The 144,179-nt window shown below is 40.4% G+C and overlaps 1 protein-coding gene across 1 annotated transcript; it reads right to left on the reverse strand.

Annotated features, from left to right (window-relative positions):
* Positions 1 to 67,756: 67,756 nt before the first annotated feature.
* LOC124711678 (peroxisomal targeting signal 2 receptor) lies at positions 67,757 to 115,023 on the reverse strand. Its single transcript, XM_047241875.1, has 8 exons — positions 114,867 to 115,023; positions 114,362 to 114,484; positions 109,124 to 109,299; positions 90,394 to 90,507; positions 79,985 to 80,093; positions 78,133 to 78,326; positions 76,959 to 77,044; positions 67,757 to 71,702 (listed from the first exon to the last, which is right to left on the reverse strand). The coding sequence occupies exons 2-8, from the start codon at positions 114,465 to 114,467 to the stop codon at positions 71,519 to 71,521; spliced, it is 969 nt and encodes a 322-aa protein (XP_047097831.1). The 5' UTR covers positions 114,468 to 114,484; positions 114,867 to 115,023; the 3' UTR covers positions 67,757 to 71,518.
* Positions 115,024 to 144,179: the final 29,156 nt, after the last annotated feature.

The following is a 144,179-nucleotide window of genomic DNA, read 5'->3' on the forward strand; positions in this document are numbered from 1 at the left end:
TAACAGCAATACCTCATCTCACACCTGGACGAAGTTTTTGACCATGAAATTGAAGGTAAGGGCCCCACTGTAGGACTCGGCATTATCTTCTGATGTGCATTGTACCTCGGCGGTCCTCACACATCAATTAGTGGTTATATGGATTTCCTCTGATTTCTCCATCGCACATCCATCACACTCACTGTATTCACTGTGCTAGACTGTAGCGTTTACTCTTATCATGGATCAACCACTATTTTCACTATTACCAGGCCTTACTATTTTTGTTATCACTTCACACGTGCGAGTATTTTACTCGTCCATTGCGTTGCACTTCACATAAATACATAAATGGTTCTTCTTCAAGAATAAAGTTTCACATAAAATTCACAATAGTACATACATTTTACATAGATATAGACAGTAATAAAGTTGACCTATAAATGTACAATTCACATCTACATTTCATATATGGTCTCCATGACATGCACCATCTTACTCACTGATAAGTAAATTGGAAGGAATCTTGCATTTATTCTGAATATTTGCATTTCTTGCTCTTGTCTTGCAGGACCGATCTCCTGTGCATTTTTACCTTCACAACTACACATAGAAAATACGTTCCACCCCTGCTCATTACAATGAAAAAAGACTATTTGCTAGGGTCTGCTTCAGAGATCAAGCTACCGTATTTACTCGAATCGAAGCCGCACTTTTTTCCGGTTTTCGTAATCCAAAAAACCGCCTGCGGCTTAGAATCGAGTGCAAAGTAAGCGGAAGTTCTGAAATATGTTGGTAGGTGTCGCCACAACTAACTTCTGCCGTCAAATATATGTCGCGCTAGCCAGGTATGCTTTGCAGGCACAAAGATAAATACTGGCGCCAAAACCTCTGCGTCAGTAAATAAATTAAAAGGTATAAGAATGTAAACATTATGCCATGTATTCTTTCGTGTTCACTGCTATTTCATTTAAATCCTGTCTGCCTAATAAACTACGAAACTAGAACAGCAAACGCGGAAGAATATACATATCATGTCATGTTTATATCCGTATTATTCTTATGCCGAATAGTGATACAGTTAGAAACTAAGCACGGCAACTGACTAGATTTTTAAATCTAAGATGACCCTAATTTCTGTGCAGAATGTAATGTACTAAAGAGTCGTCTGCAAAGATTTTCAAACAGAGAAAAATTTTCGCGAAACTCTCGTTCAGAACATCATCTATCATATGCAGTCTATTATTTGGTTCTTGTTGATCATTATCAAAGAAAGCAGCAGTTTAAGTAACAACAAATAGTAGACTTTCGCCATTGTTTCGCTTATGAGACAATTCCTCTCTTTTTTTCCCTTTTTTTTTAATTGTAAGCCGCGGTAGCGCGCCCAAAGGCAAGCCTTGCCGACAGATCGTAAACACGCATTATCAGAATGTAACAAACAATGCATGACACAGTACAATAATGCATTTTCAGCTTAGAGTGACATAAACACCTATAACAAAGAGAATGGCGCTTATCAGATCAAAGCAAAATAAGCAATCGATTCAAACCAGACGAAGCACGCGAAAAAGGAAGGGTACCCGTATAAATACGGACGGAGCGCCTGACATAGCAATGGCTACCTGGTCAAGCTTAACTGTTAAGCTTACGACTCGAACCAAACTACTGTAGCTGTATCTTTATCCATTCGACCTCAATTGTGTTTCACGTTACAATGGACCAACTGTTTTTCGATTGGAGGGGCGGTCTAAAACTATTCTCTCACCTTGAATTTCCAGTCTCAAATTTCGGGTGCGGCTTAGATTCGAGTAAATACGGTACTTCTAGGACTGCTACTTGCGGTGCGTCATTAGTGTACTTATTATATCCTTGGCATTTGATGAATCTTCATACTATGTAAAATATTGACAAGTGCTCATTTGTGAGCGAGTGTGGGGAATGTTTTATCCCTTGACAATCCTGACTTCATCACTGCTTGTTAACCGTTGTAATATTTCACATTCGTGTACACATATTTCAAGCTGTATTTCTGCCTTATTAATGCAACGAGATATACATGTTTTACCACCGACCGGTAGTTTTCTGCATTTTTGTCATGTGTAATTCCGCACGATTCATTCCCGCTAAAGAAGAAGATGCTTATGTTAAAGTACTGCTTTCACTTCTGTGTGTGTCAAGAACTCAGTGTAGAAAATATTGTTTCACTGCATTTAGTGTTCATCTCTCATCTGAATTGTATATCATATTTTCATTTATATTCACCTTATAGTTGCTCATGCTGTAACAGTTAGTCGCTAAAGAAATCTTTTTCATACTAAGTTGTTTTACATATATGTGCAGCAAATCACTGTGCTGTGGTGTATGTGAAATGTACCATGTACCTTTATTACTATTGACTTCACTGTTTCTTCTTTACTTTCACTGCTTCTTCAAGATGTTCGTTTTTACAATTACGTACCGTACATGCATCATCATACTTCGCTTTCCACACTCATACAGTCATTCATTCTAAGACTTAAAACTATGTAATCTATTCTTTCCTACGTCACCTTCATGGCCCTTTCCTAGGTACCCCCGTAATATTAATCTTCATATTCATCACCATATAATATTCATGAAAAATCTTCCACATAAATCTCCATTTATATCCATGTATTCCCTGTGGGGTTCTCACACTAGCACCATCACCCTATTTATTTCTTCCCACAAACATAAATATACTCATATTATTCTTAATACACTTTCATTCTCTTCCCAGTTTCATTCCATGTATGATATTTCACCACAAACGTAGATTAACTAATTAATACCTCCAGTTGAATCTAAAATCTTTCACACTCTTTTTGTTTCCTAGTATTATCCAGCAGTGAAATCCTTTTATTTATCCATATTGCTTTTTAAACATACAGTACTTACCTCAGTTATTTTGCTTAAGTTCATGAAATTATGTTGTGTGCATATTGGTTGGTTTTCGTATTTACTGAGCTTATCTCCCGCGTGTTGTTTTATTTTGCTGGTTATACTTTTCCTAAAAGGTACCATGTAATTAATAGCAACTAACGTGAGTGAGTTCTGTAATAGCAAATTAGTGGGTATGTATTCTCCCTGTATATTAAGCTCACTACTCCTAATGTTGTCTGTGAAGAAGTGTCCTATAAGTGCACAACTGCTCCTCTCACTAAATCTTGTAGAATATGTTATTTTATAGTTTACGTCTCAGTCACACGCACTTTTCTATGTGTATATTTCATTCTACCTTTCTCATCATTGCTTGCTTACATGCTGTATGTAAGTCGCTTAGTTCTTAAGTTCTATGCTAATCACGTTCTTTGAAGTGTACTTGTTGTTACGTCTCTTTTAAACTTGTCTTAATCCTGTTGTATATAGTCGGATAGGTCATTTCCTGTGTATATTCTCTTCTACTTTGAATGCTTATACTTATTTATAACTATGTACATTCAACAGCCTATGTTAAGTTCACAAGTTTAGCTTATTCTATGCTTCCTCATGGTTTACTTGCACTGATGTGCTCCTTTTCTTAAAACTACACATGGTTAACCTAATGATATACACTTAAAATTAGTGCTCTTTACAGTATAGTCTGTGACTTGTTAATAAATGTCTGTATTCGTTTTGTTTGTGTAACTGATTTATGTTATAGTAATCAGCTGATAGGTACTCCATTTTGTATTGCTTCTGTTTAGTCCAGTTGGCTGCGCGCAGTGGATGCCGATTCGCTTAAATTCTAAAATGGTTTCTGTCACAGTGCGCAGTGTCTTTGCCCAACTTAAAGGGGACACTGAACTCAACTTTGCATTTTGCATACTCTGCCCCTACTATCAATCGTTATCCCCCTCACACATAATGCTTAATGTGTGCTTCGCTTTAAGTGCGGCTGCATGTCTCAGTACACTTCACCACTTATGGTTCTCACTTAAAGCTCACGCACTGTTAATTCTTTTCTTTTCCATCACTCATATTCAAGTTTTTTCTTCGATGTAGTATAACTACGTCATCTAACAGTTTTCACTCGTTCAGTATTGTGTATAGTTGTTTTGGTTCTTGCTGTATATTCAGTATTTCCTTAAGGAATATCAAAAGGTTTCCTTTGCTTCTGTAGATATTTTAAGTCTTAAGAAAGTACAATATTAAAAATACATGGAAAATTTCTGTTCACTAGGTTGCATCTCATTCTTTGCATGTTAAGAGAGTAGAAGAAAATTGAACATTCCTTTTTGGCTAAACAGGATAGTAGAAGAGGGAGAGGGTACCGGAAATATGAGTATTGTACCCCATATTTTGAGAGGAACCGAGTGCCTGTCGATTTATTCGTCAAAGGATGACAAACCTCCTACCACGAGACTTAAATTATCATTTAATAAATTTCCGCAAATCTTTATGTGGATACATGCCTTTTATTTTACCGTTTTTTATATTTCCTATCAAGCAGCACCCATGATGTGGCTTGTCAACAATGATATATGGACCAACATACAACAATTGCCATTTTTTATTCAATGGTTTTAACTCCGATGATTTTGGATGAGTTCTTAGTAGTACCTCCTGTCCAATCTGGAATTCTGTTAAGTTTTTCAATTTCCTATCATAAATTCCTTTCCTTAATTGAGCTTGCTCTTCCAGTGTTATTAGCGCTCGTTGTACTTTCTCATCTAAGGCAATGTCTTTGTGCCTAATTTAGGTATCAGTTTTGCCCATTCATCTAGTTCCACCTTTTCAAACTAAGTTCGGCCAGTGTGTACCCTGTTGATTTGTGTGGTAGGTGATTTACTATATGCTGAAACAGACCCAGGTATTCTATCCTATTAAATCCACAAAAGCACCATTCGACAGGAATTGCTTCCGGGTGGAACTAGGATACTAAAATATGATGTATGTTTCGTGATTTCAAAAATGATTTCCATTGGTCACCTGTAAAATGTGATGCGTTATCAGTTAGTACTCGCAAGGTTTTCCAATAAGTGGTACGTAGTCTTCCAGAATCCACCTTATAATTGGTCCAGACCTAATTGTTTTGACTGAGTATAGTTGGAGATACTTACTGAAAACATCATACAGGGCTATGATGCATTTGACCCGCCGCCGCAGGCTCGGGGATAAGGTCCTGCGGTGTCTATAGATACAAGATCCCTTTGTTGCTTTGGTATTATTGGGTGTAGTACGTTGAGACATGACCTATTCTGAAGCTTGACCTTTTGACAAACCGTACAGCATCTGATAACTTGCTCTATACGTTGCCTCATATTAGGAAAATAACAATATGTAGAAATTTTGGCAGCACACTTGAGCACTCCATATTGTCCCCATGTGCGGTGCGTGTTTTGAATTAAGTTGGCCACATATTCCTGTGGTATGCACACACACCACTTATCCATTCGTCTATCTCTTCTATGAAAGAGGATGCCATTAAGTATAATGTAATACTGCTCTAAATGTTTGTGTGTTCTAGACTGTAAATTTTCTATTACCTTGCTCCATTTCGGATCTTCTTCCTGCAAGCGTTGCATGTTTTCGCACATTTCGATATAATATGTTTCAAAAATTCCATCATTTATTAAAAGTACCTTGAAATCTCATGTTTGTTCTTCTAACTCGTGGAATTTAGTAAGGCCTTGGAGTAGCCGTGATAGTGCATCTGTCAAAACATTCTGTTCCCCTTTTATGTACACTATTTCAAAATCAAACTCTTGGACATACATGCACCACCTCACTATTCTCTTATATAACAACTTACACATAAGAAGAAAGGACAAAGCTTGATGGTCACGGTAAACTTAAATACGTTTTCCCCAAAGGTAAGATTGCAATTTGTGAAATGCCCAAACTACCGCTAATGCTTCTAGCTCAGTTACAGAATACGATTTTTCAAGTCCAACTCCATATCTGGGTGTTTAAGGATAGGTGTGTTAATCAGCACGTGCTTAATCTGCTCAAAATCATTTACGCATTCTTTGGTCCACAACCAACTGTCGTTTTTAAGCAGTAAGTTTAATAGTGAATTACTCTTCAGCAATTGTTGTGGCAGAAATTTCCTGAAAAACGAGGCCAGTCCCATAAAACCTTTTAATTGTTTCTTTGTGTAGGGTGTTGGGAAATTGTCTATCATTTCTAGTTTACTGGGGTCAGGTAGAATTCCTATTGCTGAAATGATATGCTCTAAGAATTTTGTCTTTTATGAATTCAGACTTTTTAAAGTTAACTGTGACATTGTATTCATCAAATTTTTGAAAAACCTTTTCCAAAATACTTATGTGTTCATCCCATGTTTGAGTCACAATTAACAGATCATCGGCGTAGAGTGTAATGTGGCTAAGCAGTTCCAGTCCAAGGGCTCTGTCTAATGCTTCAATAAATACACCAGTGCTCATGTTTAATACGAAAGATAGCACCCTAAACTGGTAGCTCCTCCCAGCATTTTGGAAAGCTGTATACTTTCAACTCTCTTCATGTAATAAAATTTGCCAGTATGAAACCTTCAAATCAAGGGATGTTAAGTACCTAATGCCATGAAATTTTAATAACTGCTCTTCTAAATTCTCTGGCCTTGTTCTTATAGGAATGATGATTTTGTTTATTTCTCTCGCGTCTAACACCAACCGCACTGTTCAGTCAGTTTTACCAACTGTGAGAATCGGACTGCAGTAAGTTGAGTGTGATGTCTCAATAACCTTCTATCTAATCTTATGCTGTATTTCTCGTCGTACTGTGTCTTTCTTTGCCCAAGGAATGCCATATATCGTTCTGCAATAGGTTTCATGTGGGTACACTTCCATTTTATATTCATATCCCTTAATAACACTGGGTTGTTTACAAAAAATGCTATGATACTTACAGAGTAATTTTGTCAGTTCACTTTGCTGTTCATCATTAAGACAAATGGATTTACTTATTTTACTGTCTACTGTTTGCTCATTGAGGATCTCCTCGCCAGCATCATTAAGTTCCATTTCATTTGCCATTAAGATTTGAGGGTAGATAAGTTTAACATCAATGTCAGGTATCTGCCTAGTCTGATTTGTCATTGTAATTCTTATTAAGTCCACTGCCAGTGTGCGCTCTCCTACTTGAAATTGACGTTCCCCACTGCTGTCTATTTTTACCCCATATCTTCTGAACACCTCCATGCCAAGTATACAATTCACTATAAGTTTGTCTATCAACAAGAAAGTACACTGCAAAATTACACCACATATGCTAATGGGTATGCTGGCCTGTAATTTTATAACTTTAGATTTACTTCCCATCGCTGTACGATCTTGCAGTTCTCTCCGGGTAGCGTGGGTGCATTTACTTCCCGGTAGCTGAGTGGTCAGCGCCACAGAATGTCAATCCTAAGGGCCAGGGTTCGATTCCCGGCTGGGTCAGAGATTTTCTCCGCTCAGGGACTGGGTGTTGTGTTGTCCTAATCGTCATCAATTCATCCCCATCGACGTGCAAGTCACCGAAGTGGCTCAAATCGCAAGACTTGAACCAGGCGAACGGTCTACCCGACGGGAGGCCCTAGTCACACAACATTATTATTACCTTTACCTTTATTGTTGCTTGAATAATTTCACTTACTTTGTGTGTTATTTCCTTCTCTTCAGTGAACAAATCTTCCTTCATTTCTGCTTCCTTATCATACGGATATGCAGTACATGTAAGTTTGCTTCAGTGTCTACTTCCTCTTGACTATTTCTGTTCGTGTTAGTGTTTATGTCACTAATATTATTACTGTGGCACACAGACAGTTCATTACCTTCTTCCTCTAGTCATGCTCAATTATTATTTCCTGGGGGTGATAAACGCGTTGTTTCATTTTCTGCTGTCACTTCTACTATGTTCATCGTAGGCTCTCGTGCTCGCCAGCTCGTGTCCCGGTTGTTCCAGTTTGTCTGTAGGGCTTCTCGTTCTCTCTCGGATCTCTGTGTTCCATATTCTGATCCTGATAATGCGCACTTCCTTGTCACCTAGTATCAAAGTTTTCTCTGGAACTTCTCAAGATAATATTTGGGGATGGTTACTAATTTACCCTAACATTTACAGGTAACTTGTTCTTTAAGATTTTCAATACATTGACATGAGAAATCGGATTGTTCCAGTAGTGGGTCTTGTTCAGATATGTTTCAAAATCGTTTCTTAGCCCCCAGAATTTTGGATGATATGATACTGGGTTAAATACCTCTCATCTTAATCTCTCCTGGGATAGCTGTTGACCAGCATTTACCCTCGAACAGAGTGGTGACTTCTTAGTATCATAAATGGCGTTGTGGGGTCCAAAAGGATACCACTCAATTTTATCCATGAAAATTAATTTACTTTACTTTCATTAGAAATATTTATTTATAAATATCTTAATTGCCTATGTTACAACACAAAACTTCAGTTAAACTAAAGAAAAATCTCTTTAAAAATCACAAAAGGAAAACAAATGCAACAATACTTAACATTGAAATGAAATGCAATATAAAAATTCAAAATAGTTTATTGTATCGGAAATAACACGAAACAGTAATAGATTGCTGTGAGATAAATACAGGGTGTTACAAAAAGGTATGGCCAAAATTTCAGGAAACATTCCTCACACACAAAGAAAGAAAATATGTTATGTGGACATGTGTCCGGAAACGCTTACTTTCCATGTTAGAGCTCATTTTATTACTTCTCTTCAAATCACATTAATCACGGAATGGAAACACACAGCAACAGAACGTATCAGTGTGACTTCAAACACTTTGTTACAGGAAATGTTCAAAATGTCCTCCGTTAGCGAGGATACATGCATCGACCATCCGTCGCATGGAATCCCTGATGCGCTGATGCAGCCCTGGAGAATGACGTATTGTATCACAGCCATCCGCAATACGAGCACGAAGAGCCTCCACATTTGGTACCGGGGTTGCGTAGACAAGAGCTTTCAAATGCCCCCATAAATGAAAGTCAAGAGGGTTGAGGTCAGGAGAGCGTGGAGGTCATGGAATTGGTCCGCCTCTACCAATCCATTGGTCACCGAATGTGTTATTGAGAAGCGTACGAACACTTTGACTGAAATGTGCAGGAGCTCCATCGTGCATGAACCACATGTTGTGTCATACTTGTAAAGGCACATGTTCTAGCAGCACAGGTAGAGTATCCCGTATGAAATCATGATAACATGCTCCATTGAGCATAGGTGGAGGAACATGGGGCCCAATCAAGACATCACCTACAATGCCTGCCCAAACGTTCACAGAAAATCTGTGTTAATGACGTGATTGCACAATTTCGTGCAGATTCTCGTCAGCCCACACATGTTGATTGTGAAAATTTACAATTTGATCACGTTGGAATGAAGCCTCATCCGTAAAGAGAACATTTGCACTGAAATGAGGATTGACACATTGTTGCATGAACCATTCGCAGAAGTGTACCTGTCGAGGCCAATCAGCTGCTAATAGTGCCTGCACACACTGTACATGGTACGGAAACAACTGGTTCGCCTGTAGCACTCTCCATACAGTGACGTGGTCAACGTTACCTTGTACAGCAGCAACTTCTCTGACGCTGACATTAGGGTTATCGTCAACTGCACGAAGAATTGCCTCATCCATTGCAGATGTCCTTGTCATTCTAGGTCTTCCCCAGTTGCGAGTCATAGGCTGAAATGTTCCGTGCTCCCTAAGACGCCGATCAATTGCTTTGAACGTCTTCCTGTCGGGACACCTTCGTTCTGGAAATCTGTCTCGATACAAACGTACCGCGCCACGGCTATTGCCCCGTGATAATCCATACATCAAATGGGCATCTGCCAACTCCGCATTTGTAAACATTGCACTGACTGCAAAACCACGTTCGTGATGAACACTAACCTGTTGATGCTACGTACTGATGTGCTTGATGCTAGTACTGTAGAGCAATGAGTCGCGTGCCAACCCAAGCACCAAAGTCAACATTACCTTCCTTCCATTGGGCCAACTGGTGGTGAATCGAGGAAGTACAGTACATACTGACGAAACTAAAATGAGCTCTAACATGGAAATTATGCGTTTCTGGGCACATGTCCACATAACATCTTTTCTTTATTTGTGTGTAAGGAATGTTTCCTGAAAGTTTGACCGTACCTTTTTGTAACACCCTGTATATAGTGTTTGAAAAATTAGCTGCATGTAATGAACATCAAATATGAATTGATACAGAGTTTTTCACAAATCGTCAATAATCACCTGCATTCTCCTCTCTACTCTCTTTACAGACAATCAAACGACAGGTTTGGCAAACTGGGCGACTGCAGCAGGTACAATACTGGTTTGTCTTTTTCTCACTGGCACGTGGACAAAGAGCACATTGTTTCCTCTTTGAATCCAGAGTGGATATTTGTGATTTTGGGAGAGGTTTCTTCAAAAGCTGTGAGATTGTTACTAAAATGGCTCTGTTCACTATGTGACTTAACTTCTGAGGTCATCAGTCGCCTAGAACTTAGAACTAATTAAACCTACAGACATCACACACATCCATGCCCGAGGCAGGATTCTAACCTGCGACTGTAGCGGTCGCTCGGTTCCAGACTGTAGTGCCTAGAACAGCATGGCCACTCCGGCTGGCTGACATTGTTACTCTTAGTTCTTTTGGTAGTGTGCCATTCATCAGCCTCTCATTGAGATAGGGTTCAGTAAGCTGCCTGGCAAGTGTCTTGCTGAATTCAAACTGGGAAATAGGTATGTACTTCTTGCAGGACGTTTGTATTACATACGAGTTAACTCCGAGTATGTTCAGAACTGCATAAAATACAGCAAGAGGCCATCTGCGTGTTTGTCTGCCTGTGCTGTAGGTAGCACACTTCTGGTCAAGAGAGTCTACGCCACCTTTTGTGCTATTGTAAAAGGAAATTATTTCTGGTTTTCCTGTTTTTGGATCTGCACTCTTTGAATGATGCATACTGGAAATAAAAATGACAGCTTTTCCTTTTTTAGGGACATAAAAAAATCAATGTTCTGTCATGTGAAGCCATAAAGTGTTCAACCTTCCACACGCCTCTTAGATGGCTCGAATTCGGGTGGGATTTCCTTTTTTGTTTTTTCACAATGTACCAACATAGGTCAACTTTCGTTTTTTCAACTCCGAAACTAATTCAATAGAGCCAAAGTAGTTGTCAGCTGTAATGTTACAGTTTGTACCATAAATGGGCTTCGCTAGTCTCAGAACAGATTGAGTATGTTTCTGAAATTTCTTTTTTTCTGCTGTCAAGCCAACGTTGTCATTGTCTTTTCCAGTGTATAAATAGGCATTCAGAAGGTAATTTGTTTGAGCATCAGCTAAAATCATTATTTTCAGCCCACATTTTGCTGGTTTAGTAGCCATATAAACCCTAAATGCGTATCTCCCACGAGAACCAACCAGCATTTCATCCACGTATGCATGCGAACAGATGTTATAAGATGCCTGAGAATTGTGAAGCATTCCATCGAAAATCCAAGAAATCGCTGCTGCAGGGTCATTTTTCTTCCTCTCATCTCTGCCAGTTATGTCATCAAATCTTAGGCAGTAGAGCAATATCAGCACACTCTTCATGGATAGTGTGGTGCAAAAAATATCTCTTCCAGTGCCGTTTGTTGCAAACATAGACTCCAGATTTTCATGATTAGATTTGAAAATAGCACTGAAGTATAATAATCCAAATAGTGCCCTAAGTTCATTGACGTTCATGTCCCGTAGTTCTGTGCGCTGCTGATCAGAAAATTTTGATTGATATGAAGAAGTTTTCACATTGGTGTGACTCACAATTTCTTCTAACATATCTCTGGTAAACAAACACTCCCACACTTCCAATGGACTACATGAGTCTCCCAATCGGCTTGCGCAGGGCCTTTCAGTGTAGGAACTTCTATTATCAAGTTGTGAGCTGGTGTTCTCACATTCTTTTGAGGTTCTAGAGTGGACCACTTATACCTTTTTCTGCCATAGAAAATAGATGATTCCCCTCTATGTTTATTTCCCTCTAATTTATCTGATTCACTAGAGTCACGACTTTGTTCTAAAGCAGTGTCATGTTCACTGTTGTAAGAAGGGTCATTTTCATTGTCCACATCATTTGCATCACTACCCTCTTCTCCTTCTTCTAGTTCTTCTAGTGTTTTTCTCACAAAGTCTGGAAAACTTGGATCGAGCACTGAATACGTGAATGAGAGCTCGAAGCCATAGTAACACTGAAAATAAATGAAAACACTCACTAAGCCTAAAAATAAAATGACATTTAATTGATTAGTAAACTTTTGACGTAGGGCAAACAGAAACACTTACGGTGTCGTGGGGTCAATAATGGCACCACCCATGCACTGAGAAAGAGAACAATTCAACAATGCTGCTAGTTTGTCAGGAGGTTCACTATCAACTGCAGAGAAGGTATGTAGAACCGCCAACAATAGAATGACCAGCAGAGGAAATGGCACTTGTGTACAGTTTGACTGGTATCAAAAAGGACCCCACAACTTCGTTTGAGGGTTTATGTAAAAACACATTCTCAAATTGATCATATGTCTCTCAGAGTTCCGACATCTCTGTAGCCCACAAAAGGACATCGCCTTCTGTGTGTCCTACCACATATTTGATCTTTTGACCTTCTGCCCAAGTCCTAGGCAGTTCATTCCTAAAGGCTTGGACAAACACTACTGGGTGCATTTGCTTTGTTTCATTTGAAAATACAGGAAACTGTCAGTGTTTTATTAAACTCTCGTCCATTGACAATGCTGTCCAGCAGGACGGCGATGATATTACTATAGTTTGCTTGTTAACTATTTTGTCCATTAACCTGTGTTCTTCCTGTTCCATATCATGTTCTATGCGTTTTAATATTTCTTCTTCTGTGTCCCCCATTACGTCCTTTACTGCTTCCACATAAGTACGCTGTTTGCGTATGCATTTTTCCACAAATGTTGTGTTTTCATCTTTTGTATTACCCTTTACTGTTTATAAAGTTGCACAATGTTTGAGTTGAATCTCTTATGTTCTAACTTAAGTAATCCTATCTCCATTGTGGTTCTCTACATTTTCTGATAAGTCGTCACAGAAAGAATGCAGCTTCACTACTTCTGATTGTACATTATCTATGTTAACCTGCATATTCTTTTGCATTACTTGTAAATTATCTTGTGTTTCTCTGATTCCAGATAGCTCCTGTCCATATGTGCGTGTTAGTGTTCAAATTTTTCTTCCACTATGCCTTTTAATTCTTTTAATTTCTCACTCATATCGTGAACTGAAGTTTGTACTTGTTCATTAATTTTCCTATCCACTTCCATGGAGATTTGTGAAATCTGTTGTGTGAACTTCGTATCCAGATTATTGAGTTCTGTGTGCAAATATTTTACCTTGCCTGAAATGTATGTCATGTTTGATTTACCTTCCTGATCTTGGACTTTACTGTGCTCATGTCTATTTGTGCTGTTTCTAACTTCAACATTTTGATTGTGTTCATTTCTGCTTTTATTGCGTTTATGTATGTTAGTATTTTTTCTGTTAAAGCTCGAAATAAGGCTTGCATATCTTCCCTGGTGACATCTGGCCTACGCCTGTCAGCATCTGTGTCTGTACTGTGCATACTACTTTAATTTAAAATATTCCTTTGCTTGAGGTGTGATTAATTTCATCTACTGTAATCAACATATTGCTTATAATGAAATGTTCGGTATCCTCGGGCGTCGAATGCAACAATGGCATGTCACATCCACATTCAAATAATCACTGGTTGATGGTTCCAAACCACTCATTGTTACTACTACACTGCCATTTTGTTGTTGAAATGGCATTTCCTTATTGTTGTGTCCATCCATTATAGAAATCTTTACTTCTCTGCAGTTACCAAATTAATATTTTCTCTGTTTGAATTTTACTTCCGCTCTATTTGTCGCGCAACAGAATGCATATACAACTATTTGTAACTGTAATGTCAATTGCCTTCCCCATGAACCATGGACCTTGCCGTTGGTGGGGAGGCTTGCGTGTCTGAACGATACAGATAGCCGTATCGTAGGTGCAACCGCAATGGAGGGGTAGCTGTTGAGAGGCCAGGCAAACGTGTGGTTCCTGAAGAGGGGCAGCAGCCTTTTCAGTAGTTGCAGGGGCAACAGTCTGGATGATTGACTGATCTGGCCCTGTAACATTAACCAAAACGGCCTTGCTGTTGTGGTACTGCGAACGGCTGAAAGCAAGTGGAAACTACAGCCGTAATTTTTCCCGAGGGCATGCAGCTTTACTATATGATTAAATGATGATGGCATCCTCTTGGGTAAAATATTCCGGAGGTAAAATAGTCCCCCATTCAGTTTTCCGGGCGGGGACTACTCAAGAGAATGTCTTTATTAGGAGAAAGAAAACTGGCGTTCTACGGGTCGGAGTGTGGAAAGTCAGATCCGTTAATCGGGCAGGTAGGTTAGAAAATTTAAAAAGGGAAATGGACAGGTTAAAGTTAGATATAGTGGGAATTAGTGAAGTTCGGTGGCAGGAGAAACATGACTTTTGGTCAGGTGAATACAGGGTTATAAATACAAAATCAAACACGAGTAATGCAGGAGTAGGTTCAATAATGAATAAAACAATAGGAATGCTGGTAAGCTACTACAAACAGCACAGCGAATGCATTGTTGTGGCCAAGATAGACACGAAGCCTATGCCTACGACAGTAGTACAAGTCTATATGCCAACTAGCTCTGCAGATGATGAAGAAATTGAAGAAATGTATGATGAAATAAAAGAAATTATTCAGTTAGTGAAGGGAGACGAAAATTTAATAGTCATGGGTGACTGGAATTCGGTAGTAGGAAAAGGGAGAGAAGGAAACGTAGTAGGTGAATATGGATTGGGGGTAAGAAATGAAAGAGGAAGCCGCCTGGTGCAATTTTGCACAGAGCATAACTTAATCATAGCTAACACATGGTTCAAGAATCATGAAAGAAGGTTGTACATGTGGAAGAATCCTGGAAATACTAGAAGGTATCAGATAGATTATATAATGGTAAGACAGAGATTTAGGAACCAGATTTTAAATTGTAAGACATTTCCAGAGGCAGATGTGGACTCAGACCACAATCTATTGGTTATGAGCTGTAGATTTAAACTGAAGAAACTGCAAAAAGGTGGGAATTTAAGGAGATGGGATCTGGACAAACTGATTAAACCAGAGGTTGTACAGAGTTTCAGGGAGAGCATAAGGGAACAATTGTCACAAATGGGGGAAAGAAATACAGTAGAAGAAGAATGGGTAGCTCTGAGGGATTAAGTACAGTATTTACTCGAATCTAAGCCGCACTTTTTTTCCAGTTTTTGTAATCCAGAAACCCGCTTAGAATCGAGTGCAAAGTAAGCGGCAGTTCTGAAAAATGTCGGTAGGTGCTGCCACAACTAACTTCTTCCGTCAAATTATGTAGCGCTACACAGGTATGCTTTGCAGGCACAAAGATAAATACTGGCGACAAATCCCCTGCGTCAGTAAATTAAAAAAAAAAAAAAAGTGGAAGACGAGCTTTTTTTCACCGCCCCCAGTTTCGACCACTGCATTTCCATACATTATCCAATGAAGTAAATACAAATTCCGTATTGTTCATCTTCGAATGTAGCAGCATTTCAGCGTACTACGAAAATCCGACTGGCAAGATTGTTTGTCTGAATTTTTTCCTACCTGGGACAAGAGATCATTGCTAATAAGAACTTTTATGAATTGTGAATCATATGCAGTATTCTCTTCACCATAAGAATAATACGAATATAAACATTTTGCCATGTATTCTTTCGTGTTTGCTGCTATCTCATTTAAATCCTGCCTGCCTAATAAACTACGAAACTAGAGTGAGACAACAGCAAACGCGGAGTAATATACATATTATGTCATGTTTATATTCGTATTGTTATGCCTAATAGTGATACAGTCAGAAATGAAGCACGGCAATTGACAAGATTTTTAAACCTAAGATGACTAATTTCTGTACAGAATGTAATGTACTACAGAGGCGTCTGCAAAGATTTTCAACCGGAGAAAAATTTTGGCTAAACTCTCGTTCAGAACATCTTCTATCATACGCAGTCTATTATTTGGTTCTTGTTGATCATTATCAAAGAAAGCACTAGTGTAAGTAACAGCAAATAGCAAGCAGTCTCTTGCGCACACAAAAGCAAGTCATGCCGCGAGCGGTGGCAGGTCGTAAACACTCATTATCAGAATGCGACAAACAATGCATGACACAGTACAGTAATGCATTTTCAGCTTAGAATGACGTGAACACCTATAACAAAGAGAACGGCACGTGCCAGATCAAAGAAAAATAAGCAATCAATTCAAACCAGACGAAGCACGTGATAAAGGAATGGTACCCGTATAAATACGGACGGAGCACCTGACGCATAGCAATGGTTACATGGTAAAGCTTAACTGCTAAGCTTACACATCGAACCAAACTACTGTAGCTGTATCGTCATTCATTCGACCTAAATTGCATTACAATGGACCAACTTTGTTTCGATTTGGATGTGCGGCCTAAAACTCTTCTCTCCCTTGGAATTTCGAGTCCTGAATTTCAGGTGCGGCTTACATTCGGGAAATTTTTTTTGTCCTTGATTTCGAGTCTCATTTCGCAGGTGCAGCTTAGATTCGAGTGCGGCTTAGATTCGAGTAAATACGGTAGTGAAGGCAGCAGAGGATCAAGTAGGTAAAAAGACGAGGGCTAGTAGAAATCCTTGGGTAACAGAAGAGATACTGAATTTAATAGATGAAAGGAGATAATACAAAAGTGCAGTAAGTGAAGCAGGCAAAAAGGAATACAAATGTCTCAAAAATGATATTGACAGGAAATGCAAAATGGCTAAGCAGGATGGCTAGAGGACAAATGTAAGGATGTAGAAACTTATCTCACGAGGGGTAAGATAGATACAGGAAAATTAAAGAGACCTTTAGAGAAAAGAGAACCACTTGCATGAATATCAAGACCTCAGATGGAAACCCAGTTCTAAGCAAAGAACGGAAAGCAGAAAGGTGGAAGGAGTATATAGAGGGTCTATACAGGGGCAATGTTCTGGAGGGCAATATTCTGGAAATGGAAGAGGATGTAGATGAAGATGAAATGGGAGATATGATACTGTGTGAAGAGTTTGACAGAGCACTGAAAGACCTGAGTCGAAACAAGGCCCCGGGAGTAGACAACATTCCATTAAAACTTCTGACAGCCTTAGGAGAGCCAGTCCTGACAAAACTCTACCATCTGGTGAGCAAAATGTATGAGATAGGCGAATTTCCCTCAGACTTCAAGAAGAATGTCATAATTTCAATCCCAAAGAAAACATGTGTTGACAGATGTGAAAATTACCGAACTATCAGTTTAATAAGTCACAGCTGCAAAATACTAATTTGAATTCTTTACAGACGAATGGAAAAACTGGTAGAAGCCGACCTTGGGGAAGATCAGTTTGGTATTCCGTAGAAATGTTGGAACACAAGAGGCAATACTGACCCTATGACTTGTCTTAGAAGAAAGATTAAGGAAAGGCAAACCTACGTTTCTAGCATTTGTAGACTTAGAGAAAGCTTTTGACAATGTTGACTGGAATACTCTCTTTCAAATTCTGAAGGTGGCAGGGGTAAAATACAGGGAGCAAAAGGCTATTAACAATTTGTACAGAAATCAGATGGCAATTATAAGAGTCGAGGGACATGAAAGGGAACCTGTGGTTGGGAAGGGAGTGAGACAGGGCTGTAGCCTCTCCCCGATGCTAATCAATCTGTATATTGAGCAAGCAGTAAAGGAAACAAAAGAAAAGTTCGAAGTAGGTATTAAATCGATGGAGAAGAAATAAAAACTTTGAGGTTCGCCGATGACATTGTAATTCTGTCAGAGACAGGAGTTTAGAGCAGTTGAGTGGAATACACAGTGTCTTGAAAGGAGGGTATAAGATGGACATCAACAAAAGCAAAACGAGGATAATGGAATGTAGTCGAATTAAGTTGGGTGATGCTGAGGGTTATTAGATCAGGAAATGAGACACTTAAAGTAGTAAAGGAGTTTTGTTATTTGGGGAGCAAAATAACTGATGATGGTCGACGTAGAGAGGATATAAAATGTAGACTGGCAATGGCAAGAAAAGCGTTTCTGAAGAAGAGAAATCTGTTAACATCGAGTATTGATTTAAGTGTTAGGAAGTCGTTTCTGAAAGTATTTGTATAGAGTGTGGCCATGTATGGAAGTGAAACATGCATGATAAATAGTTTGGACAAGAAGAAAGCAGAAGGTTTCGAAATGTGGTGCTACAGAAGAATGCTGAAGATTAGATGGGTAGATCACATAATTAATGATGAGGTATTGCATAGAATTGGGGAGAAGAGGAGTTTATGGCACAACTTAGCTAGAAGAAGTGATCGGATGGTAGGACTTGTTCTGAGGCATCAAGGTATCACCAATTTAGTACTGGAGGGCAGCGTGGAGGATAAAAATCGTAGAGGGAGACAAAGAGATGGATTCACTATGCAGATTCAGAAGGATGTAGGCTGCAGTAGGTACTGGGAGATGAAGAAGCTTGCACAGGATAGAGTAGCATGGAGAGCTGCATCAAATCAGCCTCAAGACTGAAGACCACAACAACAACAATAACAACAACAACAATCTCAATTGTTGGTCACTCAATATGCTTTTCGTACTGATAAAGAAATGTCATTCTCTCTACTTGATTGCAGTTGCGTTATCCTCTGAAGCTTTAAGTTCTGCATTTTAGGAAGTAGCAGGGTACATACGAGGAGAAGGAAAAATGATTCCCGGGTTTCTCGGTTAAAAATACACTTTCCGCCGGATGAAAACATACTTTTTTCCCTTTTAACTGACAGTATATTTTCTCTCGGAACTGTATAACTTATCAGCCCTTTAAATGATTATGGTTTTATTACCGGTCATAGAATTTCCCAGTACTTTAGAAAACTAAAAACTGGGGAAAAAAATGCGATTTGGAAAGATCTTTGATGTGCCAGAACATGTATGCTGCATATTTTCGTATTACGAAAGTATAAATTCGAATTCCACCAAACACCGCATGTTACTTTCCGAAGCATTGAAATCGACATTGCGACGCGCTTTTGTAGGCCACTCACAGCTCATGTCATGTGATCTTGCTAGCCGATGACAGCAGTTATTCAGAGCTCAGGACACGTGATGTAGTCAGCCAATAGCAACATCAGTGTTAAGTAGCGCGAACACACAAACAGAAAAACTTAATGGTTTAAATCAGGGGTCTCCAAACTATGGCCCGTGGGCCGAAACCATTCCGCCAGGGGCCGGCAAACCGGCCCGCGTTAGCTGGCCGGACATCCCCAGTATCTGGCCCTCCAGCGGTCAGGTACGTCCACCAATCAAAATTATGTAATTAAATAAAAATCGTAGTTCGTTTCAGTGCTAGCTATTCCCACAACCTTAGATTTTTGCGATTTCATCTTTCCTTAGTCTTACATTACGGTGATCGTGGAGTGCTAGGGTGCTTTAATCCCACTAGGAAGATCTTGGCCCTTATGACCTCGTGGAGGAGTCAATGTGGCCCGCGGACTAAAAAAGCTCGCATCTCGTGGTCGTGCGGTAGCGTTCTCGCTTCCCACGCCCGGGTTCCCGGGTTCAATTCCTGGCGAGGTCAGGGATTTTCTCTGCCTCATGATGGCTGGGTGTTGTGTGATGTCCTTAGGTTAGTTAGGTTTAAGTAGTTCTAAGTTCTAGGGGACTGATGACCATAGAAGTTAAGTCCCATAGTGCTCAGAGCCATTTGAACCATTTTTTTGGACTAAAAAGTTTGGAGACTCCTGGTTTAAATTAATATACATAGTGTTGCTACAGGAAACGCAAAGCTTTCGCATATAATATTGGTCGGTAAGATTAATACGCTGCAAGAGAAGCAAAGCTTTCACATATAATGTTGGTCTTTTATGCACATATTACAATTTAAGATATATCACACAAATGTGCCAGTAAAATTTTTAATAACGACATAAATGTTTGATCCCCTGGGCTCGAAATTCATCTAAATTGCTCGTCATCAAAGAGTTGATTTTGAAATGAGAGTCAAACGCTCTGTGATTTAAGAAATTCATCGTATATTCTCGCACATAGTTCCGGTGTAACTGCCAGAATGGTACTTTGAAGATAGCGCTTTTCAAACCACCATTTGGAATATTTTCCCGCGACCTGTTAGAAATAGGTTCGCTTCTGCAGTTGCCAGAGAGCGCCAATGACAGGCATCACGGCGCTAGTGCAGCTACGATGACGTAGGGAGCCCATATGTTCGTATATGTAAAACATTAAAAGATATTACATTATGTCATAAAAGAAACAAGACATCAGAGGATACTCCAAGAGCATCGGGATTTCGTGACCCATATTAAAATGTGCACATTGAAAGTGCACATTCGTATGTCCAGATTCCCAGTGAAGTAGGCCACGACCTGATATCCCAGGTCACGTAAGAATTACGTGATCTGGGCTGATATTAAGCTTTTCAATGTGGTTTTCGGGATGTAAATTTTCTTGGAGTACCAATACTGTGTTATCTCATGTTAGAAGTCTATTTTGTTTTCATTTGACGTGAGAGCAGTAAACGAAGAGGAAACAGCAAAATCACTAAATGTAAACACAGTTCACGTGGAGACTCCCCACTAGTGGTGGGCAGGAAATCGCGTATCTGTTAGAAATCACAGTGACTGAGAAGTCACAGATATCACAGTAGCAACTTTACAGATTCTAACTGCGATTTCAGTCACAGTTAGCAGTCGCAAGTAGTATTTCACATTCAAAGACGTGAGCCATCTATTGGTCGAATTTAGCACTGCTTTTTGCGATTTCAGTGACAAGTCGCAACTAAGAGTCGCAAGTAGCAACTAAAAAGCGCGGTTAACAGTGGCATCTGTTGGCCGAAGTTCGTACTACGTCCATCTCTGCGGTACGCTATGGAGTCCAACTGCGATTTCCGTGACAAGTCGCAACTAAGAGTCGCAAGTAGCAACTAAAAAGCGCGGTTAACAGTGGCATCTGTTGGCCAAAGTTCGTATTACGTCCATCTCTGCGGTACGCTATGGAGTCTAACTGCGATTTCCGTGACAAGTCGCAACTAAGAGTCGCAAGTAGCAACTAGAAAGCGCGGTCAACAGTGCCATCTGTGGGTCAAAGTTCGTACTACGCCCATCTCTGCGGTACGCTATGGAGTCTAACTGCGATTTCCGTGACAAGTCGCAACTAAGAGTCGCAAGTAGCAACTAAAAAGCGCAGTTAGCACTGCCATCTGTTGAGCAAAGTTCATACTACGCTATTCGCTACCGAGTCAAACTGCGATTTCTGTGACAAATCGCAACTAAGAGTCGCAAGTAGCAACTAAAAAGCGCAGTTAACATACTTTTCCTAGTGTCATCTGTTGACCGACGTACGTACTTCGTTATGAGAGCCTTGTGCCTCACGAGATCGATGTGCTGTGTGTGCATATGAAGGGCTTATTTCAATAGTGGTACAAGTCCATTTTTGTTAATTTTGAGATATAGAGTCGTAAAGTTAAATGAGCGCTGAAAAATCTGCAGTTGAGATACCAGAAATATTCAAGCATATGGCTTCTTGCTAGAGATGAACCTTTATTTATGTTTGTTTGGATCACTAATTTCAGAAGCATTATAGACAGAAAAGTGTAGGTAATGGACTTGTACCACTATTGAAATAAGCCCTTCATATTATATGACGACATGCACATTCAGCATCAGTTATGGTTGGTCAAATACTGCTGTGACTCTGAATGTATTATATTAATAAGAAGCAACATTGCCTTTTTCTCCTGAAAATATCAAGTAACGGAACAAATATGTTTGATTCTGCTTCCAATATGACAGTTTTGGTTAATGCCTACAGGACTTCGCAATGTTAACACAGCAGAACTCAGACATCTGTATAAGTGTAGAGAAATGAAAACAGCCATATGAATGCCTCACTTTTGTTCCGACACAGTTCAAGACTCGGGAGAAAAGTTTTACACCTGGTGTTCTACATGGCAACTTCACACACAAGAACTTTTTGCCGACACTACTACCACCTACATAAGTAAGCTTTTCCTGTGTCACTTTCAAGTAATGCACTTAAGCTATTCCTGGTTTAACTGGAAGATCTGTACTTCCCACTTTCATAACAACAGCCTCAAAATGCATATTGTAGACTTCGGGATATGTTACAGGTCAGTGTCACACCAAGATTGTGGAGAAAGGGGGGGGGGGGGGGCGGCGGCACGTCTGTATCCAACAAGTGTTTACCAATAAATAAGTGGCGGAAAATCATGGGTATAGGACGGCTTAACATGTGGAAAATGAGATTTTTATTATTCACTCAATGTATTTAACATTTATTATTCCTTTAAAATCGCACAACAACTTCAATAAAACACTTTAATCAGTCGCACACTTATTTCATAATTATTTCACTTTTAAACTGCAAATCCTCTAAGAGCTGTCTTGAATCTTCACGAGTCTCTCTCAACAGCCTTGATGTGGATAGATATGTACAGCAACCAGTAATCAGTCAGAACTGCATCTGCAAAAACACAAGGATTATTAAACAATTTTTGCTGTCACTAATTACTAGCAATATAATTGATAGAGTAGATTGCTAATATTTGCTATATCACATTTGCTAATATTTGCTATATCACATTCGCAAGAACGATCTCACTGAAGTAATTAAGTCCATCAAAACGCTTAGAAACTAACATCTCGTCTGACGAAAACGGTCTAAAGACTGGCAATTTCTTCAGATCTGTTGACAATGATATTTTGAATTACCTCTTTACTGAGTGACTGAAATGTAGTTCAGGTACCTATGAACATAACAATATGTTAGAATTCATTTTCTAAACACGAACTATTACGGTACTGTGCGGCTACTTACATATTAATTACACTATTAATATTTTCACAGTTGTTTCTCTAATACAAAATTAAAACCAACGGAAGAATAAACGTAAAACATACTTACCAATGACAGGTTTGTTGAGATGCAATTTTCTGTGTGGACAGATGTAACTTTTTCATACGGTGGTTCGTCGCAGAAATCGCAGGAGTCACAGAAATCGCAGAAGTAGCAGAAGTCACAGAAATCGCAGAAGTAGCAGAAATCGCGGAAGTATCAGAAGTCGCAGAAATCGCGGAAGTAGCAGAAATAGCAGTGGCGGAGGGATACGCGACTTAGGTTCCTTAACTGCGACTCTTAACTGCGACAAATCACAGTTAAGAATAACAGATACTGAAAAGTAGCATTCACAGAAATCACTGATATCGGAAAATCGCAGTTTAGCCCATCACTACTCCCCACTGTGACTCAGACTGCTAGACTTGGCCACTGTTTCTATGTTTCGATACAGTGTATCGATACGTGGAACTGTTTGTGTTTCGGAACGGCTGTGGTTCACAGTTTCGAAACAGTGGTGTTTCATTCCGCCCCTGTCTCGGATATCCGGACCAGATTCGATCTCGAGCCAGACACAGAAACTGTATCGTTGTTTCAAAATAAGGCTGTTTCAGTCCACCTGTGCTTGGAACGGACTGATTGTATCGAAACAGTGGTGTTTCATTCCGCTCTGTGTCGGACGAGATTCGGGCTCGGCACAGGTACTGAAACACAACATACCACTTCGTGAAACACTTTAAAGAGTGTCGAAATCGTTTTGACAAGCAATAGCATGAAACTTAAGATATCCGAAAATAAAGCTTCGTTTCTAGATGACTGTCCTATTCCGAAATGGCGTAACATTTGCTTTATAAACATTAACCAAACAATAAAACAACGCATACTATTCACATTCAAAATAATAAATATGTGAAAATCATTCAGTTAAATTACACTTTTTTTATAACATACGTTTCTCTGTTCAAGTACAGTAATCATGTTAAGAAACGCAAGTAAACCTAGAACATTTTGAATAAAAAAAGGCGTAGAGTGACAGTTATTATACATAGACATAAATTTAATGTAGGTATAATTGCAAGCAATCTGTTTGACATATCACTGATAGTGTAATGGTGAACGGGAAGGGCTGGGAAGCATTGTGAATTTACAGTAACGGCTCGAAACACCTTGAAAGACAAAATTTTTTCTGTTGTATTTTGTTATTTATTCGAATTATTTGGCATTATTTGTGAGTCTATAGTCACTGTGCCTATTATCCACAATGATTCCCTTTGTGTGCATGGGAATTAGCAGGAAGGGTATATTCCCATATTAGCGGAATGTGGGAATCCCAGTACAATATCCGTTGTTTCTGCAGTTCGCTCCGCAGGCCGAAGTGGCCGTGCGGTTAAAGGCGCTGCAGTCTGGAACCGCAAGACCGCTACGGTCGCAGGTTCGAATCCTGCCTCGGGCATGGATGTTTGTGATGTCCTTAGGTTAGTTAGGTTTAACTAGTTCTAAGTTCTAGGGGACTAATGACCTCAGCAGTTGAGTCCCATAGTGCTCAGAGCCATTTGAACCATTTTGCAGTTCGCTCCCACCTCCGGTACCGCTCGTGGTGGTTCTTCTGTCTTCAGCTATTGCTGTCCTCAGCCAGTTGAAAATTATGAAAGTCACACGACACGAAAGCAGCGCATTTGCTGCATGAAATACGAAACTGCCAAGACGCCTAAGTGATAGTTTCATACTTTCTGCGATATGATTAGCGCTCTCGCACCTCATTTGTGTTTATATGGACATACCTATACAGTAGACATTCAAGATGATAAAATGTCTAGGTTTATTAGATTATAAAACACAAACTGTTTCACTGTTTCGAAACAGCGTATCGAAACATGACATTGTACTGTTTCATTTGTTTCGAAACAGTTACGTGTTTCAGTTTGCCCATCTCTACAGACTCCTCTGCGCATCAGTCCCGGATCTACGTTATTTCCGAACCGGGGCAATACCCCACCACTCCCTCGAGAGTTTGAGGTAGGACGCCAACAATTTAAAAAAATCGAATTTTCAAAAATATGTTCATTTTGTAGTGCACATCTTTCTGAAGAGTCTGATGCATAAAACGTGTGTTCGAGGAAATGTAACACATCTTATTTGGTCGTAAATGTGCCAAAGTGCAGTGCCTCGCCTCTTCACACAGCATTCTTCTATCGCACACCACTGTACTTCGCTCTGTGGAATTGAAACATGTATATTTTGTAATGGATGCCATCAAACCATATTCAGGACATTTTGTAATGGATGCCATCAAACCATATTCAGGACAGTGGAAATTAAAATGTCCTGTGGTGCCTCTCCTGCTTACAGTCGGCCGGATTGACATCATATCCCCTCGCCCCCGCCCCCCCCTTTTTTTTATATATAAAAGAACTCTTCATCAAAATTTACACTCTTTATTCCCTATCAGTTAACATAACAACTTGCGGGTTTTGTGTGACATAAAATTAAATATAGGATACATAAACTCAGTAAAGACATGAGACAAGCAAGACAATACACATTTCTTCAATCCTTAGCTCCTAGAATTTTTTTCTCTCTAATCTTGCTATAGCTTTATATGGCGTGCTTTCCTTTCTGCAAAAGAATCTGTTACCTCATCAAAGTTCGTCAAACACTTTGCTACATGAAAAGTCGAAATGTCGTTGTCTAATACTGAAAAAGCTATTAATACAAATAGGACCCAAGACTGGTGTGGTTTCCCGATCTGATTACATCTATTTTGTCACTGTCTGCTAGATAAAACAAAATAGGTCTTTCTAATACTGCAATAATTGTAATACACACCAAATAAACGAGACTGTTTTGGCGCAAATGATCTTTTTTGTAACGACAGAATATAATTCACAATGTACTAATATCAAATGCCTATTAGGCCTACTACAAGCAAAAAGCTTTACGTTAGGAAGTAGTTTCACACTTCATTCATACGCTCCAGTTTCTCAAGCATGAGATCGAAAAGTAGTAGTACGAAATTTTTATACAAACTTGGAATCGTCATATTGTTCCATAATTTGTGTGATGTCCATGTTTTTTCTCCTTTCTCGTTCTAACAGACAGTCTTGCTATCATTAATTATGTGACTATTCCTGCCAAAGTCAAAGCTTATTCTCACGTTAACATCACTAACTGCCAGAATCACCGGTTTAGTTATCCCGCGATTATTCTCCGGTTAGGCATTGTTGTATATTCTTACAACGCGTTTTCCGCGTTTCTTCAAGAATAGAACTTAAAGCGATTGCTAGCCAGGGACGGTACAACTGGCCCTTACTAGTATAGTGATCTGGCCAAAAATTTTCTGTCAAAATTTCATTTTCTTGGATACAACGAGAAGGTAATACGTAAACTTTCTTACCTGTTATTCGTTTATTTCCACTCCTGTAGTCTGAATCAATGGATTTCGCTAGTAATTATAACAACGCTCATCATTCGCAAACACAATCTACCACACAAACAGACAGCGGTTGGCATTCATCCGTTCGGCCTTACTCCGCTCAGCTCGTATAGCCCCTTTTGTCTGTAGGAAAGTTTGTTTCTACAAGCGACGAGGATTCCCCTGACAGAGACATCATGTACACTATGCACGCATTCACAAATAAACTTACGATTCATTCAGAAATCAAGTTAGAATGTGTTGAAAAATGTTCAAAAACTGACAGGAATGCGTTTCAAAGTCATATGAATAACCGGTAGACTAACGTGCGCTGGATGCTAGTCGCTTTGTGAAACAAGGTTTTTTCCCTCAAGAATATGAATTTGCGGGTCTAGTGAAGCAGGGGATACAACCCGTCGGCTTTGAACAATGACGTCATTCCTTAGTCATAGATAGTAATGTCTTCACTTCGAGGCATAGATAATAAAGCAGTTCTGTGTTCTAATAAGCGCTATCATTAAAATAATTGAATGTGAATCTAAAAGCGATCGTTTATCTATATTTCACTATTTTACCATATTCCACTTTCTTATTCCACCAATATGCTTCAGTAGCTGATAAGTGTTTTTTGGCTTTTTTTAAAAAAAATCTCACGAGGTAGAATAAACTGACCCTACTTCATTAAGCAATCAATAAAAAAACTAAACTAAAACATAACAGCTTTTGCTGTTATGTTTTAGTTTAGTTTTTTATTGATTGCTTAATAAAGTAGGATCAGTTTATTCCATTTCGTGAGATTTTTTTTAAAGCCAAAAAACACTTATCAGCTACTGAAGGGAGCTACAACACTAAGAAGAATCGCTTCTCGGCTTTTGACAAGATCAATGTTTATCTCTCTCGCATTCCTTTGTTTCTCAACATTCTCCTCAGCTCTTTCATCTTTGTAATACATGCTCTCTGGCGACTTGTGACGTCATTGTTCAAAGCCGACGGGTTGTATCCCTGCTACACTAGACCCGAATTTGCCCCCCATAGATCTGGGCCCGCTGTGCGCATGCATGAATCTGGCAGCTTGGATGCTTCAGTAAAATTTTTGCCAGTAGCATCTAGCTGCTTGGTGCGACTGCTTCCCCAGCCAACAACCACATTTCTGTAGTCAGAAGCCGGAGAAGGTACTACTCAACTGTGCTCGTAACTGCTAAAACGAATCTAACAGTTGTGACGTCACGCTCATCGGAGGCAATTTGTTGTTACAAAGCATTGCATAGTCTTCCTAAAGCCTTTGACAATTTTTGCTGTTGGCAGACAGTTGTATGAGCACTGTTTTGTTGCTGTATATGGTTTTGCAATTTAAGTTTTATTTTCGTTTTTTCTCTCGTTCATGTTTTATTGCTGCAGTGTTATTCTGCAATAGCGGGATGCAGTAATATCCTTTGTTATAGTATCGGTTCTTACCACTCAAAATTACAAAAATCTAACTGAAAACAAAAACAATGGAAAATTCACGAAATTTGAAAAAAATCACGGGGTTTTCTCGGATCTCCCAGTTGTCCTGGGTCCCTGAAATAGGTACTTGGATTTTCTAATAAGTCTACTAGGAATACATTTTCTACATGCATTGCGTGATCCTACCTTATTGTCGTCTTGTAACTGGTACTCCCTCTATTGTGCTTTGTTGCCCACTCCTGGTATTGTCTTCTACCTTCTAATTCACTTATTATTTCTTTTTCTTTCAGTTAGTATTTTTTCCAGTGTTACATCATCGTCTGCGTCACATCATCAGCATACATGGAATATAAAGAAATTATAGACATACATGTATATTCATTGCCTTCACAGTACTAGTGCTCACAGTTTTGCCTACTATGTATCGTGCTTGTCAATAATACAAAAAAAATGTTAAGATATATGGAATCAATGAGATTAATTTTTCTGCACTTGGACCAGCACAATAAGCTGGGCTATGCTTGCAAATGAATTTGTATTAGTTCATACCAGTTTTGCATGGACTAAATAGTCCTTTTCTTGCTGTAGATTTGTGCTTACCAATTAATAATACTGCGTCCGATCGCCGTATCCACTTACAAAATCTTGACCATGTCCATGTTGCCTTAATTAGATCTTCATGAATACTCCGAAGTACACAGGTGGGCTTCAGTTCTTATTATTACAGTACTACTCGGAATAATGACTCATACAATCTTTCAGTTAGTACAATAATACTATATTCTTTTCTTCGGTGCACATAAAAAAATACAGACTTTCCACTTATTCACATAACTAAAATGATTAAACTCTATGCGTCTACCTTCGTTCATTAGTAGAGAGCGAGTCCTTCCTCTTACTGAGGAATGGGAAAAACTTTTTTTTTTTTACATTTGAAAACCAAAAATATATGACGATAGGCGCAGGTTCTACGCTGGGCTGCCGGCCGAAGTGGCCGCGCGGTTCTGGCGCTGCAGTCTGGAACCGCGAGACCGCTACGGTCGCAGGTTCGAATCCTGCCTCGGGCATGGATGTGTATGATGTCCTTAGGTTAGCTAGGTTTAACTAGTTCTAAGTTCTAGGGGACTAATGACCTCAGCAGTTGAGTCCCATAGTGCTCAGAGCCATTTTTTTACGCTGGGCTACTGCTTCACCTTTTCTCTTCGCCTTTCAAGAAAACGAAAACATAAAAGCAAGAAATGCAAAAGATACAAAACACGCTTCTGAATTTTCTACATCAGGATATGCAAAAATCTCATCTGTCTAGTTTTTCAGTCTTCTAATGTTCTGATGAAACAAATTAATTTTATTTTTTCTGACACTGTTACATGTATTATGGTTCTGTTTGGCTCTAATTTCTTTGAATAACCTAATCTTTTCTCCATCCAAAATCACTTTCATTAATAAGTGGTCTTATTTTGTAGTTTAGGATTGCAAAGATATTGCAAATAGAACTGGTTTCAGATTGACGATCAATTCCTCTTCATATCGACCCTCATAGCCCAGTCAAAGGGTGGTTTTCCCACAGAAAAATTGCAAAAGTTTTTTTTTCTCAGTGGTTCATTATGCTTTTTGATGTGGTTAATCTGAATTTAAAGTTTGCTGCCATGTAGGAAGTCAGCTTCACAACGAAAAGTCCTAAAAAAACTTCAAAACTTTTGTACTTATACCTCGAAAACCGTGTTTTTCGAAGACAGCCACCCTCTAAAAAATTAAAGTACTGTTAGACAAAATTACCTACAGATTGACGAACGATACTGATGCAAAGCACACTGGAAAATAGCAGTATTTTGGCACTTCCACAAAAATGTCAAAAACACCCAGTGTCACCCCCTACAACTCAAAAAATGTACATGTTATCAACAAAAACCCCTATATCACCTAAAAACACTTCAATTTGCTTGCAGGTGATGTTGGTAACATGCAGTTTTCTCATAAAGGGAGGAAGATTGGGGAGAGAAAAGCAAAAGTTTAAAAAAAAAAAACTTTCTGCACCTTACAGCCAAATGACCCATTCCACCTTTCTCGCTCATCAGTACTACGCTTCTAGTGTATTACGCTTAAAAGAGGTGGTTTTGAATCAGTTCACGGGAAAATATCCTTACTGGAAACATTAACAAATTATATTAGCAATGTATTAGGTGCATTACACTGATTAGAAAGATGAGTTATGAAATGTATTTGTATTAATGTACATGTGTCATTAAAGAAGTGATATCAAGCCCAGGATTGGGCCATCACTTCAAGCAGGTTCTCTGTCTAGAAAATAAAGAAGACATTTAGTGATATAATATGGACACAAGTGACTGATAAGCTGTATATTGAATTATCAATCTATGAAAAAATGCCTGTACTGATGTCATGTGTGCAGCTATTGTACTCATCTCTCTTTGACTGGTGTTGGTCCAGACAATGTTCTTTGAGCACTAAAAGGTCCAGGTGAAGTGTCTTGGGCAATGGCAGGTCGAGGTGAAACTCAGGGGCTGTGGAAGGTCAAGGCTGAACAGTAAGCTATTGCAGTTATTCCACAGAAAAAAATTATACTTGAATGATTAATATTATGATAGACGAAAATTGATTAGTAAAGATGCCTGATGCTGTGAAATATTACAAGAATAAGTATGAGCTGTCACATCAGCTACTTCAGCTAAGGGTATTGCAAGTGAGTTATCCTTGTTGTCTTCATTGTCTGTGTCAAAATTGTAGTTGATGTTTGGGCAGAACCCTTCACATTGGTGTCACAGTTTCACGCAGAACAGTGCTGCATGCCTATAGCCGCACTGACCATGCCAATCTTCCTTACATTTCCAAGATATAAGATGAAGAAGCCATTCAAGAGGTGTGGATTTCAGTGTGGTAATGGGAGCCAACCCCCCTCCCACTTGCTGCCCATTGCTCTGGTCCCAAGTGGTATAGTATGTGTGAATGGTAATGGCTTTTTGTTGCTCGGGTTTGTATGGACAAGTAGGCATACCTTCAAAGAAATTAGTGAATCACATATCAATTATGTATAAGTATAGCACAATAAAAATGTGGCAGTTGTGTTCAATGCGTACTCAGATGGACAGGAAGCTACAAAGTCCATGGAGCACTTGAAGAGGAAACCAAAAAAGCAGTCTGAGTGGCAGCAGAATGATGTCAATAGTTTTACAAGTAAATTTTCTATTGAATGTGGAAAACAATGATAGACTTATCACAATGCTGATGAGAAAATGCAGTGAAAGTGGAATCGTCTCCAAGGAGGCAGCTGATGATGGAGACACACAGATCGTTCTGTCCTTCCAGCGGTAATAAGAGCTGCTGGTGAGAAATGGTGGCAACCACTCAACAACAACACTCAACAAGTTGAGGTATAAGTAGTATGCGACATCAGTCTGCAAGACATTAGTAAACAAGGCTTTCCTACCTCCCACTGGCCCTGCAGCTCAAAAAACACCATATCTTTCAATCAGATCTGCACTGCATTGAAAACTACTTGGTTCCAGAGCAGTGGGGGTGAAAGTTGAAACAAAACTGGTTTTGCACAATACGGTACCAACAATGAGAAAAGTCATGCTCCAACATCAGTGACAGTTTTGGTGTAGAAGATGAAGACGACCTGGGTGAGCCACTTGAAGTACCACTGTCTGAAGCTGCAGAGATGACAGAAGGTATTAATTCATGTAATATTTTGCAGCAGTAGGCATCCTTACTAACCAGTTTTTGTCCATTGTAATATTAACATTCAGTTACAGATTTTCCAATTGAAGAACGTCTACTATTCACTGTTCAGTGCGATATTCAGTTGTCAAAGACACTTCTCCTGCAACTACTATAGACCACTCAATGTAAGACGGCGCTTCCGCACATGGCGACAAGGAAGCGTGGAGGGGATGAAGTTTGCGCATGCATGGCGGCAGAGAGCGGGCAAACGAAGTCCGTATTGCCGAATGTGTTGCTACAGATAACAGTCAGGTTCGTTTGCCTTTGGTACATCGTATTTACGTCCAAATCTATAGGAAATAACACATTTTAAATCTGATTTCAATCATTCGTCTACATGAGAGAAATCTTACTTGTGAGTCTTGAGGTTGTGTCCACTGCTCCATAGCAATTGTCTGTGTGACATCGGAAGGTGAGAACAGCTGATACAGCTTTGTGAAGATGTCAAGTACAATGTTTCTCAAAACCACAATTGTCTAATGACAAGATCAATGAAAATAGTTGCAATAATTGCCATTTATTGTGATTTTCACTATAAGTAAAAATGTAATACATAACAAAATAAACTTCAAAATCAAACCGAAATCATTACCCGAGGGTTACAACTTAAATAGTAGCAACTATTTATTCACAACTTAGACAAAAGAGTTACATGTTTGCATCTGTTACTGTCCTTCAAAGTAATCATCAGCGTTGTGTAGAACCTGTTGCCAGCGATGTGGAAGGTGTAGTATATCGTTAGCAGAGCCTGTTCTGTTGATGGTGCGAATCGGGCAGTCTACTGCCTGTCAAATCTCTGGAACAGTTCTGGAGCGAATGCCACAAAGTGGTTCCTTCATCTTCGGAATCAAATCAGTGACAAGGACTTATGTCCAGGGAGTATGGTGGATGGTACAGTATTTCCCAGTCCCATCGACCGAACAGAGCAGCCACAGCTTGCGCTGTATGCGCCCGCGCTATGTCGTGCAAAATGATGGGTGGGTTGCGTAGAATGTGTCGCCGCTTCTTTCGTAAAGCTGGTTGCAGGTGATGCTCCAAAAATGAACAGTAATATGACTTAAGTCCTTGTGACTTTGATTTGATTCCGAAGATGAAGGAACCACTTGGTGGCATTAGCTTAAGAACTGTTCCAGAGATTTGACAGGCCTTCGCACCATCAACAGAACAGGCTCTGCTAACGGTATACTATGCCTTCCACGTCGCTGGCAATGGGTTCTACATAACGCTGGTAAGTACTTTGAAGGACAGTAACAGATCCAACCCTCATATCTGTTTGACAACTGCTTCTGGTCCATATAATTTTTTAAATGTGTATAATGCGCATATGTGGGTGTGTTTCACTGCAATTCAATGTAAATCACGATGCGTAAAAAAGAATTACTGGTAGCAAACACTAGTACAAAAGACTATGGCAAAATTGTCCGTACTATCTGCTGTGGATCACACACCTGACAGCAGTTCTCCAGAACAGGGCGGAAAAGCATAGTGTAAGCAGTCTCCTTAGTAGACCTGTTGCACTTTCTAAGTGTTCTACCAATAAATCGCAGTCTTTGGTTAGCTTTCCACGCAACATCATTGATGTGGTATTTGCACTGTAGGTTACTCGCCAGTGTAAACCCTAAATATTTAGTTGAATTTACCAGCATTTAGAATCATGTGTTTTATCCTGTAAACCGAATTTAGCGGATTCTTTTTAGTACTCATGTGGACATCTTCAGACATATAATTATTTAGAGTCAATTGCCACTTTTCTCACCCTATAGATATCTCGTCTAAGTTGTTTTCTAATTTGTTTTAATCTCTTATGACTTTATAAGACGGTAAATTACACAATCATCTGCAAACAGTCTAAAAGGGAAATCACGAATACAGTCGCAAAACTAAGACGATACTCAGTAGGCACAAAATTTAATTAAAGATGCTTGTGAGGAACTTAACATTCACAGCTATCCTGCTACGAGAAAGTTAACATTGATATCTGAATGAATAATTTAGTCGTGCTGTGAATGAACCTGCATTGTCGCAAAAAATAGAAAGAGCGCAGCATGTGGGGGAGAGATTCTCGCATTCTAGTTTGTAACTCGCGGGTTGTTGTTGTTGTTGTTGTTGTTGTGGTGGTGGTCTTCAGTCCTGAGACTGGTTTGATGCAGCTCTCCATGCTACTCTATCCTGTGCAAGCTTTTTCATCTCCCAGTACCTACTGCAACCTACATCCTTCTGAATCTGCTTAGTGTATTCATCTCTTGGTCTCCCTCTACGATTTTTACCCTCCACGCTGCCCTCCAATACTAACTAGGTGATCCCTTGATGCCTCAGAACATGTCCTACCAACCGATCCCTTCTTCTGGTCAAGTTGTGCCACAAACTTCTCTTCTCCCCAATCCTATTCAATACTTCCTCATTAGTTATGTGATCTACCCATCTAATCTTCAGCATTCTTCTGTAGCACCACATTTCGAAAGCTTCTATTCTCTTCTTGTCCAAACTCGCGGGTAGCCGCTCAGAAAGAGAGTGAATCTTATTAGCTGCTAGCAGTTAATGGTGGGGGATGCGCAGAACGGTTGAAAATAGCGCCTCCTTCCAACATGATGCGAACTATAGTGCTCAAGAAACATTGCCTGGATGGCCACCAGTCGAACAGAGACGAATAAAGTGACTGTGCACACGACATGGATACAGGTATTTCTTCATATATCGATAGTTCACTGTACAATTTGTTAGTCATTTGTATCCATGTTCTATTAATAAATGTCTTCCAGATAGAGAACCTACTTGAAATGATGACCCAGCTCAACTTTCTCTCATGTAATGATACATGTACATAACCACACACAGATTTTGTGGTAATCTCTCTTTTCAGTGCCATGTACCTAATATGTTGCAAATATCATTTGTTAAATTTGTTAATACTTTTAGCAAAAATATTTTCCCATATTGATTCAAAACAACCTCTTTTGAGAGAGAGAGAGAGAGAGAGAGAGAGAGAGAGAGAGAGAGAGAGAGAGAGAGAGGTCATTTCATTTGGCTGTAGGTAGTGGCGGATTTAATAGGTTTGTGCCAATAGGCACGCCATATGCCCCCCCCCCCAAAAAAAAAGTATTTTAAATAATAACTACTACCCGATCACTTCACTGGGTTGGAGAGCTGTGAGCTGTTTCTGTACTCTGCTATTCGTTGTTCTGAAGCTCAATCAAAATGTAATATGGTTCCTGAACTGTACTTGGTGCACGGCAGCAGATAAACTTAAAACTACATTGTGTTAACTCGTTCTTCTGTCACAGGACCACAAGGAAAATTTTTTCTTTTAGGGCCTAAAAATTCAGCAGAGCTTGTAGGAGACAACGGATTTTTGTTATAGATTGACTTTTAATATGTTCTTTTACACGAAACCGTTGAGAATGAAAATAAAAGAGTTGCGTTACGATCTAAAAATTGAAGCGAACGTGTCATACATTAGAAATTAATACGTACTTTTACGGAGATGCGTTCAAAATTAAACTGTCGATTTACAATCTAATGACTTGAATGTGTAGCAGATACAAAAACACGGTCGATATTAATACGTGAATCTATAGGAAAGCGTAACAAATAAAATGAAATAGAGATTTCGGTGCACGAACTAATAACCAAATACAGACGAACAATCAACACAGAACTGGATTTGCTATACCTTTAATCCATGTAAGGGCTGAACAGTTTTGTACTGCGGCTACTGCTCTCACCATAGCTCTTTTTAACGGTATTAGCAAAGCTTTTACGTATTTATCGACAGAACTGTGAACTACGTTATTTATTAACACATTTTCATCTGAGCGTATTCTCCGGTAACGTATATTTCCGTTATAACTATACATTTCAGCAGACGCCAAGAATACGCATCAGTTGTAATATACTACAGTATCTGTATGACTTGACAGTACAGAGACGGGAGGCTTGGGTCATTTGGGTATTATTTAGTATTGACAGGCGCCTTCTGTCAGGTCTGCACGTAAACGAGGTTTAGTTCCGTGTTCTGCCATCGGCAATTTCGTAAAAATTTACTCATTTCGACTAATATATCACTAACGTCAGAAGATTTCTAACGTTCCGCGACATGTACACATTCATTAGGGAAGGGAGGCTCTAAGTCTGTGTCGTATGGCACTTGGAGTTTTGCTGCACGTTCAGCAAGTTTGCGTTTTCATGATCTTTCATTGGTGCATTCATCGTCTATATCAGTCACACTCTCCATGGGTTTATTTTCAGAATAGTCGAACATGCCACGAAAAAATGCAATAAATCCTACAAGTGATTCATATAATTCATGCACTATTTTAGTATCAATATTTACACTTTGCAATTTCAGATTTTCACTATTAAATCTCTGGAGTATGTCCTTCCGAACTGTCATCATGAATACTGTTTCTAGTTTGCTGATTTAATAAAGCTGAAGCCTCATTTCGCACAAGCGGGTTTTCAAACGTATTGTTGGCAATATGTGTGAGGGCACTGATAGCGCCCTCCCAGTTTTCATATAGACTAACACACACTTCCTCTCTTGCTGACCAACGTGTTTTTGATAAACTTTTTACCGTTTTGCTTCCTGGTTTTATGAAAAAAGTTTATCCTAGCGCTGTGTAGAAGCAGAGAAAAAATTATACGGTTTTTGCACTACATTGAAAAATGAATATGCTTCCCGATAACAGCTTGCAGCACTAGTGCCGACTAAATTCCAAGTCTGTGTGCTGCACAAGGCACTTAATGCGCTTTCCGATTTCGTTCTTCAAACCAGTGTAGGTTCCTGACATTGTTTGCACTGTCATATGATTGGCCTCTATAGTCAGTAATGTCAATGGAATTTGTAGACAGGACTTTTAGTACGGCCTCAGCTAAGTTTCCATACTTGTGTCCCGGGTTTGGTAAAAACAGAAGGAAACGTTCGACAGGTTCACTATTCTCGTTCACATATCTTAATATGAAAGATAATTGATCAATATGTGATATTTCCGCAGTGGAATCTTCTATTACAGAGAAATATTAGGCCTGTTTTATTTCACTTAAGACAATTGTTTGAATTCGTTCATCACAGATTGTTGAAGAAAGATAACTTGTATGTCCCTGCCCTGGATTTCCATATTGTTCAATGTGCTATGCAAGAAATAAATCAAACTCGGCTATACGTTCAACAGACATCATAAATTGACCACTATGTAATAAATGGAATCTTTCAATGTGTCCACGTAGGGGAAGTCCATGACTTGTTAACTTCTTCACTACCGCAAACACCTTTTTCAACGCACTGCACCAGTACATTTTTTCTGTCTCAACATATGACTCGAAATGGTTATCTATTGTTCCAAGTGACTTTTTTCTTGGAAAGAATCGTATTATGAAACATTAGAAATATTTTTCCAATCTGTAATACCATTTTTAGCAATCACGGCCTTACCTCCGAACAATTTACATGGTGCACAAAAAACAGTACCCGTGCTACAGGAGGATACTAGAAAATCACGCAAAGTTGATTCACCATTTAAGTTTTCGGTAAAATACATTTTTGTTCAAATATCTGGTTTTATCGCCTATTGATCTTCTTGAATTAGAAAAAAATCGCCGTTAAAATTTTCAGTAATGCCACATTGTAAAAGAATGTCGATTGTTGATTCATTGACATACCATAATGCAGGATCATCACTAATGAGGTTATTTCGTTTTGTAATGCCTGACTCGACATTTAGTTTTTCGTGAAACTCTAAATCGGGAACAATTTGCTTTTCTTCCTTTTTAACGTTTGTTTCGTCTCTATTTACTTCTTTTGCATCAGCTGCAGTGACAGAAATATCATCCGTATTACTTGAACTCGAAGTGGAACCAACAAAATTTTTTGCGAAAAATTTATCTACTCTGCCAAGCGTTATTGGCTGCTCATTCTCGACTTTCCTTCGATAATTTCCGAAATTCCGCCTCACTTAATTTTGCACGTTTGCTTCTTTCACTGTTGGGAAAGAAAGACTGTACCCAGTTCCAATCGTACTACACCGCACATGACTACAAAGCTTTTTACTTTAAACGTGGCACACAAGCACAAAAATTTTTCCTTTAAACACGGAGCGGTGAACTGACTTAGCTCGTATCACTCGACGTTAACTGTGCTATGAAAGAACACTAATGCAGAATAATTTAATTTCATTGTCGCCTGTTTCTCTGTTGTTAGAGAACAGCAGAAGCACACCTGCCGGCAGGAATTCGTCTCATAAAGAAAACGGGACAGTCCCTTTTTTGGCTTTGTTTACGGTGTTGCCAGAATTTTAGCTGGGACGCAAATATGTTCTCAATATTCTTGACGCTGTCTTTGTAATTTAAAAAGCAAATTTAGCAATTTCTTGCGGTGAGGAGTGCTGGATTGGATCTTAGTGCACTTACTCTTATAACATTTTAGCGGTATCTGTGGGCAGAGAAGACGGACTACAAAGTTCAAATAGCCTTGTTGGCAGTTGATGTGGTTTGTTGTCATTTGTGTGATTTCTGCTGTTATGTCTACATGCAAATGCACCTTTTGTTCCACCATAAAATAAAAATAACCGTAACTCGAAGAAGTTAGTTAAGAAGTTCAATATAAAATTTGCTGTGCCACATACAATTCGGTTGCACAGAATGGGAACTTTGATATCATGCAGGCTGCAGCACAATAAATGAGGCTCATGAAAGTTGATTTCTTCTTTTTTCGTCAAAAAAAGTAACTAAGTAAATACATGAATAAACTTTTTAAAATGTTGTGAAGTGTGTCTCACACATTATTATATATTCTGCTTAAGTTCTTTAAGTATAAACATGTTTTTAAAAATGTAAAACATTCCCAGTATCAACATGTTTTATTGAACGGGTGTCATTATATCAAAATGCAGATGTTGAAGACCACAGATATTTCACATTAATTACAGTAAATAAGGATTGACTCTACTTCCCCGTAATTTCTACGAGAAATTTAGGTAGAGTCGGGTTTTACACACTGGGGCCCACACGTTACAGTATTTAAAAAACTACTGATTAGTTTATCACAGCTTTTCAGGGGTCCCGTTATTTTCACGGGGAAAATATGGTAGGGTTAAGTAGAAGAAACTGCAGATGGTTGATGAGATACTCGAAGGTTTCAGATAGATTATATAATGGTAAGACAGAGATTTAGTAACCAGGTTTTAAATTGTAAGACATTTCCAGGGGCACATGTGGACTCTGACCACAACCTATTGGTTATGAACTGTAGATTAAAGCTGAAGAAACTGCGAAAAGGTGGGAATTTAAGGAGATGGGATCTGGATAAACTGACAGAACCAGAGGTTGTAAGGAGTTTCAGGGAGAGCATTAGGGAACGATTGAGAGGCATGGGGGAAAGAAATACGGTAGAAGAAGAATGGGTAGCTTTGAGGGATGAAATAGTAAAGGCAGCAGAGGATCAAGTAGGTAAAAAGACGAAGGCTAGTAGAAATCCTTGGGTAATAGAAGGAGTATATCACTAGGGGTAAGATAGATACTGCCTACAGGAAAATTAAAGAGACTTTTGGAGAAAAGAGAACCACTTGTATGAATATCAAGAGCTCAAATGGAAACCCAGTTCTAAGCAAAGAAAAGAAAGCAGAAATGTGGAAGGAGTATATAGACTATAGAGGGTCTGTACAAGGGTGATGTACTTGAGGACAATATTATGGAAGAGGATGTAGGTGAAGATTAGATTAGATTAGATTAATACTAGTTCCATGGATCATGAATACGATATTTCGTAATGATGTGGAACGAGTCGAATTTTCCAATACATGACATAATTAGGTTAATTTAACAACATACTTAAGTTAATATAACAACTTTATTTTTTTTTAATATTTTTGTTTTTTTCTTTTTTTTCTTAATTTATATCTAAAAATTCCTCTATGGAGTAGAAGGAGCTGTCATTCAGAAATTCTTTTAATTTCTTCTTAAATACTTGTTGGTTATCTGTCAGACTTTTGATACTATTTGGTAAGTGACCAAAGACTTTAGTGCCAGTATAATTCACCCCTTTCTGCGCCAAAGTTAGATTTAATCTTGAATAGTGAAGATCGTCCTTTCTCCTAGTATTGTAGTTATGCACACTGCTATTACTTTTGAATTGGGTTTGGTTGTTAATAACAAATTTCACAAGAGAGTATATATACTGAGAAGCTACTGTGAATATCCCTAGATCCTTAAATAAATGTCTGCAGGATGATCTTGGGTGGACTCCAGCTATTATTCTGATTACACGCTTTTGTGCAATAAATACTTTATTCCTCAGTGATGAATTACCCCAAAATATGATGCCATATGAAAGCAATGAGTGAAAATAGGCGTAGTAAGCTAATTTACTAAGATGTTTATCACCAAAATTTGCAATGACCCTTATTGCATAAGTAGCTGAACTCAAACGTTTCAGCAGATCATCAATGTGTTTCTTCCAATTTAATCTCTCATCAATGGACATACCTAAAAATTTGGAATATTCTACCTTAGCTATATGCTTCTGATTAAGGTCTATATTTATTAATGGTGTCATACCATTCACTGTACGGAACTGTATGTACTGTGTCTTATCAAAATTCAGTGAGAGTCTGTTTACAAGGAACCACTTAGTAATTTTCTGAAAGACAGTATTGACAATTTCATCAGTTAATTCTTGTTTCTCAGGTGTGATTACTATACTTGTATCATCAGCGAAGAGAACTAACTTTGCCTCTTCATGAATATAGAATGGCAAGTCATTAATATATAAGAAGAACAACAAAGGACCCAAGACTGACCCTTGTGGAACCCCATTCTTGATAGTTCCCCAGTTTGAGGAATGTGCTGATCTTTGCATGTTACGAGAACTACTTATTTCATCTTTCTGCACTCTTCCAGTTAGGTACGAATTAAACCATTTGTGCACTGTCCCACTCATGCCACAATACTTGAGCTTGTCTAGCAGAATTTCATGATTTACACAATCAAAAGCCTTTGAGAGATCACAAAAAATCCCAATGGGTGGTGTTCGGTTATTCAGATCATTCAAAATTTGACTGGTGAAAGCATATATGGCATTTTCTGTTGAAAAACCTTTCTGGAAACCAAACTGACATTTTGTTAGTACTTCATTTTTACAGATATGTGAAGCTACTCTTGAATACATTACTTTCTCAAAAATTTTGGGTAAAGCTGTTAGAAGGGAGATTGGACGGTAATTGTTGACAGCAGATCTATCCCCCTTTTTATGCAAAGGTATAACAATAGCATATTTCAGTCTATCAGGGAAAATGCCCTGTTCCAGAGAGCTATTACACAGGTGGCTGAGAATCTTACTTATCTGTTGAGAACAAGCTTTTAGTATTTTGCTGGAAATGCCATCAATTCCATGTGAGGTTTTGCTTTTAAGCAAGTTTATTATTTTCCTAATTTCAGAGGGAGAAGTGGGTGAGATTTCAATTGTATCAAATTGCATAGGTATGGCCTCTTCCATTAACAGCCTAGCATCTTCTAATGAACACCTGGCTCCTACTATATCCACAACATTTAGAAAATGATTATTAAAAATATTTTCAACTTCTGACTTTTTGTTCGTAAAGTTTTCATTTAATTTGATGGTAATACTGTCTTCCTCTGCTCTTGGTTGACCTGTTTCTCTTTTAATAATATTCCAAATTGTTTTAATTTTATTATCAGAGTTGCTGATTTCAGACATGATACACATACTCCTGGATTTTTTAATAACTTTTCTTAATATAACACAGTAGTTTTTATAATTTTTGATAGTTTCTGGTCACTACTCTTTCTTGCTGTCAGATACATTTCCCTTTTCCGGTTACAAGATATTTTTATACCCTTAGTAAGCCATGGTTTGTTACAAGGTTTCTTACGAGTATATTTAACTATTTTCTTGGGGAAGCAGTTTTCAAATGCATTTACAAAAATGTCATGAAATAAATTATATTTTAAATTGCCATCAGGTTCACGGTACACCTCATCCCAGTCTAACTGCTGTAGGCTTTCCTAGAAATTTGCAATTGTTAAATCGTTGACTGAACGTACTACTTTGGAGGACTGTTTAGTATTGCTGAATGGAGCTATGTCATATATTGTAACTAGCTGTGCACCATGATCAGAAAGACCATTCTCAACAGGCTGAGCATTTATCTGATTAAACTTATCTTGGTCTATAAAGAAGTTATCTATCAGTGAGCTGCTATCCTTTACCACCCGAGTAGGAAAATCAATAACGGGTGTCAAATTGAAAGAACCGAGTAATGCTTCAAGGTCATTTTTCCTATTACCCTCTTTCAGAGAATCTACATTGAAGTCCCCACAAATAATAATTTGCTTCCCCCTGTCTGACAGATAGCACAACAAGGAGTCCAAATTTTTCAGAAATAGATGAAAATTTCCTGATGGGGACCTATATACAGTTACAATTATAAATGTGCCTTTATTTAATTTAAGCTCACAGGCACATGCTTCTATATGTTTCTCTACACAAAACTTTTTTGTTTCTATACTTTTTGCACAATGACAACTTTTGACATATATGGCAACTCCTCCTTTCTCCATATTTTCTCTCATTACATGTGCAGAGAGCTTATAACCACTTACATTTACCTTATCCATATCAGTAACAATGTGATGCTCAGACAGGCATAGTATATCTATTTCATTCTCAGCTTCTAAATCTTCTAAACAAACCAGAAGCTCATCTACTTTATTCTTTAAACTCCCAATATTTTGATGAAATATACTTCCATTATTTTTAATTATACTTTTATGAGAACCTTTCCTTATTCTAACATTTGCAGTACTCTCCTGTCTGAGTTTCTCATTGTGCTTAGGCCTAGTTCCTATACCAGTGGTCACATGGTGTTCAGATGAAATGGGAGATATGATACTGCATGAAGAGCTTGACAGAGAACTGAAAGACCTAAGCCAACACAAGGCCCCGAGAGTAGACAACATTCCATTAGAACTACTGATAGCCTTGGGAGAGCCAGCCCAGACAAAACTCTATCATCTGGTGAAGAAGATGTATGAGACAGACAAAATACCTTCAGACTTCAAGAAGAATATAGTAATTCCAATCCCAAAGAAAGCAGGTGTTAATAGATGTGAAAATTACTGAACTATCTGTATAATAAGCCACAGCTACAAAACACTAACACGAATTCATTACAGACAAACGGAAAAGCCAACCTCGGGGAAGATCAGGATCAGTTTGGATTCCGTAGAAATGTTGGAACACGTGAGGCAATACTGACCCAACGACTTATCTTAGAAAATGGATTAAGGAAAGGAAAACCTACGTTTCTAGCATTTGTAAACTTAGAGAAAGCTTTTGACAATGTTGACTGGAATACTCTCAAATTCTGAAGGTGGCAGGAGTAAAATACAGGGAGCGAAAGGCTTTTTACAATTTGTACAGAAACCAGATGGCAGTTATAAGGGTCGAGGGGCATGAAAGGGATGCAGTGGTTGGGAAGGGAGTGAGACAGGGTTGTAGCCTATCCCCGATGTTATTCAGTCTGTATATTGAGCAAGCAGTAAAGGAAACAAAAGAAAAATTCGGAGTAGGTATTACATCGATGGAGAAGAAATAGAAACTTTGAGGTTTGCCAATGACATTGTAATTCTGTCAGAGCCAGCAAAGGACCTGGAAGAGCAGCTGAATGGAATGGACAGTGTCTTGAAAGGAGGATATAAGATAAACATCAACAAAAGCAAAACGAGTCCACTACACGCAACAAGTGGCTACACGGGTAGCAGGGGTTGTGTGGCGTGAGCTGGGCGGTTTTTTAGGTTAGATGGCCTTGGGCAAGTACAGAAAGGGCAACAGCCTCAACGGGTGCGGGGCAAAGTCAGGACATGCGGTGACCAAGCAGCAATCGGTATTGTAATTGTCAACTGTCGAAGCTGCGTTGGTAAAGTACCAGAACTTCAAGCGCTGATAGAAAGCACCGAAGTTGAAATCGTTATAGGTACAGAAAGCTGGCTTAAGCCAGAGATAAATTCTGCCGAAATTTTTACAAAGGTACAGATGGTGTTTAGAAAGGATAGAGTGCATGCAACCGGTGGTGGAGTGTTCGTCGCTGTTAGTAGTAGTTTATCCTGTAGTGAAGTAGAAGTGGATAGTTCCTGTGAATTATTATGGGTGGAGGTTACACTCAACAACCGAACTAGGTTAATAATTGGCTCCTTTTACCGACCTCCCGACTCAGCAGCATTAGTGGCAGAACAACTGAGAGAAAATTTGGAATACATTTCACATAAATTTTCTCAGCAGGTTACAGTCTTAGGTGGAGATTTCAATTTACCAGATATAGACTGGGACACTCAGATGTGTAGGACGGGTGGTAGGGACAGAGCATCGAGTGACATTATACAGAGTGCACTATCCGAAAATTACCTCGAGCAATTAAACAGAGAACCGACTCGTGGAGATAACATCTTGGACCTACTGATAACAAACAGACCTGAACTTTTCGACTCTGTATGTACAGAACAGGGAATCAGTGATCATAAGGCCGTTGCAGCATCCCTGAATATGGAAGTTGATAGGAATATAAAAAAAAAGGGAGGAAGGTTTATCTGTTTAGCAAAAGTAATAGAAGGCAGATTTGAGACTACCTAACAGATCAAAACGAAAATTTCTGTTCCGACGCTGACAATGTTGAGTGTTTATGGAAAAAGTTCAAGGCAATCGTAAAATGCGTTTTAGACAGGTACGTGCCGAGTAAAACTGTGAGGGACGGGAAAAACCCACCGTGGTGCAACAACAAAGTTAGGAAACTACTGCGAAAGCAAAGAGAGCTCCACTCCAAGTTTAAATGCAGCCAAAACCTCTCAGACAAACAGAAGCTAAACGATGTCAAAGTTAGCGTAAGGAGGGCTATGCGTGAAGCGTTCAGTGAATTCGAAAGTAAAATTCTATGTACCGACTTGACAGAAAATCCTAGGAAGTTCTGGTCTTACGTTAAATCAGTAAGTGGCTCGAAACAGCATATCCAGACACTACGGGATGATGATGGCATTGAAACAGAGGATGATACGTGTAAAGCTGAAATACTAAACACCTTTTTCCAAAGCTGTTTCACAGAGGAAGACCGCACTGCAGTTCCTTCTCTAAATCCTCGCACAAACGAAAAAATGGCTGATATCGAAATAAATGTCCAAGGAATAGAAAAGCAACTGGAATCACTCAATAGAGGAAAGTCCACTGGACCTGACGGGATACCAATTCGATTCTACACAGAGTACGCGAAAGAACTTGCCCCCCTTCTAACAGCCGTGTACTGCAAGTCTCTAGAGGAACGGAGGGTTCCAAATGATTGGAAAAGAGCACAGATAGTCCCAGTCTTCAAGAAGGGTCGTCGAGCAGATGCGCAAAACTATAGACTTATATCTCTGACGTCGATCTGTTGTAGAATTTTAGAACATGTTTTTTGCTCGAGTATCATGTCGTTTTTGGAAACCCAGAATCTACTATGTAGGAAGCAACATGGATTCCGGAAACAGCGATCGTGTGAGACCCAACTCGCTTTATTTGTTCATGAGACCCAGAAAATATTAGATACAGGCTCCCAGGTAGATGCTATTTTTCTTGACTTCCGGAAGGCGTTCGATACAGTTCCGAACTGTCGCCTGATAAACAAAGTAAGAGCCTACAGAATATCAGACCAGCTGGGTGGCTGGATTGAAGAGTTCTTAGCAAACAGAACACAGCATGTTGTTATCAATGGAGAGACGTCTACAGACGTTAAAGTAACCTCTGGCATGCCACAGGGGAGTGTTATGAGACCATTGCTTTTCACAATATATATAAATGACCTAGTAGATAGTGTCGGAAGTTCCATGCGGCTTTTCGCGGATGATGCTGTAGTATACAGAGAAGTTGCAGCATTAGAAAATTGTAGCGAAATGCAGGAAGATCTGCAGCGGATAGGCACTTGGTGCAGGGAGTGGCAACTGACCCTTAACATAGACAAATGTAATGTATTGCGAATACATAGAAAGAAGGATCCTTTATTATATGAATTATATGATAGCAGAACAAACACTGGTAGCAGTTACTTCTGTAAAATATCTGGGAGTATGCGTGCGGAATGATTTGAAGTGGAATGATCATATAAAATTAATTGTTGGTAAGGCGGGTACCAGGTTGAGATTCATTGGGAGAGTGCTTAGAAAATGTAGTCCATCAACAAAGGAGGTGGCTTACAAAACACTTGTTCGACCTATACTTGAGTATTGCTCATCAGTGTGGGATCCGCACCAGATCGGTTTGACGGAGGAGATAGAGAAGATCCAAAGAAGAGTGGCGCGTTTCGTCACAGGGTTATTTGGTAACCGTGATAGCGTTACGGAGATGTTTAGCAAACTCAAGTGGCAGACTCTGCAAGAGAGGCGCTCTGCATCGCGGTGTAGCTTGCTCGCCAGGTTTCGAGAGGGTGCGTTTCTGGATGAGGTATCGAATATATTGCTTCCCCCTACTTATACCTCCCGAGGAGATCACGAATGTAAAATTAGAGAGATTAGAGTGCGCACGGAGGCTTTCAGACAGTCGTTCTTCCCGCGAACCATACGTGACTGGAACAGGAAAGGGAGGTAATGACAGTGGCACGTAAAGTGCCCTCCGCCACACACTGTTGGGTGGCTTGCGGAGTATAAATGTAGATGTAGATGTAGAAAGTCAATAAAATCACATCTTCGTGGGAATTTGTTGAGCATTTCAAACTGGAAGATAGACAATTCCTTGAATATGTTGTGACTGACAGCAAAATGTGGGTGCCCTCTGCACCCTGGGGGGGAGGGGGGGGGGGGGGGGGGGGAAATCAATGCAGTGGTAACATAACTCCTCATCAGCAAACATATTGAAACCCATAGTTTCGGCCCAGAGAATCATGGCATCTGCCTTTTGGGATTCTAATCAAATTTTTGACCCAAGGGAAAACAATTAATGCTGCACAGTACTGAGGAACTCTCAAAGCTATGTAGGGTGATACAGAACAAAAAAGGGAAATGTTACTGGAGAGAGTGTGCTTGTTGCATGACAGTGCCTATCCCCACACAGTCAATGCCACAAAGCAACTCTTGGATTAATTCTCTTGAGACCTCATCAACTGCCATACCCACAGCCCTGACCTAGCTTCTTGAGTTTCTTTCACCTCTCTGAAGTTGTTTATGGATTGAAAAAAGTTACCGATAATGAGATCCAGACTGCAAACAAACAATGGACCAGAGAGGTGAGGGGATAATTTTTTTGGCAGAGGTGTGACGAAGCTTGTCTCTCAGCTCACAAAGTGCAGTGAGACTGATGGTGGCCACGTTAAAACATATTGTTTGGTGTTCATCTGTGACTTTGTTAATTTTTCATAAATATATTGCCTTCTCAGTTTTTAGACATTTGAGTAGTCGTCATTTTTGGACATGGCTCATAATTCCCTTAGCATCAATTGATTTAATTTGACTATATTCCATTTCTCTTGTTTATTTTGGTTGATATTCATCTTATAACCTCTTTTTTAAAAAACTATCAATTCCTTTCTTGGAAGTTCTTTTGTTGTCTCTGACAGAATTACGATGTCGTCACCAAATCTCAAAGTTTTTATTTCTTTGCCCCATACTGTAATTCCCTTTCCAAATTTCTCCTAGCCTTTCTTTACTGCTTTCTCAATGTACAGACTGAGCAACATCAAGGGGCGTCTGTCTCACTTCCTGTTCTACTACTGCTGCTACCTTTTCATGTACTTTGTCTGTGCCTCCAGTGTGGTTTCTGAGGAATTTGTAGATAAACTTTTGCTCCCTGTATTTTATCCCTTTTAACTGGAGAATTCCATGGAGTGTATTCCAGTCAACAGTATTAAAAGCTCTCTCTAAATTTACAAATGCCATAAATATAAGTTTGTTTTTCTTCAGTCTGTCTTCTAAGATAAATCATTGCCTCAAACGTTCCTTCATTTTTCTGGACCAAAACTGATCTTTTCCAAGGTCAGCTTAACCTTGCATAATAATTGGAATATTTCCGTTATAATATGTTCTCCCAAGGAGCACAATAACCCTGATGGAACGTTGTGTGCCCCTGGTGCTTTGTTTTTACTTAGGTCTTTGTCTTCTAGCAAATTATTCTCACAATGTATGTCCCATCTAACCTCCGTCTACTTCCTCTTCCTTTTCTAGAACGTTGTCTTTCAGTTTACCTCCTTTATGTATTCAGGTAATGTAAACTTTAGAAGCCATAAGTATCTTATATAGGCTAAGAAAACTGCCATTGGTGCAAATTTGAATACAATTTTGATGACTGCAATTTAGTAAATTAAGTATACAAAGTTTCTTTATTGTGGACCTGCAGCATATATCATGTTGCAGTAGGACATTATGTGGATAACTGGAAAACAGTAGGCTGCTTGATATTTTATTTTAGTATATAAGCTTATTTTGGTTTTTTACTTTTATCAATTCATTGCAAACAATTGCATTTATTTATAATTTGTTAGATCTTGTTAAACCGAATTAGTTCCACCCTAGACTCAGCCCAACCTATAGAACAAGCAGGATTCCGAAGCAATTTTAGCACTATTGACCACATTCTGACCATTAGTGAAGTGATAAGCAGAGCGCATGAATACCAACTGCCTCTCTGCATTGCCTTTGTTGACTTTGAAAAGGCATTTGACTCCGTTAGCCATGTAGCTGTCCTCCAAACTTTGAGTGAGCAAGGAGTGGGAGCAGCATACACTGAAGTGCTCAGGAAAATCTACGAGAATTCTTCAGCTTATGTTAACATCGGCGAATCAACTAAAGAATTCCGCATCATGAGGGGTGTCAAGCAAGGCGATCCCATCTCCAAAACTTAGTTACAGATCTTGCATCGGAATGTCAGCTGGTTGGCTTGAACATGAACCTTTCCAAAACAAAAGTAATGTCCAACAAATGGGTCCCAGCTGGAGATGTGAAAGTCAAGGACAGTCTACTAGAAGAGGTCAGTGAATATGTCTACCTTGGCCAGATTATAAATATGAAGGGAGACATAAGGCCAGAAATCTATCGACGCATCAAGCTTGGCTGGCAAGCATTTGGGAAGAATTCAAAAGTATTCAGATCAAAAATGCCAGTAAATTTGAAAAAAGCAGTATTTGATCAATGCATTCTTCCTGTGATGACGTATGGCTGCGAGACATGGACACTGAACTCATTTACAAAAGGGAAACTTAGGACAGCACAGAGAGCCATGGAGAGATCAATGCTGGGCTATACAAGAAAGGACAGGAAAAGGGCAGATGACATCCGGTCTGTGACGAAGGTTAATGACATCTTAGAGACAGTAGGTTCCTTGAAATGGCAGTGGGCTGGCCACGTCGCAAGAAGAAAAGACAACGGATGGACGAAGCTAGTACTGGAGTGGAGTCTGAGAGAGCAATGGAGGCCTAGAGGAAGACCACCAGACAGATGGGACAAAGACATCAAGATCACTGGTATCACCTGGCAGAGAACTGCCCAAGACCGTCCCACTTGGAGAAGACTGCTGAAAGCCTACCTGAATCCACGACTCAAAGAGGCCACATCATTTAATGACTGAATTGGATGATGATGATAATTTACATAATGTATAATTTATAGTCTTTCTTCTTCTTCTTTTTTTTTTTTTGTACATTTTATGATATACTGATGTCCCAACTTTGAGCAAACCATTACTGCTGTCAGTAGTTGTTTGTTGTAATATTTTTTTCATCAGTGTTTTGAAGTTGTTCAATAATTTTCTGTTGCTTGTATATTATAATGCATTTTTTACTATGTGCCAATTGTAGACATTCAATACTTTTTTTAACTAACTGACAGCTATCGAAATTCAAATTTGACAGCTAGTTGTTCACTCAGAGATATTTATATTGGTGTGGGTCATACATCTATGGAACTGTTATTGATGTTTTTTCAATCTCTGGTGATTTGGTTACCCATTATCCCCATACAAAATTTTGTATAGGGATAATGGATAACCAAAACACCAGAGAATACAAACACACCAATAATAGTTTGGTAGATATACGACCCACAACACCATAAATATCTCTGAGTAAACAACTAGCTGTCAAACTTGAATTTCTACAACAGTCAGATAGTTAAACAAGTCATATAATGTACGTGTAATATCATATTATTGAACAACTTTAAAATGTCAGGACATGAGTACAACATTAAATGTAAGAAAACTTTTATGAATTATATATGTAATTTTTAAATGAATGTGATTTTTTGCAGTTGTAATGATGAAGGCAATAAAGCTGAAATAAGCTTCTAGCAGCATATTGTTTTCCAATTCTCTGCATAAAGTATACAAAGTTTGTAAATGTCCCTATCATCTGGAATCTGTTGTGATGTTATCCAACTAATTAGCACACATAGGGGTAGGTTAAATGAACTGATCCAAGAACATGAACTATATCTGCTGCTATCCCAAAAGATATCGATTTCTTCCATTATAAATTAAAATTTCTTCACTATCTTTTGAGACTTGGATAATGTGTCTGTCAACAGAGGACAGGGCCAAGTAGCAAAAACATTCAACTCATTCTAATGTAGCAAGAAATGGAGTAAATTGATTCAGTGATAGAAACTGTATGGTCCAGTCCAGTTTTGGTGATGTCATTTAGCGTATATGGAAGTGATGAAATTAGTAATCAGTTGAGGGAGAAGGGCAGAGGTTGCAGGAGGCAGCATGTTAGTGTGCATTTTGTACGACATTGCTTGGCCCAGTCTGGCAGGGAAAGTTCTTAGAATTTGCTGCTTGTAGCAGATACCATTGAAATTTGGAGTGGTAAGGGTTCATAGACTAAATTAACAATCCTCATGAATTGATAACACAGATGCTGAAAAGTTACGCAATGCAAATATATTTCTAGCATTAAGATTAACATTCTCTCAGAATGACAAAGTAGTCTCTACTATGCAACCTATACATAAAATTTACTTGTGACAGAAACTCGCTGACCACTCTAATTCAGCAAACAATATTATGTGGCAACTAGTTATGGCAAATCTGGGTGCAAACAAGTCATTGTAGCACTTGGGTCTGCTTGGAAAGGAACAAAAGAACTTCATTTTGTGTAAGTTAAAGCATATTCTACATCAATTCACAATTAAGTGCCTGGCAGATGGTTCATTGAACCACTTTAAAGCTGTTTCTCTACCATTCCACACTTGAACAACATGCAAGAAACGAGAATACTTGAATCTTTGAGTGTGAGCTCTGATTTCTTGTCTTTTATGATGATGAGCATTTCTCCCTATGTAGGTGGGTACCAGCAAAATATTTTCACATTCGGAGGGGAAAGTTGGTTATTGAAATTTCATGAAGAGATCCAGCTGTAAAGAAAAATGTTTTTGGTTTGATTGCCACCCCCATTTTTGTATCATATCCATGGCACACACTCCTCCATTTCGCAAAAATAGAAAAGAGCTGCCGTTCTTTGAACTTTTTTAATGTCCATCATGGATCCCACACTGTGGAGCAATACTCCAGAAGAGGATGGACAAGTGTCTGTCGTTAGTCGACCTGTTACATTTTCTAAGTGTTATGCTAATAAATTGTAGTCTGTGGTTTGCTTTCCCTAAAACATTATCTATGTGATCATTCCAATAAGTTCTTTGTAATTGTAATTCCTAAGAATTTAGTTGAATTCGCAGCCATTAGATTTGTGTGGTTTATCACATAACTCAAGTTTAGTGGGTCACTTTTAGTACTCATGTGGATGACTTCACACTTTTCATTATTTGGAGTCAAAAATGGCTCTAAGCACTATGGGATTTAACGTCTGAGGTCACCAGCCCCCTAGACTTAGAACTACTTAAACCTAACTAACCTAAGGACATCACACACAACCATGCCCCAAGGCAGGATTTGAACCTGTGAACATAGCAGCAGTGCTGTTCCGGACTGAAGCGCCTAGAACCACTCGGCCACAGTGGCCGGCTATTTGGAGTCAATTGCCCTTTTCCACACCATATACAGGGTGTTACAAAAAGGTACGGCCAAACTTTCAGGAAACATTCCTCACACACAAAGAAAGAAAATATGTTATGTGGACATGTGTCCGGAAGTGCTTACTTTCCATGTTGGAGCTCATTTTATTACTTCTCTTCAAATCACATTTATCATGGAATGGAAACACACAGCAACAGAACGTATCAGCGTGACTTCAAACACTTTGTTACAGGAAATGTTCAAAATGTCCTCCGTTAGCGAGGATACATGCATCCACCCTCCGTCGCATGGAATCCCTGATGCGCTGATGCAGTCCTGGAGAATGGTGTATTGTATCACAGCCGTCCACAATACGAGCACGAAGAGTCTCTACATTTGGTACCGGGGTTGTGTAGACAAGAGCTTTCAAATGCTCCCATAAATGAAAGTCAAGAGGGTTGAGGTCAGGAGAGCGTGGAGGCCATGGAATTGGTCCGCCTCTACCAATCCATCGGTCACTGAATGTGTTGTTGAGAAGCGTACGAACACTTTGACTGAAATGTGCAGGAGCTCCATCGTGCATGAACCACATGTTGTGTCATACTTGTAAAGGCACATGTCCTAGCAGCACAGGTAGAGTATTCCGTATGAAATCATGGTAATGTCCTCCATTGAGCATAGGTGGAAGAACATGGGGCCCAATCAAGGCATCACCAACAATGCCTGCCCAAACATTCACAGAAAATCTGTGTTGATGACGTGATTGCACAATTACGTGCGGATTCTTGTCAGCCCACACATGTTGATTGTGAAAATTTGCAGTTTGATCACGTTGGAATGAAGCCTCATCCGTAAAGAGAACATTTGCACTGAAGTGAGGATTGACACATTGTTGGATGAACCATTCGCAGAAGTGTACCCGTCGAGGCCAATCAGCTGCTGATAGTGCCTGCACACGCTGTACATGGTACGGAAACAACTGGTTCTCCTGTAGCACTCTCCATACAGTGATGTGGTCAACTTTACCTTGTACAGCAGCAACTTCTCTGATGCTGACATTAGGGTTATCGTCAACTGCACGAAGAATTGCCTCGTCCATTGCAGGCGCCCTCGTCGTTCTAGGTCTTCCCCAGTCGCGAGTCATAGGCTGGAATGTTCCGTGCTCCCTAAGACGCCAATCAATTGCTTCGAACGTCTTCCTGTCAGGACACCTTCGTTCTGGAAATCTGTCTCGATACAAACGTACCGCGCCACGGCTATAGCCCCGTGCTAATCCATACATCAAATGGGCGTCTGCCAACTCCGCATTTGTAAACATTGCACTGACTGCAAAACCACGTTCGTGATGAACACTAACCTGTTGATGCTACGTACTGATGTGCTTGATGCTAGTACTGTAGAGCAATGAGTCGCATGTCAACACAAGCACCGAAGTCAACATTACCTTCCTTCAATTGGGCCAACTGGCAGTGAATCGAGGAAGTACAGTACATACTGACAAAACTAAAATGAGCTCTAACATGGAAATTAAGTGTTTCCGGCCACATGTCCACATAACATCTTTTCTTTATTTGTACCTTTTTGTAACACCCTGTATATGTATCTTGCCTAAATCATTTTGCAGTTGGTTTTGATCATCTGATGACTTAACTAGACCCTAAATGCCAGCATCATCTGCAAACAATATAAGAGCGTTGATCAGATTTTCTCCTAGATCCTTTTTTGTAGATCAGGGACAACAGAAGGCCTGTAATGCTTCCTTGAGGAATGCCAGAGATTACTTCTGTTTTATACTGTGTGGGGTATACGTCACGAGATTCCAAATTTTGAAATGCTATTCATACTAGTATCAGTGTAAAACGCTCCTATCAGAGTGCAAAAAGAGGCGAATATGCTCCTCTTCATCAAAAGACTGACTGAGAAGTGAGATACCAGCTGCCTCATTCTACCTTTCTCACCAAGTTTAAAAATTTTTGCAAAAATGTTAGAATGTTAACAAATTTGCACTCTTTTTTTCTTTTTAACATGCAGCTCACCTCTCACACCCACAAGCTGCCCTAACTGTAGGTCGCTTACAACCCATAGTCCATCTCTGTAAGTCTCTCATGTCCATCCACTTCCAATTACCCATTCTCACTTACTCATTCAGCCCAACTCATTTCATTATCTCTTTGTGGCTCTCCAACTGTCACTGTCTCCTGTCTCACAGCTACAGACACCGTTTTTCTGTCCAACTACAACTACTGCTGTCTCCTCACACAAACACTGTCTCTCTCTTGTTATCTCTTACTGCCACTATCTCATTCATTTCTTCCTACTGTTGCTGTCGCTTCTCTGTCACTATCTGCTTCTTGCTCATTGTCATTGTTATAGACTCTGTCTCTCATTATCACTGGTGCTCATACATTAGCCTCTCCCATTGGCACTGTCTCCTTCACTCTTTACCTAGCACGATTCTCTCACTGTCTGCTATGTTCCATGGCCTGCCTATCTCTCTCTCTCTCTCTCTCTCTCTCTCTCTCTCTCTCTCTCTCTCTCTCTCTCTCTCTCTCTGTCATTCCTTCGCTCTTCCTATACCACAACTACTGTCTACTAGTTAACAGTATTTATTACTTCATTGTCTCATTCTGCTGCCACCGTCTCCTCCTCTTTCAACATCAAAAAGTGCGAATATTTTTGCTTGCCAATATTTTTGTGGACATTTTTAAAGGTGCTTAAGAAGGTAGAATGAGACAGTTGGTACCCTACTTTTCAGAGTCTTTTAATAAAGAGGAGAGTACTCACCTTTTTTGTGCTCCAATAGGAGCATTTTTCCACTGGTTCCCTTCTTTTCCCCACCACAGCAGAGCATATCACTCATGTGAAAAGAAATTTATGGGTCAGTAAAATTTTGGTAGTTTACTTATGTGAAATTTAAATAATGCAAACTAATTTTACTCCTCAGACCACATTTTACATGCACTTAAATTTTGAATGTGGTTTAGTACTACGACGTCGAGTTTCCAGAACCCTTCTGATGATAATGAAGACACTTTGCATCATGGTTTTCCATACTGCATCACTTCATAAAGTATGTTTTCACTGCACAAGTAAGGTAACTTTAAACCTCTGTATCTGGAAAAGGAATAAAGATATCAAGAAAATTTTTGAGGTTGTTTGAGATCAGAGTCTTAGGAATATTCATAAAAATTTCAGCCATATGTTGTGTGTAGCCATCCTGAAATCTTTAGCTGGGTTTTGGTCCTTTGGGGAGGGTGAAAATGTAATAAAAAAATAAAACTTTTTTCTGGTTTTCTGAGTAATCATTCATGAAGTAACGATGTCTTCATAAGTCCCATGAAGTCCTCTACAAACCACATCAAATGCAAAAAGAACCAGCTGATTTGCTCCATTTGTCTAAGCAGGAGGAGAAGTGTAGTAATCATACTTTGAACCTGTACTGTAGGTAACTCTTAAGATGATCCTTCTGTTAGGTATACAAATGGTCCGCAGCCCAAGGGCTATCTGAAACACTTGGCGCTACATTTTTATCACCAATATAAACTGAGGTATAGCCATCGGAAAATCCCATTTTTATGCGCGGCATTTTGGAACATATTAGTAAGTATGTTGTTGCATGCATACCGACAGGCTTCAGAATTATACTGTCACCTTGTTGTTCATTTAGGGCAGACATTGGTAAGATGCCTTACCTTGAGGTGAAATGTACGCCCTATGCAGGTGATTGGCCATGCATGTAGCACAATATAGTCAATAATATATAGTGACACTGGTCATGGAGACGTTTAAAACATAGGTGACAAATTGAAATCATCATAATATTAAGTCCTCCCTGTGAATCAGGAACCTTGCCGTAGTGAGGGGGCTTGCGAGCCTCAGTGATACAGATAGCTGTATCGTAGGTGCAATCACATTGGAGGGGCTCTGTGGAGAGACCAGACTCACATATCGTTCCTGAAGAGGGGTGACAGCCTTTTCAGTAGTTGCAGGAACAACTATCTGGTTAAGTAACTGATCAGACCCTGTTAACACAAACCAATGAGGCATAGCTATGCTGCTGCTGTGAATGGCTGAAAGTGATGTGAATCAGCACCTTTATTTTTTCCTGAGGGGCAAGCAGCTCTATTGTATGATTAAACAATTGATGGCATTCTCTTGGGTAAAATACTCCAGAGGCAAAAATAGTCCCTCGTCTGGATGTCCCGGAGGGAACTACTGTTGGAGGAAACTACTGTCTGCTACTGAGAATAATGTGCTTGACAGGAAAACAGTTGCAGATGATGATGTAATCTACAGCATAATATTATGCATCATTTTAAATGGTGTTGTTACTGTCATTATGTTAATATTGTGCTGAGGTGTTGCGCTTTACACTGTACGAATCCTTCCATAATAAAAATGGTCAAATTCTTTATTTGCATCAGTAGTTACTATGTAAATAGTTTTTTATGTTGTTATTTTGCATACAACTGCTGAACTGTGCTGTTTTGTCATGGCGTGTTTTGTCTTACTCAGTTAAAGCATTTCGAATGGTGGAGTTTTCTTGTCTGTTCCTTGCTCACAATGAGGATTTGACATCTTATGCTTGTTTCACAAAAATTGTCAGCTGTGGCACTGATGCTGTGAATAAAAAATGTATAAGTTAGTGACAAAGATAAAAGTCGTGTGAAATGTGCGAGCAGGGTACTCATACCATCATAATTGCTTAATGGAAGATGGGGCACCAACATGTATGGGTTTTTAAGGGATATGATATGACTTTGATGATGACAAAACCATGTATTTTTAATAACTGCATACATAATATTATTGCAGGTAATGTATTTGTGTCAGTCAGTGTACACTATGCACTGTCCTGTCATATACATACTAATTGTATGCCCAAAAACATGTTGTTAAATACTATGATCGACACAAATACTCTCATTAGAGTGTCATCCTATTATGTGTCTAGACTTCAGTTGCGTTTTCTTCAGTCTCTGGTTGAGCCAGGTCAGAATACGAAGAGCTCTTTTTGTCATTCTCGTCACCAAGGTGTATCCTATTCAAATCTGAAATTTGTGTCTAGGCTGTCATCTATGATCAAGAGCATTTCAACAATTACAATATTAGCTTTGGATAGGCTGGGGAGCTAATTTTTCTGCACCTGCATCATGAAATTGGTAGCTCTCATTTGACTGTGATAAGCACCACTGGGCTTTCTGGCTCTAAACATCAGTTCCACTTCATTGACAAATCAATTCTTGAGAATTTCAGGTAGTAGAAACTCCAGGTAGGAATATCAACACTGTAAGAAAATACAGATTACTATGAACTCTAATGAAGACATATCAAATTGCAGACAGGCACAATTAAAAGACTCTCACATGAAGCTTTTGGCCAAGCCTTCATCAGTAAAAGAGAGACACACACCATTCATACACACAAGCTAGCACACCTCACGCATACACGACTGCTGACTTCACCATCTTGGACCGGAATGCAGCTATCACGTGGGATGCAAGCAGCAATCTGGATGGGGCAGGGAAGAGGAAGGGATAGTACCGTATGTGTGGGGGGAGAGACAAATGCTGCCTGGTGGAGTGTGCAGGGACTAGTCTGCCAACAAGTGAGTGCCACTCCCAATGCCAACCCCAACCCCTTGCCACAAGGATCATATCCCTTTGGAAGATCCAGGTGCAAAACCTGCCCTATCCACCCACCCAGCACTCCCTATTCCAATCCTGTCACAGGTTTATCCTATCCCATCTGGGGCCAGTCCACCTGTGAAAGCAGCCATGTCATTTACCATAACTGCTGCAATCATTGCACAGTGTTTTATATAGGTGTGACCCCCAACCAGCTGTCCCTCAGGATGAACGGCCACTGCCAAGGCCAAAGTAGACCACCTGTGGCACAACATGCTGTTGAACCCAAGCCATCTGGATCCTTCCCTTCACCACTTGCTTTTCTGAACTGCGCAAATGGAGTTATCCTTACAACACATTCTCCACTCCCGTAATTATCATGGGCTCAACCTGTGATAACCAAACAGTTTCCACACCATATGTCCATCATCTCCTCCCCATTCTCATCTTCCACCCTGTTTATTTGCAGCCGTCTACCAATGCATCCACCTGTCTTCCCCACTCCTCTCCTTCTTTAGGTTCGGGGAGAAAAAAATTATAACTTTGAGGTTTGCTACTGACATTATAATGCTGTCGGAGATAGCCAAGAACTTGGAAGAGCAGTTGAACAAAATGGATAGTGTGTTAAAAATAAATTTTGAGATGAAAATGAGCAGAAGTAAAACAAGGGTAATGTAATGTAGCCAAATAAAATCACACAATGCTAAGGAAATTTGATTAGGTAGTGAGTTATTTGGGCAACAAAACAACTAATGAAAGTATGGAGGATACAAAATGCAGACAAGCAACAGAAACAGAGTAGTTTGTGAAAAAAGAAATTTATTGACTCTGAATTTTAAAGTAAGTATTAGGGACACCTTTTTCTGAAGGTATTTGTCTGACGTGTAACCTGGTATGAAAGTGAAATGAGGTCTGTGAACAGTTCAGGTAAGAAGAGAGTAGAATTTTTAGAATTGTGGTGCTACAGAAAATATTGAAGAGTAGATCAGGTAACTAATGAGATTGACACTGAATTGAATTGGGGAAAAGAGAAATTTGTGGTGCAGTTTGAGTAAAAGAAGGGTTCAGTCGATGGGGCACATCCGAAGGCGTCAAGGGATTGTCAGTTTGGTAATGGATGGGAGGCTGCAAAAATTTTTGTAATGCAGAGAGAATGAGTTTTGCATTCACACACACACACACACACACACACACACACACACACACACACTTGCAAGTTCTCCATTATTATCAACAGCAGAGCCACTTCATTTTTAAATGCACAATACCATACCACTTCCTCATAGCAAAACTGAACACACATGTTATGCCTACAGTTACAGGGTTAAATAACAAACTGCAAGGAAGTTCACTTTCTCAGACCCAAGCACCCTGCACCCCCACCTGCAAAATAGTGGTAAGAGAAGATATAGAGCTCAGTTTCCGAGAAAACTAACTTCATACATCTCTCGCCCATATCATTAAGTTAAGCCTCAATTAACACAGAAAAAATAAGAAATCAGTTAATGTGCATGTTTTCTTCAAATAAAAGCCTTCAAAGGCTTTGTAGTACAATACAGTGTTGGCTCTTGTTAAGAGGGATCTCTCATAAAAGGTTTTCAGATACTTGAAACTGGTGCTGTAAATTTCTCATTACGCAGTTTGAATAATGGGTTATAAACTGTTTGAAAGCTTTATTTGTATAGATTAAATTAACACAAATGGATGATATTACTGTTGTCTTAAGCTTGTGTAATTTGAATTGTGTTTCATGTAATGAAATGGCGGTAGGATGTGGAAGTGAGAGTGAGAGAGAGAGAGAGAATGTTCATCTGCACACTTGGTCCAGGATGGCAGACAGAGTTAAGACAAGACATCATTATGAAAGTAGACTACTAGTGCATGAAAAAAATCAATCCTCAAAGATGAGAATGATCATACATACGAAAATTATCACAAAGAGCTATAGAGACATTTCAGTTTGCCCATATATCTAATGACCTGTAATTGCAGTCACATTCTACTGCTATCTGAACTTGTGAAGTGGGGATTTCCAAATTTCTGGCCATCACTATGTGTGTTTTGGGATCTTGCATAGGGCAAGGCCAACTACAAGAACAAGCAGTTATTGTCAAAGACTGAGACAGACTGGGGAATCTTTTCCACTATTTCAAACATACCATGACATTGTGTTTTGTACAAAAGCAATAAATAGAGAAAGTAGAGATGCACATATACTAGACACATACACATCACTGAAATTTCTCTTTTAATTCTCACTTCTTGAACTGAAGTGATTTTAGTCTCTTCCAGTAAAATTTCATTAAGTGACAGTCATTATTCTCTATTCCCAGTAAGTGAATTTATTACATTGTTGTATTCAGCTGAGGCAGGGATGTAAAACTGTGGTGAATATATTGATGCTTCTCTCTAAGAGTTTCTGTAAAATAATTGTTACCTGCAAAACTATTGTGATTCTGGAACACACACTGTGCTAGGCCACAGGCAAGAATCAGGCTACTGACAACTGTGCAGTAAATAGATTAATAGTACTTCTGGATAACGTGTTGTTCCCAGCAGTCTGGTGACAATGAACAGTACCGTCAATAGGGTTACTTTGTACCACTTTTTGAAAATACCGGGCACACAATAAATTACATCTGACAACAGACATTGTAATGTCTTACATCTCATTACTGAGTGCTTGGAAAAGTGAAAATGTATACTAACTATGCCCTATTAGAGTAAAATTTCAATTTTAATGCTGGTGTAAAGTTACGCTGTCATTCAGGATAACTTCAGACCAGTCTTAAAAACAATAACAATTTTCCCTGTTTCTAATACTACAGATAAATTTAGATTATTTCAGGAGGAAATTGGGTGTTAATAAGAAGTAAAAAAACAAGCAGTGGTAATTCAGTAATATGAGCTGGCTTTGAAACATCAAGATATTTGTATAATGCTTAATAATGCACAAAACAGTACGGTTAGCTTATTTCATCAGAATATGAGAGGATTGAGTAGTAAGGTAGAAGAGCTTCGTGTTGTCATCATCGTCGTTTTCTGTCTCCAGCCCCCCGGATGTGATGTATAAGTGCTCGCCATCTGCATCTGTCTTCACACATCATCTGTTCCAGGACAACTTCCCATTTGTGTCCTTTCTCTTTCAAATTTGATCTTTCAGTCTATCCAGCATTTTCTTGGTTTTTCCCAGTCTTCTTCCTACGAGGTTCAGATTGAAATACTTTTTTGCAGATCTTTCACTATTCTTTCTCATTAAGTGCCCATACCACTGAAGGTTGTGTTTCTTTATGACAGTGGTAACGGGAACCTCAATACCAGCTACTTTATTTCTTATTCCTGATTTTGCCCTGTCTAGTGGTTTGGTTCACAATTCTAATGAATCTCATTTCTGCTACCAGAATTCTGCTGAGGTCTTCGTTTAGTAGGGTACATGTTTCTAAACCATATGTTACAATACAAGAGAAGGAAAGTTGCTACTCACCATATAGCGGAGACGCTGAGCCGCGATAGACACAATAAAAAGATTCACACAATCATAGCTTTCAGCCATTAAGGCCTTTGTCAGCAGTACACAAACACACACACACACACACGCGCACGCGCGCGCTCATCTGCAGTCTCAGAGAGCTGAAACTACAGTGAGTGTGTGTGAGCGTGTGTGTGTGTGTGTGTATGCGAGACTGCAGATGTGTGTGCAAGTTGCGTGTGTGTGTGTGTGTGTGTGTGTGTGTGTGTGTGTGTGTGTGTGTGTGTGTGTGTGTGTCTACTGCTGACAAAGGCCATAATGGTCGAAAGCTATGATTGTGTGAATCTTTTTATTGTGTCTATCGCGGCTCAGCATCTTCACTATATGGTGAGTAGCAACTTTCCTTCTCTCATGTTGTTACATTCCATCCTGGATTTGCCATTGTTTGACTTAAACCATATGTTAGGATCAGTACGAAATAGGTGTGGTACATGATCACTTTAACTTTTTGGGACATTTTATCATCCCAGAGAAAATTTCTGATTCGACTGTAAAACTTGGATTCTTTCTGTGTCCTGCTGCTTAATGGTGTGTTTTAAAATCATGCTTTCTAAGTACCTGAAATGGAAACCAGATTCTACTTTGACTCCTTCTAGAAATATATTTCAGGTCATTCATTACCTGTTGATGGTCATTTCTACTGTCTTTGTTTTACTTATTTTCAGTCCAAAATTTTTGAATGTGTTGTTCCAACCATTTAAGTTTCTTCTGTGCTGCAGCTTCTGTCTCTCTCCAGTAAATCAGAGATGTTAATCATTTAGAATATATTATAAGCTGGGCTCGGTTGTGGCTTCATACACAACCATTAACCCAGCTCAAGGGAGATAGGGCCACATTCACTGTCATCTACTTGAGTAATTCTTGTGCCTGGCACATCCACGCTGCGGGGGTGGAAAGGATAACTAAGTTTAGGCAGGGACCCAGCTTCACAGGATATAATGTGGAATCCATGCCCAGGGTTACGGCAAAGACCTTAATGGCACCTTCGGCAGAGGAGGAGATCTTCACAATGGCAGAGATGGCAGATGAGACAACCCATCCTTCATGGGTAATTAGAAGAGGATACCATTGCCATTGCCTTGTGGAGAAGCGGGATCTTAAAGGGCTAAGGGAGTAAACCCTGAAAGAAAATTCTCACCTGCGTTAGGCCTAGCAAGTCAGCAGACGAGCAAGTATATACTGATTTCAAACCTAAACCAAGTCTCAGCTGGAAAATCTAGAGGTTCTTGTCTGTTTGCAAACTTTTAGAGAGCAGACATCCTGTGCCTGTCTGAGCACCAAATAACCACAGGGCTACAAGTTACAGGTAAAAGATTATGCTATTGTAGCTTACTCATGTAGAAATAACACAGGAAAAGGAGGAGTTGTTACACACATTAAGACAGAACACAAGTTCAAAAACAATGAGACAAGTAGAATTTGTAGTGATCACCACACAGAGGCGTTTGCTTGTGAATAAATGTTGAAAAAATTTCACTTTTAATTGTAACTGTAAATAGATCTCCATTGTGAAATTTTGAATTATTTATGAAGAATCTGGATTCCTTACTGTGCTATCTGTCAGACAGCACCAAGCAGTTACTAGTCTAAGGTGACTTCAGTGTAGATTTTTTAAAGGATTCTGATAGGAAAAATGATCTGGAAACCTTATTTGGCTCCTACAATTTAGTCTCAGTAATTAACTTTCAACATTGGTGGAGAAAGGCAGTAGGACCCTAATTTATGTTGTTTTCTTTGGTGAAGCTCAGGGTAAGAAAATAACTGTTTACCGAGTAACAAAAGCTCTCTCTGATAATGCTGCACAGTCAGTTAGAATAAACAACATAGCACCTTACAGTATGAATACTCCTTAGTAGAAATCAGTTAGAATAATTAATGATTCCACGACAAATGTTTTTAAGAATAGTTCTCGGGAAATGACACGGGATATAACTTATAATGAACTAAATGCTAACATAAAATTTAATCTTTTCTATGATAAATTCATATCATTATTTGAAAATAGATTTCCACATAAGTTAATAACAAGGAACACTGAGCAGCCAGTAAAAAAACATGGATCACTTAAGGGATTAAAGTATCTTGTAAAAGGAAAAGGGAAACAAATTTTTGGCAAGGACAAGTATGAATCCTGCAGTAGTTGCACACTACAAAAATATTCAAACTTACTAATAAAGGTTATTAAATAATCAAAAGACATGCACATAGTTTCAGGTATCAGTACTTCCAACAACAGACAGAAGGCAATAGGAATGTAGTTAAGTGAGAGATGGGACAGCCAGCCAGACACACAACAAAACAAAGCTCTATTGAACTGAATGAAAGGGCTACAAATGATGAGTCACAGGTAGCAAACGCATTTAATAATTATTTCTTAAATATAGTACAAGGCAAAGGGAAAAAGAGCAGTATGCTGAAAATGTAAGTTTCATAAAATTTAATCATATGAATGCAACATCAGCTTCTTCACAAATTAAGAAAATTTCTCAAAAAAATTCATCTGGTTTTGACAATGTTTTCAATAGAGTTCCCATGTAACAAGCCCAGCCTTCTCTGAAAAATGTAATACATCACTAACTCAAGCCATTTTTGTAGAGAGGTTGAAATATGCCGTTCTTAAACCTCTCTTTACGAAAGGTGTCGACAGACATGTCAATAACTACTGGTCTGGTTCATTAATATCATTCTCCAAAATTTTTGAGGTGATGTATTCTAGAATAGTATCTCACCTTAGCAACAATAGTATCCTTAGTGAATCACACTTTGGGGTTTCAGAAGGTTTTCTCTGCTGAGAATGCCATTTACACTTTCACTCACTACACTGTGCAAGCATTAAATAATAGAATAGCATCAGTTGGTATTTCGGCAATCTCTCTAAGGCATTTGACTGTGTGAATCACAGTATTTTCCTAGATAAATTAACATTTTATAGCATTGATGATATAGCCAACCAATGGATCATCTCATATCCAACCAAAGGAATGCTGAAAGTTGTACTTACTAATTCAAGCAATATAGTCCAGGGACATAAATCTGACAGGAGAAGTTACATCTGGGGTTCCCAAAGGTTCAATTATAGGTCCACTACTTTTCCTCATATATACAGGGTGAGTCAGGAGGAAAGGTGCATGTTTTGACTGATTCTGAACAAAAAAAACTTGATGTGGACATATGCCCTATTCCGAATGGTTTCCGAGAGAGAACACTTTTAATGTACATTTCTATTTATTTGACGTATTATTCACTGTCATTGTTTACAATGTATCACAGTAATATAGGGGAAGTTGAGACGAACATTTTCATACAGGAGGCTTGTGGTCTATCAAGTCAGAAAACTCCCTCAAACTGGCCTACAAAATGTACCTAAGTTACAGCGCATGTGTGGCGCGATTTTCAGTATTCCTGTGATTTCTCTGCACAAACTGTTAGTCCTAGACAAAAAATAGATAGGACCTTTTTTGTAGTAAATTTAATTTAGTTTAATTGTGTACTGAGACAAGTTTTCATTGGAGTGTGCAGTTTTCGTGTTACTAAAGAAAAATGTACAAAAGTGATATTAAAAGTGTTCTATCATGGAAACCATTAGCAATAGGGCATATGTCCATATGAAGATTATTGTTCAGAATCACTAATACTATCATGTCGCAAAGCACATACCTTTCCTCCTAACTCACACTGTATATATAAAAGATCTTCCATCTAATATATAGCAAGCAGAATTATTGCTTTTTGCAGATGATACTGCTAGTGTAATCACTCCAAGCATATGTACAGAAACAGAAGAAATGGTAAAGTTCTTAGCAGTGTAATTGACTGGTTTTCTGTGAATGGTCTCACCCTCAATTTTAGAAAGACCCACCATATTCAGTTTCGCAGATCAAGAGGTACTACACCAATGATAAGTGTAACACACGGTGAGGAAATAATAAATAGGGTGGAAACTTCAAAATTCTTAGGGGTCTATATGATGAGAATTTAAATTGGAAAAAATAAATGTTGGAACTCCTAAAACAACTTAGTTCAGCCAGATTTGCACTTAAAATCATTGCAAATCTTGGAAGATACAAACTGGTAAGCTGACATATTTTCATTCAATAACATCATATGGAATAATCTTCTGGGGTGACTCATCTTTAAGAAAGAAAATCTTCATTGTGCAAAAACGTGCTGTGAGAATAATATGTAGTGCTGCCGGCCGGTGTGGCCATGCGGTTAAAGGCGCTTCAGTCTGGAACCGCGTGACCGCTACGGTCGCAGGTTCGAATCCTGCCTCGGGCATGGATGTATGTGATGTCCTTAGGTTAGTTAGGTTTAAGTAGTTCTAAGTTCTAGGGGACTGATGACCACAGCAGTTAAGTCCCATAGTGCTCAGAGCCATTTGAGCCAATAATATGTAGTGCTCATCCCCAATCATCTTGTAGACGTCTGTTTAAGGAGATGGGGATTCTGACTACTGCTTCACAGTATATTTATTCCCTCATGAAGTTTGCTGTCAATAATCCACTACAGTTCAAGACACCCAATGACGTACATAATTACAATACTAGAAGAAAAATTTACATTCATTACTCCACAATAAGGTTGTCTTTAGCACAAAAAGGGCTACAATGTTGCAACAGAACTTTTTAATCATTTACCAAATAATACAAAATGTCTGACAGACAGCAAAGTACAGTTTGATAACAAACTGAGGAAGTTTCTCCTTCACAACTCCTTCTATCTTGTAGAATAATTTCTTTTATTGTAACATGTAAAAGTTGGTGGATACGAATTACTATCTTACATCTGTATATTCTTTTTTCTGTTTGCAAATGCTTAGAACGTACCATAGGTATGAGGGCTAATCCAGAAGTAAGGTTCCCAAAGAGCTCCATATGCTTGGGAAGGTGCTAGGCAAAATCTTCAAGACTGCTGTGTGTGGGTGTTCCCCCATTCCCGATTCCAACCAGCCGCACTTCGCTGCATTGCCAGTATTAGCTCAGCAGCCATCTGCGATGGAGGTGCCCATTGTTGATCCCTTCACGTGCAAGATTTGCTCTGTAATTCAGTTTCTGCTCACGAAAGGGACTTCACCCATACATATTCGTCATCAGTTGACAAGTATATGTCCTTTCAACATGTCCAAAAATGGTGCAGGGAGTTTAAGTGGAAGACCTTCAGTTTCGGAAATGGTTATCGAGATGGTCCGATGTAAAGCCTTTCAAAACGGGTCACCATCCGTGAGCTTGTTTCTTGGATTCATAGGAGTTCTTACAGTACAGTTGAAAGAACTTTGATGTAAAAATTGAGGTATCACAAGTGTAGTGCTCAGTGGGTACCGCATATGCTGATAGCAGAACCCAAGGAGAAATGCCTTCACTGTGCTCGCCAGTTTCTTCAAAAGTGTCAAGAACATAAGGAACGATTGTTGGACTCCATTGTTACAGGAGATGAAATGTGTGTTTCGTTTCACTTCCAAAATGAAAGAAAAATCCAAACAAAGGTGTTGTGGGTTGGCAGGAGAGCCAACACCCTATTAATAGAGGAAGCCGAAAGGCACGCATTTTAGCTCACGCAGGCTGGCGTGAGGTCTGGAACAGGACAAGGAAATTAGAATTTAGAAAAACTGACGTAGCTGGTGGAATACTTAACTTTAATCCATAAATGGTGAACGTCGGTCTGACGGTACATGAATCACAAGATCAATAGCAACTGGTAATGGCGCCTTGCTAGATCATAGCAAATGACGTAGCTGAAGGCTATGCTAACTATCGTCTCGGCAAATGAGAGCGTATTTTGTCAGTGAACCATCGCTAGCAAAGTCGGCTGTGCAACTGGGGCGAGTGCTAGGAAGTCTCTCTAGACCTGCTGTGTGGTGGCGCTCGGTCTGCAATCACTGATAGTGGCGACACGCGGGTCCGATGTATACTAACGGACCGCGGCCGATTTAAAGGCTACCACCTAGCAAGTGTGGTGTCTGGAGGTGACACCACAAAAGGTATCACTCGGGGTCACCAGTCACAAAGGAATTCAAATAAACTCGTGCTGCTTCATGGTCAGTGTTTTGGGATCATAAGGGGATACTGGTGACTGATTTCATGGAACGTGGGGCAATAAACAACTCAGACAGTCATTGCGACACACTATGAAAACTCAGTTGGAGAGGACGACTGATAGAAGGTGTAAAGCTGCTTCACAATAACACCTGACCTCACGTGTTCTGCCACACCCAGGAACTTTTGACAAACTTTGGTTGGAGTGTCATGCTCCACCCAACTTACAGTTCGCACCTTGTGCCTAACAATTATCATACTTGCCTGGCCAATGGTCCCAGAGCGACATGAAGTCAAAGAAGAAATGAAATTCTTCCTCAATGGGTAGATGCCAGAGCTCTACGAATGGGGATACAGGAATTGGAGCACCATCTACAAAAATAAATAGAAAAAATGGAAATTATGTAGAAATATAGAGCTAAGTTTCTTCTTTGTAACTACGTAAATTTCTATGAGAATAAACAGATGTCCATTTGTAAAAATAGAGGGAACTTTACTTCTGGGTCAACCCTCATACAAATTAATTTGCGATGTGAACGCATAATGACTCATTCCACACCGTTAAGATCTATCGTTCTAAATGATCCATAGAACATGTTACTAATTAACTAGACCTGGAATTATTCAGCTTAAATCATTTGTTGTAAGGACATCTCTTCACAGCCAGTATAATTAATGGATAACCACAAGCCTAAGAGCTTGTAGGAAGTTGAAAAGATGAGTGAAATACTAACTAGAAGTCACAAAGGTAATCAAACTGACACTTTTAGTACAAAATAATGGAAGTTGGTGGAGCAGCAGCCATTTGAAACAAAAGTAATACATAGTTCAAAGATACCCTGACTGGCAAAAAGTTACCCTGATTGATTGTAACTGTACATATGTAGGTCACATGTTAAGCTATATGTGCGGGGAGGGGGGGGGGGGGGGGGGGGGGGGGGGGGGGGGGGGGGGGGGGGGGGGGGGGGGGGGGGGGGGGGGGTGGGGGGGGGGTGGGGGGGAAGAAGTGTGGGGAAAGGAGACAACACAATAGATGAGAAATTGTGTAGAGAATGAAAATAAATTTCATTATTAATTGTACTATTTTATTTCAATCAACAATTTCAGTCTATACAAATTTTCTACACAAATAATTCGGATTCATTAGTTGCATAACCCCATAAACTTCTGTAGTTACAAAAACAATAAAAACACAATAACAGTCTTATGGAATTAGTGTGCGTGGACCTTTAAATCAACATTAAAAATTAACAATATCATTTAACAATAAATAAAACTTCTGTTACCAAGTCTTAAGTTTTGTGGATTTCTGTAATGGAAATAGACTTCAAAATTCTTTTCACTTATTCCACAAATTTTTTGTAGTCTCTGTCCTTGTCATTCTGACTCTCTTAATTTGCTACAATGAAAATCTTATGAAGTCAGTTCAGTTTATATATGAACTTATATGGTTTATGAACCATTAGTTATAAACCATGAACATGTTCAAAGAACCTAAGACACTACAGTAATGAAGCAACTTCAGTTTTAAAAATACTTAGTTCAGGAGACAATAAGTCAGCTTGATGTTATTAATTTTGTATGCACTTCAAATGATAATAATGCATTTCAACTGTGTAATTATCTAGTTATCTTTGTAATCCATAAAAGCTACATTTTTTAACAGATCTGTGCTGTAAGTACTCCAGATGTTAAAACTGAAAAACTAGGGAACACGCAATATATTCTAAACATAGATATTATTAATAATAATTCTGTAACACAAGAATAAATAAAATAGTGTATGTACATGACGCAGTTGTTTTGCAAGTTTCATATGACATCCTGCCTTGTGCTGCTAAAAATATTCCAAGAATGATATCAAAAGGTAAACAAATTTAAATTAGTAAGAAACTGAAGATTGTAATTACTGACAATGTGTGGAACCCTTCCATTGTTTTGTTGCTACATGCTGCTGAGTATTCTGCTCAGATTACCATTTATGAAGCTTTCCTTTGTCACCTTCAAAGGGATTATCCACACTATACACAGCAATTCTGAGACAAAACTGGCAGTTCAGTATATGAATTCATTAAAAACAGATGAATAGCAGCTTGGTCTCAAACCTAATAGTAATTATTCTTGATGAGTCAAATCTAGTGGATGTATTTAAATATTAAACTGAAATAATGTTACCGTGTATATCCAGCTCAGAAAAATGATAATGAATGTTTTTCAACATAAATAAGTAGTGGATTATCTGTAACCATAATATTGAAATATTATGAAGAAAACGTCTAACCTCATAGGTACATATGATGTGGATGTGTATGACACAAATATCAGTGTCACATTTATAACCCAAATGTGGGAAATATGCATCTTGTAATGTGGATAGCAAGGTACCATATTGCCCATTAGGAAGTAAACATACATTTGTTGAAATCTTGCTGTTATAGTGGAATGTACCATATTTAAAAAATGTCATTGTTTATGTAAATTGTAGATAGATTTAGACTTGCTTGTTTGCAACTGTTAAGCAAGTTGGTTAATTATGTCTGTTTCTTAACTCTAACCAGCATTATGTGATAAGGAATGTGTGCAGATTACTTTGAGATTGTGGAGGACAGGAGAGCTTATTTAGTTCACAGCTTATGTTCGGGTGACGGATGGTAGAGATCATATTACAGAATGTATTGCACTCCTTAAAGAAAAAAAGAACTACAAAAAACAACCTCAAGCTGTTGCTTCCATAGCAGAAGAAGGCCAACAACTGTAAAGTGACATACTATTGAAACTATTTAAAACCATAGTTTCAAAATGCAAGCATGTGCAATCAAAAGCAATGGAAAATAATTATTTTCCTGTCTCTTCTCCCCCCCCCCCCCAAAAAAAAGCAATTGTCTCACAATCTTAAGGCTCAATGCTTTCATCGCAAACCTAAGATTCTGATTCTTTTGCATGCAAGGCTTTTCTGTTATTAATCATACTGAAGTTGTCCACATTTTTGTAATAATTATTTTAAAAATAGTATGGCCAAATACTTAACTAAAATTATCCAGCTGTAAAATATGAAGACAGCCTTGTTTCATAATGCTCTACTAGATACTGTTATAAAGGAGATGCCCTTGTCTTTGTGTTACATGTTGATTGAACCAGCCTCTCCAGTTATGGAAAGGCTGTACAGCTTCATTAACACAGATAACCAAGATAAGTTTTTGCTTACACTCAGCTTCAACAGTGGTGAAAGTCCTGTCAAGTGCCATAAAAATCCTAAAACCAAATATGAGATAACATCTATTAAATAAGAAGTGGTCTATTAAACATACTCAAGATCCAGAGATGCAAAGCAACTCCAGCATTAATTTAGTGAAATGCTACATCACACTATTACTCATGTGTCTTTAAGGTGGGGCTAACATTTATATTGCACTGGTAAGTGGCAGATAGATTTATAAATTAAGTTACAGAAATATTGTAGGTAAAAGTAAAATTTAATCTGTTTCTTGTGCAATTAAATATTGGAAAACTTCAGAAGTTATGTTGATATACATACATCTTCAATCACATGACACTGACATCTTCCCATTTGCATATTATAACACTTAAAGGAGAAAAGTGTCTCACTGAATAAGTACAAAAATTGATGCCACCATGCTGTTCACTTTGAATAAATACACGACACAAAACTGTACAATGTACTTATTAATTAAGAGATTTGATAAACATGGAAACCTGAATCTATTAGTAGTAATCAATACAGTAGTTGACTTTTTACTTTCTTTTCTTTTTATTAAAAAAAAAAAAAACCCCACTCCCTTCTTCAGTATGAAGTAAAAAATCTATAGTCATGAATAGATATGACCACATGTACAAAGAGTAATAAAAAGAACTGAATAAGAATAAAGTGATCACTAGTATTATTTTATTGTTTTAAACAATTAAGTCATGGTTAACACAATTACAACGACTAAAATAGAGATATGAATCCCAAAAAATTTAACTTGTGTGACATATCACTGGTATTTAGAGAGAATGACCAGCAATGAGTAAATACAAATATGTATCTGACTTTGAAGGTTTGTAAACTTAAACAAAATGAGTAAGGAAAAATATTAAACATTAGACTGATGGTTATTTTATTATTACACAGTTTGAAACAGTCTAAAATCTTGTGTGCACTGTGCTCAGAATACAATAAATGTTCAAATTTTAAGATGAAAATGAACAGTGATGTACACAGTTGCAAAGAAAACAATTTAGTTTTTGCATTATAATTAAGGCAGCTCATAGAAATCTCCTTGTCTCCACAAACTATTTCTGCTGGTGAATTTATTTAAAAAGGCTACAGGTACTATAACTTTTATCTGGAGGAATACACATGTCAAGTCATTCACTAAAAATCTTGGGATGAAAAGCTTACATAACTTGTCTTAAAGTTTCTGAGTGCTTTATTCAAAGCCACTGCAGTGAATCTAGCTTATGAGTGTTAAGTTTCCAAAACATATGCTCAAAAGCTGTATCACTATTTCATTAGTAAGCAAAACAATACCATAATAAGTAAAGTAGCTTGAATGTTTTTAAGACAGTGGTGTATCAGCACATAGTTGTTGGTCATTACCAGCTACTATTACAGCTCATGTGTAATTCTGCAGACTCAAACAAAATAGATCTACCCATACTCTAATGTGTGGATCACATTCATGGCTCAGAACTTCATTATTGTAGGTGAGTGGTCACCTTCTTTGGCATCAAATTCCATCATCCCTACTTCATAATTTCATTAATGATTACATTATTTCCACTTAAATATGAGGCAGGGATCTATGTACCAGATGATGCACTGACAAACAAATTCTAGGAGGAGGAAAACCACGAAGAAAACTGGAATGATTCACTTTATAGGAATGGATGGCACGGTACTGAGAGAACGAGGGTTGAAAACATGAACGAGTGAGTCCCATCCACAGTCAGCAATCTGTCCTACCACATGGCTATTGAAGTCCAAACCATACACGAACTCTGAGTGATGCTTTACTGTCTCCACTGCTTCTGATGACACTTTGAAGTCCCAAATCCTGAGGAAAAGAGACCACTGAGATAATTTGTACACAATAAACAAAGTAGTACAACATTAAAAAAAAAAAAAAAACAAAAACAGCATGAAGACAGTGTGATATATTACTTCAGTCTGACAGTATTCTTGTTACATACAAAATCTGATATTGTTTAAGTTTTCATCAACAGCTTCTGAACTTGTTTACAGACAGTAAATAACAGTCATAAGAGAACAATGACAGAGGAATAAAAAAAAGATTAATCATAGTAGTGACTGAATAGGAAATGATGTAAGTTCAGGAATAGGGTACAAAATTAGATGGTATTTAAATGTTCTGGATTTCACATTTTGACACAGCAACCTGAAAAAGTATGAAATAGAAAAAAAAAATTATTTCATTCTGGAAGTCCAAATGATGTGCCCTTCCTTTTTAACCTACCTCAAACCATTGAAAAGCTAGGATAATGTGTATCGACAGCATTAGCCCCTTAACTTAAAACGCCGAGTTATCTCATTTTTATTATTTTGACAGGAACTTAAAACCCGAGTATTCACAGGCAACTTAAAGACAGAACCTCGGAAATATAAAACCCCACTAATATCTGCTTCAGAGCTGGTATTTATATGTTCGGTTGCTGGCGAGCATATGGTAGTACATTTGTAGCCTGGCTGTCGTGTTTTGTTTGAAAAGGTTACCAGTAGATATCGCTTTTACACAACGAAACACGGACTCTCAGACTCTTCCTTTAGTAATGCTTTCGAAAAATGATATTTATAGTGCGCGCACACACACACACACACACACACACACACACACACACACACACACACACACAGACATTTGTAAAGGCAAAGAGTTTTGCCTTTACAAATGTCTGCTTGTGTCTGTGTATGTGCGGATGGATATGTGTGTGTGTGCGCGCGAGTGTATACCTGTCCTTTTTTCCCCCTAAGGTAAGTCTTTCCGCTCCCGGGATCGGAATGACTCCTTACCCTCTCCCTTAAAACCCACATCCTTTCATCTTTCCCTCTCCTTCCCTCTTTCCTGATGAGGCAACAGTTTGTTGCGAAAGCTTGAAATAACTTTTTTTCCAAATTATGTTCCAAAAATATTTTTTTTATTAATGAAATACATCCTATAATGAATGACATTACATATGAACACACAAAGATGGTTTTAAAAGCTCAAAATAATGAGTTACAAAATTTTGAAAATCACCAATGATAAAATCCCGAGTATACTCACGCACTGGACTCTTGATTATACTGAAACTTGAAGTCATTTTTTAGTTTCTGTGTAATTATGAAGTCTAACCATGTATTTCACAACATTTTTCTGTGAACATAAATCTTGAAGGAGCTAGCTGAAGCACAGTGAGTGTATTTATCTCTAACCATAGCTGAACATTTGGCATTCAACTGACTAACTGCCGTCACTTTCAGTCTCTAATTAAGTAACATCATATTCTTCTTCACTTTCTGAGCTACTAAATTCAATGTTAAACTCAAGATCATTATAGTAATCCTTTTTCTGAAAGCATTGCCTAAACAACAATACAAGAGAGAGTGTGAAAGCATGTGTTGTGTTGTCTAGGTCCAAAGCTCCACACAGTAAAGACAATATCTGGTGACAACAACCTCAACCAAAACGTGCCAGCCAGGTTACAAATGTAGTACCAGATACTCTTGAGTGGCTGAACATGTAACTGTCGGTGCTGAAACGGATATAAGTGGGGATTTTTTTTTTTTTTTTTTAGGTCTGTTCTCAAGTTGCCCAAGTGTACTAGGGATTTTAAGTTTCTGTCAAAATAAAATCAAGATAACTCAGGGTTTTATGTTAAGGGATTAAGGCAGGACTGGAACAGTGTGACTCTTTAAGATAGTTCCCTCCAATGAGTGTTTCCTCCTCGAACACTACTTGAGCAGTGTCGTCACAGTGCAGCAGCAGCCTTCAGTTCGTTTGCTTATCAGCAATTCAGTGGGGCAACATCTTTTTGACTTCGAAGAGGCATCACTGTTTTGTTAGTACACTTCCTCTAGGCATTTTGTTCAGTAACATCACACGATCATTCAAGTTGTCATTGTGTTTATTGCCATGGCCATCATTCTAGTTTCATTCCGGTTATTTCTATGGCTTTTTTTTTAAAGAGCGTTTGTCATGAGGAATGGGAGATAAAGGACTTTCTGTACATAATTCCGATGAAAAACTTCAAAGTTTAATATGTATTTCTTTTTGCTCCGTGAAGTGACACACAGGCATTACTCCTATGACGAACAATGTCCTCTTGTCAATAACTTAAAGGTAGAGGTACACGAGTTGAATGAGCCATCGAATCTTTAAGAAGAGAGTTTCCTTGCGTCATATGTCGCACACTTAAAGCTACCTAAAGCTCAGAAATGCATCAGCAACGGCTTAATCTTAAAATAATTTGCAACAGAAATGCCAAAAGCATTTGATTCCGATGATGATGCCGCCGTACATTTTAAAACAGCAGCTATGCCGCATAACACTGAATTCACGGTATGATATACAACATAAAAAAGAAACAACAGTTTAACTGCAAAGGGTTGGTACAATTTTTTGTGTGTGGGGACAAGAGTACTGATTGAACTGATCCTAAAGTTTGCGTCATGTAAGAAGGCGGTCAGTTTTCAGCCATTCTGCGTATCCCCCTCCACTACGCACTGGCAGAGAGTTACAGCTAGCGAGCGAGAATCTCACTTCTACATGCTGCACTGTTGCCGTACTTGGTGACAACCGAATTATTCATTCAACTGTCAATTTTTTTATTGTTTCATTTTTTTCCTTGCAGCAGTATAACTGTGAACATGTATCTGTAAATGTTTAAGTGTGATTTAAAAAAAAAAAGGTCAAGTGACGGCAATAAACGTGAAGTGCTTCACAAGCAGGTGAGGTGGATTATTTACTGCATTTATAACTTTTTCAAACGTGAATTTGAAAGCAGGTCTCCTACCGTTGACATTTGAAAACACAAGAACGGACTGCAGAACCAGGTGGTGTTGGCAAGAGAACTGTAAAAGGAATTGTAAATGAAAGTGTCAGAGCTGTAGCAACCATAGAAACAGTTGGTTTCGTGTCGCCTGGAAAGCACTGAAATTGCAAGGAACCTGCAACACAAATGGATGGTTTTAACAACGCTATTTTAAAATGCTTGATGTGAATGATGAATGCCCGACATCACATAAACCTGTAATAGTTATGCAGCTTCGTCAATGTAAATGCGGTTCCAGATACATTAAGAAGAGAGTTTTAGATCAAAGAAGTGACATAGATGCAGCATGAACTATATCCCATATAAAGATTCATGATACAAGAGAAGGAGGTAGCTCATCATTGTATTACCTTGATGAGTCAGTCAGAATCTTTTGAAAAAGATCTGCTGGAAAATGTGTAATGGTAGTGGCAGATTTAAAGTTCTCATAGGAATAAGTTCTTGGATAATTATTATTCGTGTTGGCTCTTCTTCTGGTTTTGTTTCTGAGATTAAACTTTTATTTACGTGTAAGAAAAACAGCAGTGATTACCATTTGGAAATGAACGCTGTCATTTTCATGATGTGATTCACAATTCTTGTCATACCTTGCTTTGAAGTTGGTCATTGTCAATTATAATTCAAATGTTATAGAGAAAACATCAATTACAAACACTGGAAAAGCGGATATTTTTCCCTAGCTTAAAAACAAAAATATTAAGCATCGTATAAACCAGACTCGTGCCGATCTCCTGCAGCTTGTCAATTTATACAAGTCACGTGACAGAATGTACAAACTTGACCACCTTGCATGTGAATGGGGTCACACAGTTTAACATTTACCCCCGTGTCACTGTCAGTGTAACCCCATAGAAATGATTTGGGCAAAGGGTTTTAAGGCTATGTGGGAGAAAGAAATGAAACATTCAAGATAACATACAGTGAATCGCTTGTGCACGAGACAATAGACAATGAGGCAATAGACAACATTCCACCTGCAGCTGGCGCACTATCTGTGCGGCATGCTGAAACGCTTCAGAAAGAAGAATTTGACAGGGAAGTGATGATGGATATGTGCCTTGAACCTCCCATTGTAAATTTACAATCATATTGTTCAGAAATTGACTCAAACAGAAGTGACGATGGTGTTAGGATATAGACTTTGGAACAAAGTAATAACATTTCATAGTTTTACAGACTCATGGTTTAAAAAATGTGTTTGTCAACATATCAGTTGCATACATAATAATGGAGAACTTCCTAGCCTTTTTGATTAGGACTTTGTATCCTTTTAATTAAGAAGACTATAACGTTCAAAATACTACCCAAGGAGCAGTTAAGCTTCTCCCATCATGTTGTATACGAGAATGCAGCTGGATAAATTTGTCAGAAGTCCTATTTCCACATGTAAACACATGTCATTTTCAAGGCACAAACTGGATAAGGCCCTAAAATGACAGTAACTGTTACTTGTCGAGATATCTGGGGTTTTCGATGTGATCGGCCAGCATTCCCTGGAGTTGGTTAATTGTTTGCTTATTCAAAGGATTATAAATGTGATCTCTCACTGTAACATTGGATGTGTTAGTTTACAATCATAATGCCCATTAACAGCGAAAAGTATGACATTTTTACTTATTATGCAGTTCAAATTACAATAAATGGTAATTACTGCAAGCAGTTTCAATGACCTTATCGTTAGCCAATTGCCATTTTGAGAAAAATTATACTTCATATCTTCACAAAGCTGTGTCAGCTGTTCTCGCCTCCCGACGTCATGCAGAGTAAATCTGTGGAGCAATGGACGCAACGTCGTCAAGACATGAATTAATATTTCTCTCATGACGATTGATCGAAATTGGTTTTAATATTTATTATTGCCCTCATATATTTGAATGTGTAATGTGTAATGTACCGTAGGCAAATGAGCTGACTGTTGTCTGTAGCAACACAGTTCGGCAACGTAGACTTCGTTGGCCCGTGCTCTGCTGCCATGCATGCGCAGTTGTCTTTGAAATTTTTAGAGCATATTATCCTTGAGTCTATCACTGATAGCCTTTTATACATATTTTCATTACATTTGGCTTCTAAACAAGGCAAATGGTATTTCATGTTCTAAAGTAAGTATAAGTTGGTCTTACTGTTGCTGCTCAGCTATCATGTCTTAATTTTTTGCCCCATGATTTACCATTGATCCTTAACTCAGCTTGTTACGGGAGATAGAAAATTCTCATTCATTGAAAAGTTCAACACACAGAGTAATGAATGCATTTAGGACATACCTTGTAGTGAAATCATACGCAACAGATGCTAATACTGAGAGATGATGTGGAGAGAACTTCACCCTTCTAACTGCAAATTCGCATCCCTAGAAAGAGAAATAATTATTACAGAAAACCAAAGCAATATTCAATATAAGAAGTTATTTTATCTTTTCATTTCATGTATGAAACTGCCAAAATAATATAACTGCCAAATGAAAAGTGCTTGCCTATCCTGTTGCTGAAAATATGAATGCCTTCAACTTAATACAATTTTCTCTATCGATTACAGTGATAAAGGACCCAATGTACCATTTTGAAAATATAAATTATACACTTTTTTCATATTCATAAACCAATAATATCTTACAGATGCTGCTTTATCTATCTATCTATGTATCAGATGTCTTCCTCCAACATCAAAGGTCATTTGTTGCATTCTAAGTTCCACAATTTATTTTGCCAATTGCCCTCCTGTAGACTACTTCTTGCCATAACTTTTATTCCCTCTACTCATTTTTTCCTTTGCCCACCTAATTTACTTTTCATCACAGGTATTTATTTTCCAAGTTATTTGTGCCAGCTACCTCTCCTCCAGTAACCTCCTCATGTGACTAACTTTATCTTGATGACAGCTACTATGCAACAATAATTCTGATTATTGAACTCAACAATGTTATACAGTTAGCTCTTATAGCAATTTTTATTCAATGTATCACTGATGACAAATCTAGGAGAGCACTCAAAACAGATGAGAGAAATGATGATCAGTTGGGAGTATGAGTTAGCTAAATATGTTTCTTTTTTTCTTTTTTCATTAAGGGGTGCAATACATTCTGTAATACGATTTCTACCACTCCTCATGCAAACATAAGCTACTGAACTAAGGAATTTTTCCTGTCTTCCACAATCTCAGAGTAATTGGGACTCATTCATTACCACATAATTTAATTTACGAGCCAAGAAATTGACGCATAATTTGACAACATGCTGAACATTTGCAAACAGGGACCTCTAAATCTGCCCACAACTTGCTAAAACAATGGTACTTTTGAAATACGGTACCTTCCAGTATAAGAGCAAGTTTTCACACCATTAGTGACAGTGCCCATTTTGGCAAAACATAGCAGACCTTAAGAGTTATGCTCTTTCTGTCTCCCATATTCTTGTTTTGAATTTTTTAACTGCTACTTACCTTCTGTTCAAAGATTGGCATTGAGAAACTACGGAGATCCCACCCCCGGATGAGGCCATCTGAACCACCTGTGGCTAGAATATTTTGGTCGTACTTGCACCAATCACAACTAAGCACCTCAGCATCATGTGCTCGTAATGTCATTGTAGCACGTTGTGGCATATGCGAGTTCCATATTCGCAGCGTTCCATCACCTACAGGATAGTATGATGATCAATTAATTCACAAAATAATGAGAGATTACAACATTAAAAGTGTGTGTGTGTGTGTGTGTGTGTGTGTGTGTGTGTGTGTGTGTGTGTGTGTGTGTCTGCACGCATACATGTACATGCATCAAGAATAATTTAAAATGTTTAAAAACAAAGATGAGGTGACTTACCGAACAAAAGCGCTGGCAGGTCGATAGACACACAAACAAACACAAACATACACACAAAATTCAAGCTTTCGCAACAAACTGTTGCCTCATCAGGAAAGAGGGAAGGAGAGGGGAAGACGAAAGGAAGTGGATTTTAAGGGAGAGGGTAAGGAGTCATTCCAATCCCGGGAGCGGAAAGACTTACCTTAGGGGGAAAAAAGGACAGGTATACACTAGCACACACGCACATATCCATCCACACATGTGTGGATGGATATGTGCGTGTGTGCTAGTGTATACCTGTCCTTTTTTCCCCCTAAGGTAAGTCTTTCCGCTCCCGGGATTGGAATGACTCCTTACCCTCTCCCTTAAAATCCACTTCCTTTCGTCTTCCCCTCTCCTTCCCTCTTTCCTGATGAGGCAACAGTTTGTTGCGAAAGCTTGAATTTTGTGTGTATGTTTGTGTTTGTTTGTGTGTCTATCGACCTGCCAGCGCTTTTGTTCGGTAAGTCACCTCATCTTTGTTTTTATATATAATTTTTGCCACGTGGAATGTTTCCTTCCATTATATTAAAATGTTTAAATGTTGTTATACTATGAATTTATTTTATTAATAACTTGAGAACAACTCTGGCATGTTATAACCATTAATATGAACCATTATTATCTGTACATATAGAATGCTATATGTACATTACATGTATACTTCAATATTTTGTATTTTACAATTTGACAGATGACCAGAAATGTCTGAAACTACGGTGGTCTCCGTTAACTCAAAGGTGAATGTGACCAAGACAGAAAATTAAAGAAATAGTAATACCAACAATATTTAGTTTGAGACTGCATGATTTTTGACTGTTTTATATTCTACTATACATAACTATATGTGCACATTAAGTTGTAAAATTTGAAGTCATCACTTTAGCTATGTTACAGATTTTCTAAATCCTTTAAGGATGTTATTCTCTGATGATACAGCATAGAAATGACTATCCCTGGCCTTCAACTACAGAAGGTTTGCTTTTTTCTGGTATAAGATCTAGTTATCTATAGATATGGCTAAAACAATGATGTAACACACCAGTTTACCCACAAAAATATTTGAAAGAAAAGCAGGGAGAAAGCTAAGAGGATTGAACTTATGTGAATGGAGGTTTCTTTTTCTTGATACAAAAGAGGAGGGGGAAGTAGTCTGCCATGCTTAATTGATTTATTTCCTAAAGATAATAAAAAGGTTCAGCTAACCAAGGTTCACTTTGAAAATTAATCATTATACAAGAAAATGGAAATATGTATCTCTAAACTAGCAAAAATGAATGTGTGTTAATGAAACTTACTTGAATAATGAGTTACACATCATTGTTTTGCCAATGACATTGTACTGGCTTTATGTTTACATATATTAAACACAATTAGACAATTAATAAATCAGAAATATTAATGAAGTAACAAATAAAGAGAATACAAACTTTAGACATTGTAGAAACACACCTGAGACAGAGGCGAAGCATGAAGGAACATGTGGAGACCACATAGCATTGTAAACTAGTTGGGAGTGTCCCAAGAATGTTGCCAGAGAGTTCGAACGGTTTGGATCCCACTGTAAGAGAATTATAGAGATATATAACTTCTTAACATTCAGGATAGTTTTTAACTTTTAACTGCAAAATATTTAATATTAGCAACGGATTAGGTTTCGGATCTCTACCATACATGAACTGGAACAGTGACTGAGGAATGGGTGATATGCACTGAAAATGTTCCTCTTCTTGCAAATTTGAGTAATCACAATTGCAATTATTTAAAGTGTTAACTCATCATCATTTCCGGAATCATCAATGGAGTTTTGTTTTTAGTAAACACCACCATTCCCCCAGTGATTCTCCATTTTCATGTTTTGGAGAGATTTACTATAAAAAGTAACCAACATCATAAGTTGTGATATACCCTGACGAGCCAAAAATTATGCTGACTGCAAGACTAAAGCCCACTTGGTGATAAGGAAAGTATGTAAGTGGAATGGAAACAAATGAGGAATCATTCTAACAAAGATGAAGTCTAGTGACATGGGTTAACTTTGACAAAGGGCAGGCTGTTATGGCTCAGTGCTTGGGAATGAGCATTTCTGAATAGTGAAGCTGGTCGACTGACTAAGTACTTCTGCCATGAGCACCTACAGAAAGTGGTTGAAGGACTGTGAAAGCACAAGAAGGTAATAAGGTGTTTGACTTCCAGGTCTTATCACAGGATGCTGAGATTAGAGGCTTGCCTGCTCTGTAAAGTAGAGTAGGAATGATCTATGGCAGATGTGATGACCAGAGTACAGTGTTAGTACAGCCACAAATGCTTAGGAATGCATCATTATGTGGCTCTGAACAGACAAACCCTGTGCATTCCTGTGCTGACCCAATGACATCGCCATTTACAACAGCAATGGGCACAAGATAATTGAAATTGGACCATGAATCAACAGAAATGTATTACCTGTCTGAGTGGATCAAGTTTCTTACTACACCAATTCAATGGCCATGTCCAGATATGCTGCAACCAGGCAAATGGCTGCCTGAAATATAACTGGGCCACTGACATTTGGCAGTTGGGGCAGTGTTGTGCTATGGAGGAGACTCACTTTGCCTTCCATGGGACATGAGCAGTAATCAAAAGCATTATGACTTCTGTGGACTATGGAAAATTATTGCAGACCACCTGCAGCCCTTCATGTTTCAGGTCTTCTCAAGTGGTGATGGCATATTCCAGCAGAATAACTGCCTTGTCACAAGGCCAGAATCGTGCTAGAGTGATTGGAGCAGCACAATAGAGAGCTCACATTGAAGTCTTGATCACCAAATCCGCCTGATCTACATACAATGTAACACATCGAATATACTACTAGATGTCAGCTTTCCACCAACATACCACCAGTCCATAATTTGTAGGCATTGCATGACCTGTGTCTAAACAGCTGGTGCCACATACCTCCAGAAATCTACCAAGGACTTACTGAATCCATGAAATGCAGAATCTATTGCTCTCCAGTGGTGGACCAACATACTACTGAGCAGGTGGTCAATGTTTTGGCTCACTAGTGTATTTGACTGCTTCTTTATGCCAACACTTGCAAGGCATTTTAAAAAAATTCACATTAAAATTTAAATTATTTGGGGAATTGGGTTTTATTCTATACAGAAAGGTGACAGAAAATACACACATGGACGGCAAAATAAGATTTATTATATTACTACACAAATTGTCTCAGGGATTAAGAATTATTAAGGTTGTTGACAAATTATTTTGTAGTTCCCTTTATGGATATCAGATTACACTGTTTGGAAGTGACAAGACCATTAACTCTGAATTAATATGGTGTTTTTCTATCTCGTCTTTGTAGCCAACTGACCTGTATGTCTGACACTCGTACAGAGGACCCTGGTTCAATTTCCAGTAATTCCATGGATTTTTCCTTGGTAGGAGGACTGGAATAGAGTGGAGTCAGCCTCATGATACCAACTGAAGAAACACCTTCTCTCCATATTGCATCCACACAATGCACATGGCAGAGGATCACACAGTGGCCTGTCGATATCATGAAATCTTCACCACCTGATTGCGGAATTTTTCTTTTTTTCTTATTTTTCTTTCCTTTTTCAACCTCATAGCTGCCATGTTCCCAATGTCTCCACTTCAAGTAACAATAAAGTGAATATATTCATAACAGGTTAAAATTGTTTGCTGGATCTGGCCTCAAAACCATTAAGAGGTAATTTTGTTGGAAGTGACCTACAAACCATGGATGCATCACATATTGACTAAAAGTTTCATCTTTTCACTTGTTACCTCCAGATGTTACAAGCTTCACCGAGATTCTCTTGCTATGCCGCTGGACAACACATTTGAGAGAGCCTCTGTAAATCTTGGAACATGAGGAGGGAGAGAAGAGACATGCTCGAACTTTGAGTCATCCACAGACAGTAGCACAATTTCCACCAATCATAGAGCTTGGTTTGCAAAAAAACAAATTGTACATCCAGTGTGTAGATGTTATCTTAACTATAAAGAGGTTACTATATGGCTCGCATACAGCAAATCATTAGTTTGTGATAGTCTGCAATTCTGCATCAAAATTATAGTTTGCACCATTCTGCTACTAATTCTCTGACATTATCTTTTGTTCTTGTCCCATCAATTGCTAGTATTTGTTAAATAATTCATATCTTTTTTTCCCAAGCTGAAACTTAACAACAGAATTCTCTTTTAAGTCAACATTTACTTGTTTTGCTGCATACATAAGCCTTGGACTGAATGCTTGGTACATAGAGAACAGCTTCTCCTATTTATACTGACATTCCTTCATAATCTTATCTGTCTAGCACATCACTTTCTGATAATGGCTACTGAGTTGAATCTCATCGGAACTGTTTTGTCTAGTGTAAGAATTTAAGATGTGTTAACATTTCTTACAAATTCAGTATGGCACATAGCACAATGTTTTTGAAATTCTCAATAAAAATAAACTGTTGCACATAATCCTTTGTCTCCACTAAAATATTGGGTTGGTGCATAAGTTTAAGGTTTTTACATAATTTTAATAAACAACATACACACATAACAGAGACTAGTTATCAATAATATATTATCCTTCACTACTTACAGCAGTCTGCCAATGCTGCGGTACCTTTTCGATTCTGCAGCTGTAGAAATCACATGGTTTTGAGGTGAAGAATTTGTTGAGCTATGTTTGGAGCGCATGTTCATTCAGGAAGAAAGTTCCTAGAAGGTTGTTTGATAGAGAGCAGAAAAGTTAACAATCTGAGGCACAAGATCAGGTGAATAAGGGGGGCAGAGTTGTGGAATGACTTCCCAACCCAATTTCTGTATAGTGCTTTTTGTCAGTCTAGCAGAATGCAGGTGGGCATGATAGTGGAGTTAGCATCATGTTGTCTTTCTGGCCATTGTTCTTGGACTGTGTCTCCAAAGCCATCTCAGTTGTTGACAATAAATGTCAGCTGTATGGTTACTCCTCAAGGAAGAAGTTTGTAGTACACCACACCATCGCTGTTCCACCAGATGCATAACATTATCCTTTGTGGACGTGAACAGATGTTTGTTCAGGAAGTTGCTGCTTTGTGTGGGCTCAACCATTCCTTTCTTTTCCTGATATTAGCATAAAGATGCCATTTCTGATCATCAGTAACAATTCAGGATAGGAATGGTCATTGTTCAGGTACCAATTGATAACATGCAAGCAGAGATGCACATATGACCAAGCATTGATTTTTGTGAATTTCACTTGGAGCATATACCTGATTTTTTAACCTTCCCTATTGCATGTAAATGTAGCATGATGGTGGAATGATCACAGTTCATCACATCTGCAAGTTCTTGAGTACACAGATGGATGTCATTGTTGGATTAATTCATTTAAGCAATCTTCTTCAAACCCCGAAGGTCTTCCCGAATGTGGAGAGTCACTAACATTACGACGATCTTTCTTAAATTGAGAAAACCATTTTACTACTTTGTCCAGTGGCATTATCCCCATACATGGCACAAATGTTTCTGGCTACCTCTGCTGCTGTCACCCATCCACTGAACTCAAATAGAAGAGGGTGTTGGAAATGTTCTGATTCCTCCACTTGGCATTCAATTTTCTAGCACCCATTACTTCACTCACTGTGACAAAATGACAATATGTTAACTCAAATAGCAACAATGAACTGCAAAGAGAAAATGAAAATCGATAAATAAGCCCATAGCAACTGGAATACCAACATGGGAAAAAAAAACACTATGGAGTTATGCAGCAATCTAATATATACAAAATGCCTTTTCTTTCATTACTGTTACAGTTTATTACTTCACATTAGACAATGGTGGCATGATGGCACTGACTTATTCATGGCAACATAGGTGTGACAAAGTTGTGAATTCACACAGTATACTAACCAGGCCCCTACATGTCACATTATCAAACAAAAAAGTATAATTAAGACAATCAAAGGCGTTTCTGACAATAGCAATACTGAATATACAACTTCTTCAGCAATTCTGTGACATTTTCTCTCTCTCCCTCATATACCCACACAAAGCATAAAATGCACACACTTGCTCTAAGGACTGCTAATATAATCCATAATAAAAATTTAAATATAGCAAAACCACTGTACCTAAAATAATCAAACAGGAGCACGTGGATACTTAATCTTTGTCTACTCCCCCCTCCCCCCCCCCCCCTACTAGGGGTCTGTTGACCTGCTCTTCCTTTTAAACTTCCCCACCCTATCCCTCTCCTCCCTGGGAAAAGAACTTCTAGTTAGGTATATGCTGCAGTTTCCTTGAAAAAGGCTATTCCGTCAGTGGTTTCATGCAGCTGGTATCTTGCTGCATTTTCTTGGCTTGCTAGTAGTAATCTCCCACTGTACAGTCTCTGGGTGATTTTCAGGTCCTCAAAAAGGCTTCAGCACCCTTCTGAATGGGTAAATCATTGTCCACATTTAATGTTTACAAACACAAATATTAAAAATGAAACACTTCCTGATGTTCTACAAAATTATATTTATTTGGTCACAAACTGGCTTTTGCTTCTCAGGCCATCTTCAGGTGACAACTAAATGTCACAAACAGGAATAAACATCTTCCTGGCAGATTAAAACTGTGTGCCCGACCGAGACTCGAACTCGGGACCTTTGCCTTTCGCGGGCAAGTGCTCTACCAACTGAGCTACCGAAGCACGACTCACGCACGGTACTCACAGCTTTACTTCTGCCAGTACCTCGTCTCCTACCTTCCAAACTTTACAGAAGCTCTCCTGCGAACCATGCAGAACTATCACTCCTGAAAGAAAGGATATTGCGGAGACATGGCTTAGCCACAGCCTGGGGGATGGATCTCATTCAGGAATAAACATGATGTGCAACTTACACAGATACTATTTGCACAGAAGATACAAAAAATGACAAAGTATTACATAGGAAAATATTACAATAATTACAGTAACTAAAAAAGGGTAAATAAAGTTTTCAAGAGGAGATACATATTTTTATGGACAATTTCAAACAAAATTTCTTACAGAAAGAGCCAGCGAATTGTAAAATTAAGTACTGGATCATATTTGTTGATGATGTGCTGTACTGCTGGCCAGAGTGGCCAAGTGGTTCTAGGCGCTACAGTCTGGAACCGCGTGACTGCTCCAGTCGCAGGTTCGAATCCTGCCTCAGGGATGGATGTGTGTGATGTCCTTGGGTTAGTTAGGTCTATGTAGTTCTAAGTTCTAGGGGAGTGATGACCTCAGCAGTTAAGTCCCATAGTGCTCAGAGCCATTTGAACCATTTGTGCTGTTCTTGTGAACAGGTACCACTAGACAGATATATTATTACAGCATTTATCAAACAATGGAAAATCCAGGATGGAATGTAACAATATTACGAGAAGGAAAGTTGCTACTCACGATATAGCGGAGATGCTGAGTCGCAGATAGGCACAACAGAAAGATTTTCACACTTAAAACTTTTGGCCAATGGCCTTTATCAACAACACACACACACACACACACACACACACACACACACACACACACACACACACACACACACTTCACCTGGTCCTACTCAACCTAACAAGCCACCTTTCTAGATGTTGATCTCCACCTCAACGATGGCTACATCAGCACCTCTGTCCATATTAGACCTATTAACCACCAGCAATACCTCCACTTCAACAGCTGCCACCCATTCCATACCAAGAAGTCCCTTCTGTACAGCCTAGCCTAGCCACCCGTGGTCGTCGCATCTGCAGTGATGAGCAGTCCCTCTCGAAATATACCGAGGGTCTCACTGAAGCCTTCACTGACCGTAATTATCCTCCCAACCTTTTACAAAAACAAATCTCCTGTGCCTTATCTTTCCAGTCTTCCACCACCTCCCAAAGCCCCACTGTCCGGCCACAGAGGAGCATTCCCCTCTTAACTCAGTTCCACCCAGGACTGGAGCAACTGAACTACTCCGCCAGGGTTTCAATTACCTCCTGAAATGAGAAATGTCCTGCCCGCTATCCTCCTCACCCCTCCCACAGTTGTATTCTGCCGTCCACTGAACCTAACAATATACTTGTCCATCCTTACACAACCCCTGCTTCCAATCCCTCACGTAATGGCTTATACTCCTGTAATAGACCTATATGGCAAGACATGTCCTATACATCCATTAATCCTCCCACCACCACCTACTGCAGTCCAGTCACTAACATCACCCATCCCACCACAGGCAGGGCTACCTGTGAAACCAGTCATGTGGTCTACAAGCCAAGCTGCAACCACTGTACTGCATTCTATATAGGCATGACAACCAACAAGCTGTCTGTCCACATGATTGGCCACCGACAAACTGTGGCCAGGAAACAAGTGGTCCACACTGTTGCTGAATACACTGCAAACATGATATCCCTCATTTCTCAGACTGCTTCACAGCCTGTGCCATATGGATCCTTCCCATCAACACCACCTTTTCTGAATAGCGCACATGGGAACTTCCCCTGCAATACATCCTACATTCTCGTAACCCTCCAGGCCTCAATCTTTGTTAGTCGCTGTTCTCACCCATCCAACCCCTTCCCTGCTCCCATTCCAGCACTACACAGCCGTCATTCGACTGCCATGCCCAGTCTTTTTTTTATTTATTTTATGTTACTTATTTCTCTCCATTTCTTTCCTTTCCTGCTACTTCCCCTCCCCCTCCCCACCTCTCCCCTGCCTGCCACCCAACCTGCAGCACTTCACTGTTCGCCATCCCCACTGTACTATACACCCTCCCAGCCCCAGCCTCCTCCTTTCCCACACCCAGTCGCCACTCCCATCATGCACTAATGCTGCTGCTCGCAGAGTGGTTTCAGTTGCCTGAGACTGCAGTCGTGTGTGTGTGTGTGTGTGTGTGTGTGTGTGTGTATGTATTGTTGACAAAGGCCATTGGCCGAAAGCTTTAAGTGTGAAAATCTTTTTGTTGTGCCTATCTGCAACTCAGCATCTCTACTATATGGTGAGTAGCTACTTTCCTTCTCATAATATTGTTACTACAGCATTTAAGCTCACAAAATAAGAAAATTCAGTTTAGTTTGTCATATTTGTATCTTCTGTACAAATAACATCAGTAACATCTGTATAAGTCCTACATCATGTTTATCTCTCTTTGCGACATTCAGTTGTCACATGAAGACGGCCTGAGTAGCTGAAAGCTGGTTCATGACCAAATAAATATAATTTTTCAAAAAATTAGGAAGTGTTTTCCTTTTTCAATATTATTAAAATGTTCTGCCAAGCACCAACAGAAAATTCAGTTAAAATTATAAATTTTATTTGTAAAATTTGTTACGCTAGGTGACAGCTGTGGTGGTATGTAACTTTTAATTTTTATAGAAGACTGAGCTCTCTTGGTTGGCTGTTTTTAATACTGAACAGCCTAATTAAACCATTACAACTGGTACCATTACTCCTCCCTTGATTTGACAAGATGATGGACGTTGTTTGTGTTGATGTCTCTTCACACACACATTTAACTGTTAGTTCCTTCCTTGACAAAGGGGAAGGGAGGTAGATCAGGGAAGCTGGGTAGGCCACACAGGCTGTTTTCAACTACTGACAAAATGACAGAATGTAATACTCTTCAGATGTGTATTGTGTATTACTATCCTAATACTGCTAAAAATGTATGTGAACAGAAAGAATATGGATGAAAGCTGTTACCTCGTCTTCTTTTTTGTTTCTCTACCACTCTGTACATTGTCTTAAGGATATTCAATTTTATTTTCCCTCTGACAAGGGGAGGCCGCCAATTGTCAAATTCAGATTCGATTCATACTGCGCATAATAAAAGCTCATGGCCAAAGGTGTAATGTGGCAAAGCACCAAGATGCACTTCTCAGCCGTTGTCGAGAAAATCGACAGTTAAAAGAAACCGTTGCGGTGAAATACTCTCTACGATCAGTAATTTTCTGCAGCGTGGTGGTGCAGCGGTAAGCGCTAGGGTTCGTAATCCGAAGGTCGCCGGATTGAATCTCGCTCCATGCAACTGTTTTTTTTTTAGTATTTGTTTTTTGTAAAATATATATATATATATATATATATATATATAATGGAAGGAAACATTCCACGTGGGAAAAATTATATATAAATACAAAGATGAGGTGACTTACCGAACAAAAACGCTGGCAGGTCGATAGACACACAAACAAACACAAACATACACACAAAATTCAGCTTTCGCAACAAATTGTTGCCTCATCAGGAAAGAGGGAAGGAGAGGGGAAGACGAAAGGAAGTGGGTTTTAAAGGAGAGGGTAAGGAGTCATTCCAATCCCGGGAGCGTGTCTGCTTGTGTCTGTATGTGTGGATGGATATGTGCGTGTGTGCGAGTGTATACCTGTCCTTTTTTCCCCCTAAGGTAAGTCTTTCCGCTCCCGGGATTGGAATGACTCCTTACCCTCTCCTTTAAAACCCACTTCCTTTCGTCTTCCCCTCTCCTTCCCTCTTTCCTGATGAGGCAACAACTTGAATTTTGTGTGTATGTTTGTGTTTGTTTGTGTGTCTATCGACCTGCCAGCGTTTTTGTTCGGTAAGTCACCTCATCTTTGTATTTATATATATATATATATATATATATATATATATAAAATTCCCGGCAATCAATTGCAACAATTACGCATATAATAAGTTGTTGAAAGTCGTTTGTCGTGGAAAAACTGGCGACTTCGAACATCATTATGTTTTCCGCAAACAAAGTTGTATTTCACAAATGTTATTAATTGTCTTCATAATGTTAACCACGTATAGTTAACGGAAGACGTAGAAACGAATACGTATAGTGTAAGTCAAACGTTCGAATTAGAATAGAGACCCCCACGAACACAAACTTGCTGTGGCAGGTATGAAATATAAACTCCGTTACTCGCTCGTTACACTTTAAGGACAGATGTTGAATGGGCCGAAACGAGCTGCCCCATAACAGCGTAGTTGCCTGCTAACTTCGAAAGAAGGTAGATGCAGTCCCTAGTGCAACTTATAACATTGTTGAAAATCAGTGCGGATGGGACAGCTTTGGTACACCCTGTTAAACAAACGGAAAAATGGAGGCGGTACAATTGGAGAGTGATCCGCCTTCACCAACATGAATAAGAAATTCATTAATAGTTTAATTGCAAAAAACTAATAATAAAAAAATATTGCATGGCGCGAGATTCGATCCGGCGACCTTCGGATTACGAACCCCAGCGCTTACCGCTGCGCTATGACGCTGTAGAAAATCATTAATCGTAGAGAGTATTTCACCGCAACGGTTTCTTTTAACTGTCGATTTTCTCGTCAACGTCTGAGAAGTGCATCTTGGTGCTTTGCCACATTACACCTCTGGCCATGAGCTTTTATTATGCGCAGTATGAATCGAATCTGAATTTCACAATTGGCAGCTTCCCCTTGTGAGACGTTCAATTACAGTGTTAATTTTATTTACATATCATCTGACACTTTCTAATAGTTTAATGTGTGCAGTGTGTCATGAATCTTGATTTATAAATTGGGAGGAAGGTGGGAACAAAGGGGCAGAGCTATAGTAGTCAACCATGATATTCTTGCATCTGCGAGTGCGAGGGCACTTCGCTCACCTTATTGCAAGCTTTCATCATGATATTTCAAGAGGACATGCTGAAAAACTTGACAGTATATGCATAACTGTCTTGAAATCATTTACAGTACAATGTGTTTTCCTTACTCACCACTGTACTTGTTTACAGTAAAGTCAACACATTTTCGATAATGGCCACAGGAAGCCAAGTGCAATAGTATTGTGGTAGGGTAGTACATTACAGTTTCGTTACCAGGAGCATTTCAAGTTATCACAACATTATAAGACAGTACTTGCCAGTTTCACACTGCAGTCCCACGAAGCAGAAAGGATGAACTGCTCTTGCCGTGTTTGACTCCAGTCCACAGAGTATACCTCTTTCTTGTGCTCCCTGAAAGTCTGCGGAGGTAGCTGAAATGTTGATATGTGGGTAAGTAAGTAGTGCTGTTGTCAATCTGAAGATTGTGTTTTAATACCACATTGCAATTTAATAACGTAAAATTTATTTCCATCACCCCACATGAATTTTAATTTCTAAAAATTGCAAATTAATTATTTAATGGATAATTACAGACATATAACGCAACTGACGTGTTATCTCTGAGTTTTTATCATGTGCACCATTACCTGTTTTTTTTTTTTTGTTTTTTTTGTTTTTTTTTTTTTTTTTTTTAGGGCGCAAAACTGCTATGGTCATTAGCGCCCGGTCCGTGACTTAGGAAACAGTAAAAAACCAAAAATGGAAACCAGCAGCAATGGGAATGAAACTCAAAAAATTGGATAAACTAAAAGCAGAAGGAAGACTCAAAAATCCACTACAGGAAGGGGTTGCTTGTCCCCAAAAAAAGCTTCAAATGACTGACGTCATTTCGCTGGCACTAATAAACTCGAGAACGCGATCGGCTGAGCGCGTGTCATCTGCTAAAATCGACGATAGATCAGGCGATAGCTGTAGACGGGAGCGTAATGGATTAAAATAGGGGCATTCAATTAAAAGGTGTCTGACCGTCCACAGCTGAGAGCAGTGGGGACAGAGTGGGGGAGGTTCGCCGCGTAAAAGATGTCGATGGCTAAAAAGACAGTGCCCTATCCGGAGTCTAGCTGAAATTACCTCCTCCCGACGAAGCGTTCGGGAGGAAGAGGTCCAAGCGCAAGGAAGGGCTTTCACTTCCCGCAATTTATTATGAGGAAGTGTTGACCAATGCGCATGCGATAAATGAGCAACTTGGCGACATAAACCACTCCGTAGATCGGTGAAGGGAAGCGACTGAATAGCTGGCCGAGGAAGAGAGACTGCAGCCTTGGCCGCTGTATCGGCCGCCTCATTCCCACAGATACCAGCGTGTCCCGGGAGCCAGAGGAACGCCACCGAGACGCCCCCCAGGTGGAGAAAGCGCAGACAGTCCTGAATCCGGTGGACCAGAGGGTGCACAGGGTAAAGAGCTTGGAGACTGAGGAGAGAGCTGAGAGAATCAGAGCAGATTACGTACTGTATCCGCTGATGGCGGCGGATGTAGTGGACAGCCTGGAGAACAGCGTAAAGCTCCGCAGTATAAACCGAACACTGGTCGGGAAGCCGAAAGTGATTTGGGGTGTCGCCAACAATATAGGCACTCCCTACACCTAACGATATTTTCGAGCCGTCGGTGTAAATAAATGTGGCGTCCGTCATTTGTGCACATAGAGCAGCAAATGCCCGACGGTAAACAAGTGTAGGGGTACCATCCTTGGGAAACTGACATAGGTCACGGAGCAAGTAGATCCGGGGACGGAGCCAAGGCGGTGCTGTACCCCAAGTTGTCAAGAAGGTTTTAGGAAAGCGGAAGGAAAGAGAATGGAGCAGTTGACGGAAGCGGACTCCCGGGGGTAGTAGGGAGGAGGAGCGGCCTGCATACCCTACATCAAAGGAGGCGTCGAAAAAAAGGTCATGGGCTGGATTAGCAGGCATAGAAGACAGATGGCTAGCATAACGACTCAGAAGGACTGCCCGCCGATTGGACAGCGGAGGTTCAGCAGTCTCAGCATAAAGGCTTTCCACAGGGCTGGTGTAAAAAGCTCCAGACACTAAACGTAATCCACGGTGGTGGATAGAGTCGAGACGCCGAAGAATAGACGGCCGAGCAGAGGAGTAGACTATGCTTCCATAATCCAATTTCGAGCGCACTAAGGCGCGATAGAGGCGGAGAAGGACCACTCTGTCCGCTCCCCAGGAGGTACCATTCAGGACACGGAGGGTGTTAAGGGAACGCAGACAGCAAGCCGAAAGATAGGAAACGTGGGAGGACCAGCACAGTTTTCTGTCAAACATAAGACCCAAGAATTTAGCGACGTCGGAAAACGGAAGGTTGACAGGACCGAGATGTAAGGAGGGCGGAAGAAACTCCTTACGTCGCCAAAAATTAACACAAACGGAAGCCGGTTTCGATGCTCCACGAGTGGAGGCGATCGAGACATCCTTGAAGACGTCTTTCAAGAAGGCTGGTCCGTTGAGAGCTGTAGTAGATCGCAAAATCGTCCACAAAGAGGGAGCCCGAGACATCAGGAAGGAGACAATCCATAATTGGATTTATGGCGATGGCAAACAGTACAACACTCAGCACGGAGCCCTGGGGTACCCCTGGGGTGCCCCGTTTTCTTGGGAGAAAGTACGGGAGAGAGTAGTGTTCACCCGCACCCTAAATGTGCGCTCTGCCATAAATTCGCGAAGAAAAAGGGGCAGCCGGCCTCGAAAGCCCCAAGAGAACAGTGTGCGGAAGATGCCTGTCCTCCAACAGGTATCGTATGCTCTCTCCAGATCAAAAAATATTGCTACCGTTTGGCGTTTCCGGAGAAAATTGTTCACGATATAAGTGGAGAGAGCAACAAGATGGTCAACTGCAGAACGATGCTTTCGGAATCCGCATTGGGCTGGTGTTAAAAGACTGCGGGATTCCAGCCACCAAGCTAAACGGTAATTCACCATACGCTCCAAAACCTTACAGACACTACTCGTGAGAGAAATGGGGCGATAGCTAGAGGGGAGATGTTTGTCCTTTCCAGGTTTTGGAACGGGAACGACAATAGCTTCCCGCCATCGTCTGGGAAAGGTACTGTCGGTCCAAATTCGATTATAAAGGTGAAGGAGGTAACGCAGACTATGGGTTGATAAATGCAGCAACATTTGGACATGGATACCATCTGGTCCTGGGGCGGAGGGGCGAGAAGAAGAGAGGGCATGTTGGAGTTCCCGCATGGAGAAAACAGTATTGTAGCTTTCGTGATTTTGAGAGGAGAAAGCAAGATGTCGCACTTCCGCTGCACGTTTCTTCGGGAGAAACGCTGGCGGGTAATTTGAAGAGCTCGAAATCTCAGCAAAGTGCTGACCCAATGAGTTAGAAATTGCGACGGGGTCCACTAAGGTATCATGCGTGACAGTGAGCCCAGAGACCGGGGAGAAACTAGGCGCGCCTGAGAACCGTCGAAGCCGACTCCAAACTTCCGAGGAGGGAGTGAAGGTGTTAAATGAGCTAATAAAGAATTTCCAGCTTGCCTTCTTGCTATCGCGGATGACGCAACGGCATCGCGCACGGAGCTGCTTATATCGGATACAGTTGGCCAAAGTTGGATGGTGACGGAAAATGCGAAGAGCACGTCGCCGCTCACGTATTGCGTCACGGCATGCCTCGTTCCACCAAGGAACTGGGGGGCGCCGGGGCAATTCGGAGGTGCGTGGTATTGAACGTTCCGCAGCTGTAAGAATAACGTCGGTAATATGTGTGACCTCATCGTCCACGCTGGGAAAGCGACGGTCATCGAATGTCGCTAGAGACGAAAAAAGTGTCCAATTGGCTTGGGCAAACTTCCAGCGTCGCGAGTGCATATATGGCAGTTGAGGCTGCAGTCTAAGAACACATGGAAAGTGGTCACTCGAGTGTGTATCATCAAGGGCGAACCATTCGAAGCGCCGAGCTAGCGGAACAGTACCGACCGCAAGGTCCAAATGAGATAAATTTGTCGTGGAGGCAGACAAAAATGTGGGGACCCCAGTGTTGAGGCAAACTAGATACGCTTGGTGGAAGACGTCTAGCAATAGTGAGCCACGTGGACAAGGATGTGGAGATCCCCAAAGCGGGTGGTGGGCATTTAAGTCCCCAACCAGCAAATAGGGGGGTGGAAGCTGACCAAGAAGATGAAGGAGATCAGCTCGTGCCATTGGTGTGGACAATGGAATGTATACCGCACAAAGAGAGAACGTGTATCCAGAAAGGGAAAGACGGACGGCGACAGCTTGGAAGGAACTGTTTAAGGGGATTGGGTGATAATGGATAGTATCATGGAGAAGAATCATGAGTCCTCCATGGGCTGGAGTGCCTTCAACAGAGGGGAGGTCATATCGGACGGACTGAAAATGAGGGAGAACAAAGCGGTCATGGGGACGCAGCTTTGTTTCCTGAAGACAGAAGATGACCGGTGAGTAGGATCGTAAGAGGATCGACAATTCATCCCAATTGGCTCGAATGTCGCGGATATTCCAGTGGATAATGGACATAGGGTGAACAGAAAATGGAGGAATGTGACCAAGGGTGCTGTCAACTCAACGACTGCTCAGAGCTTGCACCGACAGCATGGAATGGCATTCAGTCGAAGGCAGAAGATCCTGATCCATAGGTTGGTCAGGAGCAGCTCCTGCCACCAGCGATCGGCCGGTTGACCGGCCACCAGCAGTGCGCCTCGGCGACACAGAAGACAGCCGAGGGCGATTTCCGCCAGGTGGTGCTGTAGATGGGACACGTCTTGAGGAGAGGAACTGTGTTTCTTCGTAGCCATCTTGGAAGTATGATGTTTAGATGAAGGAGGAACCGATGGTTGTGAAGTTGCGGTACGTCAAAACTCTTCACGAGTATGCTCTTTTTTCGAAGACTTGGCGTCTGACTTTTGGGCTCGAGATTTAGAAGAACCCGACGAAGGGTGAGCCATAGAGTGGGCAGGCGAAAGTGGTGAGGTTGAACGGGCGATCTTTGCGCTGGCCGATCTGACGACCGTGGTACTAAAGGTGAGGTCGCAAGTCTGCGTGGCCGCCTCCTTTGTTGGCTGAGGAGAAGCAAGGACAGTGCTGTATTTTCCTGTCTGAGGCACGGAGGGCTGTCGACTGGCGAATAATTTTCGAGCAGCAAAGGTCAACACCTTTTCCTTCACTCTTATTTGCTGGATGAGCTTTTCGTCCTTAAAAACGGGGCAATCTCGAGAGGAAGCAGCGTGGTCACCCATACAGTTGATGCAGCGAGGGGATGGAGGTGGACAAGCACCCTCATGGGCATCCTTGCCACACGTAACACATTTGGCCGGATTGGAACAGGACTGGCTGGTGTGATTGAACCGCTGACATCAATAGCAACGCGTAGGGTTTGGGACGTAAGGGCGAACGGAAATTATCTCATAGCCTGCTTTGATTTTCGATGGGAGTTGAACTTTGTCAAATGTCAAGAAAACAGTGCGGGTTGGAATGATGTTCATGTCAACCCTTTTCATAACCCTATGAACAGCCGTTACGCCCTGGTCAGACAGGTAGTGCTGAATTTCTTCGTCAGACAATCCATCGAGGGAGCGTGTATAAACGACTCCACGCGAGGAATTTAAGGTACGGTGCGGTTCCACCCGGACAGGGAAGGTGTGGAGCAGAGAAGTACGCAGCAATTTTTGAGCCTGGAGGGCACTGTGTGTTTCTAACAACAGGGTGCCATTTCGTAATCTGGAACAAGACTTTACAGGACCTGCAATTGCGTCGACACCTTTCTGAATAATGAAAGGGTTGACCGTGGAGAAGTCGTGACCTTCGTCAGACCGAGAAACAACGAGGAACTGTGGCAACGATGGAAGAACCGTCTGTGGCTGAGACTCAGTGAACTTATGTTTGTGAGCAGACATAGTGGAAGGTGAGGAAACCATTGCGGAAGAATCCCCCATGATTACCGGCGTCTCCGATGGCGCGCTCCTCCCTTGTGGGGGCCCTCACCGAGGGCACACCCACCTTAGGTGATTGTTCACACCTCAGGTCACACCTCCCGACAAACGGACGGAGGGACCAATCGGCACTTTCGGAAGGTATCAGCTCGGGTAATCACCCCTCCCTGGGCCTGGCCGTTACCAGGGGGTACGTACGTGTCCTACCTGTCTACCCGGGGCGGGGAATTACGCATTACCCTGTCACCGGCTACGCATGGAAGTGCGTGGGTCGGCCTTCAGACACGCACAGGGAGGAAAAAAGAGAAAGGGAAAGGAAAGAAGAGGGGGTCTCAAACGCCGCAGAGGAGAAAAGGGCAAGGAGAAGAGGGAAGGAAAAGAGAAGGACAGAGGAAGGACGAGGACTTGCAAGTGTAGAAAGCAAGGAATTTGGAACAGTTTCGAGCGTCCGTCTCCGGACGTAGGCACAAACCATACTCCCAGAGGGGGAGAAAGGGAAGGAAAGAGCCAGAGGTGAGGGGGGGGGGGGGGCGAAGATGGGGGACGGGGAAGGATGCGGAAAGGGAAGGGAAGGTATGCAGCCCGGAAAGGAAGGAGGGCCACATTAGCTCGGGGTCCCGTGCTCGCTACGCACGTGTCCACAAAAGAGTTGTGGACCCCCTGGGGGTACCATTACCTGTGAAACCTACAATTTATTTACCTTGTACTGAGCAGCCTGCCACAATTAAAGGTATTAGATATGAAGGACTAACTCAGATTCGCAAAAAAATGCAAGAGAAATCACCTGAGAGTCTGGCGAAGAAACCTGACTGGCTTTAAGGGTACCTGTGAATTCTTTTTATATTCCATGTCTGACTATAAGTGGAAGGCTACTTGGTGATCGTTAGTTCTCAATGGAACAGAATTATATGGGCCAAGAGTACATTTGAACTTATTACTGACAAGAATAATTCCATATACTGGCTACCAAAATAAAAACACATGGAGCAGTACTAACAAATAAACAAATTTTAACATATCATTGAGTATCTGGTTTCCAGATTTTTAAAATGTCTATTTCAGAATAAAAATGCTGCAAGGGAAGAAATATTTGGATCAAATCTGAAATTACACCCACCGGAAATATTTTGTGACTGTATTGTGTTAATCATTACATTGTCACACAAATGTTGAAATATTGTGGAATAGCATCCTATCAGAATGACAGAAAGCAGAGCATATCAGTTCCACATCAATCAAGGCACTTGAAATTTGAAGCATCCAGACAAAATCTATGACAAGATTCTATTTTCAGTCTTCTGATAAACATTAATGATGTTTCACTAGGAGTTACAAAACATGCAAATTTTTGTTCTTTTTGCAGATAATACAATTATAGGAATAAAATCTTGTGTTACTGAAAAGGTAAGTAACTCAAAATATTTGAAAAAAATCAACTCGTGATTCATGTCAAATGGCTTATCATGTAATTTCAACAACAGGCAGTACAAAATGTCATGCAGATAAGTTGTTGTATAGAACTTAAAAGAGTATAACATATTAATTATCAGCATATATCGCACCCCTGGGTACCATATAAGCTCTGTATTTTAGATAAGTTTGATACATTGCCACATAAATTAAAAAGTGAGAAACTGTACAAAAAAGTGGTTATATGTGCTGACTTCGACATAGATGTAAGGACTGATGACAAATTTTCTTCATACTTAAGGAACCTGGTAGTGGCCACAAATGGGCTAAATCTCAATTTTGACCAGTATACAAAAATTGCGGCAACCTCTGCAACATGTATTGACAATATTGTAAGTAGTTATATTTATTACATAAAAGAAAAGTTTCTGCGAGATTTAGGAGTATCAGTCCATAAAGTGCTATTTTTATCACTACCGAAGCAAAATTCAGTCTGCAAAACAAAAAGATGTAGGAATTTCAGTCAAGAAAATGTGGAAGTATTTTGTAAAAAACTAAGCCAAACCAAGTGTACAGTCAGCAAACACACTTCCACAAGTGACAATTACAATAACTTTTCAACTGAATTCTTGGGTATATTCAATGAATGCTTCCCTTTTGCAACAGTGAGGAGCAGGTCCCATAAAAGTAGATCATGGGTAACAAAAGGAATTAGAGTGTCTGGTGCTACTAAGAGGAAACTGCATATGGAGGCAAAAGTAAATCGAAGCCCTGAATTTCTTAAGTATGTAAGCACATACAAAAAAACATGTGACAAACTAGTTAAACTAGCAAAATGTACTGCGAATAATAACTTCATTTCAAACGCAAAAAAGAAATCGAAAGCTGTTCGGTCTGTTATAAGAAGCGAAGTTGGCAGTAAGGCAGAGAGAAAATGCCCTTCTAAAATAGTGATAAATGGTAGAGCTGTTTGCCATTTGTGAATCATTCAATGACTTTTTCATAAACTGTAACAAATTTGGTGACTGTTCACCACCAAAAGCAAAGCCCAATATGACAGACAGTAATTGTGCATGTTTTAAGTTTTCTCATGTTTCCATCTCAGATGTCATCAAAATCATAATGTCCCTAAAAATTTTAAAATCTGTTGGGTGGGTTGAGGTCCCCACTGAAATAACAAAAATCACAGTATTGCATATCCACTCTCTTTCATAATCAACCAATCTTTTGATGAGGGATGTTTCCCAGATCGATTAAAATATGCAGAAGTTCGGCCAGTACATAAAAAAGGCAAACAAGATGAACTATAGGCCAATCTCACTGTCACCAATTTTCTCAGAAATATTTGAAAGAGCTGCATGTGATCAGATCGAAAAATCACAATTCATCTAACAGCATTATCTTATGCAATCAATGTGGTTTCAGAAAAGGCCGCAGCACAATCCATGGAATAAATGAATTAGTCACAAAAGTCAGCACATGTCTTGATGATAGAATGTGTGTGTCAGGCATCTTTTGTGACCTGTTCAAAGCCTTCAACACAGTAAATCATGACCCGCTTCTCCAAAAATTGGCACGCTATGGTTTTCAAGGCAAATCTCTTAGCTGGATGTCATCATACTTGGCAAACAGAAAACAAATAGTACTTATTAACATCAATGGCAAGAAATTTCTCTCTGGCCGGAAACACACTCAATTAGGTGTTCCACAAGGTTTAATATTAGGGCCACTACTTTTTCTGTATTATATTAATGATATGCCATGCCAGGTCCAGTCTGATACTATCCTCTATGCAGATGACTCAACAGCTGTAGTCTGTTGTAAAAATGAGGTAGACCTAATCGTCATATTGAACAAACACTTGGGGAAGTGGAGGCATGGGTCAAAAACAATAACTTGACATTAAATTTTACAAAAACAGAAATTGTTCATTTCACCACAAAACAATCTGCACAGTCTATAAGAGAAATAAGGTATATGGACAAAAAACTAGAGACTGCACGCTGTGTCAAATTCCTTGGCATATTAGTCAATAAAAACCTGTTATGGAATCACCATGTGGACAACATACTGGGCCGACTGAATAGCCTTGTATATATTATGAATATCTTGTATAGTATTACTGATTTAGCTGTAAGGAAAACTGTATATAATGCATATTTTGTTTCAGTCATTAGGGATTGTATAATTTTCTGGGGGTCTGAAAAAACAAATTTACTTAGGGCTTTTAGACTACAAAAAAGAATCATCCGAGCAATGGTGGGAGCAAAACCAAAGCAACAATGTAAACCTTTATATCTAATGAGCATTCCAAGCATATACATCTATGAAACTCTCACTTTCACGAAAAGAAACCCACAACTTTTGGAGGGCAACTGCTTGTTGCATCAATATGATACTAGATATAGAACGAGCTACATGTTACACACCCACTGATTAAAATCATATGAAAAAACCCCATACTATATGGGCATGAAATTTGTAAATAAAATATGGAAAGGTATGGAGGACCCAAATGTAAAAGGTACCAAAAGAGACTTGGAAAATATCTGAAAGATAAATGTTACTATAGTGTAGAAGACTTCTTGAATGGCAACAATGCCTTATAATTGTAATTAAAATACCTCTTTGAAGATGTTACACAATAGGTATTATTATATATAGTGTAAAACTGATAGGTCACCTATGTCACAATCTTTGATTGTATAAGGCATGTTATGTGATAATAAAAATGGAAATGTTGGAGTTTAAAACTGAAAAAGAAAACCTTCTGCTGGGTGACTTAATTCACCGAGTATTTTTACAGAAACTCTTAAATTTAACGTTTTAGGTTATAACTGTAATTAGCAGTCTAACCTTCTGCAATGTGAAATCATTTCAGTTATCATTTAAATCGTGTACATTTTTTACTTCTCTCCAAACCTGAGAGTCGTCTCACTGTGGCATCCATGGAATAAAACTGACATGTGTAAGGTAATAAAAAATAGGGAAGGGGAGGGAGGCAAATCACTAAAAACTCAGTATCAAAAGGGACAGGAGTTGTAGGAAATGACTAGAATCTAATGTGTACCTTTTCTCTGGTATTGGTTCTGAAACACAGGATAACCTAGAATATTATCATTGATGGGCAAGTCTGGCCCTCTGTCTCAAAGAGCCTGCTGCCTTAGTTCTCTGTTGTCTCCAGCACTGTGTGCTTCATCTGTTTTGAGTTAAACATTCTCAGCCCACTTTGGCATGGTTACAATACAGAACTGCAATGTGCGCACACCAGCTGTTCTGCCGTCTTTCTCACACAATATTAAAGAAACTATTTAGTAAGAGAGTTGACTTCTGCAAATTTTATGGCCCCTTTTATCAGCTTCATGGTGACCTGCCTATCATTTCTTTAACAATCATAGTTACTGTAATATTTCAAAATTAGAAGATACTAAAATGAAGAACAGGAGTCATATGAGTTTATGTTAGGCCATATGATAACTATCTACGAGGGCCGTTCAGAAAGTAACCTCCGGTTGATTTAAAAAAATACACCAAGTTAAATAAAAATATTTTAATATATACATCTTACAACTACATCTTTGCACTATTTTTCTACATAGTGTCCATAGCGATTGAGGCACTTATCGTATCTCTTCACAAGCTTTGAAATTCCTTCTGCATAAAAATCACCCGCTTGTGCCTGGAGCCAGACTGTGACCGCATCTTTGAGCTCTTCATCGTCATCAAACCGCTGTGACCCGAGCCATTTCTTCAAATGCATGAAGAGGTGATAATCACTTGGCGGCAGGTCTGGGCTGTAAGGTGGATGGTTGATAACGTCTCACTTGAAGGACTCAAGAAGGGCCGTTGTTCTGCGAGCAGAGTGAGGACGGGCGTTATCGTGCAAAAAAACGATACCGGAAGTCAGCATACCACGGCGTTTGTTCTGTATAGCCCGTCGTAACTTTTTTATTGTTTCACAGTACACGTCTTGATTAATGGTCGTACCACGTTCCATGAATTCAACCAACAACACCCCTTTGGCATCCCAAAACACCGTTGCCATCAGTTTTCTGGCAGAAAAATCTTGCGAGGCTTTTCTTGGTTTGGTAGGCGAATTTGAATGTGCCCACATCTTTGATTGTTCTTTTGTCTCAGGGTTCACGTACTTAATCCAGGTTTCGTCACCGGTCACGATTCTGTTTAACAATGGTTCTCCTTCGTCCTCATAACGTGACAGAAAGTCTAATGCAGAGGCCATTCTTTGAGTTTTGTGGTGGTCGGTAAGAATTTTGGGCACCCATCGTGCACAGAACTTACGGTAACCCAATCTTGCTGTCACTATCTCGTACAAGAGAGTCTTAGAAATCTGTGGAAAACCAGTAGACAACTCCGACATTGAGAAATGTCGATTTTCACGAACTTTTGCATCAACTGTCTGAACGAGTTCGTCAGTCACCAATGATGGTCTACCACTCCTCTCTTCATCATGAACGTTTTCTCGTCCACTTTTAAATAAACGTACCCATTCACGGACAACTCCTTCACTCATAACTCTTGGTCCGTACACGGCACAAAGCTCACGATGAATAGCTGCTGCAGAATATCCTTTGGCTGTAAAAAACCTTATGACAGCACACACTTCACATTTGGCGGGGTTTTCTATTGCAGCACACATTTCAAACTGCCACAAAAACTAAACTAGCGCAGGTACGACGTTCACTCGACCACGGCTTGATGCCGACTGACCTGTTGAGTGCGTGAACGCACAGATGGCGTCGCTACTCCCCCCACAACCCGCACTGTGACCAATCGGAGGTTACTTTCTGAACCGCCCTCGTACAATGAGCTCGCACACATACCCTCATGTGCACAAACGATGCAGTGAGAGTGAAATATTCCCATAAAGAATAAATTTTTGACAAATGATAGCAAGCATAGAGGAGAGTATTTTGCCATACCACTAAAATGTGAAACTTTCTTATCTTCTGCGATAATTGATTAACTGTAGATCTTATCAGTGAAATAACGTAATTCTTTAAGGGGCATCATCAACTGGTGAAACAGGGATTAGTATAGGTTTGTAACAACATGTATGACGAAATTACAGGTTTATTTTTGTATCGACAATTAACTTTTCCAAAGCTACTTATCTGATTGTCCTCAATTGTTTGTTTAATAATACACTGTTTCAGGATTCTGCAACCACTGCAGTTACAGTAGCATGTTAGTGACATGAAGATGCATAAACCCCACTGCATTTTGGTAAAAGAAGAAAATTTAACCTAGCAACAGAAGAAGTGTAGGCATTGCTTGCTTACAAAATTTCGTCTGGCGAGTACATCTGGTAGAAAAAGAACATTAAAGTGTGGCAATCTGGCAACACTGTAACCACATGTATGGTAACTATCTCTCTCAGCACATATTAGTCTTGCTGTATAGTTGGTACAGTGGATAGAGTTTTGGGTTAGCATGCAGGAGGTCACTGGTTTTTTATTTGGTAAAAGTAGTCCAGATGGTACGGTAACTGGCATCTTATTCGTCAACAGCAATGCAGCAGGCCCTCCAGAAAACATTCACTTACATACTACAATCGTAGAAATGGAAGATTGGCCAGCTTTGAAAGAAGCCCTTCCCATGTCACGGGCATGAATTTATTCACACCACTTCATCTACTAGAGGCGAAACCTGTTTTCTTTGTACCCTTCTCCAATGGTCCCATAGATTAGTAGCAACTATTATTCTTGCCTTGCTCAGACCCATCACGTTACCAATAGGACTAGCAATGTGCTTTGCAAATAATGCCCAATCTCGGTTACTATTTGTGTCAGCACCATCGTCCCACTAATTATGCCTTTCAATACTGAGTTTGGTAACCGCATGCTATTTAGTACTTACCTCAATGCATTATTATTATTATTATTCTATCGATGGGATTGTGAAAACATCATGTCTATTACTGTTAGGGAAACAGTGTAAGTCTAAACCGAACATTTTACAATTACTGGTGTTGGGACGAATCATGCAGTACAATATCTCTCAGAGGGGTAATTCGCATTAGGTGGAACAAAGCGCAGGACTCACAGCGTGTTTATACTGTATGCACTTTCCACCAGACAGGGACTAGTTGTGAATGGAGTAACGCGCCCATGACAGACTCCAATGTACATGCGTACATGTTTTGAATTTTCTTATTGTAAACCTCTAAACCAGTGTGACAGATGTATGGCATACACAAATGATGAATATGTGGATATCTTGGTGCATCTGATAACTGGGCTGGTGTTGCTGCTCATGATCATGAATATGCTGCTAAATATCCTCGTCAATGGCATCCAGATAAAAATGTGTTTCGTCAACTGGAGCTGTGCCTTTGGGAGTCAGGTTCTCTTCTTCCACCATCGCGTGACAGAAATTGTCCACAGACTTGCAACTCCAGCTACTGAGGAAGCAATTCTGGAGGTCATACACCAAGAATCTCAGCAAAGTACACGTAGCGTAGCAAGGCAGCAGCATGTCTCGCAACGCACAGTCGTTAATGTGCTGCACGAGCGTGGGCTGCACCCCTATCATTATGCTTTGATGCAACACCTGCATCCTGCAGATTGCCATCAGCAGATGCAACTCTGTGAATGGTCCAACAACAACAGGAAGTCAACAATGACTTCATAAACACTATAATATGGTTGGATGAAGCACCATTCATTCACTTGTGAGGCTCTCTTCAATATGCACAATGTCCACCATTGGTGTGAGGTTAACCCACACATCACCCGTGACCGTGGATATCAAGTTCGTTTTGATATCAATGCCAGGGCTGGAATATTGGGCGACAGGTGTTTGGGCCCCTACATGTTGCCTGACCGGTTGACTGCACGAAGATATCATGCATTCCTCTTAAACTACCTGCCCAATGCACTGGATGATGTTCCGCTACATGTTCCACTGAGGATGTTGTTCCAACATGATGGTGCACTTCCACACTCTGGAAATAATGTGCGACAATATTTGGACAGAACATTTCCAGGGAAATAGTTCATATGTGGATAACCAGTTGTATGGCCTCCACATTCACCTGACCTAAATCCTCTGGATTTCTTCTTGTGGGGACACCTGAAGGAGCACGTGTACCCTACTCTGCCAACAAATGTGGAAGAATTGGTAGTGCATGTTCATGCTGCTCTTGTTACTGTGAATACAGCTTTGCTACCAAGGGTACAGAGCTGTATGATCTGGCAGGTTGCACAATGTTTGGACGTACAGGGAGATCGCTTTGAGCATCTATTGTTCTGAGGACAACGTATTCTGTTGTGAAGGTCATGCAGTCTTTAATATGGACATTATTATTGTCACTGGTTGCTAATGCGCGACATCTGAGTGCTCATATTGCATGTAGTATGAATGACAAGTACATATTGTGTTACTGTACTGTGCTATCATACTTAGCATCTCGAAATTGATATTGTTTTTGTAGTTATTCTATCGCATGACTAGTCATTTATTTCAACTGTCTATTTCCTATTCGTCTAACCATATATTTGGTACATTCAGCTTTACAAAATTATGTAAATTTAAGATACATGTGACATAAGAAGCGGTGTATATTACAGTATGAAATGTCAGAATGAAATTAGCAAATAAAAAAAAAAAAAAAAAAAAAAAAATGCGCCCCAACCCAGGATCAAACCCTCGACCTCCTGCATGCTAACCCAAAACTCCATCCACTGCTCCAACTGTACAGCACCACGATTAATATGTGCTGACAGTGGTTGTTACCATACATGTATTTACAGTGCTGCCAGATTGCCACTCCTTAATGTTCTTTTTCTGCCAGATGTACTCATCGGATGAAATTTTGTGACAGACATTTTTTTATCGCTGCCATGTGAGGAGTCGCGCTGTGAAGCCCAAGTGTGCGAATTTTGCTTCACCCTGTACAATTGCCCAGTTTAGTGAGTGATTATATTCTACAAATGGTGGGTAACTATCATCTATATTACTATATAAAGACAAGTTATACTTTAACATTGTTACCAAAAATATCTGAAAGCGCTTGACTGATTTACTTAAAGAGAAACATTGTTGGCAAAAATATTGGAAAGTTCTTGACTGATTCCCTGCACCCTCAATGATGTTCTGAAAATCTTCCTGCATTCTGCTACAATACTGTGACATTACAGCTTCTCTATAGATGAGTATATAGCATTGTCCGCGAACAGCATCATAACCTCATGAAGCTTCCAACACTCCAGTTATGTGGTGATTCATTCTTTTGCAGTTATGCAGAATTTACTCTTTTGTAAAATTTGTTTGAATTATGAGGTATTCTCTCAGCTTCATGTTCATTGTGAGGAAATGAATATACACTCCTGGAAATTGAAATAAGAACACCGTGAATTCATTGTCCCAGGAAGGGGAAACTTTACTGACACATTCCTGTGGTCAGATACATCACATGATCACACTGACAGAACCACAGGCACATAGACACAGGCAACAGAGCATGCACAATGTCGGCACTAGTACAGTGTATATCCACCTTTCGCAGCAATGCAGGCTGCTATTCTCCCATGGAGACGATCGTAGAGATGCTGGATGTAGTCCTGTGGAACGGCTTGCCATGCCATTTCCACCTGGCGCCTCAGTTGGACCAGCGTTCGTGCTGGACGTGCAGACCGCGTGAAACGACGCTTCATCCAGTCCCAAACATGCTCAATGGGGGACAGATCCGGAGATCTTGCTGGCCAGGGTAGTTGACTTACACCTTCTAGAGCACGTTGGGTGGCACGGGATACATGCGGACGTGCATTGTCCTGTTGGAACAGCAAGTTCCCTTGCCGGTCTAGGAATGGTAGAACGATGGGTTCGATGACGGTTTGGATGTACCGTGCACTATTCAGTGTCCCCTCGATGATCACCAGTGGTGTACGGCCAGTGTAGGAGATCGCTCCCCACACCATGATGCCGGGTGTTGGCCCTGTGTGCCTCGGTCGTATGCAGTCCTGATTGTGGCGCTCACCTGCATGGCGCCAAACACGCATACGACCATCATTGGCACCAAGGCAGAAGCGACTCTCATCGCTGAAGACGACACGTCTCCTTCGTCCCTCCATTCACGCCTGTCGCGACACCACTGGAGGCGGGCTGCACGATGTTGGGGCGTGAGCGGAAGACGGCCTAACGGTGTGCGGGACCGTAGCCCAGCTTCATGGAGACGGTTGCGAATGGTCCTCGCCGATACCCCAGGAGCAACAGTGTCCCTAATTTGCTGGGAAGTGGCGGTGCGGTCCCCTACGGCACTGCGTAGGATCCTACGGTCTTGACGTGCATCCGTGCGTCGCTGCGGTCCGGTCCCAGGTCGACGGGCACGTGCACCTTCCGCTGACCACTGGCGACAACATCGATGTACTGTGGAGACCTCACGCCCCACGTGTTGAGCAATTCGGCGGTACGTCCACCAGGCCTCCCGCATGCCCACTATACGCCCTCGCTCAAAGTCCGTCAACTGCACATACGGTTCACGTCCACGCTGTCGCGGCATGCTACCAGTGTTAAAGACTGCGATGGAGCTCCGTATGCCACGGCAAACTGGCTGACACTGACGGCGGCGGTGCACAAATGCTGCGCAGCTAGCGCCATTCGACGGCCAACACCGCGGTTCCTGGTGTGTCCGCTGTGCCGTGCATGTGATCATTGCTTGTACAGCCCTCTCGCAGTGTCCGGAGCAAGTATGGTGGGTCTGACACACTGGTGTCAATGTGTTCTTTTTTCCATTTCCAGGAGTGTACATCACTCCCACAATAACAGCAAGTGACCAAAGTTGAGTATAGCAACAAACTGAAATTCAGAAAATCGGAAAAATCAGATATATGGTATTGTTTCTTCAGTGAATATATGTCAACTACCTTTGTATTGCTGATGACATTTTACCTTTGCCTCATCACAGATAAACTTCAACAAATAATGGAGCACATTTGGAAGTAGGCCACATACTCAATTATAGTAATATTAAATTAATATTGAATCAATACAACAAAATGAAAATTGTACAAATTAACAATTATGTCATATTATCATTTGAAGAGGTTTTACACTTAGGTCATTTGATAACATCTGGACGAACAGAAAACGAATGGCCTGAACCGTTTTTGGCAAACTAAATAAAATTTTCAAAACTAAGATTTTGATAAGTCTGAAATGTACTTGTGGCAATAAGATACAAACTTCTAGGTGAAAACCATTCCAAAACTAAGGGTGGATCAGCATGCTACTTTTACTATAGAAACCCAGTAAGACAAGTATAGGATAGTGGGATCTTCAAAACTTCTTAAGCTTAGATTCCACTATTGCTGACTTTTCCTGGTTTCTGAGAGTGAACTGCTGTTTATGTTCAGTGCAGTGTTTGGATAGCTTGCTGAATCTCAGGAGATACCATGTCATCTTTCACTAAAACACAGCAATTCTTTAATTTTAGGCAGTGGGCAAAACACTAGTCTAATGCTATATTTCTTCATAAAGTGCTACTTAACTTGAGATGGTTACACAGAATAGAACACATGGTGTGGATATCTCTTAATACTGCTGAAAGGGGATGGACCTTCCTTTACTCATTATCACAGATCTCACTTGGTGTCATTTACACTCATTCTTCCTAAACACAGCCTTTAAATGATTTAATTTAGATCTCAGTTGTTGTGATCTGACAGCATCCAAGTTCTGTACATTAAAATGCTCAGGACAGATTTTATTCTGATCCGGATGGAACTGACAGATTTCTTCTGAGCTGCAATCATTTAGCTAAATGTGTGTTCCCTTCCTAGATACAAAATGGTCCATCCAGCCATTCAACCAATGCTTCAAATACAAAGAAACCAGATTCTCAGAAGTCAATAACATTGGAACATGGCCTTATGAAATGACTTAAGATTGCCTTCCTCCAACATTTGAACTCACTCACCCAGACAGCTATGGGGAACATCAACTCCAAACCACAGTGCAGACTGACATTTTTGTTGTTAGCAATTCATTGGCAGACGTGAAAGAAACAGTAAATCACAGAAAAAGTCCTGTGACTGACTGAGGATGGATCTTTGGATTTGTAATTTTACACTTACCCACTCAGTCACTAAGAAACAATAACAGTTCACTTGTGCACCAAAAAATTTAATAAACAGCAGAGTCTGAATGGTTGCTAGAGATGGAATGTTGACAAACAGGAAAAAATTGTAACAATGTTACGGAACAAGTTGTGTTTCAGTGTCCACATTTCTCTAACCTGGTGCTGGGTGCACATCCTCCACATCCAAATTTTTGCATTTGCATCTGTTAATCCTGCTTCCTCCATACAACATCATTAAGATGCACTTGAACTTTTGAAACTCTGCACTTTATTTTTCATCAGGAGATGCAAGCCATCTCCTGATAAAGAATAAAGTGCAGAGATTCAAAAGTTCAAGTTTTTGTGGCTTCAACAAGAGAGAATTTCATGTCATACAGAATTTTTTTTAGGAGTCACATGTAAGATGTATAGGTCTTGTAGAGAAAGGAACATATTCGAAAACCTGTATTATGAGCAATATACGGAGACAGCAGTTGGAAGTAATAATTGCTTTTTGCATAATTTTCTTGTACATGATTATTTTAAGTTTACACTCACTCATTATTGGAGAAATTAGCAATTTTGCTGCTCAGAGCATACCTGTGGGCAAGCGACATTCCACAGCTGCAGGACTCCATCCCCACTTGCACTGACAGCAATGTTGGCATCAGTTTCACTCCACACAACATCAAATAGTCCATCTGGCCATGTGACACTTGACACTTCCACAAGGCCACCATCAGGTGTCAGCTCCAGGAGAAACAGTGTTCCTCCACCTGTGTAATTAAGACCTTTCTTAAACAGTGATAGAGATAGATGAGGTTAGTGCCAAGTACTGTGGAATGAAAATCCCATGCAGCAACTTAGGAGTAGTTCCAGTCTAGAAGTATCCATCTATTCCTATATTTTTAAAGTGAATAAACATTCTGGCAAGAACCTGAATTTATAATGTGAATATTACCAGGTCAACTACCAGTCTTCAACTGAAGAATCACACTCCTTCCTCCTAACCTCCGCTACTCCCTCCCTCCCCAAAAAAGTCATTATGTGTGATTCAAAATTCCAGGACAACCCACAATTAATTAAGGATATAGAGGGTTACACCAATTTTCTCCGACCACTGCCAGCAAACTGCATGACAAGTCTGCCATAGCACTGCCAAGTTGGGTATAATTTTGCTTAAAATTATCAGCCACTTTTATACGATTAACCTTGAACCCTTTTAACCATTCTGAGCAGTAACATTACCCCTTCCCATTTGCTACTCAAATTCCATTACACACTGCACTTAACAAAATAACGAGCTTTCGTGCAAACTATCTTCTATGCAGGGTGCCTCAGGAGGAATGGTCAATATTCAGGGTAATGACAGGAAAGATCATTTGAAGCAACAAAGTCTGGTCAACATGGGTTCTAAAATGTCTGAGTATCTTAAGAGCTACCAGTACTACACCTTTGATACTGTACAAAAATCTCTTCTACTGCAAGCTTCTTGTTTCCCATATTTTGAGAGATGGTAGAATGGCCCAAAATAAGCTATGGGCACTTTTTCATCTTTGCTGCTGTGAAGCACATCTATTCTATTGAACAGGTGCTCATGGCTCTTAAGGTATGCATTTTAGAGTCCATGTTTACTGGGACTTTTTTTGGTTCAAATGATGGTTCCCAAATCCCTAAATACTGACCATTACTCCTGGAACACACTGTCTATTACTTCCACAGACTTCAGGAAAGAAAATTGTGTCACACAAAGAATTACAATCCTACAGTGTTAAGTAATTAAATAAATCATCTTACATCTACTTCTCAACTTCTGCTTCTTCTTACATATTCTATCTACAAGTAAAGACTTCCTGAAAACTTCATGTTCTTTGAAACAAATATGCAGTGACTTGTATCTATCTTTCCCTTACCTACTTATCACATGAACGTTCAGTTCATGTTCCTACTTTTTTTTTTCTCTCTTTCTCCCTCCCTTCTCCTGTCCCTAATACCTTTTCTTCTCCATCCCTTCCCCTGACCCTAACATCTTTTCTTATTAGTCAATGATTATTACATGAAAATATGATACCTTGCTCTACTTACTTTCATGCTAATCACTTTTGACACTATTTATTTTATTCATAGTGTTTTGGGTAAATTCCATATATGCTTCACTATTTGACACTATTTATTTTATTCATAGTGTTTTGGGTAAATTCCATATATGCTTCACTATTGAATGTTTCTACATTGTGCCAGCATTTAACAAAGCAAATGTTACTATTTTCATGATGTAGGCTATTACCGTCTAGTCTTTTATTCGAATACACCAGTATGCTGCAGTATTTCTCAGCACTTGTTGTACCACTCATTTTCAATAATGATATTGTTGCTTTTTGTTTTCCGGTTCTTCATTATTGATACAATGCACAGAATAGTGTCAGTTATCATAAAGACATCTCGTTTCCTGGCACCACAGCATGCTAAGACTGAACATTTTGGATGTAGACTTCCACGCAAAAAGTCTTCTGTTATATGGCAAATTCAATTGGACACACATCCAGCTTTTCAGATTTTAGGAATACTTATATGGAGCAGGAATCTGAGGAATGTGCAAATCCTGTTCCTGCTCTATATCCCACAGTCTGGAAAATGCCCTGTCAACTTTTCTCATTGTTTATCATTATAAGTAACTATTAATACACAGGGTTGTTTATGGAGTCATAACAGAATGTTCTGGTCTGCTGATTAGGATTAACCTACTTGCTGTGGTGCATCATGGTAAATTTTAAAATTAGTACAAGACGGCAGAAATATTTTACTTATTTTAAGTATCAAGAGCATCAAAATGCACACAAATAGTCACTGTAGACCTATGTGTGTGGAGGTATTTTCATGATGATGTTTGGTTCTATACTGAGCAGAGAAAAATACTGCCAGGAAGTTGTTGCCCTGGAACAAAGTAATGACCATCTCTTTATTTGTTGTCTTGTAACACACAGAATGCCACAATGAACAACAACTGGTTTGCTCCTGACCTGTTGAACACACAAAAGATTTTACTTTTTTCCCTTGTGATAAGAAAATTTGGGATAACTGAAGACTGGGATACAGCCCGTTGGCTTTGACCAAAGACATCGGAAGTTATTGAAGATGATACATTGCACAGATTTAACAGCAAAAACAAATGTTGAGAAAAGCCAAACAAATGCAGGACAGAGAAACCAGATGGTAGACATATATCACATACATCCGTGTTTCAAACGTAATGTTAGATATATCACTTCTTTAAGTCCTGGTATTCTATTGTTTAGTTGACCTATATAACTCAACTGAAGAAAGGGATACTAGTGAAAAAAAGTAAAAAAGTAAAAAAAGGGACAGAAGTAACATTAGCAAGCACTACCACAGCTGATGGTTAAGAGTTGTATCCTGAACTTCAGTTAATTGCAGTACTAGCACTAGTATCCTATTCTTCAGTTGACTTATGTAGCTCAATTGAAGTGCAGGGTGCAAGTTTTACAGTTGTTGCTTTTTTCACCTCTGCTACTACAAGCATCTTATATTGCAGTTGATACGAATGCTATTGAAGTCGAAAAGATAAAAATCCGTAAAATTTGTACCCCATACTTCAGCTGACCAATAATGGTCAACTGAAGAATAGGATACAAATGCTACCGAAGACGAAAAAGTCGACGTTCATAAAATTGGCATCCTGTACCTCAGTTGAACTACACAAATGCACGAAAAAGTAATGTACATAAAATTTTTATCCCTGTATAGGTCAAATGAAGTATGGGATACAATTTTTTTCCACCTTTGACAGTAATAGTATTGACTGTAAAGTATCATAGTAGTACTAGTAACGGCGAAAAAACCGACAACAGTATAATTTGTATCCTGTACTTCAGTTGACCTGCATAGGATACCAGTGCTAGCGAAGACGAAAATCTTGGCATACGTAAAATTCATATCTTGCACTTCAGTTTATTCATATACGCCAACTGAAAAATAGGAAACTAGTGCTAGCAAGGACGAAAAAAAACAGCATACGTAACATTAACATGCTGTATCTCAGTGAACTATATGTAACTTTGGCATCCTGTACGCTCAGTGAATCATACGTAACACTGGCATTTTGTACCTCAGTTAAACTACAAAGGTAGTATCCTGTTCTTCAGTTGACTTATAAAGCTCAACTGAAGAACAGTATACTAGTGCTTGCCAAGTCGAAAAAAAGTGGCATACCAAAAATTTGTATCCTGTTCTTCAGTTGTCCTATATAGGTCAACTGAAGAATAGGATACTAGTGCTAGCAAAGGCGAAAAATAGCGACATACGTAACATTTGTATCCTGTACTTTAATTGACCTGTATGTCAACTGAAGTATGGGATAAAAATATTTTGTATGTCAGTCTTTTCACCTCCAATAGTACTAGTACTGACAGAAACAGATCATAGTAATATTAGCACTAGAGAAGGCGAAAAAAAAAGCAAGAATTGTAAAATTTGTATCCCGCACTGCAATTAAGATACATAAATCCATACCTACAAACGAAAATCAAAAAGTAAAAATTGTCCAGATGAAAAACAATTCTTCCAAAATATCTCAAACTCACTAAGAATGAAACTAAGTACCGAATGAATTTGAACAAACATGATTTAAATTACTACAAGTGACAAAAATCGTACACAATGTCTAGCCCTGTCTTTTAAAAAACGCGTTCACTTATTTCAATTTACAATGATGATGCCTCGCCACACAAGATTTATTATCTAAAACTAAAAAAAAAAAAAAAAGACATTAATATCTATGAGTAAACTATGATGTCATTGTTCAAAGCCGATGGGTTGAATCCCATTCTTTAGCTGACCCGAAAATTTATCACACTGTTGATCCACATGATTAATATATTAGTAAAGAGTTCTTTTATTTAAGACCCACCAAATGGATGATAGCTATACAATGCCACACTTTATTTTTAACACCACAGAGAAATTCAGTTAAATATTACTTCTGTTGTTCTTTCAGAAACTTCTTACAACAAAATACTGCTAAGGCACATACTATGATTTGAAGTACAGCATTTAACATACTTCTTAGATTGTATGTGAAACAGTATCTAACATCAAAATGAAGCTAACAGCTGTTAAATAGAAGGCTGTTTCTTTTGTAAACCATTTCTTTGCTCCTATGCTAATTCATATCCATAAATACTATTCTGGCATAAAGGTAAATCTGAGGTAATGTGCAGTGTTAAACCATAAAGATAAGTATAAGCCTGTCCAAAGCTAAAAGACTTTCTGTTTGCTTCCTTATTTCCAGTATACATTTATCTATCAAAGGGTTTCTCATCAGGTACTCTCTCATGGCCATCTCTATGTATTGAACAAAATACAATTACTGTGTTCTCTTAGCAGAAAGACTTGTGCTTGGAATACTCATCTGTAACTCTTTGGATAAGGATATAATGAAATATGAAACTTCTATTTTTGTCACACTTTCAAGGATAATAAATGCTCAACAATAAATTCCAAATTTTCAATTTAACTGACAACTTTTTGTATTTTTCACCCTAGATCTCCCCATTAAACTTTGTGCACTGTAAATGTTTTAGACAATTAATGAAAATATGAAGTCTACCTTATGCAATGTAAATAGGTCTTCAGATGAAAAGTTTGGGCTACAAAGTACACAGCTGATGTAGATCTCCAATATAGATGTCGCCTTTAAGTATGCCATTCCGTCAGAAAAATGACAAACAGACATAATATTATCACTGAAAGCTGCCGTTACCTGATCTGCATGAACTGGTAGCAGTTTTGTTCGTGCATTACATTAAACTAAGTACTCACCAGCCAATCCATAGTACTGTGATGTTGCACATACTATTCTTTCAGGATGGAATGGAGAAAAACGAACCGAATACCCATGGCGATTCGGCGTTAAAAATGTAGGCATTCTTCTCCTGGTGTTGCCTATGAGAATGAATGTAAGTCTTGATTAAAACATAGTACTTTTAACAAATGAATGTGGGGGCGTCCCTTTAACAGCCCGCGTAGTGACAGAAAAGTAATTTATTGAAAGCAACAAACATATCCCAAAAACACCAATTTCTGGAGAAAATTGAACATTCTGAAGAGAATATGAGATTGCGGTTGGTTTAAGTGAAAGAGCGACCGTCACTGAAAATGTTGACATTCACAAACAGAAACAAAAACCATGGTCCTTGTGACACGCAATGTGAGTATGGAAAATTGTTGATGAATTTATAGTTTAGCAGTCAACTACCATAATACAGATTTTTTTATGCACAAGTGTACAATACACGACACATTAGCAGCATATACAAGTTCTTACCGTCCGTATATACGCGATTCACACCATCTTACTTGCACTTTCAGTTCACTCCGTAGGGTCTATTAGTAATTTTTCAAACATCTGACAGATTTCACCAATCTTCAAAATTTGTCGGGAATCCATAATACCACCCTAGCACCTAGTGGAAACATTTGGAATTAAACCAAACAAATGGCAAGCGCTAAGCGTCAGACGCTTGGCGCGCGTTATGTCAGCAGCACAAGTTCCGTACGCGTTGTCTTATTACTCGTCGATACTGTGGTACGAATACGTGGACCACAAGTTCCATTGTTTAATAGCTAACTGTCCATGAAAAATTACAATACAAGATGTGGGTTCCACACACTAAAGCACAATTTTGGGGTTGTTCGTACCAGTGTTTAGTACGGAATGTCCTTCGTAGGTTGACCGCGTTTTCTCATTGTGCCGTCTGGGAAACGAAGCTTGCCACTTTATAGCTGAGACTCTGCGATCATTCCATTTCATATCCTCACAAACTCTTACACATGTGTATCAGTATGGGTTGACGCACTACAACTAACGTTATAGGATCAGGGCCGTATTTATAAGCAGGCTCTCTCATAGAGGACACCCGCGCCCTCGTTGTAATAACATGGAGAAGTTCCTCTTACCATAAAAAGTAGACGCTTATTCGGCTGATTTTTTTTTAGTGGAAAGCTGATATGAATCTCGCCACCATTTACCTCTAAAACCAGACATCACCTCACGTTAAAATCCCAGTCAAGTTCATGGCATTTCAGTTGGAAACATCGATAACACTTTCAAAACAACGGTTAAGAGAATTATGGCTGTTTGATGTAAGTTCGGTTTCGTGGAAAGCCGACTGGCTCCATATCTCATTTTATCCAAACCAAGGTCCCTAACAACTATATATTTCCTGTCGCCAGACACGGGTCCCGAGCCTATGAGCTGGAAAAACCAGTTTTAGATAACTTTATTCGCTAACAAGATATTATGGGAAAGGTGCAACCTGTCATAAGATCCATAGTGATTGACAGCGCACTGATAAGGCAACGGCTTACACGAGCAATTTAAATGGGCATCTACAACTGGCGTTCGGCTGAAATCGATCGTGTAAATATGGCGCGAGCGTAAACATTAGGTTACGCTACTACAGGTCAGTGTATTCCCACAGTCTATAGACTCTGCTGTTATCACATTCTTTATTTGGCATTCATTTTCGTTGGCTTCGCCAATTCATAACTAAATAACCACTTCGCAACTTAATCCAGACCATGGGCTATGTTACAGATCTGCCCGTCACAACAACCAAATCAACCGATCTCAATCAAACGCCAGTTGTACTGTACTCATTTTAGAGCTTCATTCGACTCCTTGCTCTTAAACTGGTCTAAAATAGTAACTCACTACCCGTCAGATATGATCCCTGCAAATTATAAAACCTGTACTGTCACGTACTGTGATGTAGGCGGCAGGGCCCTACTGCCAGGCGAGGAAAGCGTTTTTTAAAATACGAATGTATTTTTTAAAATAGTTTTTGTCGTTATGATTAAGCTACTACTAATGTAACTGATATAGCAATGTTAACGAATTCTGTTGAAGGCACAAATAATTTAAGTTCTGTATATATTTTTAATCTCGTCACTTCATTGAAGCATAAATTGTATGGTAAAACTTTATACAGTAAAATAATAGAGCTTCAGTGCTACGTTATAGGGCTTCAATTCAAAAATTGCTCTACAATGCTGTTTTTGTGGGTTAAATATCACATTAAAGGTTGGTGCGTGAGTTCGTAGCGTTCTTCCATTAGGTTTGATAAGCACAACAGATTCACATAACAGAGATTTTAGTATCTACAGCAGTCCGCCAACGCTGGGGTAACTTTTATATACCGCAGCTGTAGAAATTACGATGTTTTGAGGCGAAGAACACGTAGAGCCTTGGTCGGAGGGCATTTTCATCCGGAAACTTGTTCGTAAAGTGAGGGCGCAAGATCAGGTGAATAAGGTGGGTGAGTTGCTGCTTTGTTTGGGCTCAACCCTTCCTTTCTTTTCCTGATGTTAGCATAAAGACACAGTTTCTCGTCACCATAAAAGTTACAGGACAGGAATGAACGATGTTTTTTACCAAGCAGAGCTGCACATACGACCACACGCTGATTTTTGTGATCTTGGCTTAGAGCGTTTAGTACCCCCACCCCAACCCATTTTTGAATGCGTTTTCGAATGGATTAATGCGTTTAAACGATCATCAGCAAACCCAGAAGGCGTTACTGCACGTGGGGGTGGGCGGTGGGGGGTCACGTTTGTCAAAACGATACTCCTTTTGAAGAGAAAACATTCTCTTGCCGTGCTCTGTTCATTGGCGTTATCCCTTTGCACGGCGCAGTTTCTGGCTGCCTCGGTTGCAGTCACCCCTCTGTTGAACTCAAACAGAAGAATATGTCGGAAGTGTTTCGATTTCTCCGATGGCACCCCGTTTTCTAGCGTCCACAGCTCTACTCACTATCTTCAAATGATAAAATGACAATACATAAACTCAAAAACAAATAAAAAATGACACTATAAATAAATCCATAGCAACAGGAATAGCAACAAGCAAAACAAAAACGCTACGAACTTAAGCACCAACTAAATACGATAGTTGGAACTTTAATAGTGCAGCTCGTACAAAATAGATACGTGTTTCAAAGTTTTACTGGCCTTCAAAGTAGTCACCAGCATTGTGTATAACCCGTCGTCGGCGATGTGGAAGCCGTAGGATACTCTTAGCAGTGCCAGTTGTGTTGACAGTTCGAGCGGCGAGGTCTATTGCCCGACGAATTTGTAGCAGTTCTGAAGTGAATGCCGTGAAGTGTTTCCTTCAGTTTAGAAATCGAGTTGAACTTACGAGGGCTTAAGTCAGGGTAGTGTAGTAGGTGATATAGCACTTAGCAGCCCCGTCAGTCAAACAAATCAGTAACAGTTTGCACTGTAAATGCTTGTGCATTGTCCTGCAAAATGATGGCCAGGTCCTGCAGAAAGTGCCATCACTTCTGTCTCTATGCTGTTCATTTTTGGAACACAACCTACGGCCAGATTTCGCCTGTCTGTATAGACTAACCGTTTTGTGTCTACCTGTCAACACTAGAACATTTCACTTGTTGCCCAGGGGAAAATAAGCATTAATGGTTTTCTCTTTCCGCATATTCTTGGAGGTATCAACAAACCTACAAACGTACGACTTGTAATGGCTATAATTATTAGTGTGCAAACGGCGTAAATACTGATGTGATGTTCAAGACACAAAGGAATTAATAACATCAGGTGCCAGGGGGCGTTGTTTGAATCAATGGGGTAAGTTGAAAATTTGTGCCAGACCAGGTCTGCTGCTTACAAGGCAGATGCGCTGACCACTGCTCCATCCAGACACAATGGTATCGTAACTGCACGGACTACCTTAGCACGGCTCCCGTCATACCCAAATTCTAAATCTATTCGCACACCACTGATGTAGTGCATGTAGTGCCTCCTTACTCGTGGTATTTCGCTGATTTCCGTAAGAGTTTAGGCATGGTGTGCATCCGCACTGAAGTGACCATTGGCCGTCTTCGCCTTAATAACACGGGATGATTCACCAAAAATTTGCACCGCTAATGTTGAGGAAATGGAAAGTGCTATTGATGTGCAATTTTCACTGAACGGACTAGTAGTTAGGGGCTCGTCTTGTTAGCCAATAAATACATTTTAATAATACCTAGAAAGTCATTATTTTTCAAACGCACACTTTTTTAAATGTAACAAAGCCTATTGACATTAACAGACTAAAAGTAGGGTAAATTAGAATGTCACTGGTGTTTGTTGAAAGGTTCTAGTGCGAGTCGTTTACGAGATATCGTATTTTGAGAAGTTACAACACCTATACTTGCACACTACCTTTGGTAGCACACACCAAAGGACAACTAAGTGCATACTCTAGTTACGTGGATTCTGACCAGTAACTAGACAATTGATCATCGCGGGCTGTGTTCAAAATCACCACCGACAGCAGCAATACACGCTTCCAGTCTGGTATGGAACGACGCTAGCATTTCACCGGAGACGTCCGAACAGGCTGCAGTAATATGTCGTTGCATATCATCGAGTGTAGTTGGTATATCATTGCAGACAGCGTTGTTCAGCTTTTCCCACGGAAAAAAAGTCTCCAGGACGTGAAATCTGGGGAACGGGCCAGCCAAGGCACAGGTCCTCTGCATCCAATCTAACAATTTGGAAACAATTCGTGAAGACATGCTGTAGTACTTCGTGCACTATGGGTTGAACAGCTACCATGTTGGTTCCTCTAATCGCAGAGGAATGTCTTTTAGTATCGGTCGATGATGGTCTGTTAGGAGGCTGTGATACTTGGGAGCGTTTAGCGTTCCGTCTACGAAAAACGGGCCTATGAGCTGATGGTTCACTATCCCACACCACACATTTACGCTCAATGGATGTTGACGTTCCTCTTAACGTAACCAACGGGGTTTGTCAACAGACCTATAGTGCATGTTTCGGCGGTTTACCTGGCCATGATTGGTTAATGTGGCTTCATCGCTGAACAAGGTAGATGTTACATCTGGAGTATTACGTCTTAATGCCCTTGTACAGAAGTTAACACGATTTTCGTAATCGTTTCTATACAGCTCTTAACCGAGAGTGATGTGATAGGGATGGAACCTATGTCAATGTAAAATGTGCAGTACAGTTGCCTGACTCGTGCCACCTCCTAGTGCCATTGCGCAGGACCTAACGTACGATTGGCTCTGAGCACTACGCGACTTAACTTCTGAGGTCATCAGTCGCCTAGAACTTAGAACTAATTAAACCTAACTAACCTAAGGACATCACACACATCCATGCCCGAGGCAGGATTCGAACCTGTGACCGTAGCGGTCACGCGGTTCCAGACTGAAGCACCTAGAACCACACGGCCACACTGGCCGGCCACTTAACGTACGGGTCAACTGCAACATTAGCAAGAACATTAATTTGCCCCTCTTATGTCGTCACTTGTTTCCTTCTGTTACGTTGTGTAGGTGTCGAGAGTGAATGAAATTTTCATTCTGCAGCGAGGAGTGTGCTGATATGAAAATTGCTGGCAGATTAAAACTGTGAGCCGGTCTGAGACTCGAACTTGGGGCACATTGCCTTTCAGGAGCGAGTGCTCTACCAAATGAGCTATCCAAGCGTGACTCACGACCCGTTCGCAGAGCTTTACTTCCGCCAGTACCTCGTCTCCTATCTTCCAGGCTTCACAGAGGCTCGCCTGCGAAACTTGCAAGAATAATTCTCCTGAAAGAGATTACGGAGACATGGCTGAGCCACAGCCTGGGGGAGGTTTCCAGAATGACATTTTCGCTCTGCATCGGAGTGTGCGCTTATATGAAACTTCCTGGCAGATTAAAACTGTGTGCCGGACCGAGATGGTTCACGTCTAGAGGGATATCTTGCCGCATACACCGTACAGGAATGAACTGCATTCTTCCTACACTCTCCTTATACCATGAGCACCTTGGTTTTTTCAGCATTGGTAAATCCCATCGTCCCCTCGTAACCTACTGCTTGGACCGTCACACACTAACTGACTATCAGGTTTCAAATATGTTCAAATGTGTGTGAAATCTTATGTGACTTAACTACTAAGGTCATCAGTCCCTAAGCTTACACACTACTTAACCTAAATTACTGTAGGGACAAATACACACACCCATGCCCAAGGGGGGACTCGAACCTCCGCTGGGACCAGCTGCACAGTCCATGACTGCAGTGCCTTAGACCGCTCGGCTAATCCCGCACGGCTATCAGGTTTCAATACAGTCAAAGAATACACAAGCAAATTGTAAACAAACATAACAGCATCGTACCTATCAACAATGCAGGTTGAATGGCACAAACTAGTGTTCATACGGAAACCTTGCATAATACGACATATCGTAAACGACTCGCACTGGAATCCTACAACAAACACCACTCACATTCTAATTTACCCTACTTATAGGTTGTTAATGTCAGTAGGCATTGTTCCACTTAAAAAGGTGTATGTTCGTAGAAAAAGTACGCTTTCTAAGTATCAGCGTATTGGCTAACAATATGAGCCCCTTCATTCTGTGAAAACCACACATCAACAGAACTTTCCATTTCCGCAGTATTTGTAGTGCAAGTTTTAGGTGATTCACCCTGCATGTGTCGTGTCTGTTCTTTTGAACATGTCCGAATATATAATGTAATGGTGTGCAGTACACCATTCTCAGCCCCCGACAGAAGTAATTACACTTATACCTGTTATATACTATGTACAGAAACGTTCCTTGGGAACCAACCTATCTATTAATGAAAACCGTATCGAAAATTCCTGAAAATTACTAAGATCAGCGTACATATAGACAGAAAAACGCAGAAGGGGTCTATGATTCATCATAGTTGCATGAAATATTTATAAATTGTGCACACAAAGCTTTCTCAAGGATCAATCTATCTGTTAGTGAAAACCGTATTAAAATCCCTACAAATCCCTACAATAGTTTCTGTGATTAGCCCGCACAACGAGATAGAAAATTGTGGTGTGGGAGTTTAATTTATAATATTTAATTTATAATATTTATAATAGTCAAGTATACAGGGTTATTACAAATGATTGAAGCGATTTCACAGCTCTACAATAACTTTATTATTTGAGATATTTTCACAATGTTTTGCACACACATACAAAAACTCAAAAAGTTTTTTTAGGCATTCACAAATGTTCGATATGTGCCCCTTTAGTGATTCAGCAGACATCAAGCCGATAATCAAGTTCCTCCCACACTCGGCGCAGCATGTCCCCATCAATGAGTTCGAAAGCATCGTTGGTGCGAGCTCGCAGTTCTGGCACATTTCTTGGTAGAGGAGGTTTAAACACTGAATCTTTCACATAACCCCACAGAAAGAAATCGCATGGGGTTAAGTCGGGAGAGCGTGGAGGCCATGACATGAATTGCTGATCATGATCTCCACCACGACCGATCCATCGGTTTTCCAATCTCCTGTTTAAGAAATGCTGAACATCATGATGGAAGTGCGGTGGAGCACCATCCTGTTGAAAGATGAAGTCGGCGCTGTTGGTCTCCAGTTGTGGCATGAGCCAATTTTCCAGCATGTCCAGATACACGTGTCCTGTAATGTTTTTTTCGCAGAAGAAAAAGGGGCCGTAAACTTTAAACCGTGAGATTGCACAAAACATGTTAACTTTTGGTGAATTGCGAATTTGCTGCACGAATTTGTGAGGATTCTCTACCGCCCAGACTCGCACATTGTGTCTGTTCACTTCACCATTAAGAAAAAATGTTGCTTCATCGCTGAAAACAAGTTTCGCACTGAATGCATCCTCTTCCATGAGCTGTTGCAACCGCGCCGAAAATTCAAAGCGTTTGACTTTGTCATCGGGTGTCAGGGCTTGTAGCAATTGTAAACGGTAAGGCTTTCCGCGGGCTACGCGTGAAACTTGCCCGCACGCGTTCAACCGTTTCTTCGCACACTGCAGGCCGACCCGTTGATTTCCCCTTACAGAGGCATCCAGAACCTTTAAACTGCGCATACCATCGCCGAATGAAGTTAGCAGTTGGTGGATCTTTGTTGAACTTCGTCCTGAAGTGTCGTTGCACTGTTATGACTGACTGATGTGAGTGCATTTCAAGCACGACATACGCTTTCTCGGCTCCTGTCGCCATTTTGTCTCACTGCGCTCTCGAGCGCTCTGGCGGCAGAAACCTGAAGTGCGGCTTCAGCCGAACAAAACTATATGAGTTTTTCTACGTATCTGTAGTGTGTCGTGACCACATGTCAATGAATGGAGCTACAGTGAATTTATGAAATCGCTTCAATCATTTGTAATAGCCCTGTATGTTCTGGTCTAGCTTTGCTGCTCTCTGGAGTTGCGTCGACTGTTTACTTTACTGCTTTTCCCATCACATATCGCGTTCTCTACAGCTGACCAGTTCATAGCTCCCATCACTGCCACGAGATGTGACTCCAAACGTCAACTAAACACGGCACATAAAAATACATATACACATATTTTTTTTTTTAATTTTAAACACGGCTGTGCTTTAGCAACGGTGCGCGTAGAAACTCGATAGGCTTGGAAATAATAAGCAACTACGGTAGCTGCAGAATTAAGTCAAGGTTTCGAAAAATATAAATTTTCTTTAGGAGGAGTATGGACCTATTGAGCAAATCATTAGAAAATTTTGTATTGACAGACAACCAATGTTGGGAAAAAAGATTCCGAGCTTTTCCGCTCTAATGTTTTAATCATATGTCACCTGAAGATGTGGTATAATAATAAAGGACCAAAAAGCAGCTGAAGCGGTTATTAACAGCCATGATATTACAAAATACTTACAAATGTCAAAGAGAAAAGAAACCAAATTCGCTGAACAATAAGCTACAAAAAATTTTAGCACAGCATACACATAGAATCACATACTGACGAAAACGGATGCTGGAGCCAAAGACTTGTCTAGTACACTGAGCATGCCAACCACAAATACTGTCAGTTAAAATGCATAACTGAAGGCAGTATCCCGATACTGTAGGGCTTTGTCGTAGAAACTTTTGAAATAAAACACCCTTGACAGTGGACGCATTGGATTAGTGAGGCAGATACAAGACTAATGACAAGAGCTGACTGAATAAAATGTACAGGCTCTAGCGTGAAAGAAAATGCGCATATCCGCACTGAGCAGTCAGTGCCTGATCCAGCAAATAAAATGGTTAATAGCCAGAGTCAAAACAGAATAAGACTAACGAAAATAGGAATATGAGGAGGAAGGGGCGGTGGGGAGGTATGCAAGGGAGCTGTTAAAGTCATACATACTACATGTAAAGAGTAAGCAGGCTCAAGAAAACAGCGCTAATTGTTTGCATATACGTGCGGAAAGCAGCACGAGATGAACTCCTTCACGCAGTAAGCGCCACCAACCATAGATTACCTATCGCCAGTGTCTGCACATCTTAGCCAGTCAGCTCTTGTCACTCGTCTTGTGTGTGCCTTACTAATCGTACACTGAATTCAGTGTCACACGTGTTTTACTTTAAAAGTTTCTGCGACAAAGCCCTACATTATTGGGCTACTATGTTCAATTATGCATTTCGACTGACGATATTTGTGGTTGACATGCACATGGTACTAGACAAGAGCCGCAGGGAATACGTGAAGACGACCTCGCCTTACGGTGTCGAATTATCGTGTTGGGAAAACACGCACCACCTGCAGAACACCCGATCTCAACGAGGTGACAAGAACCTTTGAACTCCAACATTTGTAGATATGTGATTATATGAGTGAGCATGCTCTTCTAAAAAATTTTGTAATTTATTGCTTATTGAATTTGGTTCCTTCTCTGTTTGACATTTGCAACTGTTTTGTAATAACTTGTTCAACAGGTCCAGTTTCCTTCTGAAGAAGAGGAATTTATATTTGTCAACACCATTGTAAAGAGTTAATAAACCTTTATTTCTGCAACTGGTTGCCTTTTATTTCCAGTCCTATCAAGTTATTACACGTACAGTATTACACACTCATCATTACTATAATTATACGAGGGTAATCCCAAAAGGAAGGTCTTCTGTCTTTTTATAAGTACATAGACCTGTTTATTTCTACAATGGTTTACATCGGCTAACAGCTTGAAAATTTAGCTATTTTTCGACATAATCACCTTTTCTGTCGATGTATTTTTGTAGACCCTGTGGCAGTTTTTGTATGCCCGTGTCGTACCAGCTCGCCGCCATGCTTTTCAGAAAGTTATGAACCTCTTCTTTCACCTCGTCGTCGGAGCTGAATCGCTTTCCGGCCAAATGTTCTTTTAACCTAGGGAACAGGTGATAGTCACTGGGCGTCAAATCAGGACTATAGGATGGGTGGGTGATTATGTTCCACTGAAACTGTTGCAGGAGAGCAACGGTTTGCCGAGCGATGTGTTGGCGAGCGTTGTCATGGAGAATGTGTACGCCCTTGCTCATCATTCCTCTTCTCCGATTCTGAATTTGCTGTTTGAGATTTTTCAGAGTTTCACAGTACGTGTCAGCATTAATTGTGGTCCCAGCGATTCACCTCCGACGACGAGGTGAAAGAAGAGGTTCATAACTTTCTGAACAGCATGGCGGCGAGCTGGTATGACATGGGCATACAAAAACTGACACAGCGTCTACAAAAATGCATCGACAGAAATGGTGATTATGTCGAAAAATGGCTAAATGTTCAAGCTGTTAGCTCATGTAAACTATTGTAGAAATAAACAGGTCTATGTACTTATAAAAAATAGGAGACCTTACTTTTGGGATAACCCTCGTAAGGTAGGCTGTATACATCAACCTTGCTAATGAGTCTGTTAGTGAAATCTGTATCAAAATCCCTATAGTAATTCATGAGATAAGCTTCCACATGCGGAACAGAAAAGGGAGCAGCGGTTAGCACACTGGACTCGCATTCAGGAGAACGACGGTTCAAACCTGCGTCCGGCCATTCTGAATTAGGATATCCTTGATTTCCTTAAATCGCTTCAGACATATGCCGGGACGGTTCTTTTGAAAGGGTACGGTCGACTTCCTTCCTTCCGTAATCGGGTGGAACAGATGACCTCGCTGTTTGGTCCCGTTGCCCAAATAAACCAACCAACCAACCAACCGTTGTTTATGTTCATCTTATAACTTCCTTTAATAACTGTCCATTCGATTCAGCTGCTCTTCCAAGTCACTTTCTGTCTCTGACAGAAGTACCACGTCATCGGAAAAGCTAAAAGAAAAAAAAATACAGGTAAGTTCTAGCAGGAGTCGAGCACCGACGGTTCCATACAAACTCAATTATGAATACCGATAGCTTAGCCATCCCTGGAAACAAGAATCTCGACTATTTTTAGCGTTATCGGTATCTGCACCGGCAAAATGTCAGTCCCAGGAATTCTAAGACTTTCGAGAATTATCAAAAGAAAAAATATTTGCTCGTTTGATATATTTACAAATTAACAATTTTCAGGGTGTTTCCTGTACTTGTACCATATAATTTTGCTTCTTGCACATTTTTTCATTGTAGGTCAACGGGAAATACTACGTAGGTTTCGATAAATGAATCTGCGAGTCTGCGAGTATCTTTTGATTGCATTGACTTAGAAGCTTCAATGTTTTTACAACTCCAGGGTACCATAGATCTTAGTATGTGACATCAACTTGATAAGCCTATCTGTTCCTGAGAAAAAAAAGGGGGTCTTAACCGACCGACAAGTAGATAGACGGACAACAAATGACAAATCAAATATTTTTTCGTGTGGTATAATTACAAATTAATTTTTTTTGGATTTTTATCTTTACTTGCACTGTTAAACCTTACTTCTTACCAAAATTCATGATTCTAGGTCAGTGGGAAGTGCACTATAGGTTTCGATGAGTGAGGTTTTGAGTAGCAGAATCTTCGACATAAATGACCCTTTGAAAGGACACGGCCGATTTCCTTCTCCATCTTTCCCTAATCCGAGCTTGTGCTCCGTCTCTAATGATCTCGACGTCGACGGGACGTTAAACACTAATCTCCTCCTCCATAAATGACCGTATATTTCGATAACATTACGTTTTTCACACCGACAGGGGCAGTAGACCTTAGTATTTGATATCAGTTGCAAGTAGATATCCCTATCCGTTCCTTAGAAAAAGAGATCTTAACAGACGGACAGTTAGAAAGACAGATAACAAATGACAGATTTTTTTGTGTGAGATAGTTACTAATTAACCATTTTCAAAATGTTCCGTTTACGTGTATCGTAAAACCTAATTAATGAAATTGCGTGCATATGGAGTATCGTCTCAGTTGTGTGACTGGATTGGTGATTTCCTCTCAGAGAGGTCACAGTTCGTAGTGATAGAAGGGAAATCATCGAGTAGAACAGAAGTGATATCTGGCGTTCCGCAAGGTAGTGACATAGGCCCTCCGCTGTTCCTGATTTACATAAATGGTCTAGGTGGTAATCTGAGCAGCCCCCTTAGATTGTTTGCAGATGACGCTGTAATTTACCGTCTAGTAAAATCACCAGACGATCAATTCCAATTACAAAATGATCTAGAGAGAACTTCTGTATGGTGCGAAAAGTGGCAATTAGTACTAAACAAAGAAAAGTGCGAGGTCATCCACATGGGTACTAAAAGAAATCCGATAAATTTTGGGTATACGATAAATCGCACAAATCTAAGGGCTGTCAATTCGACTAAATACCTAGGGATTACAATTACGAGCATCTTAAATTGGAAAGACCATATAGATAATATTGTGGGGAAGGCGGAACAAAGACTGCGCTTTGTTGGCAGAACACTTTGAAGATGCGACTAACCCACTAAAGAGAAAGCCTACATTATACTTGTCCGTCCGCTGCTGGAATATTGCTGAGCGGTATGGGATGCTTACCAGGTAGGATTGACGGAGGACATCGAAAAATTGCAAAGAAGGGCAGCTCGTTTCGTGTTATCGCTCAATAGGGGTGCGAGTGTCACTGATATGATACGCAAGTGGGGTGGCAGTCACTGAAACAAAGGCGGTTTGCTTTGCGGTGAGATCTGTTTACGAAATTTCAATCACCAACTTTCTCTTCCGAATTCGAAAATATTTTGTTGACAAATGTGTGTGAAATCTTATGGGACTTAACTGCTAAGGTCATCAGTCCCTAAGCTTACACACTACTTAACCTAAATTATCCTAAGGACAAACATACACATCCATGCCCCATGGAGGACTCGAACCTCAGCCGGGACCAGCCGCACAGTCCTTGACTTTTGTTGACACCCACCTACATAGGGACAAATGATCATAGTAATAAAATAAGAGAAATCAGAGCTCGACCGGAAAGATTTAGGTGTTCCTTTTTCCCATGCGCCATTCGAAAGTGGAATGGTAGAGAAGTAGTATGAAAATGGTTCGATGAACCCTCTGCCAGGCACTTAAGTGTGGATTGCAGAGTAACCATGCAGATGTAGATGTAGATCTTTCTTCTTACCAAATTTCACGATTCCAAGCGAACGGGAAGTACCCTACAGGTTTTGATGTGTGTCTTTGCGAGTATCAAAATAAGAAAATAAGTTAAAATTTTATTTTTGTGTGTGTGGGTGTGTGTGTGTGGGGGGGGGGGGGGGGCGTCCATAGCCTCAACGCGTTTTAAGAATGAAAACATGGTCCATCTTAGTCTTCCAGCTTTTTTTCAGAGTCTACCCCTTCCTTAGAAAAAGAGGTCTTAACAGACGGACAGTTTGATAGATAGATAACAAATGACAATTTTTGTGTGTGAGATAATTACAAATTAACAATTTTCAGAATGTTCCGTTTACATGTAGCGTAAAACCTAATTAATCATATTGCGTGCATATGGAGTATTGTCTCAGTTGTGTGACTGGAATCGTGATTTCCTTTCAGAGAGGTCACAGTTCGTAGTGATAGACGGTAAATCATCGAGTGAACAGAAGTACATCGCTGGTATGTGTGACAGGTGTACATCGTATTTCTGTGCGTGTGTGACACAAACAGAAAGCTGCCATATCATACTACAGGCTTAAGATAAGTGCTTGAAAATGGCCCACGGTTGAAACTGGCCAACTACACAGGTAATAAGAAGAGTACAACCTGCTTGTGCCATGTTTTAATTATCAAAATATGGTACATAAATGGCCATATTTTTTGGTTGCCTTCACTTAGATTTATCACGCCGCCAAGGGTCGTAGACCCTAGCATGTAACAAATTTCAACTTGGTACGCCTACCCGTTCCTGAGAAAAAGGGTTTTTAGCAGTCGGACAGACAGACAAGAAAGTAATCCTATAAAAGTTTCGTTTTTACCGATTGAGGTACAAAACACTAAAAAAGAACAAAAACTTTTAAAAAATGCGGGTTTTTTGTTTTTAATAGTCAGTAACTGCAAAGACGGCGCTTTTTTACGTGAAGCGGCACGGAGGAGACGTAATCATGTTGTAAGAAGAACAGGCGTGAAGGATGGGAGACTGCCACCCTAGCCGCACCCTGTGGCAGGTCGCGTGGCAGGGGGAACTGGGAAGCAGCCCAGCCTCGACCTTTGCCCTTTTTTTTCGGGCACGTGAGGGGGCCGAATGCAGAGCCGCGTGCGACAGGTAGAGGCAGCCCCAGAAGGTCGTGGCGGCTAAAATCAGGACTTTGGTACGGAGCGAGCGCTTAAGTCGTTTAGTGGGTCTCGTGTCCCGGACACTTCGGCATATCTCCACACGGGTGACCCCTCCCCTTTCGTCCATACCGGCCGCTCTGCTTCCACGTTTCTTTCACTTACAGTACGTTTTTTAGAGCAGACCTGTATGTACTTAGCATGACAGGGAACAGATGAAACACAATGCGGCGATCCTTCCGAGGATAATGGAATGAAACGAATTAAATCAGGTGATGCTGAAGGTATTAGATTAGGAAATGAGATGCTTAAAGTAGTAAATGAGTTTTGCTATTTGGGGAGCAAAATAACTGATGATGTTCGAAGTAGAGAGGATATAAAACGTAGACTGGCTGTGGCAAGGAAAGCGTTTCTGAAGAAGAATTTGTTAACATCGAGCATAGATTTGTCAGGAAGTCTTTCCCGAAAGTATTTGTATGGAGTGTGGTTCAAATGGCTCTGAGCACTATGGGACTTAACTTCTGAGGTCATCAGTCCCCTAGAACTTAGAACTACTTAAACCTAACTAACCTAAGGACATCACACACATCCATGCCCAAGGCAGGATTCGAACCTGCGACCGTAGCGGTTCCGGATTGTAGCGCCTAGAACCGCTCGGCCACTCCGGCCGGCGTATGGAGTGTGGCCATGTATGGAAGTGAAATAAGGACGGTAAGCAGTTTAGACAAGAAAAGAATAGACGCTTTAGAAATGTGGTGCTACGGGAGAATGCTGTTCTAGATAGGTAGATCACGTAACTTATGAGGAGGTACTGGATAGAATTGGGGAGACGAGGAAATTGTGGCACAACTTGACTAGAAGAAGGGATCGGTTGGTAGGACACGCTCTGAAGCATCAAGAGATCACCAATTTAGTATTGGAGGGGAGCTCGGAAGGTAAATTGTAGAGGGAGGCCAAGAGATGAGTACGCTAAGCAGATTATTCGGATATGAGGAGGCTTTCACAGGATAGAGCACCATAGACAGCTACACAAAACCAATCTCTGGGCTGAAGACCACAACAAACCTTGTTGTGGTCAAATCTGATCGACCGGAACCTTGATGCTGAATATGCCTGCTCTGACGTTCCCATACAGCCCAGCATCGGGCCAGTGTCACGTCGAAAATGCCACACAAATATAGATGTTGCACTATTGATCCGGGTAAATAGAGATCTACATAGTCTGTTAGGTGCTGATAACGCTGTCTCACACGAGTACGCGACATCTCCATGTCCTACATAATCAGCACTCGTTGTCTGACGCTGTTCACGCCCCTTGTGTGCCCTGTCTAGCCTGATTACAACACCAAACACGAACAATATTTAGGCACACTGGTGGCCGTTCTACTTGTCACAGAAAACTGAAACTCTTTGGATAAGCATTCACGTACGCGCCGATGGTGTGTACGCGTACGAAGTTACACTCACATCCGAACATCGCTTCTAGGTGCGTCACTTTTCACAGTTTGTTCCACAGAAACCTAAACAAAGCATAAGATGGTAAGGTTTTCACTGTATCCATTGTCTAGAGAATTACAAGCTTCACAAGGCTATATTTTACATGAAGCTGGTATATTGTTTGCGGATCTAGTGAAAAGTTTTACTCCTTTACAGCTATTGAAAGACGAATACTATATCTCGTCTGCAGTCATCGAAGAAGCTTTATGGAGAGCCCTTACGTTTTCAGTACACAGATGCTCCTTATAAAGTGGTCATGGCGCAGCAGTGCGTGGCAGGTTTTCTCTTGGAAGGTCTGAGACGTGTCTGCATGGTTACTAATCAGCTCTGGAGAGGCCATACGATCAAAAGTCACTGATATCAGCTTCCTCTCCACGACGATGCATTGGGCCAACGATAACACGCACGAAATGATAATGAATGATAATGTCGGACCTTTATATTTTCGCGATAACACTTCCATACTTTCTGAGAGCGATATGTAGGTCTATCCATCACACATTACTAAGATGGCGCGAGGCTATCACCGCCGAAGAAGTGTCGCCTCTAATCAGCGATAAATACTGACTTTTTCAACAGACTATTTTTCTTCCATAAAGTACTAAAGTACAGTATATTAAAGCAACGCTTACCGTTATTTCACTAATATGAGCACTAACTGATGCACGTTGATTTTTGAACTATCATGTAATGAAGGCAATAAACGTTATTCACGTCACTAAAACAAGCAACGACTGTCGATATTAATTAGCTTCGTTTACATCTACATCCACGTACATAGCCGCGCGGCGTAGCCGCACGGCCTGGGGCGCCTTGCCACGCTTGGGGCGGCTCGCCCTTCGGAGGTACGAGTCCTCCCTCGGGCATGGATGTGTGTTGCTCTTAGCGTTAGTTAGTTTACGTTAGATAGGCTGTGTGTAAGCCTAGGGACCGATGACCTTAGCAGTTTCGTCCCATAGGAACTTACCACAAATTTCGAAATTTCCACATACACACTCGGCAAGCCATGACGCGGTGTATGGCGGAGGGTACTCTGTACCACTGCTATGATTCCCTTTCGTACTCCACTAGCAAATGGCGCGAGGGTAAAACGACTTTCTGTGTGCCCCCGTACGGGCCTTGATTTCTCTGTCTTTCCACATTCCTAACGCAAGTGTATGTTGGTGGCAGTATTACCATTCTACAGTATGTCGCAAATGCCAGTTTAGAAAATATTCTTTCACAAAAAGAACTTCTTCCTCCCTCCAGACGTGCCCATCAGAGCTCACACAGCATTACCGTAATGCTTGTTGACCAAACTATCGGTAAGAAATCTAGCAGCACATCTCTCACTTGCTTTGGCGCCTTCTTTGCATCGGGGCTAGTTGGGACCCCAATACTCGATCAGTACTCAAGAATGGGTCGCACTAGTTTTCTGTACGTGGTCTCTTTTTAGATGAGCTACACATTCCTTGAATTCGCTCAACAAACCGAAGTTGCCCATTCGCCTTCTCTACAACAGACCTTACACGCTTGTTCCCTTTCATGTCGCTTTGCATCATTACGATATTTAATCGGAGCTAGTTGGGACCCCAATACTCGATCAGTACTCAAGAATGGGTCGCACTAGTTTTCTGTACGTGATCTCTTTTTAGATGAGCTACACATTCCTAGAATTCGCTCAACAAACCGAAGTTGCCCATTCGCCTTCTCTACAACAGACCTTACACGCTTGTTCCCTTTCATGTCGCTTTGCATCATTACGATATTTAATCGGAGCTAGTTGGGACCCCAATACTCGATCAGTACTCAAGAATGGGTCGCATTAGTTTTCTGTACGTGGTCTCTTTTTAGATGAGCTATACATTCCTAGAATTCGCTCAACAAACCAAAGTTGCTCATTCATCTTCTCTGCAACAGACCTTACACGCTTGTTCCCTTTCATGTCGCTTTGCATCTTTACGATATTTAATCGCGTGAGTGTGCCAAGTCGCACATCACCAATACTGTATTGGAATATTACAGGTTCTTTCTTCCTACTCGTCCGGCCGGAGTGACCGAGCGGTTCTAGGCGCTACAGTCTGGAACCGCGCGACCGCTACGGTCGCAGGTTCGAATCCTGCCTCGGGCATGGATGTGTGTGATGTCCTAAGGTTAGTTAGGTTTAAGTAGTTCTAAGTTCTAGGGGACTGATGACCTCGGAAGTTAAGTCCCATAGTGCTCAGAGCCATTTGAACCGTTTTCCTACTCGTCTGCATAGTTTCACACATTTAGAGGAAACTGCCATTCATCGCACCAAACAGAAATTCGGTCCTGCTCATCCTTTATTCTTCTACAGTCATTCAGCGAAGCCACTTTTCCGTATACTACACCGTCGTCAGCAAACTGTCGCAGTTTGTTGTTGACTGAATCGGTCAGATTGCTTATACAGGGTGAAAAGTATTTAAACCGACAAACTCTGGGAGGTTGTAGGGGACATAAAAACAAATATTTTTCCCTAATGTCATTTTTTTCTATGAGGATTATTTAAGCCGTATTACGCTCTTCATTACTATCTTTAGTTGTTATAGGGCGTATTACGCTCTTCAGTTGTAGGCAACTGCTGTCCAGTAGTGTAGTAGTGCATTGTCTCTGTTTACCAATGGAGCGATACACCTGGAGTGAGTACATTGATATGGTTGGTGCGTGCTACGTAGCGCACCACAACGGACGAGCTGCACAGCAGGTTTATCAACAACAATATCCTAATGACTCAGAGCACTATGGGACTTAACATCTGAGGTCATCAGTCCCCTAGAACTTAGAACTACGTAAACCTAACTAACCTAAGGACATCACAAACACCCATGCCCGAGGCAGGATTCGAACCTGTGACGTAGCGGTCGCGCAGTTCCAGACTGAAGCGCCTAGAACCGCTCGCAACAATATCCTAATCGCAGTATCCCGCATCATACGACCTTTGCTACTGTGTACCAACGTCTGCGTGAGACCGGGTCGTTTAGCTGATTACCTGGACAGGGATGCCGTCGCACGGTAAGAACGCTGCAATTTGAGGAAGCTGTCATGCAGCATGTGGAGCGGGATCCTTCAATCAGCACTCGTGCAGTTGCACGTAACATGGGGACTAATCAGACGAATGTAAGAACAGTCCTTCGAGAGCAATTGTTACCTCCATTTCACTTACAGCGTGTCCACAACCTGGAACCAGTTGATTATCCACCGAGAGCACAGATTTAGCAGTGGTACCTGGAACAGTGTGAATTGCATCCTACATTTCCATCCTCTGTGTTGTTTACGCAACTCCTGTTGCATGAGAAGAGGATCTGGTTGCTCGGATAGTAGCAGCTGCAGGAACAATTCTGGACATTCCTGGGTTTTTTTACCGTGTTAGACAGAACATGATCCGACGGTGTAAGCTTTGTTTACGTGTCAATGGAAGCATTTTTGAAAATCTACTGTAATTGAAATTGGAAATATTTCTCTACCAGTTTAAATACTCCTCATTGGAAAAAAGTGACATTAGGGAAAAATATTTGTTTTGATGTCCCCTACAACCTCCCAGAGTTTGTCGGTTTAAATACTTTTCACCCTGTTTACTGTCTAATCACAGTAACGTGACCACCAATCAAAGGTCTGAATCACCACCTTTTGCAGCACGAACCGCTGCGAGACGTACAGGAAAAAGAGTCTGTGAGATTCTGGTAGGTACCGACAGAGAAGTGGAGCCATGGCGACTCCAGCCCTGTGGCCAGCTGCGCTAGGTTTCTCGGTTGACGATCCGTGGTGCGAACAGCCCATTGGAGGTGGCCCCACAGATCCTCGACTGATTTTAAATCGGATGAATTTCGTGGCCAGCGGAGTGTGATAAACACATCTGGGTGCTTTTCGAACCACGCATGTATACTGTGAGCTGTGCGGCACGTTGCATTGTCCTGCTGGTAGATGCCCTCATGCCGAGGAAAAACGAACTGCATGTGGGTGGACATGGTCGCTAAGGGTAGAGGTATACTTGTGTTGTTCCATTGTGCCTACCAGAGTGACAGGATCACCCAAGAATGCCCTCCATCCTGGACGCTTCCGATGATCGTTGCAGGGTGTTTACTTTCAGACGTTTCACGACTTACACGCCAATGGCTATCTATTCAACAGAGCATAATATGTGCTTCATCTGAAAAGGCTATCTATCGCCGTCCAGTTGCGGTATCAGTGTGCATGAAAGAAGCACTTGCTGCACGGTTGTTGAGGAGACACTGTTGGTAGCCCCTTGGTTCATCTCGGTTAGTTGCTCAACAGTTGCACGACTATTCGTCCGTACACGTGTCCGCAGCCGTCAAAATTCAAATGGTTCAAATAGCTTTGAGCACTACGGGCACTGAGGTCATCAGTCCCCTAGAACTTAGAACTACTTAAACCTAACTAACCTAAGGACATCACACACATCCATGCCCGAGGCAGGATTCGAACCTGCGACCGTAGCCCGCAGCCGTCGTTCACGGCTGTCATCTATGGTCCGTGGTTCACCACAGTTGCTTCAGCGCCGGTTTTGGTAGCGCCCCTCTGCAGTGCACGATATACTGTAAACACGGCGGCACGCTAACGGTTTACAAACTTAGCCGTTTCGGAAATGCTTCCACCTTGGTCCGAGAGCCAACAATCACGCCCTTTTGGACGTCAGATAAATTGCCCCGTTTCGGTATTACGACAACGCTTGCACTGTTTTCCGTGTCCCCTGACACGCTTTGTATACCATCCACTGCTAATGCTAGCACCTGCTGTCCGTGAGTGGTTATTGCACGTTGACGTCGAACATTGACGATGGTCATATTCATGTTAGTGGATCGTGTATAAAGAGTGTTCCTATCACACTTCCCTGAGACGCTCTTGACTACACTCTTCTCTCCGATAAGCAGTAACTGTCCAGGACTACGTTCTGGTTTCTGTACCTTAAATACACATAGCAAAGAAAAACCACTGTTTATGAACAATGAGTCTCCTCATCACTAAATTGAAATAAAATTTGTTGAATCATTACCACTTCACTGTAAAGTGGAGAGGATGTATCCTATCTGATGAAAAGTATCCACACACCCCTATATAATGCTAAGCTGACCACTAGAAGTCATGAGAGGCGGAGCCGCCGGTATAAAAGGTCAGCTAGGTAACAGATCCCTCAGGAACACTTCAAACCTTCTAAGACTGTCCAAGTGTTCTGCTGGCGATATGATTGTGAGGCGGAAACGCGAAGGAACTACACTATGTGATCATAAGTATCCGTACACCTGGCTGAAAATGGCTTACAAATTCGTGGCGCTCTCCATCTGTAATACTGGAATTCAGTATGGTGTTGGCCCACCTTTAACCTTGATGACAGCGTCCACTCTCGCAGTCATACGTTCAATCAGGTGCTGGAAGGTTTCTTGAGGAATGACAGCCCATTCTTCACGGAGTGCTGCACTGAGGAGAGGTATCGACGTCAGTCGGTGAGGCCTGGCAGGACGTCGGCGTTCCAAAACATCCCAAAGGTGTTCTATAGGATTCAGGTCAGGACTCTGTGCAGGCCATTACAGGGATGTTATTGTCGTGTAAGCACTTCACCACAGGCCGTGCATTATGAATAGGTGTTCGATCGTGTTGAAAGATGCAATCGTCATCTCCAAATTGCTCTTCAACAATGGGAAGCAAGAAGGTGCTTAAAACATAAATGTAGGCCTGTGCTGTGATAGTGCCACGCAAAACAACAAGGGGTGCAAGCCCCCTCCAGAAACACACCACCGCCTCCGAATTTTACTGTCGGCACTATACACGCTGGCATATGATGTTCACCGGGTATTCGCCATACCCCCACCCTGCCATCGGATCGCCACATTGTGTACCGTGACTGGTCACTCCACACAACATTTTTCCACTGTTCAATCGTCCAATTTTTACGCTCCTTACACCAAGCGAGGCGTCGTTCGGCATTTACCGGTATGATGTGTGACTTATGAGCAGCCGCTCGACCATGAAATCCAAGTTTTCTCCCCTCCGCCTAACTGTCATAGTACTTGCAGTGGATCCTGATTGAAATTCCTGTCTGATGGTCTGGAACAGATGTCTACCTATAACACATTACGACCCTCTTCAATTGTCGGCGGTCTCTTGTCAGTCAACAGACGAGGTCAGCCTGTACGCTTTTGTGCTTTATGTGTCCCTTCATTTTCCACTTCACTATCACATCGGAAACAGTGGACCTAGGGATGTTTAGGAGTGTGGAAATCTCGAGTACAGACGTATGACACGTATGACCACGTTCGAAGTCTGTGAGTTCCGCGGAGCGCCCCATTTTGCTCGCTCACGATGTCTGATGACTACTGAGGTCGCTGATATGGAGTACGTGGCGATAGTTGATTGCACAGTGCACCTGTGTGTGTGTCCGGATACTTTTGATCACATAGATAACCCGTCGCAGGCAAATCTTACGTACTGACGGAGACGGATCGTCGAGAACTGCAGCGAACGACTGTAAAAACTCGTATGGAATCGGCGGAAGGGACCACCCGTGAGTTCTAAAGCGCAACCAACAGTCTAGCGAGCACAATGACTGTACGTAGGCAGTTGAAAGGAATGGGGTAGAGTGGTCGATCAGTTCCTCATAAGTCGCACATTTCTGTAATCAATGTATTTCTGTAGTTAATGTTAAGCGACGCTTGAGGAGGTGCAAAGAGTGAAGCCACTGGACTGCTGATGACGGCAAACGACTAATTTGGAGCAATGAATCACTCTATACATTGTGCCAATCTTATGGAAGGGTTTGGGTTAGGCGAATGCTTGAAGAATGTTACCTGATATCGTGTTTAGTACTAACAGTACGGAGGTACGGAGGTATTACGGTATTCCAATATTTGTCGTGGTTATGGCGTGTTTCGCTTATTGCACTTAACAGAACGCTACATGCGGAACGGCATGGACACTTTTTACGTCATTGTGTACCGCATACAGTACAGTAGCAGTTTGGAAAACGATGATCGTTTATATGAGCTTGACAACGCAGCCTGACGTAAAGCAGTATCTGTGAAGCAATGGAGTGTGGACAATAACATTTCTGAAATGGACTGGTCTGCCCATACTCCCGACTTGAACACAATGGAACAAATGGTTCAAATGGCTCTGAGCACTATGGGACTTAACTTCTGAGGTCATCAGTCCGCTAGAACCTAGAACTACTTAAACCTAACTAACCTAAGGACATCACACACATCCATGCCCGAGGCAGGATTCGAACCTGCGACCGTAGCGGTCGCGCGGTTCCAGACTGTAGCGCCTAGAACCGCTCGGTCACCCCGGCCGGCCACAATGGAACACCTCCGGGATGAGTTAGAACGTCGACCTCGCTCCAGACCCGAGCGTTCAACATCACCATCTGTTCTGGTTCCAGCTCTTGATAAAACATGGGCCGCCATTTCTCCACAGACATTCAGATACGTTATTGACAATGTTCCCAATAGGGTGCAAGTCGTCGAAATGGCGAAGGATGGACACTAATATCTGTCTGAATATTTTTGATCACACAATTTCGCCGGCCTTAGTGTCCGAGCGGTTCTAGGCGCTACTGTCGCAGGTTCGAATCCTGCCTATGGTATGAAAGTGTGTGACGTCCTTAGGTTAGTTATGTTTAAGTATGGAGGTGAAACATGGACGATAAATAGTTTAGACAAGAAGAGAATAGTAGCTTTCGAAATTTGGTGCTACAGAAGAATGCTGAAGATTAGATGGGTAGACCACATAACTAATGGGGAGGTATTGAATAGAATTGGAGAGAAGAGAAATTTGTGGCACAAGTTGACTAGAAGAAGGGATCGGTTAGTAGGGCATATTCTGAGGCATCAAGGGATCACCAATTTAGTATTGGAGGGCAGCGTGGAGGGTAAAAATCGCAGAGGGAGACCGAGAGATAAATACACTAGACAGATTCAGAAGGATGTAGATTGCAGTAGGTACTGGGAGATGAAGAACCTTGCACAGGATAGAGTAGCATGGAGAGCTGCATCAAACCAGTCTCTGAACTGAAGAGCACAACAACAACAACAAGTAATTCTAAGTTCTAGGGGACTGATGACCTCAGATGTTAAGTCCCATAGTGCTCAGAGCCATTTGAACCATTTGAACCATCACACAGTTTCGTCGCACTTTTACGACGCATCGTCTAGCGAAAGCAACTAGATTATTCACTAAAATCAACCATTTTAAATTTGTCTATGAATATCTGTAGAAAATAAGTTCTAACACGGAAGTAAATGTTTTCTGGCTCACGAACACCTGACCGTTTTTCTTGTTCTATGAGTGACGGATGTGTCCTTAAAGTACAAACGTAGCTGTTCGTTGTACCTCGCACGAGAATCGGACACAGGACGGCTCAGGTGGGCCTGTCACATTCCGTCTGCAGATAACGTGAAATGGGAAATGAAAGTCACGTAAATCAGAGTAAGGCGTGAGTTTTAATTTTTCATACGGAACTGTGTGCCTCCGGTAGACAGTGTAGCCAACTCAATACGACCCTCCCTGAGAGATAAGAGGTGCATACTGTGGCGGGCCTGCCTCCTGGCGCACGAGTCGCGAGCTAATCCTGCGGGCGCTGCCACCGCAGCCCCATCCTCAAATCCCCTCCCTCTGCCCCCCCCCCCCCCCCGGCTCCTTGCGAGCTTCCTTACATAAAGGGATAATAACGTCGGCAACAGGATGACGGGGCGCCTTCTTCCTGTTACGTTGGCGCTGCTGCAGTCCGTTGCTGGCGCACATAATTTTCTTTATAATTTGCAAAACATTCTGCCCGTCTGGATTGAAGGGTCTCCTTCTGTCTCTCTTACTTTCCGGTGGCCGTGCGGTTCTAGGCATTTCAGTCCGGAACCGCGTGACTGCTACGGTCGCTGGTTCGAATCCTGCCTCGGGTATGGATGTGTGTGATGTCCTTAGGTTAGACAGGTTTAAGTATTTCCTGATGGCCTTGGGAGAGCCAGTCCTGACAAAACTCTACCTTTTGGTGAGCAGGATGTACGAGACAGGCAAATACCCTCAGTCTTCAAGAAGAATATAATAATTCCAATCCCTTAGAAAGCACGTGTTGACAGATGTGAAAATTACCGAACTATCAGTTTAATAAGCCACAGCTGCAAAATACTAACGCGAATTATTTACAGACGAAGGAAAAAAATGGTAGAAGCCGACCTCGGGGAAGATCAGTTTGGATTCCGTAGAAATGTTGGAACACGAGAGGCAATACTGACCTTACGACTTATCTTAGAAGATATAGATTAAGCAAAGGTAAACCTACGTTTCTAGCATTTGGAGACTTAGAGAAAGCTTTTGACAATGTTGACTGGAATACTCTCTTTCAAATTCTAAAGGTGGCAGGGGTAAAATACAGGGAGCGAAAAGCTATTTACAATTTGTACAGAAACCAAATGGCAGTTATAAGATTCGAGGGACATTAAAGAGAAGCAGTGGTTGGGAAGGGAGTGAGACAGGGTTGTAGCCTCTCCCCGATGTTATTCAATCTGTATATTGAGCAAGCAGTAAAGGAAACAAAAGAAAAATTTGGAGTAGGTATTAAAATCCAGGGAGAAGAAATAAAAACTTTGAGGTTCGTCGATGACATTGTAATTCTGTCAGAGACAGCAAAGGACTTGGAAGAGCAGTTAAACGGAATGGACAGTGTCTTAAAAGGAGGATATAAGATGAAAATCAACAAAAGTAAAACGAAGATAATGGAATGTAGTCGAATTAAGTCGGGTGATGCTGAGGGAATTAAATTAGGAAATGAGACACTTAAAGTAGTAGATGAGTTTTGCTATTTGGGGAGCAAAATAAATGATGATGGTCGAAGCAGAGAGGATATAAAATGTAGACTGGCAATGGCAAGGAAAGCGTTTCTGAAGAAGAGAAATTTGTTAACATCGAGTATAGATTTAAGTGTCAGGAAGTCGTTTCTGAAAGTATTTGTATGGAGTGTAGCCATGTATGGAAGTGAAACATTGACAATAAATAGTTTGGACAAGAAGAGAATAGAAGCTTTCGAAATGTGGTGCTACAGAAGAATGTTGAAGATTAGGCGGGTAGATCATGTAACCATTGAGGAGGTATTGAATAGGATTGGGGAGAAGAGAAGTTTGTGGCACAACTTGACTAGAAGAAGGGATCGGTTGGTAGGACATGTCCTGAGGCATCAAGGGATCACAAATTTAGCATTGGAGGGCGGCGTGGAGGGTAAAAATCATAGAGAGAGACCGAGAGATGAATACACTAAGCAGATTCAGAAGGATGTAGGTTGCAGTAAGTACTGGGAGATGAAGGAGCTTGCACAGGATAGATTAGCATGGAGAGCTGCATCAAACCAGTCTCAGGACTGAAGACCACAACAACAACAACAAGTTCTAGGGGACTGATGACCTCAGATGTTAAGTCCCATAGTGCTCAGAGGCATTTTTTTTTATTCATTCATTACCGACGCCACCTGTTCTGAGGTTCGTGTACGGGTAATTTAGGTTGGCTTCGGTACCTATTGTACAAGTTATCAACCTATGCCTAATACGTACACGCTCGATACTTACGAGTGAGCAGAAAAAAAACCAGAATTTTTTAGTTCGCAAGGCAAAGGGTAACTGATGATCCGCTAAACGCTATTTCTAATAGGTATTTCCACACCGCAGCGCAAATTAACTAGGTGGAAAGAGCACGACAGATAGAAACTCTATCTAAGTCATCTTATATCCTCCTGCAGTCATTCAATAACGACACTTCCCCGTAGCCGGCCGAAGTGGCCGTGCGGTTCTAGGCGCTGCAGTCTGGTACCGCGAAACCGCTACGCTCGCAGGTTCGAATCCTGCCTCGGGCATGGATGTGTGTGATGTCTTAGGCTAGTTAGGTTTAACTAGTTCTAAGTTCTAGGGGACTAATGACCTCAGAAGTCCCATAGTGCTCAGAGCCATTTGAACCATTTGAACTTCCCCGTATACCACGGCGTCATCAGATTGCTGCTCACCCCAGCTGCCAGATCATTTGTGTGTACTGTACAGAGAACAAGAGCGCTAATATCACACTCCCCTGAGCCACTGCTGCCGATGCCCTTGTCTCTGACAGACATTCGCCGTCGAGGACAAAATACTAGGGTCTATTACTGTGGTGTGCGTACTGTAAGACCTTCGGTACACACACCATCAGATTATTTGACTTGTCGCTCTAACGAAGTAGGCGAGTGTCAGCAATATGTCTCGTGGTCTTATCGTGGCGTGTTTATCTTCTGCCGTTAGGTCAGACGATAGAAATGCACCTCGCACGCTTAGAGCAGCAGATTGACGGTGACCAACTGTAAACAGCACTTGATTAATTTTCACACACATTTATTAAAATAATAAAAAGCATAGATATAACTTAACTTGGTTCTGGATGCTATTTACAATTGACAATCTGAAGTTCCTTTGGTCTTGGTACATTAATCTTATTCTCACATACCTCTGATACTTGACAAAGTGTCTATACATTTCTCTTCATGGCTATGTACAGGAATATGATAATCTTATTAGGTGCAGACTGAAACTTCACTATAGACTGGTACAGACAAATGCAGACTAATGCAGACTGACTAATCGGAGTTCTGTACACTCGTTATAATACCTCGAGCGTTCAGGTATCACTGCGTGAGTGTGATCCGCGAGGAGAAAAGGTTCTACGTTAGCAGCAATCTCATTGGCTGTGTTACATATTAATACGCGGATCGGCGGAAGGAGAATTTGGTCCGTCTCTAAGACAGCGCCATCTCGTAGTGCGGAGATGGACGAGCGCTGCGCCTGCGCTGTTGTGCTTAACGGGGCGCGCTCTAGTGAGAAAGTTGTGTACGCGCTGACTACGCGGAACTACGTACACAACAATTACTTAAGAAATCTTTCAGCTGCTCACATAGCTGGGCACCTACTCCCTACGCTCGGACCTTCGTTAGCAGTCTGCAGTGGAGCACCGTGTCAAACGCTTACCGGAAATCTAGGAATATGGATCTGCCTGTTGCCCTTCATCCATGATTCGCAGGATTACGTGTGAGAAACGGGCAATGCAAGTCTCACGCCAGCGATACTTTCTAAATAGGCAATGACTGCCAGCTGCCTTCATTAGCGCAACCAATGACTGCTTCTTCTTGTTCTCATGTTGAGTGGCCGAGCGGTTCTAGGTGCTTCAGTCCGGAACCACGCGGCTGCTACGGTCGCAGGTTCGAATCCTGCCTCGGGCATGGATGTGTGTGATGTCCTTAGGTTAGTTAGGCTCAAGTAGTTCTAAGTCTAGGGGACTGATGACCTCATATGTTAAGTCCCATAGTGCTTAGAGCCATTTGAACCTCATGTTGACGTTTCGATGTACAACACTTCCCCTCAGTAGCCTCTGGGAGAAACGCAATCCATCTACTCTCAGACAGTTACAGTTTTTACTGGCCTTACAAGCGTCCGTATGCTATATCGAGTATTTCGCTATGGAATACCTTGACTCCCAATGTAAGCGAACCTTAATGTCTCTCGCCCTTCCCACTAGTGAAGTCTTCGCATCCCCTACAAGTTTAGTTACTGATATTTCGTCAGTAGATTACTTAGTATAGCAATCAAGCTTTACCTTTTTAGTTTCATCTTCATTTCTCTTTTGGATTCTCCTTCAATTCATCCCTCATCAAATACACCTTTATTTCCTATTAATCTTTTTTATAATATTTTTCGTTAGTTCAGCATCGTATGTATAATTTTAAGCTACATTTACTAAGAATCTTGTGATAATATTGCTTGATTTCTTTGTAAGGTAAATCTGTCTTCAGTCAGACTTCCAAATCTGCGCCGCCGTTGGGGATGGCTTCTATATGCAAAAGGGCATTATCTTTTCTTCTTTTCCTATTTTTTGTTTTGTCAGTTTGCGACTCTTGTTGCGGTCGACGACGATTGTGACTGCAAAACTTCTTTCATGTATTCTGATCACTCTGAATTAACGGCAATCGAACGAGTGAAAGGGTCTATTTAATCGGAAACACAGGAGCCTGTTAGCAACCTCTGTTCTGCTTCCTATTGTTGTAGGGGACTAGATTAACGATGTTTCTTTAATAAACAGTCATTCAGTTTTATATTGTTTTTTCAACATTTTAGAGCAGGTTTATCGATTCCAAAGATAATCACTCTATTCATCAATCATATAAGCCACATAGGTCAGTTCATCACATTTAACTTAGCATTATGAAATTTAGTTATTGCGTTACTTCATACAAAAAAGTTAATGACGTCTTTCGATAAACGAAATTCAACAGTCACCTATAAAAGAAATGTTTGGAAAAGTAGTACAAGAGCTGAGGAGCATACGCGAATGTACACTGTCTAGTCAGAATGCCAAACTGATCACTGTATGTCAAGAGAAGACCCGCTAGTATGAAAGGAGGCGGGAAGTGTTATGTTGTCAGCAGACACACAACAGCAGCAGAATGGATCGTCCAGGAGAGCTCAGTGGCTTCGAACGTACACTTCATGGGATATCACCTGAGTAACAAATCCAACAGAAAAATTACAACCCTTCTAAAGCTGTCCAAATCGACTGTTGGAGATTATAAAGTGGAAAAAAATGATTCAAATGGCTCTAAGCACTGGGACTTAACATCTGAGGTCATCACTCCCCTAGACTTAGAACTACTTGAGCCTAACTAAC

Source organism: Schistocerca piceifrons, chromosome 8 (assembly GCF_021461385.2).
Source record: "Schistocerca piceifrons isolate TAMUIC-IGC-003096 chromosome 8, iqSchPice1.1, whole genome shotgun sequence".
Taxonomy (NCBI): domain Eukaryota; kingdom Metazoa; phylum Arthropoda; class Insecta; order Orthoptera; family Acrididae; genus Schistocerca; species Schistocerca piceifrons.

Bases quoted from the DNA above. Each gene is read 5' to 3' on its own strand.
- LOC124711678 (XM_047241875.1), bottom strand. From the start codon at position 114,467: ATGCCTACATTTTTAACGCCGAATCGCCATGGGTATTCGGTTCGTTTT. The intron at 80,094-90,393 runs GCAAGTACTGTC...ATTCTCTTACAG, and splicing joins GGGACTGCAGTGTGAAACTG to TGGGATCCAAACCGTTCGAA. The intron at 71,703-76,958 runs GTATGTCCTAAA...TCTTTTCCTCAG, and splicing joins GCGTATGATTTCACTACAAG to GATTTGGGACTTCAAAGTGT.